The sequence below is a fragment of the Podarcis pityusensis genome (genome assembly GCF_964106645.2).
Source record: "Podarcis pityusensis genome assembly, chromosome: 4".
Taxonomy (NCBI): Eukaryota; Metazoa; Chordata; class Lepidosauria; order Squamata; family Lacertidae; genus Podarcis; species Podarcis pityusensis.
The window spans coordinates 86,958,103-87,102,281 of record NC_138027.1 but is presented as its reverse complement, the minus strand read 5'-3'; the positions used below and the strand labels follow the sequence as shown (position 1 = coordinate 87,102,281).

Genomic DNA, 144,179 nt, shown 5'->3' with positions numbered 1-144,179 from the left:
CTTCATTATCGTCCACGAGAGGACTTCTAGAATGGGCAATGCCCATTCTCACCAATGCCTAGCAGTTTGCTAAATATAACTGCAATCATTAAAAAAATAAGAAAGAGACTCAAGAGACTCAAGAAAGGGAGTCATTAGTGGGTAGATGTTGTAAATTGGTCACTGTTTACCCTAAGGAGTTTAATATGCTTCAGTTATTATGTTATTATAAACTTAATTACTGTTTATTCTGTTTTCTTCTTTATGTTGTTCTCCTCCTAAGGAACTGTTTATGTAGAAATATGGGAAACAAATTTCAATAACAATGACTTCTGCCACTGCTAACATTTTCCTCAAAATGTGCCCCTCTCCTAATAACTTAGCCTTAGTTATATATATGTTTCGTAGTGTCATGATCTGAAAAGCCAGATTTTAACCTGTCATGTTGCATCATGACTCTTCTGGCCCTGACGCCATCTCTAACTCCAAACTGGTTCCACTGAAAGGAGGAGGAGGAGGAGGAGGAGGAGGAGGAGGAGGAGGAGGAGGAAGGCATTGCCTTCTGTTCTGTCCAACATTTGTCACATGCAGCACTGTTTCCCTTCTACTGCAGGTCGGCTTCCAAGAAAAATAATATTTGTTTCCCTGTCTGCTAAAGTGGAAATTAGATAATTAGATATGTAATTAATGACATTGTAGTTACGTTATTCCACACCGTTCATTTCAATGCAAAGGACATATAATTGCTGGGGGAGGGGCACCATCAATTACATGTTGTTTCTGGACTGAAAAGAACAACAACAGCAAATACCAATTGTATTCTCTGGATTAATTTCCATTCCGGACATAGGATGAATATGCAAACATTGGCAGTTTCCATCAGAATTCTCCAATATCCTCTGTGTGTGAAGACATTTAAACATCACCTTTCTTATTTCATACAGAACAATTCACACAGGAAAAAGCCCAAATTCATCTAGTCCCAAAGAAGACGAAGGGTGAATACTAAATATTAGCGCTTCTATATTTACTGCCTCTTTCCACTTCTCGTTTATGTTGCTGACTTTACGTTTCTTTTCGTTCTTCTTCTTTTCTTTCTCCTTGCATTCCCAGGCTTCCACTTCCTGTGTGTGGAGCAGCTCTTCCAAATGCATTATCTCCCAAACTCCCTTGATAATAGCGAATCACTTTTGCAGTTCCTGGGGAAAGCTGCTGACATGATATGCTATTATCTCTTTTATTCTTTCCTCCTCCTCCATCCTCCCTGAGGGAGGAAAACATCTGTGCATCCATCACCAAATGAATGAGTAGTTCTGTTTCACTGCCCTTGCAGACCTCTGCTTTCCGCCCTGACGGTTCCTGTACAAGGGGGTGCGTTGGGATTCCCAGCACATGCTGTATAATTGTGAGTGACTACTTCACAGGCCATCATTGACTACTAAAGTCAATCTTATGTATCTGCTTGTCTCCCCACAGCAGAGTCCAAGACTCCACGCAGGTCATCAATACTGTTCCCCACTATTGGTAAACAGGGTATTGATTACCATACATTAAGGTAAGATTAATTTCGCTGGCTTGCAAATTTTTGCCATAAGGTAATTCTTTCCGTTGCTTGAGTTACAACAACTTTCAACTAGCATATCCATTACCTCCCGCATCTGAGAAACAGTTTGCAATGGATCTAAATGTTAGACGATTAGTCTAGGGCTCTACATATATAATGTGATTGCTACATAATGGTTTTTGAAAAGTGTTACTTGGTTTTAAGTATCAGAGCGAGCTAACCCTCAACTTTCAGTTGTTATTTCTTATGTAATCTACCTCTTTTTTATTATTTAAATATTTTCAAAGGATGTTACAGATGTTATTCTGAGTGAATTTTTTATTTTGCATCAAATCATATGTAAAATATAAATGGCCTTAAATGCATAGAGTTCAAAGGTGTAGAAATATGTGTCGGCCCAGTACTTAAAAAAGCTTAAAAACAGATCAATTCAATGCTTGTAAAACACTATTTGCATCCCGATAAGCAAATAAAGAGGCAGACACAAAAGCTGGGGTTGAACTGGCCCACTTTTATTAAATTAAAATCAGCAGAGGGGGATGGCTATGGGTCAAGGACTAACTTAACTGGGTAACTATAGCCATTGGGTAAACCACCTTTCCCTAAGGAATTAGGGCATAGCTCCCTAACCTGCCCCAACTGCAGGGCCACACCCTGAAGGTGAGAAGGGAGGCCTTGCTTTGTCACACACACACCCAGGACCACAGAAACCCAGGTGGATGAGGGAGTTTGGCGTCAAAAGGGGTCCCTATCTCACCCGCTGAACCACAGAGTCTGAAAAGTGAGCTTTGAGGACAACCCATCACTAAGGCACCTAAAGAGCATTGCCAGGCTAAACTAATGGGACCTCAAGCAAGCACAGCTTAAAGGTAAAGGTAAAGGTAAATGGACCCCTGACCATTATGTCCAGTTGTGGCCGACTCTGGGGTTGCGACGCTCATCTCGCATTATTGGCCGAGGGAGCCGGCGTACAGCTTCCGGGTCATGTGGCCAGCATGACTAAGCCGCTTCTGGTGAGCCAGAGCAGCACACGGAAACACTGTTTACCTTCCCGCCGGAGCAGTACCTATTTATCTACTTGCACTTTGAGGCGCTTTTGAACTGCTAGGTTGGCAGGATCAGGGACCGAGCAACGGGAGCTCACCCCGTCACGGGGATTCGAACCGCCGACCTTCTGAACGGCAAGTCCTAGGCTCTGTGGTTTAACCCACAGCGCCACCCGCGTCCCTTTAAGCACAGCTTACGTCATGCCAAAAGAAGATATCTGAGCACTCCAAATCATTTGTCTATACAGTCATACCTCGGGTTGCGAACGTGATCTGTGTGAGAGGCACGTTCGCAACCCTCAGCATTCGCAGCCTGAAGCGCCGCATCTGCGCACACACATGACGCGATTCGGTGCTTCTGCTAATGCACGTGACGTCATTTTGTCCTTCTGTGCAGGCATGAGCACCGAAACCTGGAAGTAACCCGTTCCAGTACTTCCAGGGTCGGCGTGGTCCGCAACCCGAAAACGCGCAACCCACAGTGTTCGTAATCCGAGGTATGACTGTATACAGTAGGTGCACAGAAATTAGTAGCTCTAGCTGAAAGGAGATCTGCATTGTTTGTTGCAATGCATTCCTATTTATAATTATTGCATAATTATAATGTTAGAAGGCTTTCTAATCTTAGAAGGGGGTGGGGGTGTTGGGGGTATTATTATTATTCATGTCATTTCTATACTGCTTTATATTTTTAAGGGGGGGAGATCTCAAACCAGTTTACAACCTACATTAAAACAGCAAATAAAACAATCCAGAATAAAACCTTACTGAAGAAAGTTGAATATAAAGTATACATTTAAATACAATTAACATTCATTCAAACATTCATTAACAGGAAACTAAAATATTATCCTAAACATTTTTTTAAAAGAAACACTACAGAGGTCAACTGCAGAATGCATGTTTAGTAGAGCAAAGTTAACAAAAGAATTATCTTCAATCTTTCAAAGGAATGCATTACTAAGTGAAGTCAAATATAAAAGGCATCTTTGAAACAGCCTAACTAGCAAAAGAAGGGACACGGGTGGCGCTGTGGTCTAAACCACAGAGCCTAGGGCTTGCTGATTGGAAGGTCGGTGGTTTGAATCCCTGCGATGGGGTGAGCTCCCGTTGCTTGGTCCCAGCTCCTGCCAACCTAGCAGTTCAAAAGCACATCAAAGTGTAAGTAGATAAATAGGTACCACTCCGGCGGGAAGGTATACGGTGTTTCCATGCATTGCTCTGGTTCGCCAGAAATGGCTTAGTCATGCAGACCACATGACCCAGAAGCTGTCTGCAGACAAACGCCGGCTCCCTCAGTCTATAGAGCAAGATGAGTGCCGCAACCCCAGAGTTGTCCGTGACTGGACCTAGTGGTCAGCGGTACCTTTACCTTTACACTAGCAAAAGAATAAAATATTCTCATAAGAATGGGTAGGCAAACTAAGGCCTGGGGGCCGGATCTGGCCCAATTGCCTTCTAAATCCAGTTTGTGGACAGTCTGGGAATCAGCGTGTTTTTACATGAGCAGAATGTGCCCTTTTATTTAAAATGCATCTCTGGGTTATTTGTGGGGCCTGCCTGGTGTTTTTACATGAGTAGAATGGGTGCTTTTATTTTAAATGCATCTCTGGGTTATCTGTGGGGCATAGGAATTCATTCATTTTTTTCCTTCAAAATATAACCTGGCCCCCACAAGGTCTGAGGGACAGTGGACCGGCCCCCTGCTGAAAAAGTTTGCTGACCCCTGCTCATAAGCATAGAACGTATCTGCTGCTGTAGCTGCAAATCCTGTGAATGGTGGCTCATGGCAGGGGCTGTGGATGCTCAGAGCTCAATGAGCTCGGTTTGCACAGAAGGACAGCCAAGAGAGCTCTGGCCTTTTCAGCAGCCTCAGTTTTTGTAGCTGGAGTCAATCGGGGCCCTGCCCTCCCAGGCTAGGTAGAAAAGGGGCTGCAAGGCAGAAGCAGGTCTTCCAGGACTCACAGCCAACTTAGATGACCAGAAGCACTTTCCAGGCAAAGCCATCATTGGATACAACCATTGTATCCCATGCAAGGGCGCTGGCTCCTAGTGGCTGAAGCTCTGTGGGATCAACTGATCTTTATTTTTTTTCAAGGGGCGAGGGCCCCCTTAATGTTCAGAGCCCCCCTCCTCCAATGTCAGTATAGTATAGCTGTGATGGGAGCCTGTGCTTCTGAATTTGAAATGCCAGTGATCAAAACTGGTACCTTTTTCATGTAAGATAGATACTCTACCACTGACCTATGGCCCTTCCCTGAAAATAAATATGTTTAGGAGTATGGCATAATTTAAAAACACAAACCAACTCTCTTTACACACAAACAGGGTTGCCAGATGTTGTGGTGTATAGGACTCCTGAACATATTTAATCATTGTGTAGAAGATAGAAACCTCAGTTGGATCAGATATGCCCATCCCTCTATAACGAACTGTACTTGCTACACAAGTCTCTTCAATATAATTATAGATAGATGATTGATTGATTGATTGATTATAGATATATATAATTATGAAATGTCACTGCTCTGTCCTGCTTCAGATCTGGTTGCCCTTTATCCAAATATGGATAGATCAGGCATTGATTTTTGGATAAAGATATAGCTCATTGCTGAAGGTGTAAGCATTTGTTGCAAATAGCATTATTTCAATGCAATGAGTAACACTTTTGTTCCCAGTTATGGCGATAATAGTCCTTGAAACACGGGAATAAAAGGGCATGTCTCTGAAATTTAATTGCATGTTTTAAAGTGAAATACATTGCTAGAACACTTCCCTGGAAATTATATATATATAATCATTCATAGAAGACGAAGTAGACAAGTGAATGGATTTTAAGTGGTTGCATTTGTATTGATTTTAATGTTAAGTGTTCTAAGAGCAGGAAGATGGGGAAAATATTAAATATCTGACGCTTTTTTCTGAACTGCCAGACATTAATCTGGCCCATTGTGTGATTCATTCTGAAAGTAAGAAGGGAAGGTGAACCAGTAAGAATGGCAGAAACTATCATTTAGGTCGGGGGCGGCGAATCGCTGACCCTTTAGATGTTGTCAAACATCAGCCCTGACCATTGGCCATGTTGGGTAGCGGCAGCTGAGAGTGGGAGTCCAACAATCACCGGAGGACCACTGGTTCCCTATCCCTGGTTTAGACAATTGGTCTTCAACTGATGGCTCACAATGTACAGCAGGACTGCAAGTTTCCCTAAGGAAGGTTGCTCCACAGCTATCTTTCAGAATGAGAAAAGGAGAACGAAAACACATGGAACAAAATAGATCAGACCCTCCAAGTGTCCCTACTTTCCAGGGACAGTCCAGGATTTAGAGAAGCTGTCCCAGTTTCTGATTTGATCCTGGAATGTCCTGCTTTTCTTAGGACATCCTTATTTCCATCAGAGAAATGCTGGAGGGTATGGTAGACATCCCTGTTTTCAACAGAGAAATGTTGGAGGGTATGGTAGGATGTCCCTATTTTCACCAGAGAACAGTTGGGATGTCCCTATTTTCTTCGGAAAAATGTTGGAGGGTATGAATAGATTGGTCGTATATGAGTCATGACCCTAGTTATAAACAATTTCCATTAGGTTTAACTGGTTTTTTTCAGGATAGATGGATATAGCAGCATAATATATAAGAAAACAGCAAGAGAACCTCTATTTCAGATTCAGGTTCACAGTAGACCCTGGGTTTGAAAATGTCAAAGGCTTCATAAGTCTCCAAATTTAGAAATCAGATACTATTAGGGACTTACTATAATCTCGGTGGCTGAGGCTCATTAGATTGCACCACCATCTTTTAGCATATTGCAGCAGTGTGTTACTGGACATACAAATCCTTTTGACAGCAAAGAATCTATTTTTTTCCAGTAGATTTTATTAAATCTAGACCAGTATTCCATTACTCAAAGTGGACAGCCAGATGTGTCTTGGAAGCTGACTATGGAAGGTCCCTCCCCTATGGCTTATCCCCAGAATTATCTGTGGAACACAGACATTCCACTTAGCGAGCATAGCAAATAGAAATTAATAAGATGTCTCCCATAAATCTGTCTAATCTGCTTAATGAGCTGTATTTTCATAATAGCAATCTACATGGATTCCAAGTAACTTTACTAGGAGGATCAAGCTGCATTTGTTATTGACAAAGGACACATCTGTCAGCTCCACATCCTGATGTTGACAGCAATTGCTCTTTAAGGACACTGTTGCCTTTGGGATCTGATTCACAAAACATATAAACCTAGAATTCGAAGATTCGCACATTTGGTTCTGCATACCCCAGGGGATTTAGGACCTGTGCTTCTTTCATCAGCATCCCACCTCAGTCATGCTGAAACAATTTTGCAATCAGTTTTTTTAAATAGGAAAACATCTGCTGTCCCTAGGTGCACAGAAGATCATGGTAACATCTAAAGTAATCCTTTGGCTCTCCGCTTTAGGAAAGCACCATTAATATTACTGCTACTAATATTGAAACACCAGTAAGTATAAAATATATTTGTTATTATATGTGGAAGACCCATAAACAGATGAAAGGTGACAGTGAGATCTAGTATGGGTTAACAGTACTTCCACTTATTTGAAAAAACACACGGTTTCTCCACTCTTTTTTCAGTACATTTTCAACTTTTATTTGGAGAGCTATTATATTTATATAAAATCCTGCAGAACTCTTAAACCCACTGGCAGCCCCAGTGGCAGTACTTTGCTTGGCCTTGGTCTCCATTCTAGGGCTGTTGAGGACTTAAAGAGTACCTTTTGTTCTGAACAGTGTTTGCACATATGTTACAAAGGAGAGTCAAACACTACTCAGATTACAGCAGAAGTTTGTGGCAAAGTCTGACCTGCTAGCTCCTTCATTCCGATGAGTTTCTATCAATGCAAACCAACAGCTTTACGAAGATGCAACGCTTTTCATCCACCTCAAAAGATTATTATTATTATTATTATTATTATTATTATTAATATTAATATTAATACCTGCCTCCCCGGCCAGAGCCGGGCTCAGGGCGGCTGACACTAGTAAAATTACAATAAAAACATAATGGGAGGGAGGGGGAACCAATTTAAAATACGGGTTAAAATACAATTTAAAATGCAGCCTCATTTTAATAGTAGCCCATAGATCAAAACCATAAGGGGAGGGAAACATAAGGGTCAGACTAAGTCCAAACCAAAGGCCAGGGGGAACAGCTCTGTCTTGCAGGCCCTGTGGAAAGATGTCAAGTCCCACAGGGCCCTAGTCTCTTGTGACAGAGCATTCCACCAAGTCGGGGCCTGTACTGAAAAGGCCCTGGCCCTAGTTGAGACCAACCTAACTACCTTACGACTTGGGACCTCCAAAGTTTTGTCATTTGTGGACCTTAAGGTAGAGGCGATACCAGGAGAGGCGATCCCAGAGAGGCACTCTCTCAAATGCCATTAGACACCCACTGCCCTGCACCTTCAGCCCAAATGTTACACCCTTTTCCTGCATCCCCGTGAATTGTAAACCATCATTGACCAACCATGTGGCACGCTTGGGGGGGAAAGTGGGAAGCCTCACGGCAGAGTGTCCAAGTATCTTACTTCACAGAGAACAGTTTTCTATTTGAAGCATCTTCTCTTAAAAAGCGCTGTTTTAAAGCTAAAGAAACCAGGGGACTTGAAACTGCCCAGCAGCGGTTAGCACCTGGCAGCAGAGTGAAGAGGAACACAGGACTCAGCTACACGCAGTTGTAACACCATTGTACAGATGCAACACCAGATGGCACTGTAGAGCACAAAATTTGGCTACGCAATTTTACACAGGGTTTTTTTCTTTTGTTATAACAATCTAATTTATGACTTATTTATAGTGGGTTTTTCCCCTGTGTGTAGATCCAGCCACAGTCACAGTCTTCCACAGTATAGTTAGCAGAGGAAACCTTGGCTGGATCTACATTGACCTGTTTAACGTTATTAGAACAATATTAGAGATATCATTCTAAAATGTAATGGCATACTTGTAAATAAACTCTCCTTTTTTCACCTTTGTTTCTTTTGTCATAACGCTGTTTCCCTACTGTCAGTTGCTGATTTCTCTGCCATGCCCTCTAGTGTCACATTTTAATAACACATTATGAACGTTAAATGTAGTCACATGTTCATATAGTTATCAAAACCTTTCCTTAACCCTTCCTTAACGTTAAAAACCATGAGTGCAGATCCGCCCCTTAAAATTAAGGCATTGCGATCCAGCAAAAAGGAACATATCTGATGCAGATGTAGGCTTTGACTGGGTTCCTACTGACCTTCATGGATGTATTTCAGGAGAGTGAGTGACTCTGTTACCTTTTTACAAGCCATGCTGGATCATGGTTTGTAAAAAGGTGCCCCCAAAACGATGAATTAATCTGGAAGGCTTCTGGGGTTATGATGAACTAAATCATCACTATCCAGGCTAATACCAGCAACATTAAAGAGAATGCCGTGAGAAGTTAGCTGAGATGATCATTAACTTCCAAGTTATTTTTACATTTCACTTCTTAAGACTATGGTGGTTTGAAAACAATTTGGATTAAAGGATTCTGCTCCAGGCCATTAGAAACTGACTCATTGCAGACAGATGCCCAATGGGACTTTGTGAATCTACCTTGGTAATATCTGCAGGAACAATTTCCAAGTAGTGGCTAAAGTGCATTCCTGTGTATTTCCACTTAAACCATCTGCCAATCTTAATGCTTATTCCTGAGGGAGGAAACCTTCCAGAGCTGTTTTTCATTTAATTTACAAGGACATCCTGTTTAGGTACTTATCAAAAGAACAGAAGAAATGATGCCAAATACCACAGCCTCAAAAACTAAAAAAAACCCTAAAAACTTAATGGGTTAGGCTGAAGTAGAAATCTACATTTCAAGGGAGTTGCAACATCCCAGTTTCCTCCTCATTAAATCCAAAATACTTTTTCTTTTTCTTTTTTTACTTCACTTGGTAATAATTGTGCATTGTCGAGATAATTCTGTCACTAAGCAGTGTTTGTGTCTCTACAAACATGGGAATTAAACATTGTGAAGTATTTAAGTGAAGGCTCACGTAACACTCTCTGGTGCTAGATCTAAACCACATTGGTTGAGAAAAGGCATCCTGTGACTTTGGGATCAAAATGGCATATAAGATCACGACAGACAGACAGACAGACAGATAGATGTTGTGCAATGGAGCAGATTTTGAATATGGTCCAGGAAGACACTCATCCATGACGCTCTTTGAGTGGCTTTGACCAAGCCACTTTCCACCAATTTCTGTTTCTCTCTTTCATTTTTCAAATGCTAAATGAAGCCATTGGTTCAAGTCGTGCCCTCCAGAGCAGGAGAAAACAAGTTTGAGATATTTGAGGTTGGCTATTATATCTCCTCTCAGTCTCCTCTTTTCCAGGCTAAACATACCCAGCTCCTTCAACCGTTCCTCATAAGGCTTGGTTTCCAGATCATCTTGATTGCCCTCCTCTGCACACGTTCCAGCTTGCCAGCATCCTTCTTTAATTGTGGTGCCAAGGATTGGACACTGTATTCCAGTTGTGGTCTGACCAAGGCAGAAGAGAATGGTACTATTACTTCCCTTGATCTGGACACTAGACTTGTGTTGATGTAGCCTAGAATAGCGTTTGTCGTTTATAAAGACGTTGAACAACAACGGGCCCAGGACAGAACCCGGAAGCACTCTCCTAAATTTCAGGTCAAAGTCTCTCAGCCCTACGTGGAGTTGCCAGAAAAGGAGTTTTGCATGCAGAGTCTGTGCTCTTCCCCTGACCTACAGTCCCAACAGTCCTGTTCATATGGGTGGTCAACCTACCCTCTTTTTTCTGTTTCTGCTAGAACTATTATACCCTTAAGAATGACACTGTAATTGTGGATGCATTCCTCTGCATTCTGAAGCTTGCGCCTGTCAATTGGCCCTTTATGGCACTCAGTAGAAGCCGGATGTTTGCTGTGGATGGCAGCTGTTGTTCAATATCCAGCGAACAGCTGATAGACTGGCCGTGTTACATGGTGGCAGGGGGGGAGTGCAAGTCAGAGCCTGGGAAAGGTCCTATTGCTGAATGCTCTTGACTCTGACTAGTAATTAGCTGACTACATGCAAGATTAGGAAAAAGACCAGAGCTGGAGAAACCGCTTTTCAGAAGTCATTCGGAATTAGAAACGGCCATTCCATCACACACACACAAAACACTGCAAAAGAATTTATGAATGGCTTTCCTTTCCTAAAAGGGAGGGGATGGATCATGCCAGACAAAGTCTGAAAATGTCATAACTAACGGTGCTAATCATACTCTTTCAATTTCTGTGGAAGGGAATCGGAGAACTATACTATCAAGTACTTTTCCACGTTGTCCTGCTGAGATTCAGCCATTGCCAAGTCAAAACTTTGTTTTCTTGTGGCAGAGAATTAAGCTACAAGCTAAAACGAGATAATTTGATTGAATGGGCTGCATCTCTTCTGTTTCTATCCTCCCTTCTTCAGAACAGCACTCTTCATGTTCATGTTTACAGCAAAATCGACAAACTTCACACCTGCTTCTCCCCCCCCCCCCCACAAATAATGTATTTAATAACCTACTTATTGCCCTTTTGGTGGTGAAAAAATACTTTGGGCTTGGCCAGATTCAGTCTGGAAGTGTTGTAAACTGAGGTGTCTACTTCCTCACCAAAATTAAAGGGAATGACCCGTGTCTCAACAGGAGGGGGAACGAAAACAACCAATAATGGTGACATTAGATGCTATGGCAAATGTTTGCCTACTGCAAGTATGTAGTTGTCTTCCCTAGAGCAGCTGGAAATGATGCATGCAGCATAACAGTATTGGGAATATTTTTCAGACAGAGGGCATTATTCATTTTTTTGGCAACTTTACGAGGGTCAGATGACAGAAGCAAAAGTGGATGAAGCGAGGAGCCCGTAGTTCACCTTTGTGCTCTCGCACATTCCTCTCTATCTTCCGTTCAGATGAGCCAGAAACATTATCAGAGGTCAAGAATACATTCCAGCCAGTCAAAATAAAATAAAATAAAATAAAATAAAATAAAATAAAACCTCAATGAAAGCATAAAGCAGGACTAGTGGGGGTGTGGCCTGAGAAGAGTGCCATGCGCCAGACAGAGAAGCCTGGAGGACAGCCAAGGAATTAGAGGAAGGCAAACCTGACAGTACAATGTCAGTTTGTGCTTTGAGTCCCCCTAGATGTTTGCAGGGGAAAGACGACAGCGATAGAAGGGGCAACAGATTTTCATCTGCCATAATATTTAGCTCTAGCTGTTTCCAGCACTTCGTAACCGGAGACAAAATAAAATGCCAAGTGATGCTCGGTTCTCTTCTGTTTTTCTATTTTGACTGAAGTGGCAATTTTTTATTTTATTTTATCCTCGTAACTTTTTAAACAAATGTTCTATTTCTTGCCTTGAGGATTATCTGGTGAAAAAGGTACAGGCTCGCATACGATAAATGAAGGAGTGTGTGTTCCCTTTTGCGCCTTTCCTTGTACTTTTATGTGCACTTAGTAGATGCAGATTAACATCTTAACCTAACATCTGCATGGGGGAAATGGAAACATGCCATTAAGTGACAGAGAAAAGGCGGAACTGCTCAACACCTACTTTTCCTCTATCTTCACCCAGAAGGAAAGCAGTGCCCAAACTGGTGATAACAGAGTAAAAGACAGAGGGAAAGCAACAGACCCCCACCAAATGCCCCTATTTTCAAGTCCTGGATTTACAGAAGCCATCTTGGTTTCTGATTTGATCCCAGAATGTCCCACTTTTCCTTAGAACAACTCTATCTTCATTGGAGAAATGTTGGAGGGTATGGAGTTATTTGATTCCCAAGCCAAGGAGATAAGTAACTATACAACTTTTAGAAGACATCTGTACAGGCAGCCCTGTATAGGAAAGGGTTTTTTGTTTAAGTGTTTAATGTTTTACTATGCTTTTATATATGTTGGAAGCCACCCAGAGTGGCTGCGGCAACGCAGTCAGATGGGCAGGGCATAAATAATAAAATTATCGTTTTTCTTAGTCTTCTAGAATAGGAACTCCCTATTTTCATTGGAGAAATGTTGGAGGGTATGACAGAAGCCTTTAAAATCATGTTCTATGCCAGAGGAGGAATGGTGGAGACCACTTCCCTAGCCTGACCCTTCCAGAGAAGAAGAAGACAGTTCAGATCTGGTTTGTGGCAGATCACAGCTCAGAGGAAGATGAGGGAGAAAGCTGGGAAATAATTGGAGAGGAGGAGGGGGAGGCTGGCTGATACATTATCACTAGAAAGCATTCCAGACCCAACATCTCCCAGGACCCGGCAAGCCTTAAAAGTAGGAGAGCTCGGGGACAGATGGCCCTAAGCAGCAACCGTACGGGTGGTGGTGCTGTTGATGAATGAAGCAGAGGGGTGGGGGGTGGGGTAGAGATTTACTCAGGACACCATTCTTCCAAGAGGCTGCATTTCCAAGCCTCTCTCTGTGAATATTGAATAAAAAGCAGATGGTAAGGACTTTTCCTTGTCTTATCCATTCCTGGCAACCTGCTGCCTGACAGGTTGCCAGGTCATGTGACAACACTGAAAGGGCTTAGGAGCGAGCCTAAGCCCCACCCCACCCTGGTCCTCATCCCACAATGCACATTTTTGAAGACTTACACTGGCCATGGCTCAGCCAGCATCTATGTAGCAAGCTAAGCTGGCATATATGAGCTGAACAGGAGTTGGGGACCTAACACCTGCTAAACTGGGAATCAACCAACCGAGCCAGAAATCCTCTGCATCCTAAACTGCTTATCCCAGCAGATCTTGCCGTCGGTTTGCCCCCTTATGGCGGAATTTATATTGCTGCTTAGAGCGAATGTACTTCCTACCCATTCTTAACAACTGTACAATTATTTATATTGCTTTCTACTATCTACAGGAAATCACCATCAGTTTTATTACAGTCAACAGACCAGAAATGCAACAGACAATAAAGCCAATCAGAGGCCATTTTGCTAATACCAAAACCTCAATTAAGCATAGTGGAGCTATTAGCTGAGCAAAAGCAACATCTGGAAATATTAGAAAGCCATGAGAAAAATGAAATAGCAGGGTGGCTGAATCCACGATGAAAATCTACAGCATACACATTCATTTTCTTTGGTTGGGCATTTTAAATGTGTAAAATGAAGAAGAAACAAAATTAAGGCAGTTCTAGGAATAGGTAATCTTCCTAAGACTTATATGGTTTGATAAGAGCTCTTTAGAAGAAACAATGTTGATATATATTTTGTGTTCAAAAATATTATTGTTGTGAAAAGCGCAGCTCTCAACATTCTGCTGAATAAAGGATAATGTAACAGTTGATAGTGATCTTTTTTTAAGCCAGAAAGAGGATTTCAGATACGTCTTGAACTGGGGTTGCATTCTTATGGACTGAAATATGCCTCTGCGTGGACCTGGGGAATTCTATTTTTTTTTCAGTCAGCTATTTCTCTTGGATTCTTTGGAAACTGTTGGTGTACAATGCTTATGGGACGGTTATATAATATGGACTGTTGAACTTGGTCATCCAATTATTTCAGAGTATTCACTCCATTAAAATTCAGTTTTGCTTACAAATAATGACAGTTGATAATGGAGTAAATTTGTTTCTGGAGTAGATGGCTTTTCAAACTAGTTGCAGACATCTTGTGACAGACTTTTGGCGGTGCGGGGAGCCTGACAGCAGTTTTCGCAATAATGAACATGATTCTTGCTTTCTCCACTATAGCTATTAGAATCATAGAATAAAATCATAGAATCATAGAGTTGGAAGAGACCACAAGGGGCATCGAGTCCAACCCCCTGCCAAGCAGGAAACACCATCAGAGCACTCCTGACATATGGTTGTCAAGCCTCTGCTTAAAGACCTCCAAAGAAGGAGACTCCACCACACTCCTTGGCAGCAAATTCCACTGTCGAACAGCTCTTACTGTCAGGAAGTTCTTCCTAATGTTTAGGTGGAATCTTCTTTCTTGTAGTTTGGATCCATTGCTCCGTGTCCTATTCATTTAGGATTCCAACTCAACAAATATTATTACTACAACAACTGTAAGACCACGTTCAGAGCATATATTCTAGGGTTGCCATTTTCCCCAAAGTGAAAATCTGGTTGCTGAGCTTTTTTGGGGGACATCTCCCCCCAGAAATTAAGTTTTGGGGCTTTGGGGGAAATTTTGAAGCTTTTTAAAATTATTTAATTGCCCTCCTTGCTATATGTCTGGGTTTTTCTGGACATTTTGCTGATTCGGCAAAAATCCGCCCAGACGCCGTTTTGCGGCCTGATTCCCGGAAGTGCCCACAAAATCCCAGACATGGGACAGCCCTATTTAAACAGCAATGGCTTCCCCCCAAAATCTTGGTAGCTGTAGTTTAAGGGTGCTAAGGGTTGCTAGTAGACCCCTACAGTGGTACCTCGGGTTACATACGCTTCAGGTTACAGACTCCGCTAACCCAGAAATAGTGCTTCAGGTTAAGAACTTTGCTTCAGGATGAGAACAGAAATCGTGCTCCGGCAGTGCGGCGGCAGCGGGAGGCCCCATTAGCTAAAGCGGTGCTTCAGGTTAAGAACAATTTCAGGTTAAGTACGGACCTCCGGAACGAATTAAGTACTTAACCCGAGGTACCACTGTATTCCTGTCCCAGAGCTGCATCTCCCAGATTGGTTGAACAGTTCATCCTTCTTTACAGGGAACTCTGGGAATAGTAGCTCTGTGACAACTAAGAAACCTACAGTGATACTAAATCACTAGCAAAATGTCAATGATTCCATTATATAAATTGCCAGGTATTCTGCCATTTTGAGCAAGCCTCATCACTTGCCTATGCAGGTCACAGCCTGCCACCTGCTGGAACTGCCCAAGGTGGTTACATACCCCATATGTTGGTATTCTGACATCCTGTGTGTGGGATAGACAGCATCTAGTGCCAGCCTCAAAGCGTCTCTCATTACTACTCCCAAGGTCTTTATTAATACAAAGTTAAAGAGAGTGATATACATCATATGCACTATTTTGAAATGTGGCTTGAGTTAACTTCATACTAGTCCCAAACACTGCAGATTATTTTTCTTTTAAAAGCTCTATTTGTAGGAAAGGCATTTTTTCAATAATCTCATATATCCATTTTAAATGTTTGCAGATTTCCTGTTTCCATTAATTCTTCCCAGAGGAAAGTGGGGGAGGGCGAGATAAATCTGGTCCAAGCGTCTGGAGAGAGCGCTTCACATTGTGCGTGCAAACACACTTTCAGGTTACCTCGACCCCTCGATCAATGCAGAATGACCCAACACTGACAAATGGGACAGGAAGAATATAAACATTATCTTGATGAATGGGAGAACTTGGCTCTTGTGTAAAAGCGAAACTGAATAATGCCACGTGAAGTATTAAAAGAAGTAAGGGTAAGAAATAAACAGCTGCTTGTAAGGTGTAGAGGCAGCCTCGGTTCTTTTTATATTTTCTTAGTTGTTACCTTTTAAAAAGTTTTACATTTCAAAAACGAAGGTGCAAGTGTTAAATCATATCTAGGGCAACAAACAAATAAGATCTAATCATTATCAGTAACAGATTAGAAATATCAAGATCCAAGATATTCAATGATTTCAACAATGATACCCTCCACAAACATAGTAAGCCTTTCTCATTTATCAACTTTTGGCTTGGAATCTTATGTCTCAGAATAGAAATTCAACAGAAAATCGATGGATGGATCTTTTCTTTCATCCATACATTCGGCCACCCACTTGTCTGGATCAATATATTCAACTCATTACAGTGGTACCTTGGGTTACATACACTTTAGGTTACATATGCTTCAGGTTACAGACTCCTCTAACCCAGAAATAGTACCTCGGGTTAAGAACTTTGCTTCAGGATGAGAACAGAAATTGTGCACCGGCGGCGCGGCGGCAGTGGGAGGCCCCATTAGCTAAAGTGGTGCTTCAGGTTAAGAACAGTTTCAGCTTAAGAACGGACCTCCGAAACGAATTAAGTACTTAACCCGAGGTACCACTGTATCATAATACAGGATGAGAATATTGTAAGGACCTTATTGGACCCATGATATTAAGACAACAATTTCTATTGCCTAAAACTACAGTGGTACCTTGGTTCTCAAAATTAATCCATTCTGGAAGGCTGTTCCAAAACCAAAGCGTTCCAAAACCAAGGCGTGCTTTCCCATAGAAAGTAATGCAAAATGAATCAATCAATTCCAGACTTTTAAAAACAACCCCTAAAACAGCAATTTAACATGAATTTTACTCTCTAGTGAGGCCATTGATCCATAAAATGAAAGCAATAAGCAATGTACTGTACTATAAAATAAATAAGACAGTATTGTAGATGATAAAAATGAAAATTTAATTTTTTTCTTCCCTGCACTGGTGATAGTCACCGTTTGGATGGGAGGCTTTTATCCATTTCTACCTAAAGGTGTACAATGAAGGCTCCATGTGAACCTTCCTGGGGAGAGCATTCCACAAACAGAGCACTGCTGCATAAAAGACCTATTCTTGAGTTGCCACCCTCTGGACCTCTCGAGGAGGAGGCACACAAAGGAGGGCCTCAGAAGATGATCTCAGGGTCTGGGTAGGTTCATATGGGAAGAGGTGTTTCAAGTTAATCAAGCACTAGCTATTATGTTAAGATGGTGAGTAAACACAGTGATGCAGCAAGAAGGGACCTCAAATACCTGCTCCCATATCAATCTTAGGGTTAGTGTCAGTCTTCTGACTGGACGCCAGTTTGGTAGAAGAAGAGGTCTACTTTTTCAATGGAGATGGTGCCAACATACAGTGTGTTTTTGTGTGTGTGTGTGTGTGTGTGTGTGAGAGAGAGAGAGAGAGAGAGAGAGAGAGAGAGAGAGACTACATTGATGATTTGAAAGGCAAATCAATATTCTTTCTATTGGAGCCACGCAGGGTGAGTTGTATTTACACAGCCTCTGTTAGTTTCCTTTTACCACGAACAAGGCGAAAGTCCAAATGTTCCAGCCTCCCGGCTCTTATTGTACATCTGCTGCTGTATTATTCTTTAGCACACTAAGAACTCATTGACCAGAGGGCAAGTTAACATATTGGTTCCCCCACAAGACATCAGCTGCAGCAGATGTTTAAAAAATGCATATTATGTTATTTTGAGATTTCTCCCCCTAAAATATCTTGGAAGCCATCGAATGCAGAGTCTACATATGTAGCCGTAAGGTAAACGCTTTTGAAGAAAGGGAAATGGCACCAAATAAGGAACAGGCTTTCCTGTTTTGATATATTATTTACGATATTTGAGGAAGTATTTTCCAAATGGCAAACTGCCACAGAATAAAGGACTGGCTTAAAGCGTATAGGGTACGAGTTAGTCAAAATAAAGCATGTTTGAGTCCCACAGATTTCAGTAGCATGGAATGAAGCATGTGCTTTAGTCTACCATGGAAGTGAATGGAAGTTAACAGGGTTCTACTTTGGCTGAATCTCTGAGAGAAAGAGAATATATACAAGGGAATCCTACAGAAATTTAAAGTGGACCAATTTGGCTAGCATACACCAGTCTCTCTTTCTTGAACCTTAAGAAACAGTGAGTAACCAAATGGCAGATTTACTCTTTAGTCCCACTCTCTCACATTTTATTAAATACAGGACAGTCTTCAAGAAGGGAAAGTGTTTGCCCTGACAGGAGTAATATGTGACCCAGAAGAATAGCAAATGAACTGGCAGAACACCAGGTGTTGGAATGAAATCTTAATTGACCACAGCAGGTAGGGTAGGAGTTGGCATGGCAGTAGGGCTCCAGCATCAGTACATCATTCCATTCACCTGATGCTGGTGGAATGGAATCCACTGGGCTGGACTGAGGCAAAAAAGCATTCCCACGAGCCCTCGCAAAGGGGAGGGGAAAGCCTACGTAAGGCCGATTCCCCTTGAGGTCAAGGCCATTTTGCCTTGAGAGATTCCTGCCCACCCGCTCTCGGGTGAGAGCCTTTACTGAGAAATTATGGGGCGCTGGTCGATAGGGCCAGAAATAATTTTTTCCTCTCTCAACCTGATTGGCACTTGGTTGAGGCTCTTTTTCCACCTTTCCTTCAGTGACATTATAGCCTTACTTTGTTAGGCAGAAGAATGTTGTTTGTATGAGGGCAGAAATGGCATCGAGCAGATGAAGAAGAAGAAGAAGAAGAAGAAGAAGAAGAAGAAGAAGAAGAAGAGGAGGAGGAGGAGTTTGGATTTGATATCCCGCCTTTCACTCCCTTTAAGGAGTCTCAAAGCGGCTAACATTCTCCTTTCCCTTCCTCCCCCACAACAAACACTCTGTGAGGTGAGTGGGGCTGAGAGACTTCAGAGAAGTGTGACTAGCCGAAGGTCACCCAGCAGCCGCATGTGGAGGAGCAGAGACGCGAACCCGGTTCACCAGATTATGAGTCTACCGCTCTTAACCACTACACCACACTGGCTCTCAACATAGATCAACATAGTATAGGGCAGGGGTGTCCAACCAGTCGACTGCAATTGACAGGTCAATCCCCTGGTGATAGCGATTGATCATGGTTGATTGCGTGCTGACTTTCCTCCGCAGGGGGAAAAGAGCATCCGGCCCTGCCCCCTCGCTCTGTCCATCACCCACGCACAATTGCCAATACGGAAGACGGAGTTATCACTGCTGGGTTTACTACCTGGTAAGCAATTTATGACATGTCCCCCCCCCCAAAGGATCAGAAGTATGTGTCCCCCCCCAAAAAAGCTCAAGAAGTTTGGCTTGCTCCCCTAAAAAAAGCTCAAGAAGTTTGGCTTTGCCCCGTCCTAGGTATATCACTGCTAGTTTTTTAGGGTTTTTTCCCCGGGAGTAGATCACAGTCTCTTGGGGATTGAATGTCCCTGGTATAGAGGAGCCCCCATAAGGTGCCTAAAGGGAGGATTGACTGAAGCTCAGTGCTGGGGTATCTGCCTGGTAGGAATCTGCACCCTGGTCATGCAGTGAGACTTTGCTTGCTCAGTTTGCACCACAGCAAGGTTCAACACTGGCTGACTCCCATGGAACAGGTTTGGGGCAGATCCATTCCATCAACGTGGGGCTTGTGGAATGATGAACTGATCCTGGGACCCCATGCCATGCCAACCCTTGCCCTGTCTGCTGCTGTCAATAAAGATTTGGCCTGGATTTTATCCCATCGGCGTTGTACAGTCTGGTTCTTTTGCTGTTCTCATGGGTCACATAATGTGCCTCCCTGGGCAATACATGCATCAGAAAACGAGTTGGACAAACATGCTCATTCTGAGTATAAATTGAGAGATCATGTTACATGGGGCTATAGCTAATAAAGAGGCACTAGTGCAGAATTTTTTGGTTTGAGCATCTATGGGGGGGGGGGGGAATGTTGCAAGAACAAAGCTTGAAGGCCAAGAAAACAATATAGCCAGAAACCCAAGCATTCTTGGCCAAAGCAAGTGGCCTTTGGCCGTCTTTGTTTATAGCTCATTCTTCATAGACTAAACTCTGGTAAATTGCAAACTTGTAGATGGCCTCTTCCTCTCTCCATATACACAAACTACACGCACACACAGTTTACACTGCATTCTCTGTAAACACAATGAGGGAGGTAAGGAAATGGAAGCCTATGTTCGCATGTTAGTGGAACTGACCCCCAGATATTTAAAGGTATTTTGATAAGTTAAGAGCAAGGTTTTTAAAGACTTCATGAATTAGAACAGAAAATTTCAGTTCACTTCTGTAGATCTGAAAACCTACAAAGATTTCATTTTCAGCTAGACACAGAAGCTCATTTAGAAGCCTGTTTCAGTGGAAAACATTTTCTGTTTGCATATGTAATTGATAAGTGCCCCTCCAGTACGAAGCAGAGCGGTTTGAGTTTTAGCTTAGTTTTCAATGTTTACAAGCATTGACAGCATTTCCGTTGAACTGAAAATCCTTTAAAAAGCCTATTTTCCAGGGTTTTTGACTGCACACTCTTTGCATCCTGGCATAAGCGTAGTACACGTGTCAAATCCCTCCCATTTCCCTGATCCAGTTATGTCCATATGTGCTCAGATCCTCAGCTGCACCAGGAACTACAGACTCAAATGGATACCATGTGTGCATTTGGCAAGGCCCAAAAGAGGAAATCCCCATGGAGGGATTGGTCTGCATAACACATGCTCAGTCTGGTGGCCTATCACGCATATAGGGGAGTTGGGACTGAGCCCTTCACTCCATCCTATTCCTGAACGGATCATCTCTCTTTGGTGGCTGCTGACTTGTTTTACACACACACACATACACACACACACCAATGACAGATTTTGGGGTCTCACATTTAACCAGCGCCCTGTACAACCTGAGGTTGCCATACCTCGAAGAGCAAAAAAGAGGACAGCCTGAGCCGCTGCCAGCCCGAGCTGGGGAATGAGGTGTGTGGGTAAAGGCATGCAGGGCCACCGCTGTCGTGCCCATGCGCCTCTTTCCCCGGCTTGGGCTGGCAGAGGCCATGGCATGAACAGCAGCCCGTGCCCACACCCGAGCAAGCATGCTTCGGAGAAATTCTATCCCTCCCCCGGTAGCAGCAAGAAGCAGAGAGAAAAAAGAGTTCTTACTAATAAGTTGATTCAATCATCACCATGAGAGACAAAGGAATGGAGTTTATCTGCCGTTAATGGCGTTGCTTCAACTGAGCTCCTCCTGCCTCTCTTCCTAGCTACAGCAGTTCCCCTTATGGTGGCCACCAGAGGCTAATTGTCTCTGAGTCCTTTGCTCTTGCACTCTCAATGAACGCCAGGTTCTGGGAGAAGGGGGGTCAGAAATACTCTCCAGTGATAACGTGTCACCTGGCTGCTCTGCCTCTGTCTCCCCCTTCTCTTCTCCCAACACCTCCCAACTCTTCTGTTCAGCAGTCTCTGAGCTGTGACCTCCCTCAAACCATGCTGTAATTCAGGCTTCTTCAACCTCGGCCCTCCAGATGTTTTTGGCCTCCAACTCCCATGATCCCTAGCTAGCAGGACCAGAGGTCAGGGATGATGGGAATTGTAGTCTCAAAACATCTGGAGGGCCAAGGTTGAGGAAGTCTGCTGTAATTCAATACTGCCTTCCTCTTCTATGGAAGCTTCAGGAAAAGGGGAGACGATCTCCACCATTCCTCCTCAGGCTCGTCCCCCTCAATCCAGTCCCTGACAGCCACCCAAGCCACACGTCCCAAACCCCAAACATTTCCTTTAAAATGTAAAAATCCACTCAGATGGGCATGTTGGTCCCCCAAAAGAGGGCATGTCTGGGTTTTCCGGACGTATGTTGACCCTAAGGTAAAGGTAAAGGGACCCCTGACCATTAGGTCCAGCCATGGCCGACTCTGGGGTTGCGGCGCTCAACTTGCTTTATTGGCCGAGGGAGCCGGCGTACAGCTTCCGGGTCATGTGGCCAGCATGACTAAGCCGCTTCTGGCGAACCAGAGCAGCGCACAGAAATGCCGTTTACCTTCCTGCCGGAGCGGTACCTGTTTATCTACTTGCACTTTGACGTGCTTTCGAACTGCTAGGTTGGCAGGATCAGGGACTGAGCAACGGCAGTTCACCCTGTCGCGGGGATTCGAACCGCCAACCTTCTGATCGGCAAGGCCTAGGCTCTGTGGTTTAACCCACAGCACCACCCGCGTCTGCAACACCAAAATTTGGCACCCCTTTGCTACTCCATTCTAAATCATAGTTGTGGCCTTCCCGGTAGCACCCCAGAGACTCCACACCCAGTGCAACTGAACCAGTCCCACTCTGCGCAATTTGCCTCTGCACAAACACACCACCCAAATGTAGGATTACCCTGAGGAGGACATGTGAGAAGAAGGTGAATTGCTGGGAGGGGCATCGTGCAGGGAGGCTGACATAATGAAACGCCCTGGCAGAGTCAATCTTGTTGGTGCAACTGAACTATATTGACCTTCCCACCATCTCACCCCTGTCTCCCAGTGAACAACAGCTACCCACCTGCCTGGAAGCTAACATAGTGGTAAGGGCAATCTGGCAAGCTACTTCTGACCTAATCCTCAAGCAGCAGTGTAACCTTGTCCAGAACAGGTCAAATTCCACTTCCAAGAAATTCACCAACAGTACCTGTCTTGATCTCGATTATTTTGTTAGCCTCAATCCCACCCAAGTTAGCCGACTCCAGGCACCCATTTTGGGCTCCACCACTACTCATGGTTCAGATGAAAAAGAGAGAGAGAGAGAGAGAGCTGGGTGTTCTCTGCATATCAGTGTCACCCAACTCCAAACCGCAAGTTAAGCCAGTATTAATACATTAACAGGGAATGGAAGGTGATGCTAGGCTGTCCCATCTTCATTGTTGGCTATTGCTAATCCAGCAGTTACAGTGATCTCTGCAGGCCTATACAGCCTTGTTTTTAAACAGCTGAAACCCCACTGATTTGCACGTTGGATGGAATAGAAGATGTAGGCGATGCTGACTCCAGTTCCCACACTCTCCCATAACCAGCTGACCTGTGGAATTTCAAGTATGTTGATTGTTGTATTGCAAAGGAGAAACATGTGTGGACATGTGTGTTATTCCAGCTAGGAATACGTGCGCCAATTCCTGCATTTGCATCCCGGTGGTTTTGGGGTGTTGCCTTATGTTTAAAGATGGGAACAGAGGGTGTTTCTTTGGCACCACAAATGTGAATGTGACCTGAGACGGTTTTCTTGACACCCGTCCTGATTTATTTCATCCCTGCTTGCAAGATAGATTCATAATTGACAGAGACAGGCATTTCAGTTGAAGTCAGGACTCAAAAGCATCCGTCTCTGGGCTTGGCAGGCTAGTCTCTGAGGAACAAATACGACATAATTTATTGATGGACAACATGATAGCATCAGATCTGTCTATGGGTAGAACTGTGCTCAGATTACTCACTGTTTTGCACAAATGTTTGATTGTATTGAAAACTACCTGGAGTAAATCCATTGGGAGAAAGTTGGAGGACTATGCAGTTCTTCATCTTTCTTTCCATGCGTTTGCAAGTGACACTGATATATATATATATATATATATATATATATATATATATATATATATATATTCCCTCAGGCACTGATGTTTACTTCACTATAGAAACACAACTGTTAATATAGTCAAGCACCTGGTCAAAGATGAAATGCAGAGCCCTCAGCAAAACAATAGAAGGTATTGTTGGTGCACTGTGCAGAAATTGCACACAACAGTTGAAGCCAAATTTGCATACCTTGTAAACTGGCCATAAAGCTGAGCCTGTCACATAGGCAATCTCTTATTTATTTGTATTTTCTTCCAACTGGAAACATGGAGGCAGGACTCAATTGATAGCCATTGGGTTCGAAGTTGTGTAAACTCAGTCTAAACTGATTCTAAAATTCCTCTACTGAGGCGAATTAGTAGATTTCTATTAACAGAGTTTTACAAGTAAATCAAACTTTAATTTCATACCCTCCAACATTTCTCCACTGAAAATAGGGACGTCCCATTCCATAATGATAATTTACTTTTTATACCCCACACAACTTACTAGGTTGTCCCAGACACTCTGGGCGGCTTCCAACATATATAAAGACATAAGAAAGCATTAAAAAGAAACCTTCCCTATACAGGATTGCTTTCAGATGGCTCAGGAGTTGGATAACTCCATACCCTCCAACAGTTCTCCAATGAAATTAGCCACATCCTAAGGAAAAGTGGGACATTCTGGGATCAAATCTGAAACTGGAATGGCTTCTCTAAATCAAGGACATTCCTGGAAAATAGGGACACTTGGAGGATATGTAATTTTTTCTTGGGCATAATTATGATTACCAATGGAAGTGTGTTTTCCATGTTTATTTTGTCTCAAATTAATGTGAGGCCTCTTCTAATACCTGGCAAGTTACCTGTTCTGGGTGAGGTTGAATTCCCTCTAAAGGAGCAAGTTTGGGGTTACATCTCTTTCACTGGAAGCCCAAGTGTCTCATTATCCAAATATATAATAAGCAGACTAGTTTTCCACACTTGCATTTAAGGACGGAAGCAGCATATTCAGAGCTATGCAATTTCAAAGTGTTTGTGAATTTTGACTTTGACATATGCCCTTTGGATAGACGCAGCCAACCACTTTACCAGATGAATGGCAGCACGGTGTTGAACTGCTTTGGAGGTGACCTACCTTTTCTTCACATATTTACCACAAATTCATCCAGCTATAGACATTCTCTGATGGCTTTAGCATGAGGGTTGGCTTGGAGTTCAAGGCAGAAGTTGTGGTTGACCACATCCTAGCAGACAAAATATAATTGCTATATTAGGATCTTATACATATTTCAGTAGATTCCCTATAAATAATCCCCAAAGCTCAACTCCTTTACATGAAATATATTCAGATTTTGCCCTTGGGAAAAAAGAGAGAAAGATGGGGCTGGAATCCCTGATTCAGCATTTACTGACCACATTGCCATATTGTAACTTTTATTTGACTCGAGCACATCCAGTGATCAAACAAAACACTTTGAGGCTTAAGCAGGGATTGTTATGCAATGCCCTGAGGATTTACTATTTATTTATTTTAAAAATATCCATGTCACCCTTCCGTAAGATCTGGAGCAAAATATAACCAACCAGGACACTCTATATTAAAACCTCTCTCTGCCCTGATTTTCCATTTCCCCACTCCACCCCACTCTAAGAGACGCGGGTTGTGCTGTGGGTTAAACCACAGAGCCTAGGACTTGCCGATCAGAAGGTCGGCGGTTCGAATCCCCGTGACGGGGTGAGCTCCCGTTGCTCGGTCCCTGCTCCTGCCAACCTAGCAGTTCAAAAGCATGTCAAAGTGCAAGTAGATAAATAGGTATCGCTCCGGTGGAAAGGTAAATGGTGTTTCCATGCAGTGCTCTGGTTCGCCAGAAGCGGCTTAGTCATGCTGCCCACGTGACCCGGAAGCTCTATGCTGGCTCCCTCGGCCAATAAAGCGAGATGAGCGCTGCAACCCCAGAGTCGGCCACGACTGGACCTAATGGTCAGGGGTCCCTTTACCAGTCCAGTCCACTTTTCAGCCAGCATCTTGTAGAACAACTCAGAATGTTCAGTCCTTATTGGGCTGTTTGGGTGTCCCCCTCCCCCTGCTAAGGGTTTTCTTTGTCTTTTTTTGGTAAATAACCTTTGGGTTCACTCAGCCCTACAGATGCGGATGGTGGCACTGATCCACACTCAGGGAATCAGCACTAGGCAATTAGCATTTACCAGCCTTCCCCAACCTTTTGCCCAGTGGCATAGTGTGGGTTACCAGTGTCCAGGGCTGCACAGAGGGGTGGGAGGGAGGGAATGCATGGTTAATGGTCAAGGATGATAGGAACTGTATTCTAAAAGCATCTGACAGCACAAGGTTTGGGAAAGGCTAGCGTACATAGGCTATACTGAGCAGATGCTACTTCGTATGTCCTTAATTAATGTAAAAAAACATCCCAAACCCAACAGGGAATTTGTGGCACATCTGGGCAGCAGCAGGAAATCCTGTGGCCATAGAGTCAATTCTGCAGGGATCCCTTGCCTCAGCAAAACAGGCCAAATGACAGATTTTATGTACTTTATCATGCACTAGAAAGGGATTTGCTTCTGTTTTGCACATTATTTGGGGGTGGGGGTGGGGAACCATCACTGTTTCTGGAGTACAGTGTTCTTGATATGGCATGCACATTTAAAAATGCATGTTTGCTGGCTGACCTTTGAAAGCTAACGTCTTGGAGTAAACCCCTGAATCACAAATGATCGGGCAAGCTACATAACAGCATACATACATTCAGCTCTATTAAAGGGCATGAACATTTTCTATGGATAAGATAGCTCAGTCCATGAGGTCTATACAGACTAGCTAAGAGTCATATTTGGTGACAACACTGATATTTAAGCATATTGACCATTTGAGAAGACCCTTCTAGGGTTGAAACATCTTTGGCCTATAGCAATATCGTTGGTCACATTTTGCTGGCCATATAAGATGATGTTCTGATGTAATTTTATATTGCCATGATTATAACAATGAGATTTTAGATTGTATTTGATATAGATCTTCTAAATTTGTGTGTGCATGTGTTAAATGTGGATTTAAACTTCTTTGCGTTTTATACATTGGGAAAGTAATTTGCAGGTTTAGACACTCAGGCCCAATTTTGTACTTTTGTTCCCTTGCAAATGGCAACCATGAATATGACAATCGCATTTGTGAAAACATGTGTAACAGACAAGTACACTCACCCAGGTGTCTGTTGAGTTACTGTTCCCTGATGGGAATAAACTCAGTGTGGCAACTTGAAATGTCTACCATGTAATTTGTGAAACAGCCCTGAGCAAAGTAGAATGCCTTTTCTTCGTAGTGCATAAGCTTACGATCACAGCCTTCGTGATCTGAGCAACTTAAGATTATGACACGCTGCCTACCTTGTGGGGCATAAAGAATCGCAGGAGAAATTTCTCCTTAACGATCTACTGATAAGGTGATGAAAGTATGAATATCCCTGCTGGAAAACAAGCATGCAATGACATTCCGAGATTGCATAAACTGTGTTTCAAAAGCGAGGTATTGGCATTTTTACAAAACTATATGTACTCTGAAAGAAGGGTTAGCTCAAACAATGCCAAATATGTACCACAGTAGAAAACAAATATTTGCCTAAGGTGCTAAGCAAGCAGCAATAAGCAAGCTCAGGTAAGATCCATTCATAGGCATTTTTTTCTCTCTCTTCTAAAGAGCTTTCCCTGAGCTGCAGCATTAGCACTGGAGTTCAGTGTCATGGCTATGCTTTTTCTTTTTAACTAGCAAGATGTCATTGTCGGCACATGTGTTTTGAGAAAAGCCTTCAATTCATAAAGAGCCCTGAGGGTGCAGTGCATTCTGCGCAGAGACAAATTTACACACACACACACACACCATGCCCTCAACAGGACAGTATCCCCAAGGACATCACTTTACCTATTTCAGATATGAAAGAATGGGAACCATTTATTTATATGGGAAAAACACCATTGGGTTTATGGCAAGCAAGATCTGCTTCTGGCTTCCTGCAGTGAGCTCAGTCACCAGCAAGAATGAACAAACTTCTCTCTGTCTCTCAAAAGAAAATACGAGCGTTTCTGTTGTATGTGTTCATTCTAGAAGGGGACCTGAAATGTTCAATACATTTTTATTTTTTTATTTTTTTGCTCTGACCTTATTCTTTCTGGTTAGCTCCAGAAAATCTTGCAAGGTTGAGCAGCTTGTGTACAGCTCTGGGAAAACAGATTTGCATAAATATTTTCAAACCTGATCAGGAATATAGCCTCACCGTTTTCCCCGTGGGAACTGACTTGTAATCATTGCAATGCCATCAGCGCAGGAATGCTGCACATCCAAAGCTAAAGGGCAAGGGAAAGAACCGAAATCATTCCAATGAGGGCTGGGTATACTCAGTGGTGACCGAATACTAACTGTTTATAGAAACGAAACCTAGAAAAGAGGGAATAGAATGGAGTATCCTGGAATGGAACTGCTGGTTGACTGGCACTCTGAACAGCCATCCACACATTGTGTTGCGTGTTGAGGTCCCCAGGCCACCCCAAATAAAACACAATTCACACATAATTTTTGTTTAAGGTTTTTGGCATAATTTTGGCCACAACTTTATTAAAATACAAAAAATGTGAGTGGTTGCTGAGGCATTGGTTGCGACTATCTGACCCCACCATGGGGGACAGACTGACATTTGCATGCCCGCGAATGGGGAGAAAGATGGAGCTGGGTACCATGCCCTCACCTCTCCCCAAATGCTCCCAGGGGCTCTTGCGTGGCCCTAGCCCCTTGACAGGATTCAGACAAAAGCATGGCAAGCCCCTGGATTCCTTTAACGGAATACTCTTGCAGCAGCAGTATTGGAGGGGCAGGCACAGCCAATCCATGCCCCTCCACCAACCAATTCATAAAACCAATGCCTAACCGCAACCTTACAAGTTGTGACGATTTGCTGCGCAGTAGGCAAAAACCAAATGGCACCAGCCGATCAGCCAAATGAACAAAATTCCTACCAGGCCCCTGCCCCAAAAGCAGACGACCCCATGACAGGCATAGCAAGGTCAAGCGAAAAACCCTAAATATAGGGAGGGTGGGAGGGTGATCCGATGCACACAGCGAAAAGAGGAAGCTCAATGCTGCGCGCAGGGAATATAAAGCTTATGGCTGTCAATCACAAAATGGCAACATCGAATTCTCCCCAACGACAAGAAGAGCCCAATCGCAACGGTGGCCAACTTATCTTTCCCGCCCAGCAACAGTGGGATGTCTTGTTAGACCCCACCACAACACGTGCTCTCCATTGAAGGAGAACACGCTTTGTAGTTCTCACTTCTTTGCTTACATGTGAGAAAGCAAAAGAGTACTCAGCTGAGGAGTGGGATAAACCTGTTACCTGCCTCCAGTGACCCCATCCAAATAAGAACCAAGCTTGGAGAAGGAGAGGCAGGCTGACAAATCTAAAAAGAGAAAACATAGAAGGGGAGGGGAATGGAAGGGGGAAAGGGAGAACAGTTTGACAGTGCCAGAAACAAAGTGGTGAACTAAAAACAGGGATTTATATACAGTTTGGGACCAGGCTGATCTTCCAGCCCTGGTGGTCTTGCTTGGATGGAGGGTCTGAAAATGACCCAGCAGTCTTTCGTCCCCTGGCTGATGGATGGGGCCATAGTGTACTTCCCTTCTGCTCTGCAATTGGAGCCAAGTGTTCTTTCTGGCAGGCAAGGAGGAAACAAACTCATTGCTTCCTGATGGATGGGGACAGACTTGTCTTCCTCTGGCCATAACGTTCTTCCTGGGAGGCAGGGGCTGTGGCCTCCCTCGGTCCCTTGGGTCCCTGGCCAATGGCAGAGGCCAGAGTGTACTTCCCTCAAGGTCTGATGTCTGAGGGCAACAGGCAGATCATGAACACATGGAGAACATCTCCGGTGCTATTAAATATGTCAGCATTCAAATACTTCATAATGCTTAAATGGAGTTTTGTAATAAACCACACACACACACTCAAAATTCCAGATGGCTGCATTGGTTCAGCAGAAGAATTATCTCCAAGCAAAAGTAGAGTACCTTCATCAGGACCAAGCAAACTGCCACAATAAATCCTTATGCATTGAGGGCTGACCCATACATTGAGGATTGCTAAGGGCATTGTCAGGGACTGACTAGGTGAGGTGGAGTGGTAGAAACCGCCTGACCGAGAGCCCTCTCAGGGAAAGTGCAAAGAAAGAGAATTTGGACCCGGGATCCTGGGCAACCGGATGCACCCCATAGGAGGGGAAGAGCTGGGATGTACTAGAGACTGGGAGCTTGGAGGCTGAGGAAAAGGGGGAAATAGGCAGGTGCCCCAGCACAGAGCAAAGAGAGGAGTCCGACTTAGCAGCTTTACAGAGCCCCCCGGAACAGTGTTTCTGCTGGCAGCCTGGCAGCTCCTCCCATTTGCGACATATAACAGAACAGAGAGCCAAGCAGAGACAGAGAGGGTCCCTTAGAGCTCGCCATAGACAGAGGGAAGGGCCTGACGTAGAGGGAATGGAGTGAAGTCAGAGGTGCAAGACAGTCTGAGAAGCTGTTCCCTATGGTGGAGTATGTCGCTCGAGTCTCCATGTGTTTTCTGTTCTGATTCATTAATAAAGGGACTAGGTAAAGGTAAGGTAAAGGACCCTTGGGTGGTTAAGTCCAGTCAAAGGCAACTATGGGGTTACGGCGCTCATCTCGCTTTCAGGCCGAGGGAGCCGGTGTTTGTCCACAGACAGCTTTCAGGGCATGTGGCCAGCATGACTAAATTGCTTCTGGAGCAACAGAACATCATGATGGAAACCAGAGTGCATGGAAACGCCATTTACCTTCCCACCACAGTGGCACCTATTCATCTACTTGCACTGGCGTGCTTTTGATCTGCTAGGTTGGCAGGTGCTGGGATAGAGCAACAGGAGCTCACTCCATTGTGGGGATTCGAACCGCCAACCTTCTGATCGGCAAGCCCAAGAGGCTCAGTGGTTTAGACTACAGCGCCACCTGCATCCCTTAACTGCAAGTTAGCAGGGGTTGCCTTCTCTCTCTGCTCTGCAAAGTGTGCTATGTGTCAGCTCCCTTGACAGGCATGGGGGATGCTGGGGATGTCAATCCCATGTGCAAAAGGGTGGCACAAAGCAAGCTGGTGTAAAGTTACACCACATTGGAAGACATTCAGCAGCAGGGCTTCTGCTGTTGCTCTGCCTAAGCATGGCAAAGGGGAAAGAAACCTTTAAAATAGTGTTTTATGTTGGGTTGCCAGATCACATGACTGAGCAGAACGGGCTTGGGATCCAGCCTAAATCTCCTTTCCCTTCTGAATGTCCCTTTTGGGTGCACTTACACCCAGTGGCGTAGCGTGGGTTGTCAGAGCCCGGGACAGCATGGAGGGGTGAGTGGGAGGGTGGGAAACCGACAGAGTATGCATGCGCATTTAAGTGTCTAACAGCGTCCGCATCACCCAGGAGCTTACAGCCACCGAGATAAGAAAAGAAGAGTTGTCCCATTGTCTGGAGAGGTCACTTCCTGGTTCGCATGGAGAAGCCATTTTCAACAGAGCCCTTTCAACAGAGCCCAACAACAGAAGCATGCGGCTGAATTCAGGCAGCGCCAGGTGTTGAAATTTTGTGCCCCCTAGCAATTTTGGGCCCGGTGCAACCTCTCCTGAGGCTCCCCCCCCCATTACACCACTGCTTACACCAGGGGTCAGCAATCTTTTTCAGCAGGGGGCCAGTCCATTGTGACCTTGTGGGGGCCAGGCTATATTTTGAAGAAGAAAATGAACAAATTCCTATGCCCCACAAATAACCCAGAGATGCATTTTAAATAAAAGGACACATTCTACTCATGTAAAAACACGCTGATTCCTGGACTGTCTGCAGGCCAGATTTAGAAGGTGATTGGGCCACATCTGGCCCCTGGGCCTTAGTTTGCCTACCCATGGCTTATACCATAAATGGCTCCGTCAGTTTCAACTCAGCCAGCTGAGCTATGGCTGAGCTGGGATGAGCAAGTTATGCTGGCATATCTTCAGCTGAGCTGGGGATGGGGGCTTAACACCAGCTGAGCTGGAAATCAGCCCACTGAGATCCACAACATCATAAACTGCTCATCCCAGCAGGTCTTCCCACAGAGCTGTCCCTTCCGATTTTTGCAGGAAGTGGCTTTGTTTTATTCGGCAATCTAAATGAGGACGTGGGTTGGACTTAGATTTAACGTCAGCTTTTCAAAGACTTTGAACACGAGACTATGTAAGGAAAGAGAAAATCACATCTGAGCATGTAGGGGTTACCTTCAACCAAGGACATCAAAGCATTAGTCATGTTCAATTTCTGACTCAAAAGTTGAAAGTCAAAAGAAGGACTGGTTAGTATTTCTGAAAGTATATGGTCACCTTTGTATGGGTGACTTCCGGGTTGGCGCCTCTGGCAATGGCGGATTTCCTCCGATCGGGAGGAATGAATGACGTTGGATGAAGATTGGAAGAAAGTTTTAAAAATTTCTTTAGGAAGGTTTTGTGGGAAAGGAAATGGGGTTGCAGAAAGAAGGATGTGAAATTCCGATGTGAATCTGTGGATAGAAGATACAGCCCAGCAGCAGTCGGAACAGAAGGTGCCTCAAAGTTTTGACAGAGAAGCATCACCTCTCAGGAGGGGCCTGGTCCAGGTGGAGGGGTTGCCATGGTGACAAGGACCTGCCCTCCTTTGTGACATCTCTTGCTCTTCCCTTAAAAGCCTCTGACTTGCAGGCGGCCATTGTGGGTTAGTGAGGAGAGTCAGGAGAGAGAGGTAGTGGTGGTGGTGGTTGTAGAAGAGGAGAGATTTGCTTGCTATTTTTCTTTTTCTTTTCTTTATTACTTTTATTTGATTCATTTTATTTTATTTTTATTTATTTCATTTTTTATTTTACCTTTCTTATTTTAACACTTTTTTTATTTTTTATTTTTTATTTTTTATTTTTTATTTTTTTATTTTTTATTTTTTTTATTTTTTATTTTATTTTTTTATTTTATTTTTTATTTTTTATTTTTTTTATTTTTTATTTTTTATTTTTTTTTATTTTTTTGTGCATATTTGTGCACATTTGTGCGCATTTGTGTGCATTTGTGTGCGTTTCTGCATATTTGTGCAGATTTGTGCGCATTTGTGCACAGTTGTGCGCAGTTGTGCGCATTTTGTGCATTTGTGCACATTTGTGTGCATATTTCTTTTGTTTGTAGAGAAATAGTTAGGGGTAAGTGTAGGGTTAGGGTGGGGGTTAGGTTTAGAGTTAGGGCTGGGTTTGGGGGTGGGGGTGGGATCAGAGTTTGGGATCAGGCTTGGGTGGGAATTTTAGCTAGGTAGTTAGCTTAGATAGGGGGGGTTTCATCAAGAAGATGTGCAGGCTGTAAGTACCATTCCTTTGCTTTCTCTTGGTCTCCTGGGGGCGGGGTGTGAGTCCTGGGTCCCCTCCACAGCTTTAGCTCTCTGGTCCACCAGGGAGCTTCATGGCTGAGTGGAGATTTGAACCCTGCTCTCCCAGGTCCTCCCAGTCCAGCCCTCCAACCCCTACACCTCTGCCTGGCTCCATTTTGCATCTCTCCAGCTGCCCTACAACATTGGCCTTCTTCCCCTTCCTGGGGGGTCTCTCTGGCTCCAAGAAAGGCTCCACCCCCTTCCTCATGTTCTGCTCCTCTTCTGGGACACCTTGATGCTTGGAGGACCCTCCAAGGGGTCTCCTCCCTCACCAAGGAAGGGCAGGGCTGTCCTAAGAAGACGAGGCAGAGCAGCCCTTTAACAGCTGGCAAGGCTTGTCTTTCCTTTGGGCTGGAGCTCTAGAACCCATAGCACTTGGGACCTCCTTTCTCTCTCTGCCAGCCATTCTTGCTCTGGGCTGCCTCTTTTCAGCTCTGGCGATGCACTTTCAGGTCGCAGAACTGCAGAGAGATGGCAGGAATTGGGCCAGACGCCCCTCCTCTCTCACACACACATGAATTGGGGCTGCCAGCTTCTGAGTCGCTCTCTCTGCTCGTCTCTTCTAGGTTCAGGCGCTTAAGGCGGCTGATCAGCTGCAAGAAGGTGGCCCCCCTAGAAGTCCTGGAGCAGCCCGCGGTGTCGGGTGAGCAAGTGGCCCTCCTTTTGGGGACGGAGGAGGGCAGGAATGGGCTAGGGGGGCATCTAGTAAAAAGATGCACAGAGCCAGACGGCTGGATCCAACCCTATTTGCGACAGCATCTGGAAAACACGCCCCCCTCCAGCAACCACCCCGTTTTGTGGGGTCTGATGGGAGAATCAGGGGGCTGGGCTGCGGGGCAAGGCAGGGGGGCAGTTGTCAGCGGGAGGGGCACCTTCCCTGGGGAGCCATGTTCTGGGGGCAGGATTGGCCCCCAAGGCCTGGGGTGTCCTTCTCCTGTAGTAGGACTTGGAATCCAGGAGAAAACTCTTGGAAAAGCCTTGCAAGGGGCTCAGGAAGGAACTCACCTGTCCCCATGTCCTTCATTTTGCAGATGTGCTGGGAATCCACATCCCTTCCGCTGCGGTGAGTATTGGATAAAACGAGAGCAGGAAGGGGATCCCTCAGACCTGCCCCCCCCCTTGCACTCCACTCTGCACTCTCAGATGTGGAGGAGCACTCCCCCCGCAAGGAACTGACAGCCTGACTTTTGCCTTTCAGCTGCTAGACAAAGATCAGCTGTATCTCCTGGGCATCATCCAGGACTGCCAGGCAGCTCGGCTCAGGGGGCTCCGAACCCTGAAGTACTCCAAGGAGGAGACAACCAAAGCCATTCTGGTGAGTGATGGGTGGTTTGAGGGACCCCCATGGGGAGGGAGGGGCAGAGAGGGGCTGGCATTTGGGGTTGGAGCCATCCTCTGGAGACTCCTGGAAGGAGCTGACTTTCCTCCTCTGCTCTCTTCTAGAACATCCTTGGCCACTTGGAGTACTTCAGGGATCGCCCCCTGAGCCTGGCCCTGGCCTTCGAGGCCCTTCTGCAGTTGAGGTGAGTGGGGTCTTTGGGGTGGGTGGGGCTGCAGGGGGACAGAACTCGAGGGGGAGCTTTGGGTGGGCAAGTCAGGCAGGAGGGAGAAGGGGACAAGGGAGACTTGGAGGAGGCAGTGTCTCACCCCTTCCCTCTCTCTCTCCAGTTTTATGAGACCCCACTTCAGTCCCTCTATGGTGAGTGCTATCCTCCACAGAACAACAGAGGCAGTTCTGGGGAGCGCAGAGGAAGACAAAGAGGTATGTCCTCTGCTTTAAGTTCTCTTTGCACAGCTCTTTCTTCTTTTTACACTCTTACAAAATTTAACCCAGCAGCACTCAACCTCTCTTCTCTCTTTTCCCACAGGAACTGAAGAGACCATTCCAAAGCCTGCTGGGGGGTCTCCTCCTAGAAGCCCCCAATACTAGCACCCTTCTCCAGTTGCTTACCGTAAGTATCCTGATAGCATCAGGAGTGGTTTAGGGTTGCTCCGCTGTCCCTTACCCAACTAACTGACCCATTTCTTTCATCCTGCAGGACCTCCGATATTACGCCCTTTTGGGGAGTGAAGACCAAAGAAAATTAGGGGCCAGCAGTATATCCCTGCTGCTGGCCCTTTCACGAAGATTCCCAAACCTAAGAGTAAGTATTTTGCTTTCCTGTATTCAGTTCTTTGGTTGCTTCCATCCTTCCTGGGTGGGGCTGCTTCTCTTACACCCATCCAGGGTGGGGTTCATAATGTCAACTGACTCAGATTTGTCTTTCCTCTGCAGAACACAGTGATTCGGCCGGAGCTGGCGTGCTTCAGAAATAATCTGAAAGAAGGTAAGCAAGCCCCACACCTTGGGGACAATGAACTCCCTGTCCCTTGTTTGCCCAAGACACACCTCCCAGGTCTTCTTGCTGGGAGTCCTGCAGGACCTGCTGCCTGCCTGGCAGGCCTTTCCCACCTGCCCTGGGAGGGCAGCACCCAGACTGACTCCAGCTACAAGAAGCCCGAGAGGATTGAACAGATTTTCTCTCTTTTTCATTCTTTTCCATCCAGATGACATCATCATTGAGGAGTTATAATTTTCCTCCTTGCTCTATTTGGATATCTCAACTGGCCAAAGACTGGCAGAAGAAGAGGCGCTGAGAATCAGGAGGGAGGCAGAAGATTTAAGCAGCCATGAAATATGGACTGAGATTGGGCAGAACAAGCAAGAAAGAAAGAAAGAAAGAAAGAAAGAAAGAAAGAAAGAATCCACGACATTTGGTCATCTAATCTCTGCTTTAAAACCTGCAAGGAAGGAGAGTCCATCACCTTCCAGGGGAGTCCATTCCTCTGTTGAACAATGTTCAGTCGGAATCTCCTTTGTTGTATCCTGAAGCCATTGGTTCGAGTCCTACTGTCCATAGCAGGAGAAAAAAAGCTCGCTGCATCTTCCAAGTGAAAATGGCTCTCTCTGGTGTCACTGGATCAAGCTGATCGATTTTCTTGCATTACTTAAACAAAATAGTTTTTAATGGATTTGAATAAATGTGCAATAAATTGTTACTGTTTTGAATTTCATTGTATTATTGTATTCCATTGATCTGGACACTTTTCTGTTGTTGCAGCCTAAAATAGCATGAGCATTTTTTACTACTGCATCACTCGCGGGTTGACTCATGTTAAGCTTGTGGTCCACTAAGACCCCTAGATCCTTTTCCCATGTACTACTAGCAAACCAGGTATCCCTTATCTTATATTGGTGCAGCTGGTTCTTGCTGCTAAAGTGCAGAACCTTAGATTAGTCCCTATTGAATTTCTTTTTGGTTTTGGTCATTTATGATTAAGTTATTAGGTGGGAAATGGAATTAGGAGTCATTTTCATCAAAGGAATTAAGGCAATTTATACAGATCAAACTGCAAACCTGATTGTAAATAATGCCATTACAGGAAAAATGTAAGGTATAGAAGGGGACAAGGCAAGGATGCCCCCTATCAAGAAGAACTACCGTCAATGGAAGAATGGAGAATGAAGTTAATGGAATACGCAGAACTTGATAAATTAACAGGAAGGATCCGAGGCCTACGAGACCACAGATTCACCAAAGACTAGAGTAAATTTGTAGATTATTTGAAAAGTATAGGCGATGAACAAATAACGTTTGTAGGTTTGCAAGAGGCTTTGTGGAAAAAAAATATTAGAAATACTGTAAAAAAGGGAATAAGAGGGAGGAGGTTTATAATAAAAGGCAATATAAAATTAAGAAATGCAGAAGAAGGATTAAAATGGAGGATTTGCAGAAGAGCTGAGGGAAGCACAAAAAATGTATATGTGAGAAATTTTGTTATGTGTTTTTATATTTTTGTATTGTAAAATGAATAAAAATATTTTTTTATAAAAAAAAGGATGCCCCCTATCACTGCTTCAATCTATATCAGCCCTAGAGGTGTTGGCACAGAGGATAAGAAATAATTCTGACATAAAGGGGATATGGGTGGGCCAAGCGAATTATAAGATAAAAGCGGGTGATGTGGTGTTTTCTGTAGAAGAACCATTGACAAGTGTACCTAAGTTATTACCATTTTCAGAGTTGGTTACATTATTGGCAACTACATGAAATATACAAAGAAGATAACAAGAAAGGATTTAGCTATACGACATCCAGATTCCAAAAGGAAATTGTAGAAGGGAAGGTGAAGCTGCTGAAAGGTGGATATTTAGGTGTCTGTTAGAATGGGAAACAAAAGATGAAGAGGTGAAATCAGTAATGATTAAATGGGCACAGGATATAGGTCACAATATAATTTTTGAAGACTGGGAAAGATTATGGAAAACTGATTTAAAATTTACAGATTGCTCTCTGTTGAAAGAAAATTATATGAAAATGATGTATAGATGGTATACAACACCAGTACAGATAGGAAGAATGTATAAAACCGGTTCAAACATGTATTGGAAATGTAAGGAAAAAGAAGGGACTTTTTACCATATGTGGTGGGATTGCAGTAAAATTAGAAAATTTTGGGAAATGATATATAATGAGTGGAAGAAAATGTTCCAATTAACATTTGTCAAAAAACCTGAAGCATTTTTATTAGGGATTTTAGGGAAAGACCTGCCAAGGAAATTTAAGAATATCTTTATGTATGTGACAAGGGCGGCAAGAGTCTTAATAGCACAAGGATGGAAGAATGAAGAAACCCCAACTGAAGAACTATGGCAAGAGAAACTGATGGACTATGCAGAATTGGCAAAATTGACATACAGACTACGTGATAAGGACAACTGTGACTTTAAAGAAAATTGGGAACCTTTTACAAAGTATTTAAATAAACAACAAAATGAACTGGACTCCTTGGCAGGTTTTGAATAAACATTCACAAATTTATTATTAATAACATATAGACAAATAGGTTAAGGATTTTTACAATTTTATAATATGCAGAAAATTCTAAGTATGGAAAAACCAGAGAGAGGAGCTGAGGGAAGTCTGGGGGGTGGCGGGAGGAGGGTTTCTATTTTGGGGAAGGGGAAGGGAAAAATGGAGGGGGGAAATGAGGATGATATGTTTTATTGATAAAATGTTATGTTACAATTCCTAATAAAAAATCTTATAAAAAAGTGTACCTAAGTTATTGGAGGAAATAAGGAAATATGGAGAAGTTGCAGATCTTAAAACAACTAAAACTAAGGTTTTGGTGAAAAAGATGGATGCACAGGCAAAAAAAGATTGGCAGATGGCCAGTGGGCTGACAACTGAGAAAAAGGTGAAGTATCTGGAAATATGGTTAACAGTGAAAAACTCCAATATATTTCAAGACAATTATGACATGAAAAGATATAAGAAAAAACCTTGAGTTATGGGGAAGAATGAAACTCTCTCTAATGGGAAGAATTTTGATTATAAAAATGAATATATTTTGCCCCAAATTCTATTTTTATTTCAAACCACTCCAATAGTATGCAGAACAAGATGCTTCAAAGAATGGCAAAAATATGTTTCTAGGTTTAAATAATCATAATCATAATCATAATCATAATCATAATAATAATAATAATAATAGTAATAATAATAACAACTACTACTTTTTATTTATACCCCGCCCTCCCCGGGCAAAACCAGGCTCAGAGCAGCCTTGTCTGGCAAGGGAAGAAACTGAGAGTTAAATATAAAATTTTAATAGATATAAAATAAAGAGGTGGATTTTCGTTGCCAGACATATGGTTGTATGATGTGGCGGCTTGTCTCCCCTTCTCCCCCAAACTGTCCTGCAGTGAATCAGGCCAGCGTCCAGCTTGCCACCCAGTTTGCCAGGTGCTGCCGCCCGCCTTTTGCCAAGGCAAGGAGAGACTCCCCAGGGAAGGCATCTGGATTTGTCCAGGTTGGGGGGGGGATGAACCAGAGACTGGAGGGAACCGAAGCCCCAAAGTCTCTTTCTCAGAGGCCTGAGGCAAGGGGTGCTGCTGGGAAAAGAGGCAAGGAGAGGGGCTGGCTTTGCACTCAGAACCTAACTGAAGACGTGAGGGGCAGTGGCATATCAAGGTCAGGTGGTACCCGGTGTGGAAAATTTATTGTCACCCACCCCACATATTGAAATTATTAAAAGATGGAAAAATAAGATACTTACAGCTGCAAGTGTTATTTTCTAGTTTATTTGCTTAGCACTGTGAGTATAAGCACTTAAAACCTTTTTTTCACGGTGGGAATTTCTTATGAATGAATTTTTTTACTTCATTTCGCTATTGGCAGCCTACTGTTGATGTGGAGTGCAGGAAGCTGATGTGCTGTGTGAGTGGAACTGCAAGAAACAAGCACCAGTGCGGATATTCCCTCACTCTTAAAGTGCTTACCTAGAATACAAGAAGAGCCAGTGGCGGAGGAAAGGGGAGTGCAGGTGGTACGGGCCACCCCGGGGCCATCACTGAGGGGAGTGACAAAAATATGAGTTTTGGTTGGTTGATTTGTTTGTTTGTTTGTTTGTTTGTTTGTTTGTTTAAAACATGGGTTCACTAAACTTTTTAGTTCAGTCAGCAAATGTAACAAAATGTGGCTGGCACTGGGCGCCACACCGCGGGGGCTGGCACTTACCATGGGGCCTGCAGTGTGCCCGAGCCATGTGTCTCTCCTGGAAGTGACATGGTGGCTTGGGTCCCTGCAGGCTCCATGCTGCCTGAAACGGCAGTGTGGGACTTGCGTCTGCCCACCGCCTCTCCCTCAGCTGCCCTACAGCCGATGGGGAGGCGGCAGAGAGGCGCCACACAGCTCACCCCACCCCCATGGGCTAGCTATGCCACTGGTCTCAGTCACTGGAAACAGGCCTTTTTAGTTTACAGGTTACAGACGCTTCAGGTTACAGACTCCACTAACCCAGAAATAGTACCTCAGGTTAAGAACTTTGCTTCAGGATAAGAACAGAAATCGTGTGGCGGTGGCGTGGTGCGGCGGCAGCGGGAGGCCCCATTAGCTAAAGTGGTGCTTCAGGTTAAGAACAGTTTCAGGTTAAGAACGGACCTCCAGAACAAATTAAGTTCTTAACCCGAGGTACCACTGTACTATGTTTGCTTGAGATGTAAAATCTCTCTCTCTCTCTCTCTCTCTCTCTCTCCCTCCCTCCCTCCCTCTCTCTCTCTCTCTCTCTCTCTCTCACACACACACACACATTTCTAATAAAGCTTTTGCCCCACTGTTACTTTTACGAAGTGAGATCTACTGCAAATCTACCTAACATTGCATGCAATCCTTTTGTGCGAGCTTGATCATGAAAGAAAAAGTTTGTGCTTTATATGGATTTCAGGCTACAATGTCTTCCCATCGCCAGGACAGGGCTCTGCAAACAGCTGGGGGGTTATTGACACTGTAAAATCCTGCTCATTCTAAATCAAGCGGGATGAAAACCTCCAGAGAAAGGTCTCTTTGCAAGAATTTGCTAGCACATCCCACACATGCCGCTAAAGAATTTACAACACAATAGCTACAGTTGAGTTCTTAAAAGCTATTAAAACCTCAAAAAGTTTTAAACCAGCTTGCTGGCGAAAACGCTATTTTGTCAGTGTCTGCGAGGGGGAAGCATACGGCGAGTAATTTTTGGAATATGCTCTGACAAAAAAGAAAAAAGAAAAATCTGATCTCCCAGATGAAGTGAACCTGTCCTTTGCGATCATCATAGCTGTAGATTCAGAGGCAGTTTGCTACTGAATACTAGCTGCTTTGGGGTTGGGGTGAGATGAGTAATGAAACAGGGCTATTGCTGAGGGGCTTCTCAGAAGCATGTTCTGGGCCATTGAACCAGATCAGTGTTTGGTCTGTTTCAGAGCAGCTTTTCTTACTTTTTTAGGGTTCCTAGAGAAATCTCCTCTTGGCATTTTGGGAAATTAATTTTTACTAACATTCTATATTATAGTGCCATCACTGGCAGCAAAATGAAGCTATTCAAAATCAAAACAAAGGTAAACAAATATTAGGTGACTTTATAGAGTGAAGTGTGGCCATGGGTGGCACTGTGGGTTAAACCACAGAGCCTAGGACTTGCCGATCAGAAGGTTGGCAGTTCGAATCCCCACAACGGGGTGAGCTCCCGTTGCTCGGTCCCTGCTCCTGCCAACCTAGCCGTTCGAAAGCACATCAAAGTGCAAGTAGATAAACTCCAGCGGGAAGGTAAACAGAGTTTCCGTGCGCTGCTCTGGTTCACCAGAAGCGGCTTAGTCATGCTGGCCACATGATCCGGAAGCTGTACTCCGGCTCCCTCGGCCAATAAAGCGAAATGAGCGCTGCAACCCCAGAGTCGGTCACGACTGGACCTAATGGTCAGGGGTCCCTTTACCTTTACCTTACAGAGTAAAATTATAGACTGAGTTATCCCCTTTCCCTTTTCGCTTGACTAGTGTTTATTGGTTTGTGTGTTGTGGATGATATATTTGTGGGAGGTTTTCTGTTGCCTGCTTGTTTTGCTCTTATGTTCACTGCAACCAAATGTATATGTGTAGATGCTCCAAGTTTTGATTGTCTGCTTGCTTCTCATTGATACAGTAAGTCTTAAAAACAGCAATAGCAATGGGAATTATGCAGCAAAGAGTTTGGGGAATGGCTTCCAGTTCAAACCTAGGCATCTCCAGATTCCCCATCCCTGTTTGGAGGTGAATGAGAGGGCCTGTGGAGTCCAGAAAAGTTGATGGTTTCCTAAGCCAGCCACAGAGGAAAGAAAGTCAATTTCTCTGCAACCAGCACAGAAACACAAAGGGCTTGCAGAGCAGTGCTGGATCCTCTGCCCCCTCTTTTAAAAAAACACAACCTGCCAAGGAGTCAAAAGCTCGCATTTCCTGTGAGCTGTGGAGGATGGGATTGCCCTCACCTGCACTCAACACGGAAGCCTTGTAGCAAGCTAGTAAAGATTTCTGCAGGCTAGTACGTTCTGTTGGCATATATACAAGTCTGGCCAACTGCCTCCCCCTGTACTAAACCATAGAGAGAAAACAATATAATTTGCTTCCATATGCACTTGGCCTATATACCAGCTTCCTATTAGGTAGATCACTGTTGCTTGCCAGGAGGGCAGAACGAAGGATGAGGCAGCTGAGAAACCAACACAGTGCAAAGACACCAGCGTTAATGGCAGGTTGCCTTCACCAGTGCATTGGCACCACCAATGGTGTGTGGTCAGTGGACACGGGGGACTAGGCTAGCCCCCTGAACGTTCCTGGTAAATTAGAGTATTAAAGTATTAAATCTGGGCACCTCCTTCCCAAAGCCCGAGAAGCTTCTGCCCAGCTTAGGGAGGGAGGCACGATGCTCTGATGGGTCCAAGAGCTCTCTTTCAAACTTCCTAAAGCCCACCTGGTTTTGGGAAGGAGGCAGAAGGGCTGCAGCATCCTGTCGGAGCCCTGGCACCTCCTTCCCAAAATCTGGGAAGTTTCTGTCCAGCTTCAGGAAGGAGGCACCATGCTCACGAGCATGACATCAGGAAGTCGCATGTGCGTTGTGCCCCACCCAATCTCCCTCACAAGCTGGAACCTCTAGCCCAAACTCTTCCCCTAAAACATTTTTTTTTAATAATATTTTTTATTAATTTTAACATATAAATTATAAAATGTACCACAAAACTTATCACTTATACAGTCTTTTTGGACTTCCACCAGCACCTCTGATGATCCACCGTTTTAACCACTTCTTATGCATTTCTTAACTTTATATTGCCCTTACATTTCTTAGCAAATCATCCTCCCCCTTATCCATTTTTACAATACTTCTAATAATACTCCTCACAAAACGTATTGCAACCCTACAAACGTCATCTGTTCTTCACTATTACTTTTCAAATAGTCCGTAAATTTACTCCAGTCTTCCGTGAATTTCTGGTCTCGCCGGTTTCGAATCCTTCCTGTTAGTTTATCTAATTCTGCATAGTCCATTAACTTCATCCTCCATTCTTCAATCGACGGTAACTCTTCTTGCTTCCATTTTTGGGCCAATAATATTCTTGCTGCTGTTATTGCATATAAAAAGAGCTTACATTCCTTTCTATTTATATCACTCCCCACAATGCCCAATAAAAATGCTTCTGGTTTCTTTATAAATGTATATTTCAACATTTTTTCCAACTCATTATATATCATCTCCCAGAAGCATTTCACCTTTTTACATTCCCACCACATCACCTAAAACAAATTTCACCACACACCACTGAACACCACACTGACTTCTCTGCACAACACCACCACCTGACCCAGTGAGTTCCTTCTGCTTCTCAACAGGGTGGAGCAGTTTTATTGTTATAAAATAATTCAGATGGAATCCAGTTGCAATGCTTATATAATGCAGCTTAGGGTGTGGGAAAAGCCCCAGAAAGTCTTGCAGCTACAATTTTTACTAAGATTTCAACGACAGGACCTTTCAAGTGTAACTTTTAAAGTGTCATGCATACAGTATTTATTCAAACACACTGGCGTTTGAAAGGAGGCCATACAATGGCTCTAATTGTACAAATCATGTCCTACTAGAATTAGGTCAACTTGTAATGAGGATAAGCACTGAACAGTTGCAAGCTCCACAAAGAAAAAGAAGGATATTTACAGAAGCCAGAGCTCACAGGGACACACACTATCAAGAGAGGGGTTTTTTTTGGGGGGGGGTACCTAAACACACTTACAGTAACTATACATATTCTTTAAATGTTGACCAGCAGCAAAAAAGGAGATTCTCGCCATGCAAAAAAATCTGCACAGTATTGCATGAAACTAATTGAGCTTCCAACCATGAAAAGAAAGAAGGAAAGACATTGGAATAGGCTTTGAGATGGAGAGAAACAGATACATATACCTGGGCCTTTAGGACAAGATTTCAGTGGTAAGGTAAGGAAAATGTTTGGCGTTTATTGGAGTGGGGGGATATTGTATCCTGGAATAGCATGGCTGGTTTCACACCATTTTTTTAAAAAAATGGAGCTGTTTAAAGGCTTCTCTGATATCTTTCCTAACATTTCTACACAGATAAGGAGTCTGTCTCCCATTAAACACAGTGATCGTGTGTCAACGGCCCCACCCTCAACCACATGTAAAGGAAGACTGGCTCACTCAAGTCAGGGGACTCCCATAAACAGCCCTTCAGGACTATCTAAACTCTTTCCTTGTCATCTTGAAGACCAGCTCTGAAACTTCTCAGCCCAAGACAAGTCATTCTAGGTGACTGAGAAGCTGCTGGGCTGGCTCAGCCCCAACAGACCAGGTATTATCAATTGTCACATAATTTGCCCAATGATTCAGCAGAAAGTTGTCAAAAGGTCAACATTTGAAGTGAAAATTTGGTGGGCACAGCCCTAGTTGCAAGGCATTTCGCCAAGAGGGTGCTCTGTCAATCATATGCTGAACTGAAAGGATGGATTTCCTCACACAAATATCAAATTCAAGGTCACAATGCTTGGAGGGTGCTTCTATGGGTTTTGGTTGACTCAGTGGTAGTCATGCTACCACAAGTGTGTGAGGGAAAGATAGGGCCATCTGATTGCACTTTAGAGACATGTCTCGTGAGTTTATTCTGGTGGTTAGGCCTTTATTTTGATCTTTGCCGTCTAGTCTGTTCAGCACATGAAATGTTCTTAAGAACGCTTATTCTGACTTCATCATAAATCCTTTGGTCCTTTCTTTTAAGTGGTGAGCAAGGGTTACACAGACGATGAAAGATGCATGAACTTTGAAAGACTTGCTTTTGATGGAAGTTTATACATATTTGGAGTAGTTGCTTGATGTTATGATTGGGCCCATATGAACCCACACTGTCATAAAAAGGGGGGGGGGCTAAATAAGAAATAAAAACACTTTGAGTGTTGTTCAGTTCTCGCTTGGTGACACAAATAGACACTAATGGGGACGTCAGTGGGCTGTTTGGGTGTCAACTACTGAAGTTTTAATATTTTATCAGGAATTTATAAAGGGCAGGACATTCCTCAAGTGATGGGTCTAAAATGGCCTCCTAAGCAACACTGAATGTATTAGGCAGAAGCAAACCACTAAGTGTAAACTCAAAGAGTTACAACAAATCGAAACCCCCTGATGAGCCCATACATATGGTCTATGTGTTTGCAGGCAGGTATTTACAGTTAGGAACTGACTGGAATTTTTGAAAGGTTAGCATTGTTTTTTATCTTTTTCTGACTTTGTCCTTTCAAATTGTGAAGGAGAAAGAGCTTTTTCCAAGTGATTTTTCAGAAATAAATAGCAATCAATAATGCTGCAGTCAAGACCTGCCATCATTGCCTGTTCTCTCTACAGAACGGGATCATCTGAGAGAAATTACTTCCAATACTCTCAACATTTGCTGCCAAGAAAAGTGGTAGAAAGATGAGATGATAACTTTCACAATATAGTTTATCATTATGTATTTATGTGTAAATATTTTCCTTAACTTTGTTTTTGATGTTTATGTTAGTTGACGAAAACTGAAAAGAGCCCATATGCAGAAGGACTTAAGGAGGGAAATACATGGTAAGTGAATCAAAAGCAGTATTTTATTTTATTTTTGTCTCTCAGTTTTGGAGACATAAAACCTTAACATATTGCTTCTGATGTCAAATATAGATGGCTCTTTTTAAAGGGATCATAAGCATATTTAGGGAAGGTTTTTTTGCCAACCAAGAGAAGAGGAATGACATTGACACATGCTGCAGTCAGAAGGAAGTGAATTTCAGATGCTGGACCTCTCAGCATCTTAAAAGGAGTCTGGTTTAAAATGTGATATGTGAAGCTGTTCTCCAAATGCTGGTCTTCTGGCAAAACGAGGGAACTTAAAATTGATTTAACATAACCAGAACTGCTGCTCTTGAATTCAACAAGGTGAAATACTGCTGCATGAAAAGCCTTCCCTAGTAGGAGGACACCAGGAGCCTGCTCACACATATAAGATGTTGAGAAACTGTGTACGTGCAGCTACTCACACAGAGTCAATTAAGGTTTGGCAGACAGCCAGAAGGCAATCTGAAGGAGTAAGTCTGCCTGGTGATAACAGAGACATGGAGACCGCTCCCTGATTAGTCAAGCTCTCTCAAGGGAGTGATAATTAATGGCCTACTAACTGGTAGTTCAGAGTTTGGGTTCAGTTGTTCTGTGTCAGTGAGTGTAGGAGTTGTGAGTCGTGTCAGAGAGAGCTAGCTAAAGATCTGTGTTCTGTTCCTGTAAATAGTCCACTGTATATAATAAACACCTAACTACAAGTTCCTGGTTCCTGCTTCGTCTATCCTGTCAGCAGCCAAGTCGCCAATTGCTTCTGTGGATTCTGCGTGTACTATGCTAGGTCTGGCTAAGGTCCTGCAACTAATCAGAAAGTTGCGAAACACCAGATAGGTTTTGCCAATATAGAAGTCTTGGGGTTGGAGGGTGTGTTCAATCGATCAATCAGGTACCTTTATTGGCATCACAGTATAAAACATTTCGTGTAACTGGAATAATTAGAAAGGCAAGGGTGAAGCTATCAAGGGTCACACTATGGTGTGCATTTGGATATTCTGCTATGCCATGTCTGTTTCCCGAAAGGATAGTTTTACCTTTCGGGTAAAACTGTGGCTAAAAGGGAAGCTACTAAAGCAGTAATGTCTTTGTCCCAATCTGCCAGGAGAAACCTTATTTGGCTTCTTCTCAGAGTTGTGGGCCGAATGTCCAACATTTTGCTCAGCATCAGCTGGCGAGGTCTGCTGTGTAAAGGACAATCTAAGAGAATGTGGTCCATTGAATCAGGTACTTCTTGATCGCAGGCACACATACGGGCTTGAAATGGAATGTGGGAGGGAAAAGCATTTAGTCTCGCAAGCATAAAAGCTCTTCGATGGGAAGGGAGTAGTAGATCCTTTAGATATTTGACACAAGTCCCGTGGGATGTTTTGATACCTAAGGCCTCTGGAGAACAAGAGCTCAGAGTATGAGGTAACAAGTGCTGTCTTTCGTGGTCTTAGAGCCACTGCTTGATTTTCATCACGTACTTCAAGGTTCTCGAGGGCAATGGCCAAACTACAGATTTTGTCTTGAATTGCTCTATACCAGGGATGTCCAACAGGTCAATCACGATCTACTGGGAGATCCCCGGGTCGATTGCTGTGTCCCTTAGCGTTGTTAAAATAGAATCCTGCCCCACCCTCCATTGTCACATGATCTGCAGAACGGAAGACGGAATTTACTCACTGAGGCTGTTTGTTTCTCCAGCAATCCGTTGGTGAGTGGCTGTTCCCCATTCTCCCTTGAGCTTAGGTTTGAATTCTCAAAAATTGGGGCTTCCCACCTCTCTCAAAAAGCTCAACAACTTAGCCTTGTACCCCTGGCTGTCCTCCTTCCTTAAAAAAAGTTCAACAACTTTGACCTGAACCCCCCAAAAGGGGGTAGATCACTGCCAGTTTTTAATTCTGTCTCTTGGGAGTTGGCCACCCCTGCTCTATACAATCTGGATAAAATATGGTCTTTAAGCATAGAGGTTAAGAAGGAATTAGATGCTGTTGCGTGTCGAGTTCCCCAAGACACCCCCACCCCAATAACACACACTTCACACAGAATTTTTGTTTAAGGTTTTTGGCATAATTTTGGCCACAACTTTATTAACATACATGGATGTGAGTGAGTGGTTGCTTAGGCATTGGTTAGGACTATCTGTCCCCCCGCCTGGGGACAGAAGTGACCTCTGGATTCCAGCAAAAGTCAGTGAGGGGAAACAATGTTGGGGAGAACTGGAGCTACGCCACAGGCCTCAGCTTCTCCCCGCATGCTCCCAGGGGCTTAAGCAGCCCAAACCCGATTCCAGGGGTTTGGACAAAAGGATGGCAAGCCCCTGAATTCCTTTAATGGAATTCCCTTGCAGCAGCAACATTGGAGGGGCAGGCCCAGCCAATCCTTACCCCTCCTCCAACCAATTTTAACCAATGCCTAACCGCAACCTTACAAGTTGTGACGATTTGCTACGCAGTCGGCAAAAACCAAATGGCCTCAGCCAATCAGCCAAATGGACAAAATTCCTACCAGGCCCCTGCCCCAACGGCAGACGACCCCATGACAGGCATAGCAAGGTCAACGCACAAGACCCAAATTAAGGGAGGGAGGGCGGGTGATCCGGTACACGCAGCGAAAGAGAAAGCAGATCGCTGTGAGCACTGTTTAAAAAATCTCTGTTCCCACCCCCAAACTGGCAACATCAAAATTACCCCAGCAACTCAGGCTACCAATCCCCGCCAGAGGCATCCCATCCCAAACTGCCTGGCAACAGAAGGGTGTCTTGGCTGCCCCCACCGCAACACGTGCTCTCTTTTAATGAGAACACACTTTCTAAAATGGACTTTCAGCCAGGCCTTGATTGTGGAGAGCCATGCTTTGGTTTTCTGTCAGATGTTGACCAGATTCAGCACATAAGGTTAAATAATTTACGCATTTAGGGGCACCAAGGATTTTATGAAGAAAGGTTGCTTGAATTTGTTCAACTTCTCTATTAAATGCTTGTATCCAAATTGGAATACCACATGTTTGAGTGCACACATTTTAAAACACAACTATCACTGGCGTGCTGATGTCACTCGCACATGGCACACGGCGTCACCTCCCTCAATTGTGGGGGCCAGGCAATGCGCTCGTTGGTGGGAAAGAATTGTTATCTCCTTCGCTTACATATGAAAAGAAGGGAGTCCAGGTTTCAGCAAAGGTATCTCTCTTGGTAACCATTTTTGCTTCTCTTCTAAGTTGAATTGGTCACTCCAAGATAGCCACATTGCAATTTTATTATTTTTCCTGGCTCATGCCTGTTTTATTTATTTTTTACCAAAAAAAAATTTATTCAGTTTTACTCTATACATTTAAATTCAAACATTAATCATCATCATCAACATTCAGAATTCCTGAAACCTTGAACTTTCCTCCACCCCTCCATGGTTTCCATTATCAAACTTTTTCCACTGCATCATATATTTTCTCTGCTTTCTTGAAATAATCCCTTTCCTCCTTAGTTTTTAATACATTACAAGCGTTACTCAAATCCCACCAAAGCTTTTAGTTGTTTACGGTGTTCTCTTAAGTAAATTGTAAATTTCCCCCATTCCTTATTAAAGTTTCTATCTTCTTGGTTTCTGATTTTTCTGGTCATTTTCGCCATTTAAGCATAGTCCATCATCTTCATCAGCTATTCGTCTCTGGTCGGGACTTTATCTTCTTTCCGTCTCTGGGCCATTAGTATCCATGCTGCTGTCATCGCATACATAAACAATCATTTCTGCTCGTTTAGTATCTCTGCATCTAAAATTCCTAGTAAAAAAAGCTGTTTTTTTCACAAAAGTTATGTTAAACATTTTTTTCAACTCATTGTATATCATTTCCCAGAATGCACATTCAAAATACTTTTGAACCATACCTTGAGAGGTAGCTCAGCCCGAGATTTCCAAAATCAACAGAATATTTATAGAGAAAAGTTACACGATTCGACATGATAGTGTTTTCAAAGGAAGTCAAGCAGAATTTGGCAAACAGTAAGTGTCAGAGCTGCTTCCAGATCCTAGCTCACAGAGGATCACGCTAGCCAGCGATCATTAAATAAAAGTCTTTATTGAGTTACAGTTTCCATTCTCAAGCTGCTGCGTGCAACTCTACGTCTCATGGTTAGATCGGCGAAGCTCCATCTGAGTCTCCGCCCCTTGTACACCAACTTAATATCCTAGCCTTGCTCCACCTTTTCCGCCTGACTGTTCTTCTCTGGGTCCCTCTGCCCCCCGGGGTCTCTTCCTTCCGGGATTCCTCTGACGCTGACGCTGACCCCCCTGACTCTTCTCCCTCCTTTCGGCGGGCTTTAGGACCTGGCTCCCTTTCCGGGCTGCCTACTGCGCCACTTTCCTGTGCATTTGAACTTGGCACGCGCGCCCAACCTTCCACCTTCCGTCTGACCGTTTCTTCACTCCCCGATGGAGGTGTGGCCACTCCTGACTCGTGCCCTCCCCCCTGTTGTGAGCTGCCAGCGCTTGATCCCTGGCGCCCTTCCTCTTCCCTGCTCTCTGGCGGTGACGCTGGTCCTGATTTCCAACTGCTCCCCTCTGAGTCCCCTCTGGCTCTATCTTCCTGGGGTGTCCCCCTAGGCTCCCCCCTTGCCCTGGCCACTGGTGCTCCTTTCTGTGAATCTTCTGATTCACTGGAAAGACTCGGAGATCTCGGGTCGTCGTCATCACTCATCTTTTCTTCTGCCTCCTCTCCCTCGCTCTCTGTTTCCTCCCTTGCCCTTGCCTCTGCTCCTGAACCCCTGACATCCATCCCCCCCTCGAAGCCCCCTCTTCCCCCCTCCCCTCCTTCCGGTGCGGGATCTGGGTGCTGCCGTGTCAGGGGGACGAATGTCGGATACAGTTCGCTTCCCGTGGCGGGCCGCCATCCGAAGTCTTCCGGTTCTTCCTCCCTGCTCTCGTTGACGACGGTCACCTCCGCTTCCATCTCTGTGCCGCCGTGCTCGAAACCCGGGTCGTCCCCGAAAACGTCCATGTCCGTCTCTCCCTCGTTGCCTTCTGGAGACGTTGCTCGTCCTGGACCCTCCAGCCACCTTCTGCGGAACTGCTCCTCTGGTCGATCATCCCACCAATACGAGGGTTCTGAAGCAGATCCCGAGGGTGACCCCTCCGGGGAACGGGCGTCTCGTGTCGGTTCCTCGTCCGAGTCGAACCCCCGGAACGTGCTGGCTGAAAGCGTGGGCGTGAAAAGCCAGTCGTCGAAAAAGTCTGCTGGCATTGGCCTATGTGGGAAGAGGGCATGAAACTCTTCTTTGAGCAGAGGTTCGTCTAAAGCATAGCCCGGCACCCAGCTGTTGGCACTGGCCGGGGTGCCCTCCTTGGCGAGAAGGTATTCTACCCCCTCTTCCCCCCATCTGGAGTCCAAAATCTCCGTGACTTCGTTGATGCGCTCCTCCTGTGCCACTCCCCCTTGCCCGGTTCTCTCTCGGAGCGGACCCGGTGCCGTTCCTGGTTCCTGAAACCTGTGAGGTGCCTTGTAGGGAGTGAGCACCGATCTGTGGAACACCGGATGCATTCTGGAACCCTCCGGAAGAGCCAGCCTGAAAGCCACCGGGTTGACCTGTTCGTCGACTTGGTAGGGCCCCAGTTGTTTATGCCCTAGTTTCTTCTTCGCCAACGACCTGGCCGGCACTGCGTGGGCTGCTAACCAGACCCAGTCTCCCACATGGATCTCTTCGCCAACCCTTCTGTGTTTGTCCGCTTGTACCTTGTATGCGTGTTTAGCCAGCTCCAGGTGCCGCCGCAGCTGATCGTGGACCTCCTGCAACTCCGACGCGAACGCATCTGCTGTCTGCGGCTCCCCCTCCCCCATTCTTTCCAGTCCCGGGAAGGTTCTAGGGTGCCTCCCGTTGTTGGCGAAGAACGGCGTGACCCCCGTGGACACGTGCTTCGTGTTGTTGTAGGCGAACTCGGCGAGAGGCAGGTAATCCACCCACGTCGCAGGCTGTTGATTCGCATAACATCTCAGGTACTGCTGCATGATGGCATTGACCCGCTCCGCTTGCCCGTTGGTCTGCGGGTGTCTAGCCGACGCCAGGTTGATCTTGACGTTCAGGAAGCCCATCAGCCTCTGCCAGAAGTTTGAGATGAACTGTCGCCCTCGGTCGGACAGAATAGACCGCGGCAGACCGTGAACCTTGAACACGTGGTCTATGAACAGTTTGGCGGTTTGTTCCGCCGTGGCCACCTTCGCACACGGAATGAAATGTGCCATCTTGGAGAACAAATCCACCACCACCAGCACAGCCGTCTTGCCCCTCGAGCTGGGCAGATCCGTGACAAAGTCCAGGGCCACTCTCTCCCATGGCTCGAACGGAGTTTGCAGCGGTTCCAGCAGTCCGGCCGGCGGTCTGTGCACTGGTTTGGACCTCTGGCAGGTGTCACACCTCGCCACGTAGTCCGCGACTTCCCCTCTCATTCCGGGCCACCAGAAGTCTCTGGCTACTAATTCCACCGTCTTCTCCTTGCCAAAGTGCCCGGCAGTGGGCGCGTCGTGCAGCTGCTGCAGTACCTTGGCGCGAAGTTCGTCTCCCGGCACGTAGATGGCCCCTTTACGGATGAGCAAACCATCTCGCAGCTGGAACTCGTCGGTCGCTGCCGTGCCCCTGTGCACCTCTGCCATCTTTGCTTGCGCGAAGGAGTCATCCTGCAACGCTCGTCGCACCGCATCCAGGTCAACTGTCGCCGCCGCGCACGCCCACACTGTCGGTGCGAAGATGTGCATGGCGGCCGCTGGCGTTGCCTCCTCCAGATACTGTGGCTTACGGGAGAGAGCATCCGCCATGATGTTGGTGTCCCCCGGGACATACTCTATTCGGAAGTCGAAATTCGCAAAGAACTCAGCCCAACGTATCTGCCTCTGGTTCAGGAACTGTGCCGTGCGCCAGTGCTCTAGATTCTTGTGGTCCGTGCAGACCTGCACCGTGTGCTTGGCGCCGATCAGGAAGTGCCTCCACGCTTTGAACGCTGCATGAATGGCCAGCAACTCCCTGTCCCAGATGGTGTAGTTCTGTTCGGACTTGCTGAGCTTCCTTGAGTAAAACGCTCCCGGCCTCCAAACCCCCTGCGGGTCTTTCTGCAGCAGGACTGCTCCCACGGCTCTGTCCGAAGCGTCTGTCTCCACCCTCATCGGCCTGCTGGGGTTGACATGAAGCAGCTGCTCTTCCGACGCGAAGAGACGCTTGAGTGCCTGAAAGGACTGCTCCGCCTGCTCTGTCCAGATGAACTTCTTTTTCTTGGAGCTGAGCGTGTCCGTGATGGCCGCTGTCTGCATCGCAAAGCCTTTGATAAACTTGCGATAGAAGTTCGCGAAGCCGACAAACCGTTGGACCTCCTTCCGGTTGCGTGGGCTTTTCCAATCCAACACTGCTCGGACCTTGGCGCTGTCCATGGCGAGCCCTTTATCAGACAACTTGTAGCCCAGGAAATCCACCTCGGTCACGTCGAATTGGCACTTCTCCAGCTTGGCGTAAAGCCTATGTTGCTGTAGCCTGCTCAGCACTTCCTTGACGTGTCTGTCATGCTCCTGCTGCGATTCCGAAAAGATCAGGATGTCATCCAAGAAACAGACGCACGTCTTGTAGAGGAGCCCCGCCAACACGTGATGCATGAAAGCTTGAAAAACGTGGGAGCCATTTTGCAATCCAAAAGGCATAACTCTATATTCGTAGGTGCCCAGGGGCGTGAACATGGCTGTCTTCCACTCATCTCCCTCCCGCATGCGAATGAGGTTGTATGCCCCTCGCAGGTCCAACTTGGTGAACACTCTGCCCTTCCGTACCTTTGCGAGGAGGTCGTCGATTCGGGGCATGGGGAAGTCCGATGGCTTGGTCACACTGTTCAAGATGCGAAAGTCCACTACAAGTCTTTTTTGGGGCGTGTCCCGCTTCTTAACAAAGAATACCGGACTGCCCCCCGCTGCCTTGGACTCTCGGATGAAACCGCGCTCCAAATTATGATCTATGAACTCTTTGAGTTCCTGCAGTTCGTCCTCAGACATGGAATACAGCTTCCCTTTGGGCAGCGCCGCCCCCGGCAGCAGGTCAATTTTGCAGTCATATGGTCTGTGGGGGGGTAGCCTGTCTGCCTCCTTCTCGCAGAAAACCTCCAAAAATTCTGCGTACTTGTGGGGAACCGCTTGCAGCGTGCCTAGCTGCAGCTGTGACTCCTCTTCCCCTCCTTCCTGCCTGGGCACGATGCAGTGTTCAGCGCAAAAGGAAGAGCCGAAGGTCAGCTGCCTCTGGTACCAAGCCAGCGTCGGGCTGTGCTTGTCCAGCCAACTCATGCCCAATACAATGGGCGTGTCCGATAGTTGAGTGACATTGAAGCTGATGATTTCCCTGCTGTGGTTGTCCTTGCTGCGTTGCTGCAGTTACCATTGCTGAGGCTGCAGTGTGCTTGTGGAGCCTCTGGGGACACTCTTTCGCCATATGCTGTGGATCATCGCAGATGTAACACTTCCTGTTCCCTCTAGGAGGCTTCGCTTTCACTGCTGCCGGTGCTAGGGCTCTGGCTGCTGACTGAGCCCTTGCACCTCCAACCTCCATAGGTTCCGCTCCTCCTCCTGGCGGAGGCGTGGATTGCGCACGCGCTGCTTCTCTGGGAAGGAAGGAGGAGCCCCTGGCTGGTTCGCGCCCTCCACGCCCTTCGTCCCTGCTCCACGGACGTCCTTCCAGCCGCACCCCCACCGCCAGCGCCCTCTGAACGATCTCCTGCGTGGTCCGGGGTCTCTCCCCCCTCGCAATTTCATCTTTAACCGAGCCGTGCAATCCCTCCCAAAACAGGTCTCTTACAGGAGCCGAATCTCTGTCCCATTCCAGGGCACTGACCAAAGCGAAAAAGCGGGCATGGTACTGCCTTACGCTGGCCCTCCCTTGCTTCAGTCCATGTATCTGCTGCCGAGCAAGATCCACGTCAATGCTTGATAAAAAGCACCCATCCATCGCTTTAATAAAGGCATCCGCATTTTGGAGCGCCGGATCCTTATCTCTCCACAAATTGCGCAGCCATGCTTTAGCATCTCCATGCAAATGGGACATGATGAATCCCACCTTCTCTTGCTCATCTCTAAAGTCTTTGTTCAGCAGTTGCAGTGCACACATTACATCTGCTCTAAAGTTGGGGTACTGTTGCAAATTCCCATCGAAGTGAGAGACCAGACCGCCTGTTCGTCTCCCCAACCCAATCCCCTCCGGTTTGGGTGTCAGTTGCCCTTGCTTCGTAAGCACTTCCAACCTGACCTGGAGATCCCTGTAGGCGGCAGCTGCGTCCTCCTCTCTCTTCCTGGATGCAAGAGCCTCGGCATTCAGGCGCGACACTGCTTCTCTGAGTTCCACTATCTGCTGTTCGGCCGTCATGTTGTCTGCCGTTCGTGAGCTCGCTAGTAGGCACCCGCTTTCTCTCCTCTCCGCGAGGACGTAGATGCCCACAATCTAGGGATGGAGCTTACTGTCAGAGCTGCTTCCAGATCCTAGCTCACAGAGGATCACGCTAGCCAGCGATCATTAAATAAAAGTCTTTATTGAGTTACAGTTTCCATTCTCAAGCTGCTGCGTGCAACTCTACGTCTCATGGTTAGATCGGCGAAGCTCCATCTGAGTCTCCGCCCCTTGTACACCAACTTAATATCCTAGCCTTGCTCCACCTTTTCCGCCTGACTGTTCTTCTCTGGGTCCCTCTGCCCCCCGGGGTCTCTTCCTTCCGGGATTCCTCTGACGCTGACGCTGACCCCCCTGACTCTTCTCCCTCCTTTCGGCGGGCTTTAGGACCTGGCTCCCTTTCCGGGCTGCCTACTGCGCCACTTTCCTGTGCATTTGAACTTGGCACGCGCGCCCAACCTTCCACCTTCCGTCTGACCGTTTCTTCACTCCCCGATGGAGGTGTGGCCACTCCTGACTCGTGCCCTCCCCCCTGTTGTGAGCTGCCAGCGCTTGATCCCTGGCGCCCTTCCTCTTCCCTGCTCTCTGGCGGTGACGCTGGTCCTGATTTCCAACTGCTCCCCTCTGAGTCCCCTCTGGCTCTATCTTCCTGGGGTGTCCCCCTAGGCTCCCCCCTTGCCCTGGCCACTGGTGCTCCTTTCTGTGAATCTTCTGATTCACTGGAAAGACTCGGAGATCTCGGGTCGTCGTCATCACTCATCTTTTCTTCTGCCTCCTCTCCCTCGCTCTCTGTTTCCTCCCTTGCCCTTGCCTCTGCTCCTGAACCCCTGACAGTAAGGCTTCCGGTTTCAGCTGCAAACTTCCTATTTTAGAGAAACGTTCTCCATTCTGCTGCTAAAACATGATGCCGTTTAAAAGGTCTGGGGGTGGTGGTAAGAAAATAGATGTCACGATGTTTTCGTGGTTTTGTTTTTTTTAAAAAATGCAACCTCCCATGTTCTTTCACTTTGGTTTAAATCCTTCTTTTTGTGTGTCAAGCCTTTATTTAGTTTCACAGTTCATGCCTTTCATGTTGTCGCAAACCTTTACCGAAGAAGGTGAGGCCCCTTCTTTTTCTTCCCCTCTGAACAACTCTTTCCTGCTGTTTTACATCACAGCTGCTACTTGCTGGTGGTCTCTGCTGCTCTTCCCTGTATCTCTGCACCCATAGCTGCAGACAAAGTCAGAAGAAGAAAGGAGAAAAATTAATGGCATTCCTTTTAGTAGCACTTGCAACACTGGGAGAAGTTAGTTTGTAATTAGAGCGCTGGAAAGAGAGGATCGGCACTGGCTGTTCAGCAATATCTGGAAGAAACACAGACAGAACACAGGAAGAATTGGGGGGAAAGGGCATTCCTGACATTTCACCCACTTCTCAGAATGGCTAGTTGTTCTGTGGGCAGCGCTTACCCAGTTATAGCTTCCTCTTGGAAGAGAAATCACAGGAAAGCGATGGTGTTGGGGGTGGCAGTACTGTTTGTAATATTGGGTTTATTATTACCACTAATAATAATAATAATAATAATAATTAATAATAATTAATAATATTTTTTAAATTTATACCCCGCCCATCTGGCTGGGTTGCTTCAGCCACTCTGGGCGGCTTTCAACACTCACAAAAAATAACAATAAAACATCAGACATTAACAGTAACATTCTGATCCTATATAAAAAGTCACTTTAAAATAGACAACTTATTTCAAATAAAGCAATATGCAATGATCCATTAGAATCCAATAGTAAACACTAAAATTAAACATCAGCAAGCAATAAACAGTTTACACTTATCAATTATAATAAATAATTACTCATCTGTAATCGATAAAAATAGCAGCAAATCACAATGCATAAAAGACCACAAGTCATACAAAACCATGTAAAAGGATTAAATTGAGAAACAAGGACACATAACTTATAAAATAATTTTTAAAAAACTGTCGCTGAACTCCTCTCTTCCCAGCTGCTTCTGCTATTCTCAAAGTCATGGTCTGGGAAAGGCTCCCAGGGCTGGAGGGTAGGACATGGAAAAAGCCATTGCCTGATGAGCAGCAGGGTTGAGGAGAGTGCCCATCCAGCAACATGGTGCCTTCTGGAGATTGTTGTACCATTGCCTGCATTACCACTCCATGCAAGCCCTAATCACCTGGATAACTCAGTTGATTTGAGTGTGGTGCTGATAATGCCAAGGTTGCAGGTTCAATCCCTGTATGGGACAGTTGCATATTCCTATATTGCAGGGGGTCACTTCCAACTCTGCAATTCTATGATTCTGTGATCAGCTGCCCCTTCACGGATCACTGCCTTGCCATGGCGAAGGGGCTTGAAAAAACTCCAAGAAGCTTTGAGCTATACCATGCAGGGCCACCCAAGATGGACAGGTCATAGCCGAAAGTTTAGACTAAATGTGATCCACCAGGAGAAGGAACTGGCAAACCACTCCAGTATTTTGCCAAGAAAACTCAATGGACATAAAAAAGGAGGAGCTTTGAGAAGAAAGTGAGAGTTTCCAAGGCATGCTCTGGTTCATGGGGTCACGGAGAGTCGAACATGACTAAGACAACTAAACAACAACAACATGATCAGCTGCAATATGTGGTGCCTTTACCTGCAGATTGCAAATTCTGCAGGCAAAAACAGGTCATCTCACATCACCTGTCAAACCTGGCCTACAGTGGGTGGGGGAGATAAGGATCTGCCCCACTGCCTGGATCCAGTTTCCCAGCCCTGATTTACAAAGCTATAGGTAGACAACAGTTGGAGGCAAAGAGTTTAATCATTCATCCATGCAGCAAAGCCTTTGCCCTACATCAGAACCCTGGTTGCACCCTGAAATATGCTTCCAGTTCCAAATCTGTCTCTGTGGAGTGAATATTCTTATCATAGGCACCATCTGGGGCACCAGGGAGACCAAGGGCCCCCAAAAAAATTTCAAGTAGGGAGCCGCCCCCAAATGCAGAGGCTGTGTACGCACACTGCATGATGTACTTACCTTAATCGCACAACGCATGTGGCTTGCCTGTCTCACTCACACATGCCCTGTGGCACGCATGTGATACGTTAGTATGTCATGTGACATGTGTGCACAGTGTCAGCACATCATGTGATGTGTGTGCATGACATCAGTTGTGGGGACAAGGCAGCACACTTGATCCCTATCCATTCCAAAAACTATATTTGCCTTTACAGACACAAATTAACTCCCTCCTCTTACGTGGGGACTGGGATGAGGATGCGTCTTCTCCCCATAGCCTCTCCTTGCATTCCAGTTATTTCCAAGTTCTTCCAGGCCTTTGACCTGAAATTTCCCTAATGAGGCATGGCTGGTACAGTCTGGCCACTGACCTTTAAAGAACATTCGCCAAGCCTTCTGGTCCATTCCTTTTTTGTCCAATTCCAAATTCATTCATGGCAATGAAACAGATATCTCAGTCACAGTGCTGCTTAGCACATAAGAAGCTGTTGCTTCAGACAGCATCTATGGGGCAAGAGTACAAGAAAGTGTTCCATTCTACAACCCACCTCCTCCCCAGGCAAAATGCAGATATGCCACACAACATCTGTCACCCAAGCCACTTGTAGCATCAATGCCTTCATTTGGTCAGCTTGGACACCTTTCTTCCAAACATAATGAAATTTAAAAACATAATAAAGCACTAAACATTAAAAACTTTCCTATACAGGATTGTGTTCAGATGGCTCAGGGGTCAAATAACTCCATACCCTCCAACATTTCTCCAATGAAAATAGGAACATCCTAAGGAAAAGTGAGACAATCCAGGATCAAATCAGAAATTGGGATGGCTTCTCTAAATCAGGGATGTCCCTAGAAAACAGGGAGACTTGGAGGGTCTGAAATTCTTTGGACCTGCTTTGGTGTCCAGGTCCATTGTGAATTGGAAACTGTCATTATCTCAAAAACTACATGAACTGCAGAGTGGAACTGGCAGGTTATATCCCATCCCTATTTTCAACAAAGGCAACAAAACCCATCCCATAACATAGCAAAAGAGGAACCATGATTTCTGGTCAGACTCCCTTAGAGCTGGTTCTGGTAACACAGCATTGATTGACTTGTTGAAAAACACACAAGAGAGTTGCTTGCAAGAGTGTCAAAACACAGATGTCACAAACTCAAAGTCATAGCTCCTCTTCTGTGAAAAGAAGAGCAAAAGAAATGTTTGTTTTATTTGATTATTTATTACAAGCCATTTTATGCAACCTTTCACTGATATTCCCAGGAAGATTTGTTATTTGACATTGCCCCCACCCAAATAATAATAAAATAAATGAATCCTTTGAGAGGCACATTAGGTAGCTGTTTCTACGCCAGTCACTTGAGCCAGCACACATGCATGGGGATGATTCCCAGGTAGGTCTGAGTGCGGCTCAGAATCAAGAATCAAAATCTGGTTCTCTTAGGCCCCAAGACCATTGCTATTGCCTTAAAGCAGGCATAGGCAACCTTGGCCCTCCATATATTTTGGGACTACAACTCCCATGATCCCTAGCTAACAGGACCAGTGGTCAGGGATGATGGGAATTGTAGTCCCAAAACATCTGGAGGGCCGAGTCTGCCTGTGCCTGCCTTAAACCAAGCTGGCTTTCTGTCCTTCCAAATGTGTCCTTTAAATCAGCTCCAGTTTGCATCATCTGCAGTCAATCATCCGGCATGTAATTCATCCCTTTGGTATTCTAAAAGGTCTACTTTTAGAAAGGATGGTTTCGATCCGAAACTCTTACAATCAGTCATTTCTTATAACGTACTTGGTTTTAAACTGGTGTGTGCATAGGGAGTGGGGAGTCTGTTAATCTTGGGTGGTCTCTCTCTCTCTCTCTCTTTCTCTCTTTTAAGCCAAGGTTTGATTAAGTGTCTTTTCTCAACAGGTGACTCTTTTTAAATTGTTTTCTTACGGCAACCCATTTATTCCATGGCCTTTGTTCAGCAAGACTTGCTTTTCAAAGTTAACGATCATGTGTGACAACATGCTGAGTACAGATGGCAAACGACAAGTTTTAAGAATGTGGGTATTATGTAACCTGTGCAGGAAGGTATACATTTAATTTTGCTAATTAATGCACACGGAATGTCTCTGCCCTGCTTTATTTACTTGAATATTCCCACTGAGGATATGATTCCTGACTACTTCAGTGTTTGTTACCTTGTATTAAAGGGTAACATGACAGAGAGAATTGATAATAAATGGCACATTGGATACAGGGTATCTATTAAAACTCAATTATCTTTAAGTTCCTGGGGTTGATTCAATTATTCAAGTGCTGCACTGACACTATCAGAAATCCTAATATAACCAGGCATTATTGGATCAGAAGTGAATTCTTGTTTACCTCAGTATCCGTATTCCCAGGGATCATTCATTTATTAACAAAATGTATATCCCACTTGCTCAACAGAAGGTAAGTTTATAAAGAAGACTCTAAAATATTTTTTTAAAAAAACAACAACACCCTTTCCCCAATACTTTTCAGATTATGTAGAACAGCAATATTTTCTTAGCATAGAAAATATGAAACTGTAAGAAAGGGAAACAAATTATTGATTAATTAGTTCCATTTATGGATTGCTTCTCTTGCAATATCTCAAAGCGATTCACAATAAAATGATTAAATCAATTCTATATGTAAAAAGAATTGAAACCAATTGCCTATATAAAAGCAATTCCATGTATTGGGGGGGGGGGATCTGAAATCCAATACAACTATAGACTATTTTTTTTAAAATACCTAAAAGGCTTGTTCAAAAATGAAGGTCTTCAACAGGAAGCTGACAGAGTAGGGTTGACAGCGCCTAGTTTGCACAGAACGTTAAAAAATTTAGATTTTTTTTTTAGATTTTTTTTTATTTTTTTAGATAAATTTATTGTCATTGTCCGTATATACACAGTATACACAACAACGAAAATCAAACACCCACCCAAAGACCGGGTTCACATACACATTTGCACGTATCTCCAACACTCTCATCCTATTCAGACATAATCTATAAAAACATATCATACTCCAGAATGTAACATAACCTATTAAAGGCATAACATAACCTAAAAACCTGTCTCATTCCTTCCTACTCCCTGCTTGCTATTTCTTGCAACTGGCCCTGAGATCATTATTTAGTGCAATCAGAGCTCTTGGATAGAAACTATTCAGAAGGCGTGTGGTTCGTGTTTTCATTGTCCTATATCTTCTGCCCGAAGGCAACAGTTCAAAGAAGTTGTGAGCAGGATGGGTGGGATCTCTCAGGATATTGTAAATCTAAAAAAATCTAAATCTAAAATCTAAATCTAAAAAAAAATAAATCTATCTATCTAAAAAAAAAAAAGTAACCCCCAAACAACAGCAGACTGGTTCGATAAAATTTGATCGATTATAATAATGATTAAAATGCATACTTCAGAAAGGCTTCAGCTGAAGCTGGTTCCCTCTTGGAAACACACAGAGCATAAAAATGATAGTCGTGCTCCTTTTGCTCATAATCACCATCAAGTACCGTATTTTTCGCTCTATAAGATGCACCAGACCACAAGACGCACCTAGTTTTTGGAGGAGGAAAACTAGAAAAAAAATATTCTGAATCTCAGAAGCCATAACAGCAAGAGAGATCGCTGCGCAGTGAAAGCAGCAATCCCTCTCGCTGTTCTGGCTTCTGGGATAGCTGCGCAGCCTGCATTCGCTCCATAAGACGCACACACATTTCCCTTTACTTTTTAGGAGGGAAAAAGTGAGTCTTACAGAGCAAAAAATATGGTATTTAAAGCAGGCATGGAATACTCTCCCATATTTCTCCAACGAAAATAGAGACGTCCTATTTAATAATTATCCTCTGCCCATCTGACTGGGTTGCCCCAGCCACTCTGGGTGGCTTCCAATATATATAAAAACAAAACACTAAACATATTTTTTCAAAAAACTTCCTCATATAGGGCTGCCTTCAGGTGTCTTCTAAGGGTTGTATAGTTACTCATCTCTTTGGCTAGGGGTCGCATAACTCCAGACCCTTCAACATTTCTCTAATGAAAATAGGGATGTCCTAAGGAGAAGTGGGACATTTCAGGGTCAATTCAGAAACCGTGACGGCTTCTGCAAATCAGGGACTGTCCCTGGAAAATAGGGATACTTGGAAGTTCTGATATGGTGGGGGTTTTTCAGATTCCCTTCTGGGCAACCCTGCAGGAGCCACTTGGTGGGCAGGGCAGAGGCAAAAGTGGGTGGATCAATAAATCTGAAAGTTACCTTTATACAGTAGGCTAGTGTCTACAAACGCTCCTCTCTATCTTCCATTCCGGCAAGCAAGGATCATTATCAGAGTTTGAGGGCAAATTCCGGCCAAGCAAAAATGCAAGGAAGGTGTGAAGCCAGCCCAGTGAGAGGTGTGGCCTGGGGACAATCTCAAGGACCAGATAAAGGAGCTTGGGTGGATGTATTTTGCCCTCAGGACAGAGGTTCCCCTCCCCTGATATAGATGTACAGTGGTACCTCGGGTTACAGACTCTTCAGGTTACAGATACTTCAGGTTACAGACTCTTCTAACCCAGAAATAGTACCTCGGGTTAAGAACTTTGCTTCAGGGTGAGAACAGAAATTGCACGGCGGCAGTGGGAGGCCCCATTAGCTAAAGTGGTACCTCAAATTAAGAACAGTTTCAGGTTAAGAACGGATCTCCAGAATGAATTAAGTTATTAACCCAAGCTACCACTGTATATTGCCTCCAAACATTGCTCTGAATTGTGTTCTTACTGATTTGCCGCTTTGGAAACTGACAACCAACCTTTGGCAGGCTGAATGTGGACGTAGTTATTTCAAAAAAAAATTATATTGTTCACATTTTCTGGACCATGTGAGATGTTTTTTTCAGCAGAAAGGTCTATGCCTTGGGAGGGAGCTCCTTGTTTTGTTAATGTTTACAGAATAAATAATATTAATTTATAGATCAGACCTAGTATTTCTGAGATCCTGAGTTCCTATAACTTTATAAATGATCCCCCTGGCATGGCAAGTTTCACATGAGAAATCAACTCCCATGAGCCCCTTCTTGAGGTTATTCACAAACAACTCCATGCTCTTAGTAGTCAGCCAAATAAGCATGAGAAAATAATAAATATGGAAATAAATTTAATCTCTCTCTCTCTATATATATATGTGTGTATATATAGATACCTTATGGAGCAGGGAGCAACTATCCATTAAGGAGGGCTAGATACCATACATTAATAGCAATCAGACCTTCAACTACTTGTTTTATATTTCTGCAGCTGTATGTCTTTTGAGTATAATTTGAACTTCCTGAGATGGTAGGACTTCCTTTTTCTGCTGATGGGGCAAATCAAATGCAAAGGATTTGTGTTCTTGTGTGTTTTGTTTGATTCTTTAAGTCCCTGAAATGTCAACACCACTTAGGACAAATGTCAAGCATTCAGAATTCATGTAGTCCTACAGCTGCATAAAACTATGAGCTGTTGAAGGACCATAAAATGTGTCACTGGGTGTTGGCTAACAATTTGCAGGTGCATATCGTCCCAGGAAACCTTTCCAATCATGTGAAATTTATAGGCTATGTCTGAAGCCCACAGTGGATTCATCCAAGCAATTAGTGTTCTATGTTTTTATGGGTCTTGTTTAAATTGAGTAGAAAGAAGAAATGGCAATCTACCATATATTTTGGAAAGTGATTTGTCTGTCTGATCTCTATGGGTTCGGACGCCATTCACCATATCATCACCCAGTTGGCATCAGGGTTCCTGCAGTAGAGGAGGTCTTTGTCTGTATTTGAATGTTGGACACCATTTTGAATCAAAACGACAGACCAAAACATGACTTCACCCAATTTGGTGTGATGGTTCAAAACTGGACTGATTTGGATTCCTCTAAAGCTATTGTCACCCAATCTGCTATTACATCACCCAAACCATAATAAAAGAATGTAAATATCAATGATGATGATGATGATTAATTTACACCCTGCCTATCTGACTAGGTTGCCCCAGCCACTCTGAGCAGCTTCCAACATATATAAAAACATAAGGTAATGGAAAAGGACCCCTGGACAGTTAAGTCAAAGGTGACAATGGGGTTGTAGCACTCATCTCGCTTTCAGGCCGAGGGCGTAAGTGGTTTAGACCACAACACCACCCGCTCCCTATAAAAACGTATGTATAATAAAAGTATATAAAAACATAGTAAAAGGTTAAATCTTAAAAAGCTTCCCTATACAGGGCTACCTTCAGATGTTTCCTAAATGTTATATAATTCTATATAATTACTCATCTCCTTAACAACTGATAGGAGGGCATTCCACAGGGTGGGCACTACTGTTGAGAAGGCCCTCTGCCTGGTTTCCTGTAGCTTCACTTCTCAGTGAGGGAACCACCCTTGGTGCTGGATCTTGTTTACAGGATCAGTGAATAATAATAATAATAATAATAATAACCTTTAGCAAAGCTCACCATATAAAACCTCATCTGCCCAGCAGGAAAGTGGACAAACCTTGTGGACTAAGGAATTCCATGAGTGTAGCCATAGATAAAGATGTATCTCTCATCCCAACTAATTGTGTCTCCATTGCAAGCAAAATATAGCTAATTGCATTCTCTCTATGTATATCACCTGTATGAAGCCTCTATGTTTTCCTCTCCAAGGTTAACCCCAGCCCCATGGCTGTTTAGGACCATGACTCACACTCCACCTATGTTGCAGCCCCAAACCAAACTGAGGAAACACTGTTAGTTGCCCCTTGTGCGTCAGAAGCATACCAGCTCCCATGCTGTGGAATACGCTTCAGGCAGAGTTTCAGCAGACATTCTCATTTATGATTTTCAGGATTCGCTTGAAGACCTTTTTCTGTTGACAGGCTGATACAGCTGTTTAAACTTCCTTGATTAGCCAATCATTTTAATGATTATTTTGTCTTGTTTCTATGATGTTTTAGGTTTTATTGTACATGTATTTAGAGCCGTTCCCATCTGCTTATCTTTCTTCTTTCTTTGGTCTTCTCCTTTGCTTTTCGGCTAGCCGTGCTGTGGAGGGCAGACATGGTCAACTTTTTTGTGTTGCTGGCTGAACGGACATGGCCTGTAGCTAATGTCTGGCCAGCCGGCAAGGCACTGCCCATCTGGCAGGGCCACTGATTGGCCCATTTAACGCGGGCATTTTTGCAAGGGATCCCTGCCCTTTGATTCTGCCGGCCGGGGAATTCCCCTAAAAACTGTACGTGGGCCATAGTGGTTGAGGGTGGTGGACGGAGGCAACTTCCACAATCAGCACCCACCTGAAAAGGGGTGAGAGGCCATTGCTGTACACAATCATGATATTTTATATCAGTCGGCAGGATATTAATATTTTGCTTAATAAAGCATGTGGTTTTGTTCTAAACTGAGAGCCAGTGTGGTGTAGTGGTTAAGAGCGGTGGACTCGTAATCTGGTGAACCGGGTTCACTTCCCCGCTCCTCCACATGCAGCTGCTGGGTGACCTTGGGCTAGTCACAGCTCTCTGAAGTCTGTCAGCCTCACTCACCTCACAGAGTGTTTGTTGTGGGGAAGGAAGGGAAAGGAGAATGTTAGCTGCTTGGAGACTCCTTTGGGTAATGATAAAGCAGGATATCAAATCCAAACTCTTCTTCTTATTATTCAGCAACAAAGACAGAAACCCTTATTGCTATGATAGCATCAACTAGCCTAGAAGGAAGGCTAACTGTGTATGTGTGTACCTCTGTGCTGTAAAATTAGTTTGCAAGAAAGAATTCCTCTCCAGCTCCTGGATCATGAATAAGATTGCCAACTTGCAAAACTGATCCCATATCTCTCTTTGGAGCAGAGCAAATCTAGCATGTGTCAGTGGTAAAGCTAGGGAGCTAAGTCCAAGAATTAGACAGAACTGGGGCAGACCCTAGCAGCAGATTTTGGTGATCCAAGGGGCAAAACCAGAGTCTTTTATTCTGCTTGGTTGGCAAGGCATAGTTTGAGAACAGACAGAAGTTTGATATCTCTATTTTAGACAGTACTTTTGTGGTCACAAGACAAAGTAAAGGCCTACTTTACTTCCAATAGACACAGCTGCAACACATAATGCCATGATTTCAGCAGCCATGTGGACATTTTGGTTGCCCAATTCAAGTGCATGTTGTGATGAATCTGGGATTTATCCCTGTTTGACAGTCATTCTGTTTAATTCATTTGGACCATCTTTCAATTGCAGCCACTTTAAATCAGCAATCTACCCTCAAATATATCTGTTTGTTGGAGTGTACATTAAGGTTACCAGATTTTTTCAATGAATCCGGGGACACTTTTCATCTTCAATGGATTTTGTATGGGGACTGATTTGTAAATCCGGGGACTGCCTCCGGGAAACGGGGACGTTTGGTAACCTTAGTTTACATGCACATTTGTGCCCTCAAACACCAGAAAATTGTATTTGGTGCTTAGTTTGCAACAGCTAGGCAAGCCATAATGAACTTTAGGACGAAATGTATTTCATGTTTTGTTTAACTAATATACTGAGTCTGCTCCCATTTGTTTTATGTTATGTATTAATTGTGTCCCACCCCAGCCAAATCCTTTTTTAAGAAAAGAAAAATCCCTCTTTACTAAGGTTGTCCTGGGACATGAAGAACAGCAGTAAGCAATCAGCCCCATAGTCACACAACAGATTGGGTATGTGGGGCATATGGTGAACACTTGTGTACAGCTTTTAAAAGCTCATTCCACAGGAAGTATTAAAAGTCAGCATTGTTAGCCTGGCCACACTTCTAGACAAGTGAAACTACTTGGCTATCCACATTTGTGACACAATGCAAGGATGAAATATGTGAGGTTCTAAATATGGCTATCAAAAAAAAAACCAAAAAAACCCAAAAATGCATTCTATAGTGGTGCCTCGCAAGACGAAAAGAATCCGTTCCGCGAGTCTCTTCGTCTTGCGGTTTTTTCGTCTTGCGAAGCAAGCCCATTAGCGGTTTGGCGGATTAGCGCTATTAGCGGCTTAGCGGGCTTAGCGTATCAGTTGATAAGCGGCTTAGTGGCTTAACGGATCAGCTGTTAAGCGGCTTAGCGGATCAGCTGATAAGCGGCTTAGCGATAAGCTGTTAAGCGGCTTAGCGGCTTAGCGGATCAGCTGATAAGCGGCTTAGCGGCTTGGGAAAAAGGGGGGGGAGGGAAAAAACCCCACAGGAACTCGTAAGACATTTTCGACTTGCGAAGGAAGCCCATAGGAAATTCGTTTTGCGAAGCACCTCCAAAACGGAAAACCCTTTCGTCTAGCGGGTTTTCCGTCTTGCGAGGCATTCGTCTTGCGGGGCACCACTGTATCTTCCTATATGAAATTAAGCACTATACTCCAATCCAATGGGCTGGCTCTGGAATTCACATAATAATTCTTCCCCTCCATGTATTTCTTCCTTAGATATGGGATCATATAGATCATGGGGGGGGGGTGAATGCATGAATTGGTGCACATACGTCAATCATGGATAATTCAGGGGGCCCTGTGTGAGCTGTTCATCCTATTCATGCCTACTCACATTTCACTACGCCATAGTACTTTGCCTAGCCATGTACCTTAGAGCTCTGCTTCAGGTTCTGGACATGTGTGTATGTAACTTATCTACATTTAGAAGGATTTGGGAATAAAGCCTGGGGTAAGGTAAAGGTAAAGGGACCCCTGACCATTAGGTCCACTCGTGACTGACTCTGGGGTTGCGACGCTCATCTCGCGGCATACAGCTTCCGGGTCATGTGGCCAGCATGTCTAAGCCGCTTCTGGCGAACCAGGGCAGTGCACGGAAACGCCGTTTACTTCCCGCCGGAGCGGTACCTATTTATCTACTTGCACTTTGACGTGCTTTCAAACTGCTAGGTTGGCAGGAGCAGGGACCGAGCAACGGGCGCTCACCCCGTCGCGGGGATTCGAACCACGACCTTCTGATCAGCAAGTCCTAGGCTGTGTGGTTTAACCCACAGCACCACCCGCATCCCTAAGCCTGGGGTAGCCAAGACAAAATTGGGTGGCACGCACACACATCAAGTGAGAGGCATTATTACAGTTCAAGGAGACCTTCTAGCCAGGCAAAAGCACCCCAAGGGTGTATCGATGTGTGACTGTTTAGGGGGAAATCTAGCTAGGAGAAGCCCAAAGAACCATTCAGCCCAGACACTGAGGTCCAGCTCCAATGACCTTCTGGTGGTTCATTCACTGCGAGAAGTAAGCTTACAGGGTTGCATCTGCCCTGTGGAATACCCTCCCATCAGATGTCAAGGAGATAAGTAACTATACTACCTTTAGAAGACATCTGAAGGCAGCCCTGTACAGGGAAGTTTTTAATGTTTGATAATGTTTCTGTATATGCTGGAAGCCACCCAAATTGGCTGGGGCAACCCAGTCAGATGGGGGTATTACAAATATTATTATTATTATTATTATCATCATCATCATTATCATTATTATTGCCTTTTAGGCCTTGTTTGCCTTGTTGAGAGGTGCAGACTTGCCTATTATAGTCGAGATGAAATTTGAAACAGAACTTCCTTCCATCCTGGCTCACTTCATACTCTTAGCCTCTATGCTCTAAAAAAAAGGCTATATCCCATTATCTAAACCATATGTTCTGCAGCAACGCTTAAATTTCTAAAATAAGTATTTCTGACCAAGTAGAAATGCCAAAAAAAGAGAGATTCTGTTCTGATCATTACTGCATATTTGCGACAGTGTGGCAGATGTGCAATCCATACATATAAATGCGATGCCAGGAGCTCAGTCTTTGCCAGGGCCACAGTTGAATTATATTTTGATCCAAGCTGGAGCACACATGTTTAATTTTCTTCCATATTGCTGTCATTTCCATGGGAACAGAGGATGGCCAAGTCATGCAAAATTTATTAAAGAGTAAAAAAAACAAAAACGACCCAAAACCTAAAGATGGACTCTTTCAATTTATCTGACTTGTTTTAATTATTCAAAGGTCCATGATGGATTATCGCTCTAGCCTGGGGTACAAAGAGCATCGCAAAAAGTAAGCTGCGTTATGAGTGATCACAACATGGCTTATTCTTGATGTCCTCTATAAATCCTACATCATTATCGTCAAAAGAACATGCCTTCAGACTGTTCTCCTCCCTGCATGTACTCTTCTTTATGAACTGCTCTTTTGGAATTTGTTAACAATAGAGGGGGGACAAATCTCCCAAGGTTGGGCATATGGATGTGATCAATATTTGGTACTGTTGGCTCTTTTAAAAACTACTGGAATAGAAACCCATTTCAATGTATTAAAATGAGTTGCATGGAAGGTACCTGCCGCAAACGGACTCGTGCTTCTATGCTATCTCATTGGGATAGCAAAGGTCTATTATTTCCTACAAAAGACAGTGAAAGAATGAGGTGATGCAATTTTAAAAACAGTGCTGGAAATAAAGGTGGAAACATCTTGTACATCGAGAAAGACTGGACCTATTTTGACCTCTAAATCTGATTTTCAGCTGCTGATGTCTATCTGTGCTTGATGAACCCACTCCAGCGGGAGGTCAAGGGAAGGATGGAATGAACAACAGATAAGAGACAGCAAGGAAAAGAATATTGGTGAGTTTGTCTAACAAAGTTATCGACCTTTTCCTGCTTTGCCATCTGTCTGGGAGGAAAAAACAGGAGACACCACCACTGCATCTTCACCTTCACCCTTTCTGCCAATGAGTAAACACATGACCCATTACAATTCATACCTGAGTCACTCGTCTCTTACTTCCCCCTGCTAGGTGCTCTTGGAGGAAACTGATTTTCTAGATCTATTTCAATTTGCTTGCCCTATATGGTGACCTGTGTTGAGAGAGACAGGGGAAATGTGCCCCTGCTAATTCTCCTTGACCAAAGTAAGCTCCCAAAGATGATTTTGCTCTAGGAGGCTTACTTTGGTCAGAATTGAGTATACACTTCCAGAGTTAATACTAAATACATTACTTTCGGTAAATGAACCAACATAGCTGCTAGAGGGCCATGAAAATTTGTGTGCTAGGTATTTTAGACTCATCTACCCATGTACTATCTGAAACCAAAGGGGCACATTGGTTAAAGGTAAAAGGTAAAGGAACCCCTGACCGTTAGGTTCAGTCGTGGCCGACTCTGGGGTTGCGGCGCTCATCTCGCTTTATTGGCCGAGGGAGCCAGCGTACAGCTTCCGGTTCATGTGGCCAGCATGACTAAGCTGCTTCTGGTGAACCAGAACAGTGCACGGAAACGCCGTTTACCTTCCCACCAGAGTGGTACCTATTTATCTACTTGCACTTAGATGTGCTTTCGAACTGCTAGGTTGGCAGGAGCAGGGACCAAGCAATGGGAGCTCACCCTGTCTCGGGGATTCGAACCGCTGACCTTCTGATCGGCAAGCCCTAGGCTCTGTGGTTTAACCCACAGCGCCACCCGCATCCCTGGCATTTGGTTACCAGATATAAATTACATCCCCCAGCTCTCCTACCCCACTAATGGGAGTTTGAGTTCAACAATAAATGTCAAGCCACAGACTTCCAATCCCAGCATTAGTGTTCATTACAGTGTGGTCTTCTTATTCTGAGTGGGAACACTCCTTCATTATTTTTGTTTTTCACAAGCTGTATGCAGGATGCTGGATTTTGTATTTTGATTAAAAAAGAAAATACAGTATGTAAAATATAAAATTATAATTCCCTGGATTCCTAGGTCCAGGTTTGGGGTACATACTCTTTGGTTTGTGAGCCCCAGCAGAGATTTAAAATTACAAAACATGCAGCAAAGTAGAGCATGGAAATATAGCCTGTTAGACAATTGTAATATCCCTTTCTAAGTTCCTTCCAAAGTTCCCCACTTCCCTTAGCATAGAAAGAGATCACATGTTTAGTAAGTTAAAAATGATTGATTTACAAACTCTTCAAAGGTAGATTCATGTGCCGTTTCATACAGCAGCAAGAAAAGACAGACAGTTTAACTTAGATTCCAAAAATTGTAAGAGTTTCTAAATTATTTGAATAGAAAGGCAAAAATGGCATGCTTAAGCCATGTGGTCTAAATTTGGAGCATCCAGCTTAGACTTCCTTACTGCTAGGGTTCATATGGTTGAAGTGAGAGAACAAAGGGTTTGGTAAGCCTTCTTCCCAAGGTGAGACGGTGTGACCTAGCTAAGCCTGGCAAGACTCTGTGGACTTAACCCCTTCATGCATTAGAGTTAAGTATGTTGGTTATATGAGGCTGATTTATCTGGCATATTAGGTCTACTATGGAATTATATGGAACCACGCAGAGTGTTAGAACTATGTTCCTTTGATGACCAGCAACAGTGCTTAGTTATCCTGCACCTTCTGTAACAGGAGAGGTTCCTCAGCTCCGATAAATAGTCCCACAACCTGACATTTATTTCATGCAACTCCACTATTAATACTATTTGTGTTGTAAACAGAAACAAGAGCTGTCAACCTTCTCAAGTTAATTTACTATACTGGAGAAAATACATAGTCCATGTGTGAATAATATTCCACCAGCAGTTATGGATTAAAAGAGGGTGGGGGAGATGGAAAATTAGAGAACATCATCTCATGTAGAATAAGGTCCCTTGTTGTTGCTAATAAAATAATTCACTTCTGGGGTGTTTAAATTCATGTTTTTAATAGTATTTCCAAAAGTGTTCAAGGTACAAACTCCCATACACATGCGGACACACACACGCCCGTAAACATGTCTTCAATTTTAAGCATTCAGTGATCCCAATATGGAGAAAAGCTTCCTTCCATCTGCTTCCTCGGCAGTTACTTATTCCTTCAGAGTAAACGGAACAGCTCTGGCAGAAGATTTACAAACAATAGAACACTATTGCATAACTGGCATTCACTGCACTGCACTCAACACTTCCCCTATATCTGCTTCTCATATCGAGTGCAACTTATGCATTCTGGGGATAGTGCCTAAAGTCAAAATCACATATAGTCAAAACCAGTGTGTGTTTTTTCTGGGGAGACGCAGGGGTACACATACCCCTAAATATTTTGTGAATCTAAGGGGAGAAGAAACTAATTTTTTAAAAATAGTTTCTTCTCTAGCATGGTGACTCGGCCACATTTCCTGTCATGGTGTTTCCTGAGTCTCAGATGGAAGCGGGCGTTTAATGTGTGAAGTAGGAGTTGGAATCTAGCACTGTGATTGGTCAGTTTTGTTGTTACCACCTCCAATGGTGGCTTCATTTCCTTTCCCAGTGTTTCCTGAGTCTCAGATGGAAGCAAGCGTTTAATGTGTGAAGCAGTGTAGAATGTGGATGTGGGCTGTTTTACTGATGATAGTTTGGCCTCAATATGAGTAATGCATGTTCTTTGTACTTTTGGCCATTTGCTGCATTTATTTTCCCCGATTTGAACTATAAAATGGTGATTTTCTTGAGTCAAAATGAGAGAAACATTTTTAAAGGGGAAAAAAGTGCTGGTCAAAGCACATTGGGTGCAATGGTGGTTGCTACAGCCTCTCCCCCCACCACCACCTTCCCCCTTTCTTTTTCTTTTTAACTTTGTCAAGCGTATAAAACTAAATACACACAAGTTAAATGTCTGTAAGTTGTGAATGTACTGTATACAAATGCTTAACTGGTTGCTTCTTAATACTAATAGCTTGAATACTAGTATTAGAAATTGGAAAGAAGCCAAATGTACATCAGTGGCATAAACTGGAGCATAACACTTTCTGGAAAACTCTCTCTCTCTCTCTCTCTCTCTCTCACACACACACACACACCCTGTGTGGCAAAAGAAAGGAGAGACATTCATGGCAGTCTGGTGGCTATTCATCCAGCAAATGAACAATGACTCTAGGACAAACTGTATCTGACGCATTCTGTAATATATGGTTGTTAATATTTTCCTTCATATTGATATTATTGTTTGCATCTGAGCTATGCCTTTGGGTTTGGGGAAAAGAAGAGGGAGGATATTCCAGTTGTTGCTTTTAGAAGTCAATAAAAATTAAGGGGGAAAGGTTTATGCTTGGGTGACATGCATATTCTTTGAATAAAGTGGACCTCTTTTTAAAATAATAATAAAAAACTGAAACGAAAAACAAGCCAGTGGGTGGTGAACAGTGGTTACTGAATAACTGTTGACACTGAAAGAGCAGCCAAAGCAGGAATTATCAAATCAGGTGACTATCATTGTTCAATACGTTTAATGCTACAAGCACCTGGTTCTTTCTTCATTATACAACTTACAGAAGACCAAAGAGTATGCCAGTCTATAACATCAAAATAATTATTCCATGTAGCAAAAATTTGATCCAGTGAAGAAAAACATATTTTAGTGACTTGACATTAGGTAATGGAAAGAAAAGCTGAAAACTGCCTTTCAGTTTGCATGCACAACCCAAAATTTCTATGTTAATTACACAACAAACCTGGGGCTTATGAAATAAAGAACAGAGGGTTTATATGTTTTTTAGCAGTACCCTCCATGGAAAAACCCCTCTTCATTCTCCACTGTAAGAAGAAAAAACAGTATTTTCAATAAATGTCAATTTTTATATAGTATACAGGCTTTTATAGTATACAAGCATTACAAGAGAAATCTAATTTGCAAAGATAAACCACCATATATATTTATGCATTTATTTGTACTTTATTACCGTTTGGAAACATTAGTATAATACATTGGTACCTCGGGTTACAGACGCTTCAGGTTACAGATTCCGCTAACCCAGAAATAGTACCTCGGGTTAAGAACTTTGATTCAGGATGAGAACAAAAGTCGTGCTCCGGTGGCGCGGTGGCAGCGGGAGGTCCCATTAGCTAAAGTGAAACCTCAGGTTAAGAACAGTTTCAGGTTAAGAACAGACCTCCAGAACGAATTAAGTTCTTAACCCAAGGTACCACTGCACAGGGAGATATGAAATCAAGCCGAGTAAGATTGTCTTCTATGAGCACGGTCTTCACGGTGAGTCCGTAAGTGACTGTGGAGGTCAATTCTGGATCCACACATCTTTCCACAGTAGGGACAGAGGTTTCTGGTTGGGAGTTGATCACAGTGAGAGTTTGCCAAACATGCCTTCCTCTTAGCACATTTCTCCCTTTTGTCCTGAGTTTGAGCGTCTTCAAAGTCCACGACACCTTTGGTAAAGGCTGTTCTCCAATTGGAACGGTTGCAGGCCAGTGTTTCCCAGTTGTTGGTGTTTAGACTACATTTTTAAAGATATGTCTTAAGAGATCTTTAAACCTTTTTTGTTGACCACCAGCATTATGCTTTCCATCTTTAAGTGTGGAATAGAGTAGTTGCTTTGGAAGACAATAATCAGGCATCCGAACAACATGACCAGTCCAATGAAGCTGATGTTGAAGAATCATTGCTTTGACACTGGTGATCGTTGCTTCTTCCAGGACACTGGCATTAGTTTGCCCAAAGCTTGTCCAATGCCAGTGCTACTAGGTGGTGGTCAAAAAGCATAGAATCATAGAATTGTAGAGTTGTGGCACACACTGAGTGACTAACTAAAAAATCATAGTAACGTTTCTGAACATAACAATTTTTTAGCAAGTGTCCCGGAAGCCAATTCATGCAGCTCTGTGAACTTGTGTTGAACTACTTTCTCTCCCCTTCGAAGAGAAGCAACTTCAGCGCTAGTCAAAACTTCCCTGCCATCGAATAATGAATGCAAGCTGTTCCTTGCTCTGGCAAACAGGACATTTTTTGGTAAAGAAAACAGCTGGGGCATGAAAACAAAGTGTTTGCATTTCAATATACTGTATTTTTTGCTCTATAAGACTCACTTTTCCCCTCCTAAAAAGTAAGGGGAAATGTGTGTGCGTCTTATGGAGCGAATGCAGGCTGTGCAGCTATCCCAGAAGCCAGAACAGCAAGAGGGATGGCTGCTTTCACTGCGCAGCGATCCCTCTTGTTGTTATGGCTTCTGAGATTCAGAATATTTTTTTTCTTGTTTTCCTCTTCCAAAAACTAGGTGCGTCTTGTGGTCTGGTGCGTCTTATAGAGCGAAAAATAATTTCTCTCTCAAAAAGGGATTTTTTAATTAAAAAAAAATACTCTTCCCTCCCCAGCAGTGGAGGTTGGTGCATGATAGCAAATGAGGTATTGCCCCCACCAAACTCAGCTACCACTCACTTTCTTAGTTAAAGCCATTCCACAGAGAAGCATCCCTTGTCAACTTCCTTGTCCTAAGCCTCAGTGTTGTTCTAGAACAGGGGTAGGCAACCTAAGGCCCGGGGGCCGGATGCGGCCCAATTGCCTTCTCAATCTGGCCCACGGATGGTCCAGGAATCAGTGTGATTTTACATGAGTAGAATGTGTGCTTTTATTTAAAAAGCATCTCTGGGTTCTTTGTGGGGCATAGGAATTTGTTCATTCCCCCCCCCCCAAAAAAATAGTCTGGCCTACCACATGGTCTGAGGGACGGTGGACTGGCCCTCGGCTGTAAAAGGTTGCTGACCCCTGCTCTAGCAGGAAGAAGGATGAGGACAAAGAATTAGTGGGCTTTGCCTGCCGTTGGTTCCGGCCCCACCTGCTGTTTGTCTCCCTGCCTTCAGCCCCACCAATTTCAATGGGCACCAGCCACCACTGCTGCTCAGCTATAATCTCTCTGAATCACTACCACCCTGCACTGCACTTAACAAAAGGGAAAAAAGAGGAAAGAACACTCATTATTAACACTTGATTCTGAGAATCTGGTCCTTAATTTAATTGATCCAGAGTGATTGTTTGGTGCTCTTGTTTTAAATAACATTCAGATGCACAGGCATTCTTTCAGCATGCCACGGGTTATTTTGTTAACCGCAGAAGGCCGGGATTTAATCTGGTACAGCACCAAAAGCAACGCGACCTGTGACCTGGGGGGGGGGTCACCGATACAGCACCCACATTGAATGACTTTTGCCAAGTCCCCCCGGCCTGTTTCACACATTTGTCTGCATCCTTATGGAGCGTACAAGCAGGGAATGATCTTTGACACCCAGACACCTGTGTCCGATACTTTTATGTTCAGTCATTTCTGCCTGTGGGACACATGTTGCAGTTATGAGAGACAGCCGCTACCTGAACAGAGTGTGTTTGTTTACTGAAAGTGGCAGGAGGTAAATCAAGGGTGAGGGACATGTTGACCTCCAGATGTGGCTGGACTCCAACTCCCATCAGACGCAGTCAGAGCATGGGCAGCAGTCAGGAATGATGGGAGTTGCCATCTAGCAACATGTTTCAGAAACTCTGGTTCATTGGATTCCATGGTTTTACTCTGAAATATCCCAACTAAGTGTACATTAAAGGTTTTTGACCATTTTGGCCGCAGCCTGGTGCATGGTCTTCAGGTAAAGGAGGCCATCACTTGTGTACCACTTTGGGTTCCAAGATGGACGAAAGAGAGGATGTAAACGTAAGGAAAAATAAATAAATAAATCCCATTCTATACCCAGGAATAATTGAACTCAGTGAGGGCTTACTTCTGAATAAATATGTGGAGTGATTTCTCTGCATGGCTAATGGAATTCCTCACCGCAGGCGTTAATTCTGAAGCCTTCTAAAATACTTCACCAGCCAGATAAATGTAACCTTTTTGTTTTGGAGAAGTTTTGTAAATACAGTAGTACCTCTGATTACATAACCCTCTGGTTACGTAAACTTCAGGATGCAAAAGCGGAAAACCTGTAAGTATTTGACTGGGTTTCGCCACACGCACATGCGCAGAAGCTGTCCTCAGGTTGTGGAAACCTCAGGATCCAATCGGATCTCCGGAACGGATCCCATCCGCAACCGGAGGTACCACTGTACATCCCTGGTTTGGGAGGTATTACATCAGTGTTTTCCAAACTTGGGTCTCTAGCTGTTTTCGGACTACAATTCCCATTATCCCTGACCACTTGCTAGCTAGGGATGGTGAGAATTGTAGTCCAAAAACAGCTGGAGATGCAAGTTTGGGAAACACTGAATTATACCATCACACCATTTTGTGACATGCATTTTGAAATTATCTGATTGCTGTGGGGTTTTTAAGAAACAATCCAGTTTAAATATATAGATAATTAAGATGCTAAAGGACGCGGGTGGCGCTGTGGGTTAAACCACAGAGCCTAGGGCTTGCTGATCAGAAGGTCAGCGATTCGAATCCCCGTGAAGGGGTGAGCTCCCATTGCTCGGTCCCAGCTCCTGCCAACCTAGCAGTTCGAAAGCTAGGTTGCAAGTAGATAAATAGGTACCGCTCTGGCAGGAAGGTAAACAGCGTTTCATGCACTGCTCTGGTTCACTAGAAGCAGCTTAGTCATGCTGGCCACATGACCCGGAAGCTGTATGCTGGCTCCCTCAGCCAATAAAGCGAGACGTGCGCCACAACCCCAGAGTCGGTCACAACTGGACCTAATGGTCAGGGGTCCCTTTACCTTTACCTTTACCTTTTAAGATGCTAAAATGTGACTTTGGGGAAGTGCTTCTATCTCATCAGAGACAAATAACACGAGACCTTAGCCACCATGTTCCTGATAAGCCACTTTACCATTTTCACGAGTTACACAGACATGAGACTTATCAAAAGAACCATATGAGAGATCCAGAACCAACCTTCTTCCACCCTATCCTGCCACCAGCACTTAGTAGACTCTTCCTTGGACCTTTCTGGTACTCCTATGTCCATTCATATTTCCTTAACAGGATGTTGCCTGTCCCGGGAACCTTCCCCAGAAACTCCTATTGTTCAAGAACCATTCTGTTAACACCAAGTTGCCTGCTTAGCTCCCATAAAATCGAGGCAAGCCAAATGACTTCCAGGGTTGCTGGTCTGCAATAAAACACCATATCATGCACAGTCCTGCCTCATCAAAGGCTACACTGTTTTTAACTTCCCATTACTTTATTGTACTAAATAGGGAAGAGTTGACAATTCCTAGTCCGTTCATAAATATATCTATCGAGACTAGCCTGTTTCATCTGTTTCTTTCCTCTTTTGCTTTTGAGGACCCGTTTCACTTATAAAAACACCTGACTGCTCTTACAGTTATGCTCTCTGTACCATTAATTTCAGCTGCTCTTTGATCCGAATTGCAGCTGGAGCTTAGCATGCCAAGACTGTAACATCTTGCAGCTCGCATTGAAATGGAGATTAGACCACAACCCAATAGTTCTGGGTGGTTTCACGTGATGGGGGAGGGAGGGAGAGTGGGTTGGCAACGTTGCAAAAGGCAACACTTCATTTGGCAAAAGCCAACAAGAATGACAGGGTTCAGATATCAGAAAAATAGAACGGGAAGAGACCTAAGAAACTTCAACTCAGGAATAAAGCACACAGGCTGTCTAATATGGAAAAGCCTATCTGTGAGGGATGCCAGCTTATCAGAAACAAACAGCCCATGCTACTCTTGTTCCTTTAACAGAAGCATAATGTCCAATGATAATCAGTTGAGGCTTTTCAAAGCATGGTCATCAGCTGATGTTGGTAAATTAAGCGGTTATCAAAGGAACAGCTATAGGACCAAGTTCAGAACATGACAGCCATATTGCCTACAGCAGAAATGTGGAGCCTGAGGTCCTCTGTCTCGCATCAGCACCAGCGAACATGGTCAACAATGAAGGATGATGGGAGCTGAAACCAACAACATCTTGAAGACCACTGGTTTCTCCATTTCTCCAATTCATAGAATTATTTTGCACTTGCATATCGGAAATTCTGTTAATTTTATTCATTTATTTGGAATTAACTTTACACAGATTTCCTGTGGATGCTTTGTCTCAGAAGGACCCTCTAAATTCATCTCACGTGTTGCTTCAGATGTTCTTAAAGGTGAAAATACCTCTTTCAGAGCCTGGACCTAGGCTTTCTATGAAGTGCAATGAGATAGGAGGGCCTCTTTGGACCGATTTCTACAACAGTCTGCAGAACCTTCTCTTGCAATAATTTATGTAGTTGTTACAAACGCTAGAGAATTCTATTGCTCTAAGGTATTTTAATCATACTGGAACTTTTTGTTTCATTTAAAATTGAAAATAGCTTTCAAAAGCCCCTGTGCACGATTATTGCACAGCATTCCTAGACTCCTTCTAGGGGGTGATGGAAACTTTCCAGGAAAAATGAAAGAGCAAAGCAACCTACGTTCGTAGTCGAGTTTGTCTTGCTATTACATTTACCTGAGGGACAATATATGACAGCTGGATGGAACAGCCAGTCCTGAAATCTGATCAAAAAGAGCTGTGCTCAGCATTCCTGCACAAAATATTTAAATTTCCTGGAAACTCATTTTCATTATCTTAGTTTTACTGTTGCGATTCCTCCTGGATGTTTCAGCTGGAGGATATTGGGATTAGACTGGAGCTATTGACCACTGTACCAGTAACCAGACTTGGAGTACTTCTCCTTCAAGCAAAGGGTCACTGAAGTTGAAGGGTGCAGTACTTTGACAGTGCAGTACTTTGGTCCAACCAGCTACTTGCTCAGTTTAAAAAAGATGGGTATGTTCACATGCTACGTGAAGAAGCATCTCCACTCCCATTGTTCAGCCCAGACACTGAGGTCCATCTCCGAGGGCCTTCTGGTGGTTCCCTCACTGCAAAAAGTGAGGTTACAGGGAACCAGGCAGAGGCCTTCTTGGTAATGGCACCCTCCCTGTGGAACGCCCTCCCATCAGATGTCAAGGAGATAAAGAACTGCACTACTTTTAGAAGACATCTGAAGGAAGCCCTGTTTGGGGAAGTTTTTAATGTTTGACATCTTATGTTTTTTAGATGTGCTGGAAGCTGCCCAGAAGGGCTGGGAAAATCCAGTCAGATGTGCAGGGTTCAAATAATAAAATTATTGTTGTTCTTATTATGCACCTTTTAAAAAGAGGCTGAGGATTTGCATACTGGTATAATCTGAGTTTATGGTGGCAGATCACATGATCACGTCATCTAGTGCAAGGTGGCAGGGAACTCCAACCAAGGTTATGAGGACTGGCTCATTCGTTTTGAGAACAGTTGCTTTGGAGAAAGCGGGCACTGATATTTCCTACACTGTTTTTGTGGCAAAAAAGAATGCCACCATTTCCAGCACTTATGTCTCTTTGCACCCATGAAACTGGCAGCCTTATGAGAATCCGATACTTGGTGCCTGTTGTAAAATGTTCCATTGGTATTGCGAATCACCCTCATTTTGTCAGTGGCTCTGGACATGCTGAGTGAATTGGTGAGCTTTGTATTATGAATTAGATCAGAATGGAGAGCTGTAATGTTCTTTCCTGGCTATGCTCCATGTTTCCATTAATCATTTTTGCAACTCTACACTGCAGCTAAGGAGATTAGAAGTTTCATAAACCCAAACAGAGGCCAGGGCCCTTCGGTCTTCCAGGGCTGTAACTGCCAGCTGCGATACAGTTAGAAGCTCCTCTGCCTTCTTCCTGCTTCGGCCCTCGGGACCTTTTCCTCTCCAATTTGGAGCAGCTCTGCCAAATCAGGGCGATGACTACTGTGAACACAACTGCTTGGTGGAATTGGCTCCTATTTACTTTCTGATTCAGCTCTGGGGTTATTCATTCTGTTTATTTCCATAGTTACTCTCCACATTCCGACTGATAGCCAAAAGATAATTCCACCTGTTCATAGGAAATCCACATAGCGCCATTTCTAAGTGATGACAGCATTCCATGCCATTAAATTTCCTCTAGTTTTGGCTTGTGCAATATAGGACCCACCTTGCGCCTGCAAGATGGTCGACAATTGCTCCCTGCTCCATTTTTATCTCTGTTTCTTTGCCATCCTGACAGCTTCCATGGAGCTGATGAGCTGCAACAAAGTTAGGCTGCTATTAACACATGAGAGAGAGAGGGAGAGAGAGTCAGTCACACAGAATTGCCAATGTGAACATTTTGCATACTTTGAATCATAGAATTGTAGAGTTGGAAGGGACCCTGTGGACCATATATTACAACCCCCTGCAATGCAGGAATATGCAGCTGTCCCATACAGGGATCAAAATATTATGGACAGTAGTTCATTACTGTTCAGTTATTATTATTATTATTATTATTATTATTATTATTATCATTATTACTGTTAGGACTGTTCCAATGATGATGATGATACCAGTGCTATTCCTGCCCCCTCCCAAAAAGAGGTGCTGGAACTCGTATTAAATGCCTCCCTTGTTCTCTTAGAATCATAGAATCATAGAGTTGGAAGAGACCACAAGGGCCATCGAGTCCAACCCCCTGCCAAGCAGGAAACACCATCAGAGCACTCCTGACATATGGATGTCAAGCCTCTGCTTAAAGACCTCCAAAGAAGGAGACTCCACCACACTCCTTGGCAGCAAATTCCACTGTCAAACAGCTCTTACTGTCAGGAAGTTCTTCCTAATGTTTAGGTGGAATCTTCTTTCTTGTAGTTTGGATCCATTGCTCCGTGTCCCCTTCTCTGGAGCAGCAGAAAACAACCTTTCTCCCTCCTCTATGTGACATCCTTTTATATATTTGAACATGGCTATCATATCACCCCTTAACCCAGTGGCGTAGCGTGGGTTGTCAGCACCCGGGGCAAGGCAAGTAATTTGCGCCCCCTAACCCGTGGATTTTAGTAGGGGCAGAGAGCTGCGAGTGCGAGCGCGCCCCCCCCCAGATGTTGCGCCCGGTGCGGCCGGCCCCCCTGCACCCCCCATGCTACGCCACTGCCTTAACCTCCTCTTCTCCAGGCTAAACATGCCCAGCTCCCTTAGCCGTTCCTCATAAGGCATCGTTTCCAGGCCTTTGACCATTTTGGTTGCCCTCCTCTGGACACGTTCCAGTTTGTCAGTGTCCTTCTTGAACTGTGGTGCCCAGAACTGGACACAGTACTCCAGGTGAGGTCTGACCAGAGCAGAATATAGTGGCACTATTACTTCCCTTGATCTAGATGCTATACTCCTATTGATGCAGCCCAGAATTGCATTGGCTTTTTTAGCTGCCGCGTCACACTGTTGGCTCATGTCAAGTTTGTGGTCAACCAAGACTCCTAGATCCTTATACAGTGGTACCTTGGTTCTCAAATACCTTGGTACTCAAACACTGCAAACCTGGAAGAAAGTGTTCCGGTTTGCGAAATGTTTTCGGAAGCCGAATGTGCACCGTTTTGAGTGCCACGCTTCTGTTTTGAGTGTTACGCTGAGGTCTGCCTGTTTTTGCTATTTATTTTGCGTTTTTCTTTTTGCTGCTTTTTGCTTTTGCTTTTTGTGACTGTGTGGAACACAGTTCAGCTACTGATCGACTGATTGTGTGACTGCAGTACATTGCTTATTGCTTTCATTTACGGATCAATGGTCTCGTTAGATAGTAAAATTCATGTTAAATTGCTGGTTTAGGGGTTATTTTAAAAAGAGTGGAACAGATTCATCCATTTTGCATTACTTTCTATGGGAAAGTGCGCCTTGGTTTTGGAATGCTTTGGTTTTGGAATGGACTTTCAGAACAGATTAGGTTTGAGAACCAAGGCACCACTATAATGGCAATGGCACCCACCTGAGAAGTGCCTGAAAAAAAGCCTTGACTACTATTACCATTATTATTACAGTGGTACCTCTGGTTACAGACGCTTCAGGTTACAGACTCCGATAACCCAGAAATAGTACCTCAGGTTAAGAACTTTGCTTCAGAATGAGAACAGAAATCGGGCGGCAGCGGCGCAGTGGCTGCAGCAGGCCCCATTAGCTAAAGTGGTACCTCAGGTTAAGAACAGTTTCAGGTTAAGAACAGACCTCTGGAACGAATTAAGTTCTTAACTCGAGGTACCACTGTAATACTAATGATAACCACTAGGAGAAGTAGCAACAACAACAATATCATCCACATTATTACTGGGACATTATTGTTGTTGTTGTTTCCACCAAACTACCAATAATATGCCCCCAATTCCCCAGCCTTTTAGAAACGAAGGTGCAGTGTGCTACATTCCTAGAGACAAAGTTAACCAGCCACATAACTGCCTTTCCTCTTGGCCCACGAAGTGTGGCACTGCTCTCTAGCCACCCCCCAGCAGCGAGTGGATTGGAGTCTGCTGTTACCTCTTGTGTCCCCTCGGCACTGCTCTCTTGCCACGCAATTTACAGGGTTCACAACAGCTTAGAGGGACAAACAGCATTTCTCTCCACACTTGAGTTGCAACTCAAGGTCATTTATGCTTATCCACCTTTTTGCATGTTAAAGTAATTCACTGGCAAAAAGCCAACATTCCTCAAGGAAGCCTCGGGCGGATTCTAATCCAGGCTATGTTCTGTTCCAGATTCCATATCTCTTCTGTTGTCTTTAATCATGCTGCAGTTTGCTGCTTTCTCTCGCTGAGTCTCTGGTGATCAATTATGCATCTTCCTCTTGTTATTAGTTCTCGGAACATCTCTGTTTACCTCTTAGCGAGGAACATTTCCCAGCATACGGTTATATATATGTTACACAATTTGGGCATGATCCAGCTATAGTTTAGACAGCTTTAAATAGGGCTGAAACAGCCTCTCCGCCTTCCCCTTCACAGCCCCTTCTCATATTGTGAAAGTGGAGAGGCTGTGTTTTCTGCCATTTTGGTGTGGGGTGGCAAAAACTGATTTAATTTTCAAGGGGAGCTCTTACGTTATGATTTATTGGCAACTTAGGTGAATTTTTCCAGCTGTGGCTGTAGTACACCCTTTGGCAAATTCGGCCCTCAAGGCCTTTGTAGGAGGACATTATATCACAACTGTTATGTACTGAAGTTCTCACCCTGGGCCAGCAGGGGGATACTGTAGATAGTTATGCAAATAAGGGATCGAAAGTGACGTTCAGTGATTGGATAGTTTTAGAAAATTGTTACAGTTACGTTGTACTGGAGCTCTATATAAGCAGGCTGTCTGAACCCTTCAGTTCAGTTCTGTTCTGGCCTGTGAATAAACAAGAGCTGTTAGAAGAATCGCTGTGTCGTCTGATATGTTCACCCACAACTTAACAAGAACAATGTCCTCAGGACCCTACTGGGAGGAAAAAGCTGCCCCCTGTGTGGTGGCCACTCACCCCCTAACAACCTGATACCTTCTGGACAAAAATCCAAATCACTACTATTAAGATGTAATCCAGTTCCTACTGAACTGAACCACCTAACCATTTGGTGATGGAAGCACATTATCTTTGTAGCAGGAGATAAATAAGAAAATATCACTGCTTACAATTTGGGTACAGTAGTTAGTGCACAGTGGATTACAGGACCTGGCTGTATGGCTTGATAAGATTGCTTCCTGCTTGTTTTGCTTCATATCACTGGCTAGTTAGGTCCATGGAAAATATTGTTTTGTTGTTGGCTTCCGTCTGTCTCGAGAGACATTGACATGCACTTCCGGGGGTGAAACCAAAGCACTGTCCTAGCAGCACCAAAGTAACCTCCCTGGGGTGCAGGAATGGGTAGTGAGTATGAAGGCAACAAGACCCCACTTCTTGGCCTTGTTGATGTGGTCCAAAAGAAAGCAGAGCAATACATTTAGCACCAGCTTGGCTGCAGGAATGGCCAGGTGGAGGCATATAAGGTGCCATCCAACCATCTTAGGGACTCCACTCCAGATTTGTGTAAGGTTTACTCCTTAGTCTTTTCTTCTACTAAAGATATCCCGCAAGGCAGTGGAGGTTTAGCATCAGAGTTTTCCTTCTCCTAGATGGGCTATCTTCCCATATGTGCAAGCCCCATCTGTCTCTTACTTCCCTCTACCACACATGCAGATACCGCCTTCTTGACCTTTGGGCCCACTATTGGTCTCGTCGACTCATTCTATCCCTGATTCATGGAGGGTTTCAGACCCTCACCTGGTTTAGCCGATTGAAGCCGTTTCCTGGGTTGTGGCCGCTGTTGCACATTGACACCCACAGGTGAGAGCTGAGTTCAGTTGTGGACCTAAGGTGGACAAGCTACCTCAGAAGGAGCAAAATGTGTCCCCTCACCAGAGGTACTACCACTCCCTTAACACCCTGTCCACCCCAAGGAAAATATACAATACGATAAAGGCTGCAAGCACTTAGGACAGACCTATGCGCTCTTCAGCTGTGGCAGACGGGTGTGGAATAATCTCATGAGACTCCTCCCAAGCAGCCAACATCTCTCACAGTTTTAATTACATTTCTCCTCAAATTCCTCTGCAACAGCTGGCTACATTATAAGGCTTTGGACTTTCACCATCTTTGCCTCAAAGGAAGTGCATATATGAAGTGGGTCCATGCTGGTTAGATTGACGGGAAGTTGTAGGCAGGGCCAGCCTGCTTATGAGGTGGGATGAGGCAGCCATCTTTGGTGGCATAACCCCAAGAGGCAATGCTCCCTGTTGGCATCCCTTCCACCCCACTGCCTCATCCTGCAGTGGCAGCTTCTGGTGAGATCTCGCTAGAATCTTTTGCGACCTCATGAATGTGGTGAGATCTCACGAGAGCTCCATGAGCACTCATGAGACCTTGCCAGAACCTGCCATTGTTGTCGCCACTTTGAGGACCCTGCCACATGACCCAGGAAAGGGAGGCTTTGGCAGGGGCAGGGTAGTGGCAGGGCAGGGCAGCACATTCATTGTTTCTCCTCAGGCAGCAAAACAGGATGTGCTGCCCTTGGCTATAGGAAGCAAACAGAAAACAGAGTCTGCAGCATCTGTCTGCATCTTCCACTTCCAAGTGTCCAACAGGGACTGTATATATCAGTTTCAGTCCTCAAGTACCACACTCTGGCATTGGATCACTAGAGTATTCAGAAGGCCTACTTCAGAGCAGTGTCGTCTGGCATTTTTTGGACCTCGCAGGGGTGCTAAGAAGGCATGGGCAATGAGATCGCAGGGGCAGGACTAGTTGGTCTCCTCCCCGCCCTCCTCCCTTGCAAATATACTACAGACACTTAAGTGCTACAGTCGTACAACTACTTAGAGTAAACCATTTGAAGATTTCAGCTATTGACTTGCCTAGCGAAAGCACAAACCATGAATGAAGCTGTTTTTAGCTTTGCTGTCTCAAATTTGGATCATTGGTTGATTTCATCGTTGTGACCATTCACTCCCCCACGCCTTCCTGTGTGTAACAGAGGAAAACCAGTCTCAGTTACTGTGGAGATCCAAATGTATGCAGGAAAGGGATTAGGCACTGATTGATACAGACAGTCAATTAGTACTTCAAAGGGAAGCTGACTCCTTGTTTTATACACACAGAGCATGGGATAAAAAGATTGTAGTTTGATGTCTTGTAATCTCTGTTGCTTCAGTGTTGACCAGGACAGCATGATATTGGGAGGTTTCTCGGAAGTTAAAAGAGCCCCGCATTGGCTCCCAGTGGAATGGCAGCATTAGGAGAGACAATGACATTGTGTGATCTGTGCACACTAGCTTTTCAAAAGTATTTCAGGCTGAACTGACTCTCTGGGACTCTGACTGTTCAAGTCAAAAAGTGTTCTTAATCTCCATGATGTGCTGATCAAACCTTAAACTGTCAGGCCACATTATTTCCACGGAGCCAGTTCTATTGGTGATTAATTAAAATTTCTTCTTGATTGCATACAGTCCTTTTAAATGTGTAATCCATTTATTGTGTAGTGAGTTGAGAATAAGGGACCAATTCCGACAATGTCGGGGTAACACCGACTAGCGTGCCCTTCTCTGCTGAACACCCATGCCGGCATATGTTGTGTTTTGTATGCTGGAAGGCAATGGTGAAGTTCTGGGAAGAATACAAAGGGTTAGGGCAAGGATGTTATCACTGGGGGAAATCATTACAAAAATCAAACTGGATTGATAATATATGCACCTGTGAAATTATGTATCATAAGGTAGGGAAGGACCATGTTTTTGTACATGCTGGAAGCTGCCCAGAGTATCTTAAGCAACCTAGTCAGATGAGCGGGCTACAAATAAATTATTATTATTATTCAGAAGGTCCCAGGTTCCATCACTTGCATCTCCAGGTACACTTCTATACCAGAAGAGAGAGGAAGAGGTGTGAGGACAGCACTATGCAAGCCAGTGGATGCTCAGGTGTGTAGCAGAGCCCAGCCCTGTTTTCCACTACTGGGAAAATGCATGCATTAGGGTAACATACGTATTAAAAATGCATGTATTCATGATTTCTTCTATTTCACTTGTCCCACAGTGTGAGCAGGATAAACAGACCAAGAAGCTTTGGCTTTCCATTACAACAAAACCACAGGTTGTGGTTTGTTGGCTTCTAACAAGACATGAAGCATACGGGTGGCGCTGTGTGTTAAACCACAGAGACTAGGGCTTGCTGATCAGAAGGTCGGCAGTTCGAATCCCCGTGACGGTGTGAGCTCCTGTTGCTCAGTCCCAGCTCCTGCCAACCTAGCAGTTTGAAAGCACGTCAAAGTGCAAGTAGATAAATAGGTACCGCTCCGTCAGGAAGGTAAATGGCATTTCCGTGCACTGCTCTGGTTCACCTGCTGGCCACATGACCCGGAAGCTGTACGCCGGCTCCATCAGCCAATAAAGCGAGATGAGCGCCACAACCCCAGAGTCATCTGTGACTGGACCTAACAGTCAGGGGTCCCTTTACCTTTAACAAGACATGAGCATCAAGCCAATGACAAACCATAGATGCAGGCTGAATCGTGATCATGTTGTTAGGCTTCAACAGACCATGATCTCCAGTTTGGGCATCACTATCTACCAAAGCTTACTGGTTTGTTTATCCCATTTGAGCTAGGGATGTGTGAGTGATCATGCCACATATACTAGCATGTGGCTCATTCAAGATAAACCAAAATAAATGGGAAAATCTACCTTATCAATAGATCCAAATGTAACCTCTGCCTCTAACGTAGGCCTGTGCAATTGCCAGGCTTCATGCGACCTTCTAACCTAGGTTATGGAAGCTCACCAAGATCATGGTACACTCCTTGCTTATGCTGCTTGCCTAGCACTGCAAAGGACAGGGAGTCTCCTGCATGCATGATCGCTGGCCTACATTCAGATTGGTGGCTCACTAACTCTGCAGATCCATACCCTCCCAACATTTCTCTGATGAAAGTAGGGATGTTCTATTCCATAATAATAATATTTTTATTGTTTATACCCTGCCTATCTGACTGGGTTGCCCTGGCCACTCTGGGCAGCTTCCAACACATATAAAAACATAATAAAACATTAAACATTTATATACCGTATTTTTTGCTCTATAAGACTCACTTTTTCTCTCCTAAAAAGTAAGGGGAAATGTGTGTGCGTCTTATGGAGCGAATGCAGGCTGCGCAGCTATCCCAGAAGCCAGAACAGCAAGAGGGATTGCTGCTTTCACTGCGCAGTGATCTCTCTTGCTGTTCTGGCTTCTGAGATTCAGAATATTTTTTTTCTTGTTTTCCTCCTCCAAAAACTAGGTGCGTCTTGTGGTCTGGTGCGTCTTATAGAGCGAAAAATACGGTATATAAAAAAATCCCTATACAGTGCTGCCTTCAGATGTCTTCTAAAAGTTGTATAGTTACCTCCTTGGCTCAGGGTCACATAACGCCATACCATCCAACGTTTCTCCAGTGAAAAGAGGGACATTCTACCATGCCTTCCAACACTTCTCTGATGAAAATATGGACATCCTAAGGAAAAGCGGGACATTCTGGGATCAAATCAGAAACTGGGACGGCTTCTGTAAATCTGGGACTGTCCCTGGAAAACAGGGACACTTGGAGGGTCTGTCAGATCTTCCCTAATGTATGCATGGCCCAAGCAATCTGCAAGTCACAAAGCCCAGTAACTGTATCTTAAGTAAGATGGTGTTTTCTGAGACCTTCAGCATTTTTTCTTGTTTTCCTATCAATTATTTTAAATTGAATCTCAATGCACTATCCATTTCTTTCAAATTCTTTAAAATGATATAACAGAAATGTCTTGTTTTCCCCAGCTTAATGCTGAAAATCCAAGTGAAATCTCCACAGCAAACAACAGGTTTATTGATTTCAGGAGTCCACAGCACTGTTTTCTTGCCAGAAGGGGAAAAAGTTGGAAATGAGCCATCTTTATTTTAAAGGCCTACTCTCTCCGCCACCCCCATTACCCACCCCAATCAACCTGTTGCCTCAGCAACCAATGTCCCTGCTATCTGGCAAAAGACGGCTTTCTTTGGTTGAATTGCGACATGAAGCTGAAAGGGGTGCAGAAGGGCAAACCATGAAAACTCACCATTTCATTATTTGAAAATGTGAATTGCTCTGAAATGGAGCTGTACCATGAGCTAGCCACAGCACCCCTCAACCCGCATTCAAATCCTTCAGTACCACAATGCTCCATTTCCGTTAATTAAATAATTACACCAAACTGTCTAAAAGATAACATTCAGCTGAATTCATGCATTCCAAACTGTTCTTTGGTCTAAACGAAGCTGCCATTGTTCTGCAATGAAGGGTTTTGGTTTGTTTTTTTCTTAGCAAAAGGTGTTGTTGCTGTTTCTTCAAAGCGTTTAATATTCTGCAGAAATTATGGCATTTTATGTAAATAGTGTAAAACACTATCTTCAAAACCTCAGCTGTTCTTTTAATCCGATGAACTTGACCTTATGATCGAGTGCAGTTGATGCGTCTCCAAGATGGTGCTCAAAAAAGTTGATTAAAAAAGGATTGCTAGTGCTTATCTGAGATGGAGCCCAACATTATTAATGGAAAAAGTAGAAATATTAATTTGGTGGCTCCTGATCTTGGCAATCTGTCCATCCGTATAGATTATCTTGGCAGGCTAACTCTTGGAAGAATCAGAAGGTGGTCAAATGGTCCTGTTACAGTTCCACAATGGTCCCAGGTGTTTACTTAGATTTCCATTCTAAATCCTAAAGATATAAATGGATGTTTGATTCCCCCCCCCCCCCGAGATATATTTAGTGTAGTATATGAGATCATCATCTTGCCCAGGGATGAGGAACGTTATTCGTGCTGAGGGCCAGATGTCCTTGCGGGAAAGGGCCACATTCCACATTGCCCAACCCCTCCCCAAAAAGTGAATGAATCAGAAGTAAAAATAAGGGAAGGAAGAACGTTAGGCAGTTTATTGAATGTAAAGGGTTTTTAAAGAAGGATGAAAGCCATTCTAAAACTATGTAAGAATGGCTGTGGGGGGAGAGGAATTCTAGTAATGAACACTCCTCTCAGTGATAGCCACCCTTCCCAAAATTCCTTTTCTCAAAGACAAATCATTTTGGTTGGGAAAGTGACACCTGACAAAGAAAGAAGGCACATTCCCCATTTCTAAGGAAGAGTATTTCTCAGGAAGAAAAAAATTGCAAATACCCAAACTATTTCAACAAGCTTGGAATGCAGTCAGTTTCCACTTCCATCAAGGGGAGCCCACCCACATCATGATTCCAAAAAGACAAGCCTTACCATCAGTGGTGTAGTAGAAGAGGAGCACAGGTGAGCGATAGGGCCTCTAAAATCCCAGGTTATATGATGGGCCCTCCTTGCTGTGCAAAATGAATAGGCTTTCAAGTTTGGTTACGTGGCAGATTAGCATATGAACCTACCTGGATCCTGAGATCATCTTCTGAGGCCCTTCTTCGTGTGCCGCCTCCTCGAAAGGTCCAGAGGGTGGCAACACGAGAACGGGCCTTCTCCGCAGTGGCTCCCCATCTGTGGAATGCTCTCCCCAAGGAAGTTTGCCTGGCGCCATCATTATACACCTTTAGGCACCAAGCAAAAAGGTTCCTTTTTAACCAGACCTTTGCCTGACTCGATTTACATTCTGTACCCTTTTTAAAATGCTGGCTCTCTTTTGGGGGCGGGTATTGGGTTGTTGTTGTTTTGATTTTATGTATTTTTATGTGAACTGCCCTGAGACCTTCGGGTATAGGGCGGTATAGAAATTAAATTAAAAAATAAGAAATAAGAAAAATAGAGGCAGTCAGAGGCTGTATACTCACTTCAATGCGGTTCCTACTTTATGCCAGCAGTTTAACACCAGCAAGACTGTTAAGAAGACTGCTTGCAAGTTATGCTAGCCAGTTTGTTTGCATTTCTAATTGAAGGCTAGAGGTTGCATTTCAATTGGCTGAGGATCTTTTGTGAGAGCTCAATATTGTTGCCCGCCACCCCAATCGCGGACCAGCAGTGTGAGATTCCAGGAGTTTCAGGTGCTTATCCAGGGCTAATGTTTCCTTTTGGAGTGAGGCAAAGCACAGGCTGTGGTTTATTTGTGACAATTGGGTTTATTTATACATATTTTCAACCTGAGCTCACAGCGGATAGACTCACAGCATTAGCAACCCAAAAGGGTATTGTTTCTCCCATAGCTGCAGCATTGGATTCAAACTGAAATCAAACATTGCTCCCTCTCTACCTGTCCAGCATACAGCTTTTCTTCTAACCAAATTATTATTATTATTATTATTATTATTATTATTATTATTATTAATACCCCATCTGATGGCAACTTTCAACTCTAAACTCTGGCTTCATCCTTCTAACGAATTACAACTGATTTTCCATCTAACAGAGCTCCTTTTCCTTTGTTCTCCTAATGGCTCATCGCCCAGTCAATCACCTCAACCCAGGAAAACAGCCTAGCTTATATTTGTAGGATCTCACATGCAGCCTGCTTTCTTCCTCCCCCCTCAACTCATAACAATTGCTTTTATAAGTTGAACCCATGCTGTCTCACTTGTGTGAGACAGCAGTGGTGCTTTGTCACATCTCTAGGATTGTCCTCAGGAGATTCCTGGAGATTGAGGTTCATTCCAAGGCAACCTCCAACACTGGAGTGAAGGAAGTCAGGACAAGACCTCAATGGAGGCTGCACCCCTTCACACTCCAGCTCCTTCCTTGGCTCCCCCTCTCCCCTTGCACCTTCACCCGCCCACCACCACAGCTGCCACCTCCACCACAGCTTCTGTGGCCTCCGCCACTGCTGTACTTCCAGAAGCTGGTGTCACTTCCAAGAAGTACGTCAGCTGGAAAGCTGCGGTGGAAGGAGGAAGAAGTGGTGGCTTGCAGCAGGAAGCTAAATTTTACTTACATTTTTTTCCTTTTTTTGTCCTGACACAGCGTGGGGTGAATGCACATCTTTTGGTCCTGCACTCTGATACGGCCAAAGCACGGGAGCCAACATGGACATCTGGGTTTGGGATCTAAAGTCAGGGCAGCTTCTGTAAATCTGTGGTGGCCCACTTAAAACAATATAGTTGCATGGTATGCTATTGGGTACTGGGGAGGTATAGCCGGATGAGAATTGCAAGGACAAGATACTGAGGCCAAGGGGCTCATGTTTTCCTTCTCGCGTTGAAATTCTCAACCCACGTGTATAAGGTCTTCTGTGTGTCAGAAATGGCAAACATGGGTATCTGTTATCATAGGAGAAAATAGAAACAAATGTGGTCTGTTTCACAAGGCTAGAATGAAGACATGATCATGGCTTCAGTTTAAAGAAGATCTGAAGTTTGATTTTCAAGTCATTTGAAGTCTCCTTGCTTTGTGATGTCACTTTCTCATGACTGTATGAATGGCTCGCTCATGAGGACTATTATGAATGTCTGTTTGGGTGTTGCTCAGTGGTTGTGATGGCCTGGGAATCTGATTCAGAAGCTGAATCTGAGGAGTCCCAGCCTGCACAGGAGTCCACGCCTCCTGGGCCGGCTGAGCCGGGGCAGGGGCTTGAATCTGAGGGGCCTGCACCCGTGCCGGGTCCTCATGAGCAGACACCAGATGTATCCACTCTGGCTCCGGAGGTGATTGAGGACCCATTGCCTGCAGGTGCGCCTCTCCCAGAGGCTCAGGGCAGAGAGGCGGAGGGAACTGGTTTCTCTCAGGAGGAGTGCTCGTCCTAAGGCCAGGAGAGGCGGGTCACCTGTGGGCCGGGACCGCCCTAGGCCCCAGAGGAGATAAAGGCCAGTCAGCCCAGTCCCAGGTTGCAGGAGCAACGTTGTTGGAAACCTGTTTCTGCCAGCACCCAGACCTGTTCTTCCGGAGTTCCCGACCATGCCCGGCTTCTTGCTTTGGACCCCACTTCGCCCTTGGTGGACAGTCTCCAGACCCTCGACCTAGGACCAGACTCTGACCACGCCTCTCGGTAACCCCCCCCCCGGTCCAGCACAGTGGTAAAGCATCTGCCTTGCCCACAGAAGTTCCGAGGTTCATCTCCTGGCATCACTGTGCAGGGAGACTTCTCCCTGAAACCCGGGAGGACCTCTGCTGATCAATGTACATAATACTATACTAGACAGATGAGCAGCAATTTCAGATGCTCCTCTGTTTGGCAACATTCTTTCCATGCTCCAGATCCAAATGTGTGATGGCTCTGAGAATTTAAGAGGTCGTTTCAAAGCAAAGGAAGAGAGCATGTGGCAACAATGCAGGCATGTTCCTCAGTTCAGAGATCTGGCTGGAAACATTCATTTGTGATTCGAGGACCTGCCCCCTTAGCTTGGGATAAGAAAGACACATGGACACAGTATGATAGGTTTATGGGCTGGAAAAGGCCACAACTTTATTGATTACAGCATGTGAGAGGTATTGGCTTAGGCATTGGAATAACAGCAACGTTGACTCCACCCACTCAGTGAGGTGTGAGTCTACCGGGGGTTAATCACCAGTAGGGGGAGCCTGTTGATGCAAATACAACTGTAAGCTTTCCCCTGATGTCACCGGGGGTCGCGCCATGGCCACCAGTCCAGCAGGGCATTGGACAGGATCCACGACCGCTGGATTCCTTAGACAGACACCTCCAAACCTTGCCGCTGAAGCGGATGCCACTTCCGAGGAGTCCGCTCCAAAGCCGCGATGCTGTTTGCTAGCTGCATAAAAAAGGTGTGCCGATAAGCTGGGGAGAAAAACGAAGCCTTCGAAGTCCTGTGACTGGCAAGCTTGCAGAACGACGAAGTCTTCAAAGACGGGTGATCCGATGAAGCAACCGGCAGCGCAATGAGGGAAGGAGCTGCTGCGGCCGTGTTTAAGCGGCTAAACCCCGCCCCCGAGCCTGCCGCTGATAGGCAGGCTCCCTGGGGGCATGGCGCGTCAGCGATGATGACGAGCAGGGGCCGGAACGCCCCCTGCTCCGCACGGGAACGGTTCCCGATCACAACGCCTCCTCTCCGTGAGGATGAGAGGATTTCTGCATCACCCTCCTCAAGATAGGAAAGAGCACATTCTCCAGATGATTCCTTCACCCCATTGTAGCTGGATCTCTGAAGTTATGACCGCAGCATGAGCATCCAGTTTGGGTTCAATTGCTCTCAACAGAGAGTGCATAAAGCAAAGCATAGCCTCAAGAAACTGGGCAAGAGCATAGCGGAACTTGGTTTAGAGATGCCGTTTCAGAGTCTCAAAGACCGTACGGAACAAGCCTTGGATTAAAAACACCGGGCAAGGAGACAAGCATATTTTGGCTAGAACCAAATGAGTTTTGCTGAAGTTCAGAGGAAGTAGAAGGGCAAAAGTAAATGAAATCTTGCTTATTCTAATTGGAGCTGAAAGTCTATCCCTTTGGATTTATTTAAACATATTACTGAAATCATGGCTGGCTCCAGGATGTTGAATATGTCAAGGGTAGGGCCCGGTTTCTCTCACACCCAGTCATACACTCTCTCTCTCACCATCCTCTCTCTTACACACACACACACACACACACACACACACAAAATGAGACCACATACCGCTTCCAAACACATTTCCTTGTGCTTTGCAACTTGTGGGCCAGCAGGTTACGCTCTGGGCAGTATCCAATTAGCATGGATTTATTTTTGCACAATGAAACTCGCCCAAACCACACACCATAGCCACGTCTATTCTGGAGGGTTCGGGGTGGGGACCTGGAACAGATGGGGTGGGGGCATGGGAGAGGGGAAGAAGATCCACTGCTCCTATGTAAATCCTGTTACTAACAGAATGAGTTCCCTAGCACTACATTTAATAAAAATGTCTCTGTGCCCCCTCTTACTGCTTCTGTCTTTCTGACTGGCTCCACCGTTAGAGCCTCTTGGTGATTTCTTGATAATTTCTCAGGCTGTCACCCAGGTAAAGAAAAAATTTAAAGTCCTTTTGGTTTCTTTGTGTGGAATGAGTCTACATGCATACACTTCTGGTCTGTTTCTGGTCTTTTCAGGGCTTTTTGTCAACCGGAACACACCAGAACTCAGGTGGGCGCCATTGCCATTATCAGAGGACAAGGTAGGCATTCGTGGTGTGTTCCAGCACTTATTTTTCTTGAAAAATAGGTCTATTTCATTTCCTCTTATGTTCATTCTTTAATATGTTTTGTCTGGTTTCTGCATTCATCTGTGTGGTTGTTGTTTTTAACAAAATATTTAAATGTGTATTCTTGAACGTATTTTCTCAAGAAGTATGCATTTCTAAGCATATCTTTTCTCAAATATCTAAACACACTTTATGTCGGATCGAGGGATAACTTTGTTCCATTCTGCAAGGTGCAGAATGGGCCAGGAGGACTGTACAATAGTTCAGCAGTTTATCAGATTTTGATGAGCTTTGTTTGCTGTTAGATTTGGACACATACATTCAGCAGCGTAGCGTACCTTCTGAAATTTCTCCGATGAAAATAGGGACGTCCAGCGCTATTTTTCTAGAAAAAGAGGTTCCAGAACTCACCATGAACACCTCCCTCATTCTCTTAGAATACCAATGGCGCCCACCTGAGAGGTGCCAGAACTGAGTTCCAGAGAGTTCTGGCTAGGGGAAAAAAGCCCTAGGGATGTCTTATTCCATACCTTCCAACATTTCTCCAATGAAAATAGGGACATTCTAAGGAAAAGCAGGACATTCTGGGATCAAATCAGAAACGGGGTGGCTTCTGTAAATCTGGGACTGTAAAGCTGCTAGGAGGCAGGGAAGCAAGGAATGTGCAATCAATCAGGAATCTGCCTTTTCCCAGGTCAGACACTTTGTCTGTCCAGGTCAGCCTTTCCCTAACATTGTTCCCTCCAGATGTTTTTGACTGCATCTCTCATCAGCCACAACCAGTGTGGCCGATGAGCAGGGCTGATGGGAGTTGTACTCTAAAACCTCCGGAGGACACCAGATTGGTGAAATGCTGGTGTAGCCCAATGTTGCAATGGTTCTCCATGAACTCAAGCAGAGGGTCTTTTCATTTCCTTCCTCAGCCTGGAGATGCCAGGGACTAAATCTACAGCCTCTGGCATGTGAAACAAAAGTGTTCTTCCACCACTGAGCTATGGTCCCTTCCCTTCAAGCTTCAGAACTACATTATTCCAGTGACCATCTGATGTAAAAGAAGTTATGCAGACTAAGGTGACCCAGGAAAAATGATTTGCCAAGCAGGAGGCAAGGGCTGAAGACCAATGCCCAAGAAAGACCATGAAACACCATGATAAGCAAATAGTGAGCATCCAGCAGCCTTCTGAGAGGACTGTTAAGTCTACCAGAGACCTGAAAGAGTGGAGATTTTTACTTTAGGGGTTACAGTATCCAGGGGGTGTCAACTTGAATAAAATATTGGGCGCTTAGGTAAGCTCTGCCCCACATAATCAATCACAAGATACAGCACACACCATCTCAATGACAAAGTCCATCAATTTTGGGGGAATCAGCCACCTCAAACATTTTAGGGGGGTGAAGGGAGCTCAGTCCCTAGGAGTTGGCTCCTATGAGATTATTTTACAGCTGGTATTATGATTTAGAAACAACAGCAATTGCCGTACTTGCAGTTTCTCATTGATCCTAATTTCATAAAGTTTAGCATAGCGAAAGTGTGTTGTCCTGTTCATGACCACAGACTGTGCTAGCCTGAGTGAGACTCCCCTCCCCTAAAAACATACTCAACACAGCCGTTGTTTTCTGAATTGATTTTGCTGTCTCAGCCTCACTAAAGCATCGATGCTTTTTTGGCTTCCAACTGAATGAACAATTTCCTAGTTAGACACACTGGATTTGGAGTTGGGTCAATAAAAGCTTTACTGTGCCCCTTTCTCTTCCCTCACAGAGCATACAAAAGAGCACTAAATTCCATTCATCCTTTCACTGGCCACTGTGGAATATTGAGCAACGCAGTTTTTGGCTTGGATGAAGAAACATGGCAAAGAACTGGAGGCGGCACAAATAGGAATTTTCTATTTCCCATGCTCGCTCGGGGATGCATTTGAATTTCCTGCACTTTTTAACAGTTTGTCTCTGCCACCAAATTGCTCTGGGAAGCATAACACATTAGGTATCAAAAGAAGGTTTAGCTTAATCCCGGTGCATCTTATGTGGTTAACTGTAAGTTATTTGCAAAGAATCCACTGTGAGCGCTACTTGGCAGTTGATTTAAATGCCAAGGACTGTAGAACCAGTTTGTGAAAGCTCTCGCTCTCACTTGCACACATTGGGAAGAGGGGAGGGGAATGGCGAGCTCTAAGCACTGCAGGTTGGTGCTGTTTTTAAAAAAAAAGAAAGGAAGATTGTTTTCTTTAATCCTCCTGAGTAGCAAAGCCAGTTTCTCCTAAAAGTTCTGCAAAATTGCACAGCTGCTTATAGCAGAGGTTTTCTACCAGTGTGCTGTGGCACACAGGGTGCCTTGATTGGTGGTCATGAGTGCCGTTGGCAACACTGGTCTCTGTCCTTCTTTTTTCCCACCCTCCTCTGATGCCCTCTTGCATACGGTTACCAGATTTTTATTTTTGGGAAGTTTTAGGGTTGTTTTTAATATTTAATGTTGTATTGTTTTTAACACTTGATTGGAAGCTGCCCAGAGTGGCTGGGGAAACTCAGCCAGATGGGCAGGGCATAAATAAATCATCATCATCATCATTATTAAAGCTGAGAAGCAACAGGGAGTCAGTAGTAGGGATGGTGAGGCAAAAGACCCTGGGCCCAAGAACACATGCATATTGTACAAAGGTGCAAAGCCCTTCTTTCTCACCCTGTGAAACATAAATGCGCAGAGTTTTTAAAAAACCTGGCAACAGCGCACCACCCGCCCATGACTCCTGAGCCTCCCCCAATCTCCTGCCTCCTTTCCTTTGTTTTGACTGATCGGGGGAGGCTCAGGAGTTGTGGACGGGCTGTCATTGTCCAGTTTTTTTAAAAAAAACTCTGTGCATTTATGTTTCACAGGGTGCGAAAGAAGGGCTTTGCACCTTGCCTGGCAGAGAAACTGTGCACCTTGCGCCCGCCCCCCGGCAATGGCTGTCTGCCTGCGACTCCTGAGCCTCCCCCGATCCAGCAAAACAAAGGGGGAAGGGGGCAGGAGATCTGTACCGCTGGACATCCGCGGTTCCCCTTCAGCAGCGAACAGCTCCTGAAGCCAGCCAAACCCAACTGCGCTACCAAGCTGGCTCTGGGCTGCTGAGGCTGCCGCTGTCATGTTTCCCGGGGACAGATTTGCAAATCTGGGGACTGTTCCTGGGAACCCAGGACGTCTGGTAACCCTAGAAGAAGAGGAAGAAGAGTTTGGATTTGATATCCCACTTTATCACTACCCTAAGGGGTCTCAAAGTAGCTAACATTCTCCTTTCCCTTCCTCCCCCACAACAAACACTCTGTGAGGTGAGTGGGGCTGAGAGACTTCAGAGAAGTGTGACTAGCCCAAGGTCACCCAGCAGCTGCATGTGGAGGAGTGGAGATGTGAACCCGGTTCACCAGATTACGAGTCTACCACTCTTAACCACTACACCACACTGGCTCTTGCGTCTCTGCCTCCCAAAGGCTTGCACAACTGTTTGTTGCAGCAGCTCTGGCTACAAGCTGCGCACCGCAGGCGAATGGTGTCTCAGGGGCTGGTCAGATGTTGCTGGTTGCCAGGAACTGAGGCGGCCTTGGAGTAAACAAGCAAGCAAGTAGTTGAGGGAGCCCAGCCAGCTGGTCTACCAACCCTTGCTATTGGGAATGGACAGACAAGTCCCAGGCCCCTGTGGGGCAAGGCAGGGCAGATTAGAGACCAAGGGTGGCAGCAGCACCTGCCCAGAGGAGAGGAGAGGAGGCTGAGGGAACACTCCACAAGGGAGGGTGTTCGAAAAGGGTGAAAAGGGTGAGAGGCTGGCAGCTCTGTAGGCAAGGGGTGACATAACTGGGTTCCTGAGCCCCACAGGGGAACCGCAGAAAGAATAGAGTTGGTCAAGGGAGCCATGAACTCAGAAAGGGTGGAAACCTCTGGCTTACAGTGATCACATTCATTGTTAGGCTTATTCGTTAAATATAGAAATAAAAACAATGACAACACGTTCCAGAACAAAAGGTCGCAAGTAGTCATGGTGACTGACAATGTTACAGTTACTAGGAATTAGGGATGGGGCTTTTTTAAAAAAAGAAGAAAGAAAAGAAAGAAAAATAATAATCATCTCCATGTTGAACTTATCCCCATGGATGTTTTCTAGTTTTTGTTTTCCTCCTTGATCTTAATTAGAAGTGACTTGTTTTTTTACTGGTTCTGCTAAAAATATGAATTATTGCATATTATATGCACTATAATCCTGCTATACACAGCAAGGTTCCTAAAGGAACCAGCACAAGAACAGATGCATGCAACATTTCATATAACTATAAAAAGCTCTCAGTTACTAATGCATGAAATTATGCTTACAGAAATATAATACCGAATGGGATTGACTCTGTTATATTTATTATATGCATGATATACCTCTTTTTTTTTGCATGCAATTTTACTTTTAACTTGTATAGAATTCTTTTGTGTGTTGTTCTTGTTTAAGTTTCACAACGCATAAGAGGCTTGGATATAACTTGGGTGGCCAATGCAAGAAGAAGGTAAAGGTAAAGGGTAAAGGGACCCCTGACCATTAGGTCCAGTCGTGGCCGAGTCTGGGGTTGCGGCGCTCATCTCGCTTTATTGGCCGAGGGAGCTGGCGTTTGTCCGCAGACAGCTTCCAGGTCATGTGGCCAGCATGACTAAGCTGCTTCTGGCGAACCAGAGCAGCACACGTAAACGTCGTTTACCTTCCCGCCGGAGCGGTACCTATTTATCTACTTGCACTTTGCCGTGCTTTCAAACTGCTAGGTAGGCAGGAGCAGGGACCGAACAATGGGAGCTCACTCCGTTGTGTGGATTCGAACCACCGACCTTCTGATCGGCAAGTCCTAGGCTCTGTGGTTTAACCCACAGCGCCACCCGTGTCCATAGCACCATCATCCCCACTCAGCCACAAAGCTCACTGGATGACCTTGGCCCAGTCGCCAAGGATGAAACAGGGAGGAGAACCATGTGACCACCTTGAAATCCTTGAGGCAGTGTGTAAATTTAACAAGCAAGCAAACAAAGCTCAACATAGTAAGCTGTGTAGAAATCCATTCAGGGTGGATTTCCCCTCCATCCCTGCTAGGAGCAGGATTGTATTCATAAGTAGCTTGCTGGATACGACAGGGCTACTTTCTGGCAGGTGTGTTGCTGTCACTTACCAGGAGGTTCATGGTGGCAGGAAGGACACTGCCAGAGCTCATTTGCACCATGCTGACCTCCTCACCAATTTGACCCTCCAGGAAAGCAACAGAGACCCACCAGTCCATAAACTAGCATGGCAGCTCCATCCTACCTGGTCCCCATTCTGCTGCACATCATTAAATTGGAGGTGGGGAACTTACACAGGGGAAACGGTAGCTTGCCTAAATCTGCTTGTTGTGTTTGTGGCCAAGATGACATTTCAGCCAGGGGTATCCCAGATTTGATGTCTACTCTTAGCAACTTCATCACATAAGATTTCAGATCTCTTTTTCTTTTCTTAAAAAAGTTTTCTTTATAGATTTTTCAAAATACCATCTAATTTTAAAAAGAAAAAGAAAGAAAAAAGAAAGAGGAAAAAGGAGAAAAGAAAAACGAAAATTCAACCTATTTCAATCAATTCATCAAATACTTTATTTTAGTCAACTTCCCTTCCACCCTTCCATGGTTTCCTCAAATTGTTTATTTCTGCTGCATATTCTGCTTATTCTAATTATTCATACCTCCATATTTTTTTCACATTGCATTTTTATTTTTATTTTACTGCTGAGCTTACTCCAAACCGGCTAGTGTTTTAACATTCTTACAATGATTTCTTAGATAATCTACAAATGGTTTCCAATCCTCTTTGAAAGCTGTCTCTTCTTGTTCTCTAATTTTACTTGCTTAACAAGTTTAACATGAGGTTTGAGTTCATCTGCTGATTTTATTTATATTTTTGATACAAACAATTATGTTCACGTGTTTGATTTTATTGGGTTTTTAAAAAAAATATTTTAGATTGTTCTTTGAAAACCACTTAGAGGTTTTTATGTTGAGTAAGTTGTATATACATTTTGTTAAATGAACAAATAAGTAAATTGAATCACCTTATACTCAAAATTTAATCTCTGGTGCAGAATGAAGTCTCAAGGGAGTAGTCCAACGTCTACTAAACTCCCTACAGGAAAGACCCACCTAAACCCAACACTTTTTTTTCCCAGAAGAGAATGAAAATTTTCCTATTTTGGTAAGCTTTTGCATGAAGGGTAGCATTAACTTTCTCATTGCCAAGATGAGAGTTTACAATGTGGATATATGGTGGTTTTTAAGGTTGCTACATTTTATTGTAAGCTGAACAATATAACACAACACGATGGCCAATAACAATGACACTAAACACTATTTATAGACTAATACAAATGATCAGAATTTACAACCAAAGTCTCAAAATCTTGACCAATCACTGTAGAATAATTCAAAAGTTCGATATATACATAATCTGTCACCCAATATCGCCTGGACAGAGTTTCCGAATAACCATCTGTTTCATTCAATGCTTCATCAGCCAATATTGATCAATTCTTCATCAGCCAGACTTGTAAGAATTAATATGAGAAGGATGCAGTTCAGTTTCTTAACAAGCCAATCTTACATGTAAGCAAATATAAACACTGTAGAAAATATGCTCTGGATCAGTGCTCATATGATACTGTAGTCACTGATGAACTCTGTTCCAGCAATATTTGGTGGCAGATTATGTATATATCAAACTTTTGAATTATTCTGCTGTGAGTGGTGAAGAAGATTTAGAAACTTTGGTTGAAATTTCTGATCATTTGTATTAGTCTATAAATAGTGCTTAGTGCCATTGTTATTGACCATCGTGTGGTGTTATATTGTTCAGCTTGTCTATATTGCAACACAGGGGTTCGTTTACGGATTACATTTTATTGTAAGTCATTTTGGGTTTTCTCTCTTTTAAAAAGAAAAATAGGTTACATTTTTAGAAATAAATGAAACAGGGCTTTTGAATTAGAGACTCAAGATAGATTTGCATGACTTATATTTCCTCCACAGCAGTCTTTTTTTTCTTTTTTTTAATTCAAGAAGCGCTACAACAAAAAATGGAATGATGACTATTATTACTATAGGCATAGACCCAGATCAGGGGAAGCAAGGATGGCGGAATCAACAGAATTTAACTGAAGCAAATCCCATTCCATTTGTAATCTGTATTTTATTATTTTGATATGAGGGGGAAGAAAGGAATGAACTCCAAAAAAGGAAGTTGACCACTTGGGGAGGAGGGGGTGGAGGAGGCAGAACCAGAGAAAAATATAAAATAAAATAAAAAACAGCTGTTTGGCTTAGGGGAAGAAAAAGTCTTCCCCAGTGACAAATTTAAAATCAGAAGGAAATTGCATACAAAGAGATGGCCAAGTTGATTGTCTCAGAACTTACATAAAATAGTTTGGCATCAAAGGAGAAGGAAAAGGAATGTCTCCAAAATCCAGGAAGCCACAAGGAACCTTCCAGAAACAGAACAAGAATGAGAGGGATGTATAATGCAGTCCTTTAAGGAGGGGGGAAAACACCCAAGTTTCAATACATTTATTTTTTTAAGCTGCATTATTTGTGCATCTGATCTGCTGTATATCAGCAACATATATTTACTGATCTGCAGGAAAACATTAAAGCCATACGTCCTGTAGCACCAACTGGACCATTCCCAACAGCGTTTCAAGATGGATTGGGAGGAAGAGCAAAAATGGAGCCATGTGTGAATCTGCTTCTGCCATAAGAGGAGAACACATTCTTGGCTTGCTCAGACACCTTCCTGCAGTGTACACAGACTTCAGGTTTTGCAGCACTGATGGAATAAACAGGGGATGTACAAGACTGAAGACCAGTATCTCAAACTCAGGAATTGAATGGAATCCCGTCGCCGGACCCAGTTTTATAATAAAACCCAGGCACCCTCTTCTCTACAGTTGGGAATGGCTGACCTGCTCATTCCTGTGCTACATCAGCCATCACCATTGCTGCAGTTGACAAGAGGGTGTACTATAGTATTCAATCCATCAGTCGTCACGTGACCTGAGGAGCCAATAATATCCCATCCGACCTTACAGACCTGCTAATCCTTCCTGGCTCTACAGTCTGAGTTAACTGGTTGCTAGCTGCAGGCTGAACTGCATATAGACTGCTTGACTCCTAGCTGAACCTTTGTAGGATGACCGGCTTGCCTGCCTGCCGCTTTCCAGGCTGCTATTCTTGACATATTTTGCAACCCAACACCCAAAACACCATTAAGTATCCAATAAACCGTGCAGTGCTCATTTTTCTCATGTCTGGACATTGGGGACTATTGTAATGAGAGAGGTGGTGTTGGATGGAATTGGTCCGCTCAGTTTTTACCGCAGAATGGGGATTATTGGAGCATGCCGGTTTCACTCAAGCCTAGTTTGGGCTCATCACTTAAGCACTGCCTATAAAGAAACCCAGAGGCAGTGGAAGGTAGCAAATGGGGCACTGCTTCACCAACTACGTGTTGGCGTCAATCAATTCTTGCCTCCCTGCCTTCCTATTTATATCCAGTCCAGGGTCTGTCAATGCCTGTCAGCTTCCTCCTCCTTAATCTTCAGGGGCATTCAGACACAGAGAATATCTGTCAGGGACTGGGCAGAGGAGGAATGGTAGAGACAGCATCCCCATTCTGACCCTTCCAGGGAGGAGGAAGAGGAAGACAGTATAGATTTACAACAGGGGGTTGAGGGAGCTCACAGCTCAGAGGCAGATGAGGGGAGAAGCTGGGAAATCATGGAAGAGCCAGAACAATGCCCAGAGGACAGACTGTCATTAGAAAGCATTCCAGACCCTCCAACTCCCAGAACCCGGCGAACCTTAAAAGTAGGAGAGCAAAGAGCTCAAAGACAGAGGGCAGGTAGCAGCACCCGTAGGAGAAATGATGAGATTGACGAATGAGGAAGTGGGAGAGACGGGTGGTGGAGATTCATTTGGGACAACGCCATTATCCAAGAGGCTGGGTTCTATAGCCTCTCTCTGTAAAGATTGAAATAAAAAAGGACAGAACAGTGGTACCTTGGGTTACAGACGCTTCAGGTTACAGACTCCGCTAACCCAGAAATAGTACCTCAGGTTAAGAACTTTGCTAAGAACACAAATCGTGCAGCGGTGGTGTGGCAGCAGTGGGAGGCCCCATTAGCTAAAGTGGTGCTTCAGGTTAAGAACAGTTTCAGGTCAAGAATGGACCTCCAAAACAAATTAAGTTCTTAACCCATGGTACCACTGTAATAAACTTTTCTTTGTCTTTATACTTTACTGGGCAACCAGCCAGGAGCCACTGACAGAACCCTGACAATATCAGACCCTCCAAGTGTCCCTATTTTCCAGGGACAATCTCGGATTTATATAAGCCATCCCAGTTTCTGATTTGATCCTGGAATATCCCACTTTTCCTTAGGGCACCCCCAGGGCTTTTCCCCCCTGGGGGTACGCAGGAGTACACATACCCCTAAACATTTTGTGAGTCTAAGTTTGGCCTCATTGAGGGGCAGTATTTCAGTATGAGTAGGAAAATGAGAGTACCCCTTAACATTTTTTGAGGGGGAAGCACTGGGCATCCCTGTTTTCATCAGAGAAATGTTGGAGGGTATGAAGTTATCCAAACCCCCAGGCCATCTGAAGGCTGAAGTATAGGGAAGTTTTTTTAATGTTTCATGTTTTATTATATTTTTATTTTTATTGAAAGCCAGCCAGAATCGCTGGGGCAACCCAGTCAGATGGATGGGGTATGAATAGTAAAATTGTTGTTGAATAGGGTATCCCTATTTTCATCGGAGAAATGTTGGAGGGTATGGAATACTGCAGTGGATTTCCTGATTATAATGCTAGCACTTATACGCCATTTTCCAAAATTGCTTTCACACCACATACCTGTTGCATTATGGAACTGGGACATTTTGACCAATATACCAGCATATCATGCGAAATTTCATTCACAACAATGAGCGTGGTGTGACACAGTGATGAACATCATTGGACAACACACTTGTTCCCCACCCTTTTGACGCATAAGTGTTTCTGTCCCCCTGAAATTCACCATGGCAAACGGCAAGGAAGAACTGGTATGCAATTAGCCTAGCAAGATGTTAATATTTTCAGCAGCGTAAGTTATTACTAAAATTAATGGGAGGGGTAGAATAAGATTGGGGAAACTAAGAAGACATGAGAGGAAGTGAAATATAAAAGGAACCAAGGAAAGAGAGGAAGAGAAGCTTGTCAATGATTGTATTTTTGAATGTGATAGAATATGTAATATGTAGGTCATTTTTTTCCTATTTTCTTATTACTTTCAGTTTTTTCTTCTGTTGAAATGTACCAGAAATGCAAATAGAAGAAGAAGAAGAAGAAGAAGAAGAAGAAGAAGAAGAAGAAGAAGAAGAAGAACTGGTATGCTGGTATGTCACTCTGAATTTTGTCACTTTATCCCCTTGTCTTAATGTGGTTGCAGACAGATTTTTTTTTTCCTCTGGAAGTGATTAGCATGGAAATGAGTACTACACTTTCACTAGATTAGTCTAGATTTCTGGAAATGGCATTTATGCCATGAGAAAGTTCAAATATAACACAGAAAATAGCAACTAGTGATTTGCTGGGGAAACGGAATATGCTGCCATGTGAATTCAGACATAATATTGCTCTTATGGAACTCAGCAGAGGCAGACAGGGACAAAGCCACTTCCGACGTAGAAAGGAGGTGGGGTTGCGGGCTTCACCCTCCCACCATGCGCGCGGTGGCTGGCTCTCAGCCTCCGCGTGATTGAGGGAATCCCTGATCGCGTCATCCCCTGGCCAGCCAATTGGCTGGCCTGGGGGGGTGGCCTGCTCCATTTAATGCAGGGGCGGCTGGGGATCTCCCTCTTTGCCGCTTCCAGCTGCTCCAGTTTCCCACCCTCCCGCCCTTTAAGGTTTTTTCGTCTTTGACCTTGCTATGGACCTTGGTTGGTCGCCATTAAGGGGCCTGGTAGGAATTTTTCCACTTGGCAAATTGGCACCAGCCACTTGGTTTTTCACCTACCTCGTAGCAAATCGTCACAACTTCCTTGGTATTGGCGGTTAGGCATTGGTATTGGTATTATTATGTAGATGGAAGGGGGGAAGGAAGCGCCATCACCTCCCCCACATATTGAAGGGTAGTCCGATAAAGGATTCTGGGGGGCGTGGCCCTGTCCGAAGCCTAGGGAGGTGAGGGCCTAAGGCATGCCCCCTATCGGTGACCCCAGGGGAGTTCCTAGTTGATGTGCATCAGCAGGACTCCCCCTACTGGTGGTTAACCCTTCCCGGACTTCAAGCAATTGGGCTGAAGCTGCAGTCGATTAGGACCAATGCCTAAGCCAATACCGCTCATCACCTGTAACCAATAAAGTTGTGGCCATATTTAGCCCATTAACCTTAAATATCTGTGTCATGTGTCTTTATTTCCACTGGGGGGAGGTGGGAACTCGCCACGCAAATACCTGCCACTCCAGACTCAAATATTGAAAAATCTCACAGTTTTGCAGAAACTAAGTTTTGCAAAATGCTTGCTATCTTGGCTGATAAGGGTTAAAAACAAAAAAAATATATAAACTCCGCAGAATTGGAATATTCTTTTCCATTTCTCCAAACTCCAGAAATATTTCCTTGCTAACAGGAAGCTCTTGCTTTACATAGACACTGGGCTTCATCAGAAGAATGTCAGGTTTTGATTTTGTTTGTTTCTTTTTTTGCATGTGTGTGTCTTTCTTTATTTCCCCCTATAGGCAGAATACCTTGCCAATATTATATGTTCCCCTCCACTTTCCGGCTTTAAACTGAGAACCAGATGTGCTGAAGGAATAGGAAAACAGTCAGCATGGACAATAGATTTTATTTCTTAAAAAAACAACAACCAACCCTCCTCCTCCAATTCATCTTAGGGTTCACCCTTCCCCACAGCTACTTCCAAATTAAAATCCATTTAACAGTTGAGCCCTTCACATTTCATTACGCAGGGGAAAGGCTTTATTAAAAGCAGGTACAAGCAGATAGAGCGGAAAATCCTAGGGTTTGGGGTGCAGTCATTACTTATATTAAGGATCATTGCCAAGCAAGCCATTCTGCATCTCCTTCTTGGTTCACCTTCCTGGCATTCAAAAGTACTAAAGGCTCTATGTAAATGGACGAAAGGCTTGTATTCCTAAAGTGAAGATGGACCCAATTTCCTTTGGCCTAGAGAAATTTAATCCAACCCAGTTTTATTAATAATTGAATCCTTCTGGGTGCCCCCCCCCCCAAAAAAATAACAAAGATAACCATGGATAGAGTAAGTTTGCATTGACAAGTACAGCAGTGCTTTTTAAAAAAGAGTCTGGGGCCTTGCTTACATCACCTCCAAGTGCTCCTATTTTCCAGGGACAGTCCCAGATTTACAGATGCCATCCCGGTTTCTGATTTGATCCTGGAATGTCCTTCATTTCCTTAGCATGTCCCTGTTTTCATCAGAGAAATATTGGAGGGTATGGAGTTAGCCGACCCCTGAGCCGTCTTAAAGCAGCCCTGTATAGGGAAGTTTTCTTGGTTTGATATCTTATTATGTTTTTATATATGTTGGAAGTCCTACCCAGAGTACGTGGGGCAATCCAGTCAGATGATGGAATAGGACGTCCCTATTTTCATTGGAGAAATGTTGGAGGGTAGGTGCTTCATTTAATATGTCTCTCTTTAACAGTCCCCGCTGTTCAGAGACTCTGTACTTAGTGGTTGCAGCAATGAAATCTGCACTCACGGGCACTCATCTTTGTTCTTATTTTACATCTTCCTCGTTTAGGCCTGGAATTGATTAAATCATGCACTCCTACAGGGCCTTTTAAGTTGAGGCACCAAGGTTTTAGAATCCCTTACCCCCAGGAGACTCACTTGCCTTCCTTTTAATGGCATTCCTATACATTCCCACCAACCTATGTTGTTCTGTGGCACCTTTGATTTAGTTTTTCCTTCTATTATGTATTTTTTTAAAAAAGAAAATCCATTGTCTGGATTTTAACTCGTTCCCCCCATTTACTTTTATAGATTCTACATTGCTTTTTTAAGGGACGTGTGAGCTGCTTTGGGGAACGAAAGGGGGGATATACAGTGGTACCACACACACACACACACACACACACACACACACACCATTGGTTCATCTAACACATTGAGTTCTCAATCTCAGCTCGTCCTTTGGTTTTAGCCATTCCAATGGAAGAGGTGTATTGTGATTGTGGCTGAAGGTCTACCACTTTTGCATGCCCGACTTTGATATTTTGGACATTTTTGGGTGTGGAAGCTTGCCTGTTCCCTCCTCCTCTACCCACATATATGTACACTGAGAGATACAAAGAGGACCTAGAACAAAACATTGCACTCTAGAACGCTCCTTTTCAGATTTTCAACTACTCCCTCCAAATCAGCTTTCCATCGTTCTAATGATGAGTATGTTGGGGTTAGCCTTTGGACTGCTTCCTCCCTTTTTTACTTCTCCAAACATTGAAGTTCACCCCAATTTTGCAGATACTTCCTTCTGGCGTGTCAATGATGCTAGCACAGGGCAGGGTTGGTTACATACAGACTAAGGATGGGGAAGAAATTTGGTTCAGTTTGCATTCTGATGCGAACCTACCTACCTCACCTTGTCCAAAGCAATATCCAAACCAAAACACAGCTGTCCTTCAAAATTCGCACTTCCCCAAATTTCGCAATGCAATTCTCCAATGAAATTAGGAGTGCAAAATAAAGAAGTATCTATTGGGGGAAATTCACACAAATATGCCAACAAACGTTCATGAGAACTTTTAAAAAATAACAATCACAAACTGATGTTGAAATGTGGAGAAGTGAGCTTATTTTTAGGGGGGGGGGGTGAGAGAAACCAAAGCTGTCAGGTTCATCCATCACTGAAGGAATAGAACACAGAAAATCGAGTTCCCAGTCTGTATATATGAGAAAAACACCCCATAACTCAGCAATAATTTATTTTCACAATAATCCTGTAAATTCTCCCTCCCCAAAGACACACATACCTTTCTACTATTTCAGGAAAATATGCAAACACTAGCTTACATTGTTTTATTGATGTTTGTTGTTGTCGATATCTAATGATCACACTGATTAGGGTAAGTGACACCAAGGAACCTGGTTATTTATTTAAAAGATTGGAACAAACTGAATAACATTAAGTTTTTTTCAGTGAATGCTGACATCTACCGCAGGCCCTTTTCACATATTTTGTCCAGTCCTTGACTGGCAGAGTGAATGTCTGCATTGTGGAGAAGCAATTTCATTCACTGATTATTACCTCCGGTCTGAGTGCAGCAAAACAATCTCCAACAACATCTGTTAATGTCAGCAGGAAAGCTTTTCCTATCCTAATTGTATCAAGGTAGGATGTGAAATGTGTTGAATCATTACATAAATTATAGCTGCCTTGCCGAATGCATCCAGTATTCCGGACATCACTTAATGGTCATTTATGAGACAGGCGCCCCACTATAACTGAGCATTAATTCATCAAACAAACTCAGATTTATTTGTTAAGAAAGAAATACTCAGCCACTCAGCAACCTAGAAGCTAGCCAACTGCTTTAAAGCTGGTAGACTGCATTTCATCTAAATGATTAGAAAGCAATTTGGGGATATTCGTTCATTTTCTTTCATATACTGGCAACAAAATAACCTACAATAAATTTGGTCTCTTAAATGTAGCATTTATTTTATTTTATTACTAATTTCACCACTTCCATTTCTCCAAAGGCTCGTGATTTAGCACATAAACTGATATTATGTTCATTCCATTTCCACCAATAGTAGAAGGTTCCAGAATCTTTTTACAGGGTCAGCTTCCTTGTAATAGTTGGAGCTAGCTGAACTCCACAGCACCCTCAACCCAGAATCCTAATATTCTGGAACAATGGTTTGTAAAAACTTGAATTCACAGTGAAATATGTTCAAGATCAATTCATTTGTGTGTGTTTGCTTAGGATTCTTATAGCTCAGGCATCTATATGGGATTTCTGGGGCCCATTGGACTTTACTGTCATAGTCAAAGCAACAGGAGGGATCAAACTTAATTAACATTCAATTTAAACAGAAATTGTCGCTTAGATCACACGCACCCCTATTGTGCATGTACACATTCATAGGTTTTACTGTAGATATATATATATATATTTCCTTATTTAGCACACATGCAACATTCTTAGGCACCGCCAAAGAGGACACGGTCTTGCATGATATTTGCAGATGTTATTGTACAAATAATTTTTATCATTTATCTGGAAAAACAATACATCTCACAAGCATGGAGAAAACTTTGTCACCATTCATGAACAAGAAGGAAGCATCAGCAAAAGCTCAGGGAAGCAGTAGCATTTAGGTAAAGGTAAAGGGACCCCTGACCATTAGGTCCAGTCATGGCTGACTCTGGGGTTGCGGCGCTCATCTCACTTTATTGGCCGAGGGAGCCGGCATACAGCTTCCAGGTCATGTGGCCAGCATGACTAAGCCGCTTCTGGCGAACCAGAGCAGCACACGGAAACGCCGTTTACCTTTCCGCCGGAGCGGTACCTACCGGTATTTATCTACTTGCACTTTGACGTGCTTTCGAACTGCTAGGTGGGCAGGAGCTGGGACCGAGCAACGGGAGCTCACCCCGTTGCAGGGATTCGAACTGCTGACCTTCTGATCAGCAAGTCCTAGGCTCTGTGGTTTAACCCACAGTGCTACCCACAGTGTCCAAATATAGGTATCATACAATGGAAGAGGATGCGCAAACTACTCTATCAAAATTGTTCTCTTTTTTCTGATAGCTGAAAATGAGAATATCAATCACAAAGTCTCCATTACTATATGTAACATTTGAGAGCCCAACTCCAAACTGTCTTTTTTAAGCCAAAGGCCCGAGCCCCTTTGTTCAAATTAGATTAGGATATACAACTTGTACCCCAGTGTGCATCAGCAAACCACCTAAAACCTGAGTAAAGAAACTTCTCCACAACTACCTTCATCTTGGATCAATCACCCAATGAACTGTGTAAAGCATTCTAGGCACATAGGGCTCGGACAACATGGCCAGATGTACGTACCTAGAATATGCCCTTTGACCTTTCGGTTATGCTCCATTTTGCTCTTGGGCAACTCCTGTTGAGAAGATCCTGCAGAGCAGATTTTCTGTGCATCACCTGCTGTGGGTTCTTGCAGCCCCAGGAATTCATGCAGCGCCCATCTGGTGGGTAAATATTAAGGTAACCTAGAGGTTGGCCACGTCGGTTTAAAATATGCAGGTGGCAGAATCATTATGCCAGGACGTGCTATCACAAACACAGTGCTGAAGCCCTCTTATTGTTTAGTTACCTTATGTTCTGTGCTGCGTTAACATAAAGCAAACAGATCCAGTGGTCCAAGACTCAATTTTAATCATATCAAATGGCTCACTCTTCCCAGCTGGAGGCCTCACTTATATTAAAAATGTGTTCATTTTGTTCAAAATATATTCATTATTGGGCACACACCCCCGATGCGTGCCTTTTTGTAACTATTCCTTGTTTGAAAAACTGCATCGCAAAATTCAAATCAGTGTGAATTTTGGAGCATGGCTGTGCTTGGGTTCTCAAATTGTTTCCGAATGTGAGCACTTGATTGATTTGCCTTTAAATGTGAGCTGAATCAAATTTCTCTCTTATACCTAGCCATCATCACAGCCTTATCCTCCATGAATGTGTCTCATCTTGTTTTATAGCTATCCAAGTTGGTGGACATTGTGACCTCTTGTGGGAGCAAGTTACTGTGTGCTGTGTGAAAAACTGCATTCTTTTGTTTGTCCTGAATCTTTTGAGCTTCAGCTTCATTGCTATATACCTGAAGGAGCGTCTCCACCCCCATCGTTCAGCCAGGACACTGAGGTCCAGCTCCAAGGGCCTTCTGGCAGTTCCCTCACTGCGAGAAGTGAGGTTACAGGGAACCAGGCAGAGGGCCTTCTCGGTAGTGGTGCCCTCCCTGTGGAATGCCCTCCCTTCAGATGTCAAGGAGATAACTATCTGACCTTTAGAAGACATTTGAAGGCAGCCCTGTATCGGAAGGTTTTTAATGCTTGGTGTTTTTATTATGCTTTTAGAGATCCTATAAGGCACCCAGAGTGGTTGGGAAACCCAGCCAGATGGGCAGGGTATAAATATTAAAGTTGTTTTTGCTGCTGCTATTAACACTTAAGAAAGCTGACATAGTCACTCATGATGGTGGTGGTGAGTGGTTGGGGAAGGAGAATTGTACCTCTGTTGGTGAGTGATTCTCACACTGAAATCCCTCTTAGAAATGCAACATTTGAACTTATTCAGTCTCAGATGTACAGTTCAAAGGGAACTGTATCGGGAAACATTTCCGCAGCAATAACTGGGTGTGAGATCATAGAAATGGGAATTAAGAAACATTTTCAACTCAGAATGGCATTTTCAACTTGGAATCGGCACATCTGTCTTGTGCAAAACCAGACTGGGCCGCGAGAGTTCTGGTAGCACAAGGATGGAAGACTGAAGAAACCCCAACTAAAGAATCATGGCAAGAAAAATTGATGGACTATGCAGAACTGGCAAAACTGACAGATAAGCTACGGGACAAGGATAACTGTGACTTTAAGGATGAATGGGAACCCTTTACAAAGTATCTGAAGAAGCAACAAAGCGAACTGGACTCCTTGGCAGGTTTTGAATAAACATTCACAAACTTTTTATTGATAATAATCAGCTAAATAGTTTGAGGATCTATACAACTTTGTAACATGCAGAAAACAGCATTCTTAGAGAAACCAAAGACTGGAACTGAGGGAAGTCGGGGGGTGGGGGGGTTTTTTGGGGGGAGGAAAAATGGGGGGGGGACAAGGGTGATATGTTTTTGGAGAATATGTCTTGTTATAATTTTGAATTTTAAAATTTTTTTTAAAAAAAACCAGACTGCAGGTTTTGTGCATTTATAGCAGGGGTAGGGAACCTGTGACCTTCCAGTCATTGTTAGATACCAGCTTGCTTCAGCCCCAGCTAGCAGCTTGGCCCATGGTCAAGGATGGTGGGAGTTGTAGTTCAGCAAAATCTGGAGTGCAAAAGATTCCCCACCCCTTGCATAGAGCAATGGGAAACATTACAGGTGACCGTAGTCTATAGCACTGAATTCTAACGTATTTCTTGGCACACTTTTGCAGAGCTGAACCTGGCATGGTTTTGACGTGCGTACTTTGGGCCTGGTTGAAAGTGCATCAGGAAAACTCAACTATAGCAGATGCTGTTGTGCACAAGGCCCTGCACCATGACACATTGGAGCAACTTTCAATGGCTTTTGTGAGTTCTTAAAAAAAAAAAAGTTACGAATAAAAGATGTCATCTGTTTATAATATGCAATATAATCTAGGGAGAGTTGAAAAAGCAAATGTTTTCTGGCGAGCAATGCCTTTCGGGCCATCTCATTAGCTCCACATAAAATGAAATCAATATTTTTTCATCACACTTTAAGACTTTCTTTTCCCTCTACAAAAAATAATTTAATAGCCCTGAATTGTTTTACAACTTCCACCTCTCCCCCCCTACCCGCCACAACCTCCCCTGCTTTCATACGACTTTTGTCTTCACTCCGGAAACAGACATTTAATGAGCTTGTTTGCCGCTCGCACCTTCTGCACATGGTGAAAAGATAGTTCAACTGCCCTGGTTTGCATGCCAACAGCTGTTGATGAAAAACAGGTCCACATATTTGAGAAGAATGATGAATGGAAGCTCATGCTTGCCTTTTGCTAATGGCCCATCAGGAAAATACTTCATCTTCTGTTAAAAAAAAAAAAAATAGAAAAAAATCTTGCCACAACAGGATAGTTTGCTTAACTCACTGGGGATGTAAATAGCTGAAACTAATCCTCTAGTCTTAAAAAAATTAACTGTAAAAAAAACCACAACCCTTTGCATTTGTTTGGTCTCCTTTACAATTCGCATAATCAGAAGCTTCCTCTTGTGATATTTGAAATCTATAATCATTGCTGACAATGAGGTGTTCAAATTAAATTATGCAATGACCCCTGAACAAAACACAGCTGCAACGGAGCGAAATGAGCACAAAGGAAGAAGGAGAGCAATTTGTATGAAGCGAGGTTGGGTTTCAGAGAACTTCCTGGTACTGTCAGTCTCCAACTTTCCCCACAAAGGAATTAAACAGTTGTGCTTTGGGCCAAGGGCCAAATGAGACAATAAACATGTAGCTGCCATCAAATCCAGCAGTCACATGTCTGGTTCCTCCCTCCCATCTATAAAGTCTAATAGAAGTTATCCATGCCCTCGGGGAAGGGCCATAATTCAGTGGCAAAGCGTTTGCTTTGTGGGCAAAAGGTTTGGAGTTCAATCTATCGCATCTCCAGGTAGTTACAGATAGGTAGCCGTGTTGGTCTGCCATAGTCAAAATAAAAAAATTCCTTCCAGTAGCACCTGAAAGACCAACTAAGTTAGTTCTTGGTATGAGCTTTCGTGTGCATTTCGTGTGTGTATCTGAAGAAGTGTGCATGCACACGAAAGCTCATACCAAGAACTAACTTAGTTGGTCTTTAAGGTGCTACTGGAAGGAATTTTTTTATCTCCAGGTAGGACTGGGATATTTCTCTGCCTGAATCCCTGGACAACTGCCACCAGCCTCTGTGTAGATTAAGCAGGACAGCCCAATGGAAAAGGAAAAGGCTGGGCATAACAAGACTTTTATGTTGGGGGAGGTCCAGGAAACAAGCACTCCTGGATTCTGCTAGCGATTGAGGCAGACATGAACTTTGGGGTTCTGTACTGTAAATAGTTTTGCACCTAAATAAAACCTGTAAAAGACAGGTCGGAGTCCTGCCTGGTTACTCGTGAGCAACCACCTTTGCCATCTGACAATCATCATTATTGAATTTATATACCGCCCTACACCTGGGGGTCTCAGGGCGGTTCACAGCATAAAATCAAGATATAAAACCACAAAATACCTAATAAAAATGAAAACAACAACCCAATAGCCCCCCCCCCCCCAAAAAAACCATTTTCAAAGGGCATAGAATGTAAATCGGATCAACCAAAGGCCTGGTTAAAGAGGAACGATTTTGCCTGGCACCTAAAGGTTTATAATGAAGGCACCAGGCAAACTTCCCTGGGGAGAGCATTCCACTTACGAGGAGCCACTGCAGAGAAGGCCCTTTCTCATGTTGCCATCCTCTGGACTTCTTGAGGAGGCGGCACATGAAGGAGCGTCTCAGAAGATGATCTCAGGGTCCAGGTAGGTTCATATGGAAAGAGGCAGCCCTTGAGGTATTGCAATCCTGAACCATTTAAGGCTTTACAGTGGTACCTCAGGTTACAGACGCTTCAGGTCACATACACTTCAGGTTACAGACTCCGCTAACCCAGAAATAGTGCTTCAGGTTAAGAACTTTGCTTCAGGATGAGAACAGAAATCGTGCTCCGGCGGCGGGGCAGCAGCGGGAGGCTCCATGAGCTAAAGCGGTGCTTCAGGTTAAGAACAGTTTCAGGTTAAGAACGGACCTCTGGAACGAATTAAGTACTTAACCTGAGGTACCACTGTATAGGTCAAAACCAGCACTTTGAATTGGGCCTGGAAACTCATTGGTAGCCAGCGCAGTTGGACCAAGATTTAAAGGCAGTTCATATGCTCCCTCCCCTCTTCACACCAAAACACTACAGCTGCTCCCGGATGGGGGCAAGGAGTGTGTTGGAAAGGTAAATGCAGGTTTTGTGTGCTCTGGCACAGGATGGTTTTGCTGAAGCAGGTCTGATCCGTACCAGGATGGGAGACCCTGTGGTAATCATACCTTGACTTCTATAATGGAGGGAAGAACTGTATGCAAGTAAATACAGTGGTGCCTCGCAAGATGAAATTAATCCGTTCCGCGAGTGTCTTCGTCTAGCGGTTTTTTCGTCTTGCGAAGCAACCCTATTAGTGGATTAGCGGATTAGCGCTATTAGCGGTTTAGCGGCTATTAAAGGCTTAGCGGCTTAGCTGCTAAAAGGCTATTAGCGGCTTAGCGGCTTAGAAAAAGGGGGGGGGAGTGAAAAAAAAATCTCAAGACTCGCAAGACATTTTCGTCTTGCGAAGCAAGCCCATAGGGAAATTCGTCCTGCGAAGCAACTCAAAAACGGAAAACCCTTTCGTCTAGCGGGTTTTCCGTCTTGCGAGGCATTCGTCTTGCGGGGCACCACTGTAAATAAATACAGAAAAGAGGAACTGGGACGTGGTATCTGCTCTGCTGTAAAGGGAAGTGAGGGGCAGACGGGGCTCATCAACCTGGAAAGGTAGCCTATCTAGGAGAAGGAAAACTCTGATCCTAAACCTCTGCTACCTTGTGGGATATGTTTACGAGGAAAAAAGGCTAAGGGGTCAACTCTATACAAATATGGAGTGAAGTACCTAAGACAACTGGATGGTTCCTTGTAGACCTCCTTCTGGCAACTCCTACAACAAAGCTAGAGCCAAACGTGTTGCTCTGCTTTCCTTTGGGCCACATCAGCAAGGCCAAGAGGTGGATATTGGCATCTGAGCAGTCCAGGACCTTTATACACACTGCCCCGACGTGCCCCAAGGAAGTCACTTAGGTGCTGCTAACACAGAAGTTGGACATCACCCCCAGAGGCACACTCCATTATCTCTCTAGACAGACAGGTGCCAACAGCAACAACAACAAGAAGCAAACAAGTAGCATAAATGAGATCTCTGTAGCCAATAAATATCTGGACTGGGAAGGATGATGACATAAAAGGATGCATAGGCACTGCTATTAGAAATTTAATAATAATAATAATAATAATAATAATAATAATAATAATTTTTATTTATACCCCGCCCTCCCCAGCCAAGGCTGGGCTCAGGGCGGCTAACAAGCAATAATAAAAACAAGTTGAATGAATACAACTTAAAAACAAGATTAAAATACAACAATTAAAATATTGAAACATTAAAATATTAAAATGCAGCCTCATCACAGGAGGAGAAAGGAAAAAGAAAAAAGAAAAAAGAAAGAGGGGGAGGGAATCAAATTGGCTCCAAGCCAAAGGCCAGGTGGAACAACTCTGTCTTACGGGCCCTGCGGAAAGAAATCAGATCCTGCAGGGCCCTGGTCTCATGAGACAGAGCATTCCACCAGGTCGGAGCCAGTGTTGAAAAGGCTCTGGCTCTGGTTGAAGCTACTCTAACTTCCTTAGGGCCCGGGACCACTAGGGTCTTGCTATTTATGGACCTTGAGGCTCTCCGTGGGTCATACTGGGAGAGAGGATCCTAGGCCATCCATTATGCCCCATTATGTATCCAGACAGCCATTTGACCAGGGGTAGGTAATCTAAGGCCCGTGAGCCGGATGCGGCCCAATCGCCTTCTCAATCCAGCCCACGGAAGGTCCAGGAACCAGCATGTTTTTACATGAGTAGAAGGTGTGCTTTTATTTAAAATGCATCTCTGGGTTATTTATGGGGCATAGGAATTCGTTCATTTTTTCTCCCAAAATATAGTCCGGCCCCCCCCACATGGTCTGAGGGACGGTAGAGCGGCCCACGGCTGAAAAAGTTTGCTGACCCCTGCATTTGACCATAGATCCTATTACATATTTTACCATGTCTGTTGGTGAAATCTTCTCACGTGACAGGATGCTAGAGACAATGAAGCTTCAAGGACATTATTAGGACGTGGCCCAGAGGATCTAAGACTCAGGTGTGTAGTGGTTCGTCCCAGATTTCCTGCCCCTCCACCCCTTCTAAAACTTTCTTTAAAACAAAAACTTTGTCTACAGAGTTGCTAGGAGTATTACAAAGTTCAGTACTGGTGAGCACATCCATTATCTTAATTTCCCAGAAGTTTCTATGTATATGAATTATCATGCAAATTTGTACCATGGACCTATGCCCCAAGTCATCTAAGTACCTTGCAACATCCGTGCTAAGATTATTTGGGCATGTAGCCTGACCATCTTTGTATGGGCTCAATTTCTCAATGTTTTCTAGAAGTGATGCTTACAAGAGAAGGGGCCGGGGGGGTGAAACTTATGAGATACATTTTTTAGTTGAGTATTAATGCTTCAAAGGCCTGTCTGGTATTGTCTCAAAGAGATTGTGTTTAACATTATTATTTTTTATCTAATGTAGTTACAAGAAGATGCTATGAACTTCTGTGCACATTCTGCATCTGTTTTGGCATCATGACATTCTGCGTCTGTCGCGAACGTATGAGTTTTATGCATTTTGTAATAGTCCTGTGTGAAAGAAAAAGTTCAGAAAATGGGAGGGCAAACTAGCAAACATGAAGCATTTATTTTGGAAACCAACCCATGCCCAACAAACGGCATTAAGATCAACAAATGGAACCTGATTACCATAGTTTTGCCAATGGGTTGATGATTATCAGGTTGTAACACAGAGGCGGGCTTTTTCACAAGTAGCACCAGTCTTCCTGAATGCTCTCCCTGCGGAAATAGGTGAGGCTCCATTGGTATTGGCCTTCTGTTGGCTCTTCATGACACACTTGTTTAGACAAGTGTTGCCCTGCTCTTCCGACTCGTGCCTCCTGATCTAATTGTTTTAATTGCTGTTTTCACTGTTTTAATGGGCTTGTTTTATTGTACATTTCAATTATGGATGTTTTTAACATTCTCTCTTTTAAAATGATGTGCCATTATATTTTTTTACGATTGTCTTCACACTTGTCAAAAGCTTAGAAGTCATTTGGGCAAGTAAGCAGTATATAAATAAATATATATCAATCAAATAAGCAAATGTCTCCTTTATCTGCTCTACCAAATATGTGTTTCCCTTCTTTGTGCACCATTAGTGCAACCTCTCCTGGTCTGCCCCGCAGAGGACCTTAAGGTCCATGAATAACCATAGTTTAGAGGTCCCCTGCCCTAAGGAAGTCAGACTATCCTCCACCAGGGTCAGGGCCTTTTCAGTGATGGCTCTGACCTGGTGGAATGCTCTGTCCCTTGAGACTAGGGCCCTTCAGGATTTAACCTCCTTCCGTCGGGCCTGTAAGACTGAGCTATTCCCGGCCTTTAATTTGAATTCAGCCGGATCTTTTATTTCCCTTCTCTTCCCTCCCCCTCCCCTTTTATGAAGATCACCCATTCTGAGACCCCACAGCTAATTCTCCTCTAGCCTCCTCGCTGGCCCAAGTAGGACCATTTCAGCCAGCTAGCCCTGGAGATTATCTAATGCTTATTTCACCTGAATTGATTTTTGAATTTTATTGTTATTCATGTTTTTATACTGTATTTTATGCTGCTTTTATAATTAAGTGTTTTAAATTTGTTGTTAGCCGCCCTGAGCCCAGTTTTTGAACTGGGAAGGGCGGGGTATAAATAAATTTTTTTTTAATTATTATTATTATTTATTAACCTATCCTTTCCTGCTGAATCAACTTTGGACTGACAGGTATTTCTCAACTACAACTCCAATCAGTGCTATTTTTCTAGAAAAACAGAGGTGCCGGAATTCACCTGTTCTGTTAGAATGACAATGGTGCCCACCTGAGAGATGCCAGAATCCACCTGAGAGGTGATGGAACTGAGTTCCACGAAGATCTGGCTTTTTAAAAAGCCCTGACTACAATCATCCCTGGCCATTGGCCATGCTTGCCATCTTATAGCAACTTGCCTGGGAGTAAGCCCCCATGAAACCAATAGAACTTGCTTCTCAGTAGACATGAACCGTATCACATGGGCAGTGTGGCTGTCAGAGGCTGGTGGTGAAATCCTGTTCCACTCAAAAGCAAGCCTTACTGAAGTCAACGTTACTTACTCCTGTGTAAGTACAAAAATGCAGTCAGAATGTAATCAGGAAAGAGCCATGGTTAGACTCCAAGCATCAAAAAGAACACTAAGTGTGAACATCTTGTCTGAGGGACGTCAAACAGGTCCTTCTTTCTATGGTTCAGTACAGTCATATCAAATCTGTGTATCACATGGAAAATTAGTTTTGACCCTGTCAGCTTTAGCTCCAACCCTTTCAGATATGGATCATTAAATTCATTCCTTGATACTGCCGGCAAGAGGCTCTAGAAAAGCAGTTGTCCATCTTTGCTCCTAGCATTAGACAGCAGCCCTTTGCATTTCCAGAGAGAAATTTCTTGCATGTTTGGGGAATACATGATTATTAGCTCATTATTAGTTCATACTCTAAGTTCTCAGAAAATGTGCAACTGCCACCTTCAGATTTGTGATCAACATTTTCCCTGAGCAATTGCCCTGGAACAATTAAATAGCTGTTACATATTTATCAATAAACAAGGACCTTTAAAGACCACCAAAAGCACCTGTAGCCTTGAGTAACCAAGTGACTTTAAAAATTATTATTAACAGTTTATTTCAGTTCCCCCCTCCAAATCTTACAAAGACTCAACTGTGCAATTCCACCCAGTTTTCCTTCTTTTTTCCCATTCCACCCTCCCTCTTCCTCCCACAATTCCCTTCGTATTCCAGCGCACAGTATATAAGGCATACTTGCGTAAACTAGGGGATAAAAAAAACGATAAAGGCAGGAGGAAAGAGAGGAGAAAGGGAGTAAGAGAAGAAAAAGATGGGATAAAAGAAGAAAAAGAAGAACTTAGTTAGGCCTAGCCAGTTGTTTAATCTTCTCAAGATGAGCCAGCCATTATTCTGATGACTTTGTACTGTTTTTGAAATATACTCGGAGTCGAGTGTGGATTTCATGCTCTTTATTCAGCTCATAGTAGTGAGGAATGGAAGTTCCCCCAAAATATCTGCTTTATATACATTATTTACACAATGGGTTGCATGTGATTGGCTTATTCTGGGATTCTCCTGTAGGCCAATCAGGTTGAGGATTCACTTCCACCTGGAGCTGGATTGGGTGGCTCCTGCAGACCAATCATACTTCTGCTTTTTGGATCCTATTCAACTCAGTACATAACAGTTTTTAATGGTATTTTATGCTTTATTGCATATGTGTAGTTTCTTGTGCATCACATTGATATTTTATATGCATGGGCAGTCTTTAAATATTTTTAGAAATGCAATTAAATAAATACCTATGGAATGATTTAGAATGAAACAGCAAATGAAACATGTTTTTCCTTGCCCATGTGACATAGCCAAAAGTGTTCTCTGGCTACTTTCCTCTTTAGTGATTAACTCATGTACATTCCACAGAACTATGATAGAAAACTATGTTTAAGCAACTTTAAGGACCGCAGTTCTCCTTTACTGTCATACAGCTATGTATGTTGGGGGACGGAGGTGGCATTGAGTTGAAATGCTCTGAAAATAATGGGCTTGTCTCCTTAGAAGATGTCTTGCAGTAGAAATTAATTGACACCAATTAAATATCTCCTCTCAACCCGTAACATTAATCTTCGACATTGTGAATGTTTTAATAAGCTCGTAAAGAGAGTTCGTTTATGACCATTTCCATTGCATTTATTGCCTTACTGGAGCCTCCTGCCCTGTGTATAGATAGATCTTGTGTGAGAAAGTGGTGTAAAACGGTGTTTTCAGCTTACATGCCTTACATCAGTTTTCCACCCACATGTTACATGGCAAAAATTCAGTCTGCCCATGCTACAGCGCATTTTCCATTCATTTCAATGGAATTTGTATAACCTGACTCAATTCCCTTTGAGTTGCAACAACAACCAAATACATGATCTACACTTCCTGAAAACATTCAGATCTAGTGTGCATATACACAATTATTCCATCCTGTCCACTGATCTATCAGGGAAGGGAATCTTCCATCCTGCTGCCATTACGTGCCATGGAAGAAAGTAAACTTCTGCCTTCAGATTGGAGCAATACTAGGGTTGCCCTATTTCAAACAGTGAAAATCCGGACAGAAAAGTTGTTGAGTTTTTCTTGGCAAAGTTTTTTTGGGGGTAGCAAAGTTGTTGAGCTTTTTCAGGGGACCTTTCATAGTTCTGCCCAAACTTGTGCTTTTGGGGCAAAATCTAAAAATAAAAACCTATTTTGGTGGAAAATCTGATATTTTCCCGATTTTCGCCCGGACAGTTAAGGAAACAAGGGAAGTGGTTCAGCTCCAGAAGAGAAATGGGTGCATCCTCTTTCCTCAACTGGCTGGTACTATATTTAGAAAGACAAAGGCCAGAGTTGAGAGTTGAATGATGTGAGCGAGATACAGTGGTACCTCTGCTTACGTACTTAATTCGTTCCAGAGGTCCGTTCTTAACCTGAAACTGTTCTTAATCTGAAGCACCACTTTAGCTAATGGGGCCTCCTGCTGCTGCTGCGCCACCAGAACACGATTTCTGTTCTCATCCTGAAGCAAAGTTCTTAACCTGAGGCACTATTTCTGGGTTAGCGGAGTCTGTAACCTGAAGTGTATGTAACCTGAAGCGTATGTAACCCGAGGTATCACTGTACTAGAAGCTGGAAATGGAAAGCAGCAGGCTGGGAAGCCAAAGAAAAAGCCATGCCCATTTTCTGCTTGCACGCAAGGCTGTGACTATGGGTGAAGCAAGATAGTTGGGGGTTGCTGATGCTGTGAACCCCTCCACTGTAGGCTCAGATTGTATACAGTGGTACCTTGGTTCTCAAACACCTTGGTACTCAAACAACTTGGAACCCAAACACTGCACACCCGGAAGTAACTGTTCCGGTTTGTGAACTTATTTCAGAATCCGAACGTGCTCCGTTTTGAGCGTATCGCTTCTGTTTTGAGTGCCACACTTCCGATTTGAGTGTCTGTTTCTGCTATATATTTTGCGTTTTTGTTTTTGCGGTTCTTTTTTGTTCTGTTTTTGTGACTGTGTGGAACCCAGTTCAGCTACTGATTGATCGATTAATTGTGTGACTGCAGTACATTGTTTATTGCTTTCATTTTATGGATCAATGGTCTCGTTAAATCGTAAAATTCATATTAAATTGCTGTTTTGGGGGTTGTTTTTAAAAGTCTGAAATGGATTAATCCATTTTGCATTCCTTTCTATGGGAAAGCTCACCTTGGTTTTGGAACGCTTTGGTTTTGGAACGGACTTCCAGAATGGATTAAGTTTGAGAACCAAGGTACCACTGTATATCTTCCTCCTTCTCTCCACAGCCAGCAAGGCACCATGGGGAAGGGTTCTCTGCCTCCGCATCTGAGCCCCCCACCCCGGAAAAAGGTGCCTTGCTCATTGGCTGCAGAGGGTGGAGATGAACTGCTTCTCTCTCAGAGGCAGTGCTGCTGCCACCTGCCGGCTTTGCCCATTTATTTTGTAGGTGCCCAGCCCCCACAATTATATTATGGTGGGTGACCAAGAACCCACAGCCCCCTAGAGTTGGCTCATATGATGAAATGTTAGCGTGACATGGGGGGGTGCGGGGAAGAGAGAGGAGGAATTGACTTGCTCAGCTCCCTCTGTCCCCTTCCCTGCAGGATTTGTAGAATGATCAAGCTACCCATATTCAGTCAAGAGTAGTGTCACAGGGAAATAATTATCTTTAAAGATAGCAACACCTCTTAACAAGTTTCAGTCTTGATTTCTGTTCTTCCCATTACAAGTGAGCCTTGAACTTTATAGAATCATAGAATCATAGAATCATAGAGTTGGAAGAGACCACAAGGGCCATCGAGTCCAACCCCCTGCCAAGCAGGAAACACCATCAGAGCACTCCTGACATATGGTTGTCAAGCCTCTGCTTAAAGACCTCCAAAGAAGGAGACTCCACCACACTCCTTGGCAGCAAATTCCACTGTCGAACAGCTCTTACTGTCAGGAAGTTCTTCCTAATGTTTAGGTGGAATCTTCTTTCTTGTAGTTTGGATCCATTGCTCCGTGTCCGCTTCTCTGGAGCAGCAGAAAACAACCTTTCTCCCTCCTCTATGTGACATCCTTTTATATATTTGAACACGGCTATCATATCACCCCTTAACCTCCTCTTCTCCAGGCTAAACATGCCCAGCTCCCTTAGCCGTTCCTCATAAGGCATCGTTTCCAGGCCTTTGACCATTTTGGTTGCCCTCCTCTGGACACGTTCCAGTTTGTCAGTGTACTTCTTGAACTGTGGTGCCCAGAACTGGACACAGTACTCCAGGTGAGGTCTGACCAGAGCAGAATACAGTGGCACTATTATTTCCCTTGATCTAGATGCTATACTCCTATTGATGCAGCCCAGAATTGCATTGGCTTTTTTAGCTGCTGCGTCACACTGTTGGCTCATGTCAAGTTTGTGGTCAACCAAGACTCCTAGATCCTTTTCACATGTACTGCTCTCAAGCCAGGTGTCACCCATCTTGTATTTGTGCCTCTCATTTTTTTTGCCCAAGTGCAATACTTTACATTTCTCCCTGTTCAAATTCATCTTGTTTGTTTTGGCCCAGTTCTCTAATCTGTCAAGGTCATTTTGAAGTGTGATCCTGTCCTCTGGGGTGTTAGCCACCCCTCCCAGTTAGGTGTCATCTGCAAATTTGATCAGGATGCCCTTGAGTCCATCATCCAAGTCATTGATAAAGATGTTGAATAAGACCGGGCCCAAGACAGAACCCTGTGGCACCCCACTAGTCACTCTTCTCCAGGATGAAGAGGAACCATTGATGAGCACCCTTTGGGTTCAGTCAGCTCCTTCTTCAGCTGCTGCCCTGCAAGCTCTGATAAGCTCCTCCCACAGCTAATCACCTGCCTCAACAGAAACCCTGCCCCCTCTGACCTTTGCACAGGGAGAGCAGCTAATCAGCCACAAAGAAACACACACACACAAGAAAACCCTTTTTTGTCACGTTTGACACCCATTTTCGCTCAACGTACGGATTTGTGTGATGTGTTTTTTATTTGCTTGCTTGCATCGCTGTTCTATTTTTTTATTTATATTTTTTAATGTAAATGTGAAATCAGCATGTGACCTTTGAAGGGACAAATGCTCGTTTCTCTTATACAGAAGAGCTGCTATATAGGCATGACTTTTCTTGTTGAAATACCTTTCTCCCTACACATGCACAAACATGAAATCAAAATTATTCAGGCACAAAGATTGTTGCCTGGCTGCCGCTGAAGACAGAGGGACACTGACAAACACGCAAGAGAGAGAGAAAGAGGCAGAGGGAGGGAAAACATCATAGTGAAAGATGTACAGTATGGATACTCCATTGGGAACTGAATTGAGCCTACCTCGACATATTTTGAATAACCCATTCAGTTGATAATCAGTTGGACCAGAGTGGGTCACTGTCTAATGTCAGCCAGTAAATGGGTTTTTTAAAATAATAATAAAAAAAACCTCAGGCACTTTGTAGGCTTTAGGTTTCGTTTGCATTCTACACAAGGTTGCCTTTGTTAGGAGGACTGAAAGTTACATGTATCCCTTCACATTTTGCTAATGGTCTCTTCTACATTACCGTTCCATTATCAGGCTATCCTGACACTTTAATAAAACCCCCACCGGGGTTGCAAAAGTTGCTAACATAGCTACTTTCAGGAGGGGCAGTGGGGGGAAACAGACATCAAAGACTGCTTCAAGGAGAAGACAGAAAGAGAGATTTGTGATGTACACACGCTATTACAAAACAAACAAGGTCACAACCGGCGTCCAGAGAGAGCTGATTGCAGAAGAGAAATCCACTGCCTCTCTGTCCTCAGGTATCAGGCAGAGTGCATAGGAGAGCCCTGTTGGATCAAACCAGAGGCCTGTGTCAGGGGTGGGAAATCTATGGCCTATATTTGGCCCCCAAATAGCGCCAGATTTACGCATAAGCTAAACAAGCTATAGCTTAGGGCCCCACTCTCTTGGGGGGCCCCCAAAAAATTAAAGTAAAATACCTGGATGTGCATTTCCAAAATATAAGATAAAAAAACAAATAAAAACCTACATACAGCAACAGTGGCAAATTGGTTTAGATACCTATCAGGTCCATAAATTACCATATAGCCTATATTCAACAACAAGAAACAGTGACAATTGGTTGTTGACAAAGGACAGCTGGACATATAAAGGGCCATCATTACTTTCAGTAGCTTAGGGCTTCATCAAACCCAAATCTGGCCCTGCCCACAAACTATTTGTTTGCATGTCGAGGTCCCCCAAGCCACCCCTAAATAGTTCACAATTCACACATAATTTTTGTTTAAGGTTTTTGGCCACAACATTATTAAAATACATAAATGTGAGTGGTTGCTTAGGCATTGGTTATGACTATCTGTCCCCACGCCCAGGGACAGAACTGACTTCCGGATTCCAGCGAAAGCAATATTGGGGAGAGCATGGAGCCGGGCACCAGACCCTCATCCCGCCCCACCCCCCGCATTCTCCCGGGGGCATGTGCGGCCCTAAGCCCCATTCAGGGGTATGGACTGTAATGAGTATGGGTTGCTCGTGCGTAAGTTGCCGCCTCTCCTGGCTTTGTTGCCTTGTTAAACCTTTCAGTCTGGACAGCCCTTCACTTCGTGGCTGCCTCAGTCGCTAGCAGAATCCGTCAGTGGGCGTTTCTTAAATCTTTTCCAACATACAAGTTGTTTGACACCCAGTCTCCTCCTACTCTCTCTGCGCAGAAGTCTTCTGCGCAGGGAGAGCGTGGGTAGCGGAGGACCCGTGCTCTCCCCGCTGGTGTCCGGTGAAGAGTCCTGGAGCCCTCTCGCCGATTCCCCCATCTGCCCCCCTTTATCCCTGGTGTTGCACTGATTTGCTTCCCCATCTGCGGAGCTGCCTCTCTCCCTGCTGGGCCCTTCTCCAGCATCATTTGAGAGCCTTCCCTCCGCCTCTACCTCCGATGTCAGTTCCCTGACATCCACCTCCCCCCCAGGACCCCCTCCACCCCCGGCCCAACCTGTTGACCCAACTTCGTCCCTTTCTTCGGCCGACGATGTGGGGACCCCCCGGAAGGAGCTGTCGCCATCCTCTGAGGATTCAAAACCCGCTTCCCACCCGTTCTGGTCCCTTCCCGCGGGGTGGGCCTCCCAGTCTGATTCTTCTTCCTCCGAAGCCTCTTCTCCCTCCCCTTCGGAGACAGAAAAACCCACAAAATCCTCTTCATCGTCTGTGGTTCCAAATTGCTCCTCCCAGAATCTCGCTAGTGGTTTGGGTTTGTCCGGGAACAGGCGGTGGAATTCCTCCACCAGATACCCGTCAGTGATTGCCTCCGCGGGAACCCACGTGTTTTCCGACCCGGGTTCTCCCTCCCAAGCCACCAAGTACTCCACCTGGCGCCCTCGCCACCTTGAATCAAGTATTTCCGTGGCCAAGTTGTGGTGCTCCCTCTCTTCTACCTGCGGGTGTGTGGTGACTTCTCCCTCTCGCCCCGGGAATCCTCATCCTTCCCTGTACGGTGAGAGTAGGGACCTATGGAACACCGGGTGTATCTTCATGCTGTCTGGCAATTTGAGCTTGAATGCCACGGGGTTTACCTGCTGTGTTACCTCAAACGGTCCCAGCCTCCTGGGCTGCAACTTCTTGCACCCCCCCTTAAAAGGTAACCCTTGGGTTGACAACCACACCCGATCTCCCACCCGTATGGTCTCCCCTTCCCTGCGGCGCTTGTCTGCCTGCCTCTTGTAAATTTCCTTGGCCCGCTCCAAGTTCATCTTAAGCTGCTGGTGCAGGGCTTCCATTTCTTCCACAAACTGCTCTGCCGCCGGTACGCTCCAACCTTCCTCCCCACTCCCCGGGAAGGCCCTGGGGTGACACCCATAATTGGCCATGAACGGGCTCATTCCCGTTGACACATGTTCAGTGTTACTGTACGCAAATTCAGCCAGCGCTAGTTTCTCTACCCAATCGTTCTGCCTCTCGCTGACGTGGCAGCGTAGGTATTGCTGGAGTATACTGTTCGCTCTTTCTGCTTGCCCGTTGGTTTCCGGGTGTCTCGCCGTTGAGAAGCCCACTTCGACCTGCAGCAAGCTCATGAGCTTCCTCCAGAAACGGGAAGTAAATTGTTTCCCACGGTCGGAGATAACCCTTGAAGGAACCCCATGCAACCTGAAGATGTGATCTACAAACAACCTGGCTGTTTCCTCTGCCGTGACCGCATGTGAGCAAGCTGTAAAATGGCACATTTTTGTTAGTAGATCGACCACTACCATGACCGCTGTCTTCCCCCGGGACTTGGGCAAATCGGTCATAAAATCAATGGACACCAACTCCCAAGGTTTCCCCGGCGTGGGTAAGGGTTCCAGTAATCCTGCGGGGGCAGCCCGCTCCCCCTTTGCCCTTTGGCAGCGGTCGCAACCCCGTACATATTCCCGTACATCCTCCCTCACCCTGGGCCACCAGAACTGCCTGGTGACGAGCATCATGGTTTTGTGCTGTCCAAAGTGCCCAGCTGTGGGGTTGTCGTGGAGTTGTTTGAGTACCTTCCCCCGTAGGGTCTCCCCCAGTACATACAGCGCCCCCTTATAGTACAGCACCCCTTCCTTCTCCTCAAACCCTCCTTGGGTTTCTCTTCCATCTCGGAGTTCCCGGATTTTAGTTTGTGCGAACACGTCGTTTCTAGTAAGTCCAGCCAGTTCTCGTTGCCCCACCAAAGTTCCCCCACACACCCATCGGTCCTTGGGGATCACGTGTCGTATCTCCGGTGGCCCCTCTCCTTCCAAGTACTCCGGTTTCCGGGAGAGAGCATCTGCTCTCACGTTTTCCTCTCCTGGCACGTATCGGATTTCGAAGGAAAATTGGAGAACTCCTGTGCCCATCGAATCTGTCTCTGGTTGAGCACTCGTGTGGTCCTCCAGTATTCCAAGTTCTTGTGATCTGTACAAACCTGGATCTTGTGCTGCGCCCCTATTAGCAGATGTCGCCATCGACGAAACGCCGCATAGATCGCAAGCAGTTCGCGGTCATACACAGTATAGTTTTGCTCCGACTTGTTCAGCTTTCTCGAGAAAAAGGCACACGGTCTCCATTCCTGCTTGCTCCTCCCTGGCTGCAAAAGAACCGCCCCAATGGCTCTGTCGGACGCGTCGGTCTCTAGCCTCATGGGTTTCTCCAGATCCACGTGCAGGAGCTGCTCTTCCGATGCGAACGCCTTCTTCAGTTTTTCAAAGGATTGTTGGGCCTCCTCTGTCCAGGCGAACTTCCTTTTGCTACTGAGACAATCTGTGATGGGTGCTGTCAAGTGGGCGAAGTTCTTGATGAACTTCCTGTAGAAGTTGCTGAACCCTAGGAACCTCTGCACGTCCTTCCGGGTTTTGGGAGCCTTCCACTCCAGCACTGCCTGCACCTTGCTTGGGTCCATCGCTAAGCCTTTGTCTGACAACTTGTACCCCAGAAACTCAACTTCTCTGGCATGAAACTGACATTTTTCCAGCTTGACCCACAACTGGTGCTTCTGCAGTCTCTTTAGCACTTCCCTGACGTCTCTGACATGTTGCTTCTCATTGTCCGAATAGATTAAGACGTTGTCCAAGAAGGCTACGCAGTTCTTGTACAGCAGGGACCCCAACACGTGGTGCATGAAAGCTTGAAAACAGGCGGAGCCTGACTGTAATCCAAATGGCATAACTAAGTACTCAAAGGCCCCCAGGGGGGTGAACATTGTGGTCTTCCATTCGTCCCCCTTCCTCATCCTAATCAAATTGTAGGCTCCCCTGAGGTCCAGCTTGGTAAAAATCTTTCCCTGCCTCACCCGTGTTAAAATGTCGTCAATCCTGGGCATTGGGAAGGTCACGGGTTCTGATACCAAATTTAACGCCCTAAAATCTACGACCAATCTGGGCTGGTTAGTCCCTTTTTTGTCCACGAAGAACACCGGACTGCCCCCCACCGCCTTTGATTCCCTTATGAACCCCCTCTTCAGGTTCTTGTCAATAAACTCCCGCAACTCCTTCATCTCCCTGTCCGACATGGCATACAGTTTACCCACCGGTAGCTGCGCCCCAGGGAGCAAGTTTATTTGGCAGTCAAAGGGCCTATGTGGGGGTAGTCTATCTGCCTCCTTCTCGCTGAAGACCTCCTGCAGGTCAGCATATTGTGGTGGCACCTCCCCTTTCGGCTCCACAGCTATCCCAGCCACCCTGGCCACGGTCATTCTTGGGGTTTCTCCCCCTAGACAGTGTTCCAAGCAGTAAGCAGACCCAAAGGTGACCGTTCTCTGATGCCATGCCACCACTGGATCATGTTGTGCTAGCCAGCTCATCCCTAATATTATTGGGGGCCCTGCCAGTGAGGCTACGTGAAAGGCGATGGTCTCCGTGTGCCTGGAAACCCTCATTCTCATTGGTGGGGTCTGGTGCGTCACTTCCCCTCCCAGAAGCTCCCTGCCATCAATGGTGGTTACTTGCAAGGGAAAATCCAGGGGCAGCAGGTGGAGCTGGTGCTCTAGTGCAAAATCCTTGCTGAAGAAATTGCAGGAACTGCCTGAATCCAACAGCCCTTTCACCTTGACTGGGTGCCCATTTCGGAGTTCTAGCACCACTTCTATGGCTATAGCCGCCCTGGGGGGGTCTGGTCGGGGCACTTCTATTGGTTGCTGGCCTGGCTGCTGTGCCCGCTGAGTGGCAGCCAAGCGTTGGCGTTTCCCTGCTCCTTTACCATCTCCTCCTCACCCCCTGCAGCTCCCACCATCCCTTGCCAGGCCTTTCTTAGCGGGCAGACCCTGGCAAAATGTCCTGGCCGCTGGCAGAGAAAACACTTCTTGGTGGTTTTCCCATCCTTTCCCTCCCTCTTGCAACCTTCACTGGAGTTTGAAATCTCTCCCGCGCGCGCCCCATCTATTTCCATTGGCTCCGCCGGTGGGGAAGGCTGCCTTGGTATTTCAGGAATGCGGTAGTCATGGTAACGTTGCTCTCTCCCTTCCTGCTTCTCCTGGGCCCGAGCTTCCTGCCTTACACCAATCGCAAGCCCAGCCTTGGTCAGCTGATCCATCGACTGCGGGCGGGGTGCGCGGGAAAGCTCGTCCTTCACCGTTGGGGACAACCCCTCCTCGAACAGCATTTGAATGGGTTCAGAGTCCAAATCCCACCCGAGCTGGTGGACTAACATGGCAAAGCGTGACCAATAGTCTCTAACTGACTGGTTCCCCTGTTTGCAGCCCATCAGTTCCCGCCGAGTCACACTTTGCTGTACATCACTGGAATACATTGCATCCATCGCCTGGAAGAATTTCCTCAGGTCTTTCAAGGCGGCATTCTGCGTTGCCATTAGGGGCCTGATCCATTCTCTGGCCCCATACTGCAGATGTCCGACAATATAGGCAACCCTCTCCCCATCGTCTGCAAAATCATTCTGTTGCGGTTCCAACGCGTACTCTATTTCCGTTCGGAACGCACTGTAGTCCTGGGGTTTCCCTCCAAACTTGTGTACCAGTCCCGGTACCTTCCTTGCTATGGGGGTGGGTCTGACCTGAGCATCCTGAGACCGCCTTTCGTCCAGCCGCGCCGTCAGCAGACCCACATGCTATTCCAAATCTCGGTTCCTCTCCACCAGATTTTGCCCTCCAGCTGCTCCCTCCATGGCGCCAGCTTCTCCGGTTTTGCTCATGATGCTGCCTGCCTGTCGCTGTGCACGAGCGACGTCAGTGACTGACGGATTGCTGTAATGTTATCCCTGGTGTTGCGCTGATTTGCTTCTCCATCTGCGGAGCTGCCTCTCTCCCTGCTGGGCCCTTCTCCAGCATCATTTGAGAGCCTTCCCTCCGCCTCTAGCTCCGATGTCAGTTCACTGACAGGACGAAAGAATGGCAAGCCCCTGGATTCCTTTAACGGAATTCTCTTTCAGCAGCAGCATTGGAGGGGCAGGCACTTACCCCTCCACCAACCAATTTTTTAACCTTAACCGCAACCTTACAAGTTGTGACGATTTGCTATGCAGTAGGCTAAAACCAAATGGCACCAGCCAATCAGCCAAATGGACAACATTCCTACCAGGCCCCTGCCCCAAAAGCAGACGACCCCATGACAGGCATAGCAAGGTCAACGCAATAGCCCTAGATTAGGGAGGGTGGGCGGGTGATCCAATGCACGCAGCAAAAGAGCCCAGTCAGTGCTGCGTGACTTGATTTTATAATCTTTGGTCCGTCCCCCTAAATGGCAACACCAAAATTTGCCCAGTAACCCAACCACCCAATCACTGCAGATGGTCATCCATACTAACCCACCCAGCAACAGTGGGGTGGCCTGCCAGACCCCACAGCAACACTCTCTATGAAAAGAGAACACGCTTTGTTTGTCTGTTCATAAATTTAAAATACCACTTCGTTGTAAACAAAACCTCAAAGCAGTTTACAAAAGATAAAGCAGTAAAACCAAGAAACAAACCACACCCACCTATCCAGGGGTGCCAACTTAAATAAAATATGGGGGGCCCAGGTAAGCCCCGCCCAGCACAATCGATCACATGACATGGCACGCACAAACCATTTGAATGGCAATGCTCATCGACTTGGGAAGGCGAAGGAAACTTGGCCCCTAGGACTTAGCTCCTATGCATCTATCAATCAGCTGATGTCGTATAACATCAGGCATAGAGATCTATGATCTCTGACGTAAGCATGAAGTGCTAAGATCAGAGACGAGGGGTCTCTTATCTCCTGTCTTAGCACTAAGCACTGCAGCATTAAGGATGGAGATATGCCTTTGCTTGTTCTTTGTCTGTAAACTGTCAGAGAGAAGGCAGCATATCTGATCTTATCACTGTGGGATGCCATCTCCAGATGGTGTTGGAGAGCAAAAATATATAATTGCAATTTTCCATAGCGTTTTTTTTCTTTTCTTTTGTTATAACGGTTTAATTTCTGAGTTATTTATAGCAATTTTTTCCCCTGTGTGTAGATCCACCCACCTTAGGAGTTAGGAGAGCTCCACCATCCTGACAAATTCAGTCAAATCTTGCTGTTTCCTTTAAAAAAACTTTAGGTAGGCAATCCACCAGTGATTAAAGCACTTTTGAGCCTTTGAGATGGTGCCATATCAGGTTTTGGTGACCGCATAAGAAGCTTGATTTCCAGTTGCATTTCTAGCTTCTGCCACTTGTGAACAGGTGCACTGTGGGTATTCCATCTGCTATTGATTCACCAAAGTGCTAGCCTGAGCATCTTCTGGAAGCACTGTATGACATACCTGGTTGGTCTGGACTTTTGGAGTTCAGAAGTAAGCCAGGGAAAGATGATGAATTTTCAATTAAAGTGGTACCTCGGGTTACATACGCTTCAGGTTACATACGCTTCAGGTTACAGATTCTGCTAACCCAGAAATAGTGCTTCAGGTTAAGAACTTTGCTTCAGGATAAGAACAGAAATTGTGTGGCGGCAGCGCGGTGGCAGCAGGAGACCCCGTTAGCTAAAGTGGTGCTTCAGGTTAAGAACAGTTTCGGGTTAAGTACGGACCTCCGGAACGAATTAAGTACTTAACCCAAGGTACCACTGTAGTACTGTTTTGATGCAGGATCTTTCTTCTGTTGTCTACCTTAAGGCACACTATGTATCTAAATCGCGGTTTCCCTAAGTTGGGTCTCCAGTTGTTTTTGGACTACAATTCCCCTCATCCCTGACCATTAGTCCTGCTAGATGGAGGTTATAGTCCAAAAACAGCTGGCGATCCAAGTTTTTGGGAAACCCTGATCTAAATAAATAAAGGACATAATGTATTTTTTAAGCAATCTAAAATTCACCAAAATCAGTCAGTGGATTTCAAAAAGAAAAAGGAACATAAAACACCACCCCACCAGCTGCAAATAAATCGAGAACAATCGGTTTGTTGGCTATTGAAAAACACTTCCCATTCACGATAAAAGAACAGGCAGGCAGCCATAAGGTGTTAGGCGGACAAATGAAGTACATATTTGCAGGCATGCCTTGTGCCGAAAGCAATTGGGGGGGGAGTCATGCATCTTATTTTAACGAGAAGGCGGGGAGATGAGAAAGCGGGGGAGAGAACCCAGAATGGATTTGGAATCACATTATGTTGCCTATAAAAAAAATAAAATGTTGAAACTTCTTGCCTTGTTAAAAAAAGAAAAAGGAATGGTGTACTTGCCCTGTGGGTAATGGAAGCTTTGTGGATTTGCAGACAATGGGGCAACAGACAGAGTCACCTGATCTACCTTTCAGACCTGGTGAGAACGAGAGAATAAAATAGGCTACAAAACACCTGAAACTGCTGGCATCGGGAACACTTCCTGTCGAATTTGGTCGGACAACAGACACAAAGCCTGCCCTGTAATTAAATCCCACCCTGATCTACATTTTGCAGTCATGTAATTAATACTTCCTCTCCGCAAAGCAGTGGAATAATTTAAAAAGCAGATTTTCCCCCCTCCCGAGGGTGGGGGTTCCTTTCCCCTTTCTTCCTCTCCCTTTCTCTCTAAACCGGAGCCTGTAAGAGAGTTTGGCATGTACCTTTTAGCTAGGGGGGGAGTGATTTGCCAGTTCCATTTGCTAACAGAAAGCTGCAATTAGATGCTCAGAGCTCTCTTTGTGCTGGGAGAAGCAAATGATACTTCCTTCCTGTTTAAAAGCTGTGAGTGGAGCAGGAGCCTGGGCTGGAGGAGGGGTGGAAAGGAGAAGGAGAGCTCTACCTATTCAGCAAGCTTTTATGGAATTTATAAATAGAGGGAGGACACAGAGTGTTGCCCCAACAGAGTAAATATTGTCCTACAACTCAAAAGTCAAGGTGTATCCAATTATGGGACCATGGCATGCTATTCTCTAGGGAAGTCTTTTTGTTGATTTCTCTCCTCAGCAGATGGGATTAGGATCAGAATAAAACTCAGTGTGGCCATCTTCTCTCACACCCCTCACTGGTAGAAATCTTCAAAAAGAAGATTAGATAAATTCGTGGAGGATAAGGCTGTATTAGTGGCTGAGGTCCACAATAGTTAATGAAAATATATCATGGAGGATAATTCTATCAATGGCTACCAGGCACGATGCCTTATGTTCCACCTCCACTGTCAGAGGAAGCATGCCATACCCTTCAACCTTTCTCTGATGAAAATTAGGACATCCTATTCCAGAATAAATAATAATAAAAATTTTATTATTTACACTCCATCTATCTGACTGGGTTGCCCCAGCTACTCTGGGAAGCTTCCAACATACAGTGGTACCTCAGGTTACATACACTTCAGGTTACATACGCTTCAGCTTACAGACTCCGCTAACCCAGAAATAGTACCTTGGGTTAAGAACTCTGCTTCAGGATGAGAAAAGAAACCGTGCTCCAGCGGTGCAGCAGCAGCAGGAAGCTCCATTAGCTAAAGTGGTGCTTCAGGTTAAGAGCAGTTTCAGGTTAAGAACAGACCTCCGGAACGAATTAAGTACTTAACCCGAGGTATCACTGTATATAAAAAATGTAATAAAACATTTTTGAAAAAACCCTTTCCTATACAGGGCTGCCTTCAGATGTCTTCTAAAGGTTGTATCGTTACTTATCTCCTTGGCTTGGGGGTTGCATAACTCCATACCCTCCAATATTTCTCTGATGAAAATAGGGACATTTCAGCATCAAATCAGAAACCGGGATGGCTTCTGTAAACCTAGAACTGTCCCTGGGAAAATAGGGAAACTTGGAAGGTCTGTATTCACTCCATAATGAAAGAAAGAAAGAAATGGCTGTTTTATTGATTAGCCAACACTGGATTCTGAGCCTGGGACCTAAGTGATATTCATTCATTCATGCATGGTATATTTATTTTGCCTATATGCGCTTGTGCCATGGAAAAGCAGTTTGAGGAGGGCTTTCAAAGAAGGAAGCAGAATGACATAGCACAAGCGTTCTGCAGACTACTACAAGTGCAAGAAGCAGCGGGGAAGAATGGGTGGAGAATCTTGAAGAGCTAGGTGGCTTCTGAGCAACAGAGGATGATGGAACCAGCATTATCAACTAAACACTTGGCATGTGGACCCTTTAAGAGAAAAAGCTATGACCCAGGATGCCAGCCTCGCCGGAGACCTGACTCAAGTGTTGTGGCATGGTTAGAAGAATCAGCTGCTACTTTGTGCAGGCTTCATCAATAATAAAGTTTGATTTAGCACTAACTCGGCTTCTAGTTACAGAGCCAATGATCAAATTTGTATCCGCATCCAATTCCAATGAGCTTGGGACAGTATAAATGGGGTTTCTTCATGACAACAGCTCCGTAAGGGAGGTTCAGCACAACTGACGCAAAACCACCAGGTTAGCTTCACAGCTAACCTGGCCAGAGATTTTAAACTAGGGGCAGATCTACACTCACAGTTTTTAACATTAAGAAAGGGTTGAGCAAAGGTTTTGATAGCCTAGATGGACACATGACGCCCTGCTTTTTACGTTCATGGTGTGTTTTTACATTGCCTTTTTTTAGAGCTTAATTTTTAATTGTTTTATGCTGCTATATTCGTGAAACTCTGCTCATATGGCCCTATGTAGCATTTTTACCCTTTTTTTACTGCATTCAATCTCCAACCCCCTCTCCAATGGTGTTGGGGGGCAGATAAGAAAAGGACATGGAAGGCAAGAGGAAGAATTAGGTAAAATGTGAGCCCAGAGGTTAGAGCAGAGCAACCAGCAATCAGCAGCAGGGGAAAAACAGAATTTTGGGAAATGGTGTGAGCGGGCCATAGGTGCCAACTCCCTGGGGCCCTGGGTGCCAGAGCACCCACAAAAATCCCCATGAAGGGGCTGGGCACCCACAAATTATGGTGCCAGGGCCATGCATGCTGCATGGCACCCATGGTCCTGGGCACCCACGGTTGCAAGGCCACGTTGGCACACCTGGGCCAGGTATTACTTACATTTGATGGGGGGAAACAAGGTAAAAGAAAACACGATTTAATTCACAAATATGCCCTGTGACATTTTAGAGCGGCATATGTAATAACATTAAACAGGTCAGTGTAGATCCAGCCTAGGTTTTATACTGCCTCATATTGGCTATCGCTGCAAGGTCAAAACAGAGAGGTGAGGAAAGCAACAAACAAGGCGACTGGTAAAAGCTGGTTTTGAGGCATAGTGATAGGGCATGAGAATTTGGCAAAGCAAGATAAAAATAAAAGAAGCCCCTCCCTCTCAAAGTGTTTCCTCTGTGTAGTGCAATCATAATAGGAAATAGAAGTTTATCCTAAGTGCTCTGTCGGTATTTTTCTCAGATCCTTTTCAGAATACACTCCTCCATCATGATTAATTCATTGAGAGGCAAGTGCATTGTTGTTTCATCAGCTCTGATATCTAGATTTTACAAGAGCTTACCTTTAAGATAGTATTAATTAAGGCCATCATTCAGATTTCAGGGGCTCCCTGGACATGGGAGTCTCTGTGGGCTGCATTAACCAGAAGGAACTCTAGTAAAATTATTATTATTATGTATGCAACAGCAGCAGCCGGAACCTTGTATGCTCAGAACAGGAAAGAAGAGAAAACACCAATGAAAAAAGAATGGATTTAGGGATGGCCAACTCCCATCCCTGCAATATACTTTCAGAATTAAAATCTGACAGTGATCTACTTTTTTAGGGAAGGGAAATGCCCCGTTTTTTAGGGGTTCAGGTCAAAGTTGTTCAGGTTTTTTTTTACAGGTGGGGAACACCCTGTTTTATGCCCATTTTGTTGGGGTTCCATTTTGGGGGGACTTTTAAGGGGGAAGGGGATTAGTCTAAGGTTACCAGATGTCCCCATTTCCCGGGGACAGTCCCCAGATTTACAAATCGGTCCCCATACAAAATCCTATCACTCCTACTGAAGTTGAAAAGTGTCCCCGGATTCATTCAAAAAAATCTGGTAACCTTAGATTAGTCGCTCACCAAAACAGCACTGTGAAGGCATTTTGCCTCACAGCAAGAACTCCGTCTTCCGTTACAGATATCAGGAGAAAATACAGGCAGGGGAGAGGGGGCAGGGCTGGGTGCTCTTAGGCAAAAGCAAAGGAAAATGAGACCGTGATCGACATCGATCGATTGCAACCACCCGGGGATCGACCAGTCGATCCCGATTGACCTGTTGGACATCCCTGGTATGTGAAGCTGGTGAATCTAAAAATCTAAAAATCTATATATATATAATCAAACGAAATCGTGAGCAGGATTTGAAATATGAGCAGCGGTTGAAGATTGATAATATATGAAATAGAAAAAGATGTCTTGGGTGAGGTGTTTATTAGAATGCAGTATGTAAATGGGATGAGGTTAAAGTTTAAACAGAAATGTAGATTTTATATTGTTAAAAAGGAAAGAGGTGTTGGAATTTGGGCGGGTTGGATAGTTACAAGGGAATGGTCTCGGTGGTGCGATGCACAATTTTATTCTTACTTATTTATTTATGATTATCACTTTGTCAAAAAAATAAAGAAAAGGAAAATTGAAAGGAGAAAGAGAGAGAAATGTAGTAAAAATTCAGAATCTGGAATATATATGTTAAGAATTTAAAGTTTAATAAAAATTTGACTACAGTGGAAATCCAAATAAATAAATAAATAAATAAATGCTCAGATCCACTGTGCAAAGGAAAAGGAAAAGCTCTAACACATCCCTGAACCAAACGTATTCCTTCACCTTTGGAGTAACTCTATTTACGGGGACAAATAACAGAAGAAATGTTATCAAGGACTCATATACTTAATTGCTCAGTGCCAACTACTTTCAACAATATCCTGTTTATGTTTGCATAGGCCAAATGGAGTGTTCTCTATTAAAGTGCATGAATAGGCATAAGTCAGACATTAAAAACGCCAAGAAATTGGCAAAGGATTATTTCAGCTTCCTTGGATACTTTGATTGTGACCTCAATGTACTGCAAAACAAATCAAGGCATAATTAAGAGCTCATGCTACAGCAGGCCATATTTAAGGCTCTCAGATCCAAGTTAATAGGGACTGTGGTGGGAAGGCAGGGACCTTCAATTCCCAAAACTGCCTCATTGGGGACAGACCTACCGAGAAGAGTTACTGCGATCACTAGGCTTCAGCTGTTTTGGTTTCTTTGAATGAAGAGTTGACGTCACTGATGCCAGGCCTTTTATTGCTGGCCTGACTCTGGCTCGTGACATTAAGCCACTGGAGTAGACCATCCCACAGCTGCAGCAGTAACCTCCCAACAGCAGAATCAGTGCCACTTACCAGAAGGGGAGAGACAAAGCAATGAGGTCCAGGCTACACAGGGACACCAGCAGGATTGACTCTGCTAGCGTGTCCATGCAGCGCCTTGCCTCATCCTTCCCCATTCTGGTAAGTGGAAGGGACTATGCTGCAAGGAGGCTCTTGATATGGCTCTGCTCCACTACACGAGCCATTCCTGACATACTGTAAGTAATGACTTTGACTTTAAGATGTCAGTGTATTCTACAAGGGTCGCTCATTAAAGATTTCCCCTGACCCACTTCCAGTTATCATAGGAGGATGAAATTGCACATGTATAATGATACATCTCTCCATAGGTAACGTGGTAATTTCTACCTCTGAACTCATAACAGTTTCTCTGCTACGGGTGCTAACATGGAGTAATGTCTGATAATGGAACCAGTTGAAGCAGTCATCAGGTTCCTGTACTTGAAAGGGCGCACACCACGGGAGATGTTCAATGAGATGAAAGGGACTTATGGGGAAGGTGACTACCATATGATGTAGTCAAGAACTAGTTCAAGTGTGGTCGGACTTCGGTGGAACGGCTCCCATTCCTGGGCGACCACAGTCTGTCATTGATGAAGACACCATCCAGCAAGTAGAGGCCACCATTTTGGAGGATCGCTACATAACCGTTTGCCAACTAGCTGCAGATGTCAAGATCAGTGTGGGCTCTAGAAAAAATCATCCATGACCATTTGCACATGGTAGGTTCCCCGGCTGCTGACGCCTTTCCAGAAGCAGGAACGAGTCACATGCTCACAGGCTTTTTTGGCCATGTGTCACTAAAGCCATGACGACTTCTTCGCCAGACTAATTACTCAGGAGGAAACATGGGCCCATCATTATGACCTAGAGACTAAATCCCAGTCCAAACAATAGAAGCACCTCCAAAGACATGTGCCTCACCACCTCCAAAGAAGGCACACGTCCAACCATCAATGAGCAAGGTCATGCTCATGGTCTTTTGGGACCAGTGTGGAGTAGTGATGATGGATTTCCTGGCAAAGGGTACCACAATTATCAGGACATACTACACTTCACTGCTGTAGAAATTGTGGAAGACCATCAAAATCGAGAGGCGTGGTATGCTGACCAAAGGTGCCTGCCTCCTGCAGGATAACGCCCCGATTCACAACTCGCATGTTGCTCAGATGGAAGCACAGTCCTGTAGCTATGAAATCCTTCCTCACCCCCCTTATTCTCCTGACCTCACACCATCTGACTTCCACCTCTTTCCAACCATGAAGTTATTTTTGAAGAGCAAGCTTTTTCCAGACAAGAAAATGCTGATTTCTGAGGTCAAGTCGTGGCTTCTGACGCAACCTGCCAACTTCTACAGACGAGGTCTCCACAGCTGCATAAAGCGATGGGAGAAGTGTGTGACTCTTGCTGGTAGCTATGTAGAGATGGAATAATAACTGTGCTTAAATTTCATTTGTCTCAGTCCATGGGAAGTACATCAGGGGAAATCTTTAACAAATGCCCCTCGTACATTATTGGAACATGGTGACATGGTGCTCTGTGTCAGCTTGCAGAAAGTATTGATCTGATGTGTAGAGATCTTTCCTATTCTAATTAATTCAAGAGGGTTCTGGAAGCTTCTCTGTGTGAAAGAAAGAAGCAGAAGGTTCATGATGTTTGGGTTATTCCTTCAGAGAATCTGAGTGCAGCTGGCTTAAACTGGTTCTCCTATCTCTTTCTGTCAAGGTCATGCTGACTATAAAAGGAAGGCCAGAAGGAACCTGGGTTTCACTTCATCTCTCTTCCTTCTGGTGTGGTGTTCTGTATATAGTGTTAAGGTTTAGATTTATTATAAGTTATTGCAAGTTGAAGTTAAGTCTGCTGCAACTGGATTTCTTATGGACAGTGCCAATCCTGAATGTATTGGATTTGTGACCATTATGCTCATTTGCTTTCAGTAGCAGTAAAGCTCTGCTGGATGAAACATGAATTGCCTCTGGTCTATTTTTTGGGAAACAAGCACCGTGTTTAAGTTTTTACTCTGCCAGCTATACGGTGGAATCTGCTCTGGATCAATATTGTGTAGAATTCCATGACAGGAATTCCATGAAGGTGGTTTCATATGTTGCAGCTCACCTAAATATGAATGGAAGCTGGGGCTCCTAGTTAGGAGGGATCTGAGTAGTCCTCATGAACATAGCTTGCCTGCTTTTTAAATAAGAAACTCACGTTGGTGTCAATCATTTCACAAGGCCTCATAGTGTGCTCCCTAATGCTTCTTCCGATTGTCCCTCAGCATGGGGACAAGAAAAAAACTCCTGACCCTATGCATCAAACATTTGCTGGACCTCCCAACCTACAAATTCCACATCTGTTGTGTATTCCAGAATGTTGGGGGGGGGGAATCGCCCCTTTTTTGACACTTAAGAGCATTACAGTATCCAGAGATAAGTTAAAGATGGAATGTGAAAGTACCAGATGTCCCAATTTCCATGGGACTTTCCACCCAGAAATATAAAATTCCCATATCCTCTTGGCAGGAACAATTGGCTCAAGACCTGCAGATGCAGCACCCTCCTAAGACGCACCATGTGGGAGTGTCACACTCTCAGCTTCTGCACGGAGGGCGTCTCAGATTCCTGCAGCTGCATCGCATCTGATGAGGTCTCTGGGACAAGAGAGAGAAAGAAGCAACATATAAGTCAGAAACTAAACTGGGAATAGTGAAGACATCTGACTGGCTGAGGAAATCAAGATATATGAATAGCAAAGGACTTCTGCAGGAATGCTGAGGATATCTTAGGGTGTACAATAAGTGAGGGAGAAGGCAAAATGCAGCGGATTGCAAGACACATTAGAAGAGTGTTTTGTTTCCAGACTTGCTTCCAGATTTGTAATGGCAGCATTTACCTTTAGTTGGGTGAGTGTAAGGACGCGGGTGGCTCTGTGGTCTAAACCACTGAGCCTCTTGGGTTTGCCAGACAGAAGGTCGGCAGTTCAAATCCCTGCAATGGAGTGAGCTCCCATTGCTCTGTCTCAGGTCCTGCCAACCTAGCAGTTCGAAAGCATGCCAGTGCAAGTAGATAAATAGATACCACAGCAGCAGAAAGGTAAACAGTGTTTCCATATGCTCTGGTCTTCGTCACAGTGTTCCATTGTGCCAGAAGCGGTTTAGTCATGCTGGCCACATGACCCAGAAAGCTGTCTGTGGACAAACGCCGGCTCCCTCGGCCTGAAAGCAAGATGAGCGCTGCAACCCCACAGTCGCCTTTCACTGGACTTAACCATCCAGGGGTCCTTTGCCTTACCTTTATCTTTAAAGACATCCATTTTATTTAGCACCCTATGAAACCAGGTTGGCAAATATGTCTACATTAGTTAGCAGCCGGCAATGTTTTTACACAGATGAAGTTTGTAATTCCCTGGTTCAGAATGCAAAGTGGTCCGGCTTGTAATGCTCAGGTGCATTACAAGCTGTTCCCCTCTGAAGTTCTCCTCTTCCATGGAATCAAAGAAGAGGAGCTGTGTGTGTTCGGTCAGTATTCAGGGTGACCAGACAACTGTATAGATACGCAAACCAACACTCCATAACATAGGCCTATCATTTTGCTGTGAATGTCACGAACAGATCAGCCCCTCTGGAAAAAAGAAAGAAAGATCAAACTTCTGTACGGGAAGCATCTTCTCTTTACCCAAGAGTAGCCCAGCTGGATTAGAACTAAGGCATTTCAACCACAACATCCTGTTTCCCACAGTGACCAATTAGATCCCTCAAGGAAACCCACAAACAGGAAATGAGGGCAACAGCCTTCTCCCACTGCGGCTGCTACCTCTGATCTTGGTACACAGCCATCATCGCTAGGAGATAAACTAGGAGATAAACAATTTTATGACTTTCCGTAGACATCTGAAGGCAGCCCTGTATCGCGAAGTTTTTAACGTCTGGCATTTTGCTGTGTTTTGTTATATGCTGTTGGAAGCCACCTAGAGCAGCAACCCAGTCAGATGGCCAAGGTACAAGTCATAAATTGTTGTTATTGTTAGCCATTGATAGCCTTTTTATCCCTGGATTTATTTACTACCCTTTTAAAGCTGTATAAGATCCCATCTACATTATACATTCAAAGCAGCATTATATCGCTTTAAACAGTCATGATTTCCCCCCAAAGACTCCTGGGAAATGTAGTTTGCTAAGGCTGCTGAGGGTTGCTCAGAGACCGTTATTTCACCCTCAGAGCTACCATTTCCGGGGTTCCCTGGAAACTGGGGTTGATGATTGAACCATTCTGGCAATGGGAACAAGGCAGAGGGCCTTCTCGGCAGTGGCGCCCTTCTTGTGGAACGCCCTCCCATCAAAGGTCAAGGAGATAAAGAAATACATAACTTTTAGAAGACATCTGAAGGCAGCCCTGTATCAGGAAGTTTTTTAATGTTTGATGTTTTATTGTGTTTTATACGTACTGGAAGCTGCCCAGAGCGGCAGATGGGCACGGTATAAATAATAAAATTGTTGTTGTCGTTTATTTGCAGAAGTTTTTTTTATGTGATAATCCTTACTTTGCAGAGGTGAGTAGCAAGCACCTGTCTTGAAATCCACATACAGTGGGTTTGGTTTTCTACCTCTTGACATCCAAGCAACTTCTATGCACAAGCAAAGGCATCACATGTCAACATCAAAATTTGGCAGCTGAATATATTTAAAATGAGACGTGGGTGGCGATCAGAAGGTTGACTGTTTGAATCCCCGTGACAGGGAGAGCTCCTGTTGCTCGGTCCGTGCTCCTGCCAACCTATCAGTTCGAAAGCACGTCAAAGTGCAAGCAGATAAATAGGTACCGCTCCGGTGGGAAGGTAAACGGTGTTTCCGTGTGCTGCTCTGGTTTTGCCAGAAGCGGCTTAGTCATGCTGGCCACATGACCCAGAAGCTGTACGCCGGCTCCCTTGGCCAGTAAAGCGAGATGAGCATCACAACCCCAGAGTCGTCCATGACTGGACCTAATGGTCAGGGGTCCCTTTGCCTTTACCTATATTTCAAATACCTCCACTTCCTCTCAAAACACCGTGTTCTTTTATACACAGTCACAACTACAATTGGCCTCAAGAAGCAGAGTTGCATTGTAGCTGCAGAGAGAAGGCCCAGGGGCTTCCGAGAAAGATGAGCTCTCCAGCGGCACTTC

The 144,179-nt window shown here is 44.6% G+C and overlaps 2 protein-coding genes and 1 long non-coding RNA gene across 8 annotated transcripts; 2 read left to right on the top strand and 1 right to left on the bottom strand.

Moving 5' to 3' along the window:
- The first annotated feature begins 33,544 nt into the window (after positions 1 to 33,544).
- LOC308476177 (uncharacterized protein) lies at positions 33,545 to 36,085 on the top strand. Its single transcript, XM_081003653.1, has 9 exons — positions 33,545 to 33,720; positions 34,109 to 34,140; positions 34,276 to 34,392; positions 34,521 to 34,600; positions 34,746 to 34,839; positions 34,946 to 35,029; positions 35,117 to 35,221; positions 35,353 to 35,404; positions 35,625 to 36,085. Exons 1-9 carry the CDS (start codon positions 33,549 to 33,551, stop codon positions 35,648 to 35,650), a joined length of 762 nt encoding a protein of 253 aa, XP_080859779.1. The 5' UTR covers positions 33,545 to 33,548; the 3' UTR covers positions 35,651 to 36,085.
- Positions 36,086 to 46,822: 10,737 nt separating this feature from the next.
- On the top strand, positions 46,823 to 141,827 carry LOC308475863 (uncharacterized protein). 6 transcript variants are annotated; one of them, XR_013985427.1, is made up of 8 exons: positions 46,823 to 47,242; positions 59,846 to 59,982; positions 69,443 to 69,542; positions 86,793 to 86,894; positions 101,144 to 101,253; positions 105,386 to 105,487; positions 113,275 to 114,474; positions 114,694 to 115,099. XR_013985427.1 is itself a non-coding variant. In XM_081003343.1 (6 exons), exons 2-6 carry the CDS (start codon positions 59,933 to 59,935, stop codon positions 139,362 to 139,364), a joined length of 291 nt encoding a protein of 96 aa, XP_080859469.1. In that variant the 5' UTR covers positions 46,823 to 47,242; positions 59,846 to 59,932; the 3' UTR covers positions 139,365 to 141,827. The 6 variants fall into 6 exon arrangements, 1 of the variants encoding a protein (XP_080859469.1); XR_013985426.1 differs by lacking the exon at positions 86,793 to 86,894; XR_013985424.1 differs by lacking the exons at positions 86,793 to 86,894; positions 113,275 to 114,474; positions 114,694 to 115,099 and adding an exon at positions 134,016 to 134,192.
- On the bottom strand, positions 56,586 to 59,851 carry LOC308475926. The gene is made up of 3 exons (XR_013985545.1): positions 59,726 to 59,851; positions 57,067 to 58,436; positions 56,586 to 56,999 (listed from the first exon to the last, which is right to left on the bottom strand). It is a non-coding gene; the product is annotated as an uncharacterized lncRNA (long non-coding RNA).
- Positions 141,828 to 144,179: the final 2,352 nt, after the last annotated feature.

What these genes read in the sequence shown, in the direction of transcription:
- LOC308476177 (XM_081003653.1), top strand. Translation starts at nt 33,549, where the DNA reads ATGGCAGGAATTGGGCCAGACGCCCCTCCTCTCTCACACACACATGAA. An exon ending in AGACAACCAAAGCCATTCTG is followed by an intron (nt 34,393 to 34,520) that starts GTGAGTGATGGG and finishes GCTCTCTTCTAG; the next exon opens with AACATCCTTGGCCACTTGGA. An exon ending in CAGAAATAATCTGAAAGAAG is followed by an intron (nt 35,405 to 35,624) that starts GTAAGCAAGCCC and finishes TTTTCCATCCAG; the next exon opens with ATGACATCATCATTGAGGAG.
- LOC308475863 (XM_081003343.1), top strand. Translation starts at nt 59,933, where the DNA reads ATGTGTGACAACATGCTGAGTACAGATGGCAAACGACAAGTTTTAAGA. An exon ending in AAACGACAAGTTTTAAGAAT is followed by an intron (nt 59,983 to 69,480) that starts GTGGGTATTATG and finishes AACCCACTCCAG; the next exon opens with CGGGAGGTCAAGGGAAGGAT. An exon ending in CAGCAAGGAAAAGAATATTG is followed by an intron (nt 69,543 to 94,943) that starts GTGAGTTTGTCT and finishes TGGTCTTTTCAG; the next exon opens with GGCTTTTTGTCAACCGGAAC.